At 41.4% G+C, this 139,602-nt stretch overlaps 7 protein-coding genes across 9 annotated transcripts in view; 3 read left to right on the top strand and 4 right to left on the bottom strand.

The window, feature by feature from the left end:
- inhbab (inhibin subunit beta Ab) overlaps positions 1-9,689 on the top strand; it is a gene marked incomplete at both ends in the record, with an annotated part of 10,006 nt that extends 317 nt beyond the window's left edge. The window contains 4 exons of the mRNA XM_080778893.1: positions 1-122; positions 6,605-6,750; positions 8,738-9,089; positions 9,403-9,689. The exon at positions 1-122 is cut by the window's left edge and continues 317 nt beyond it. Coding sequence (XP_080635019.1) covers positions 1-122; positions 6,605-6,750; positions 8,738-9,089; positions 9,403-9,689 — 907 coding nt within the window. The remainder of the gene's footprint in view (positions 123-6,604; positions 6,751-8,737; positions 9,090-9,402) is intronic.
- A 13,657-nt stretch (positions 9,690-23,346) lies between these two features.
- On the bottom strand, positions 23,347-63,082 carry amph (amphiphysin; the record flags this gene model as incomplete). The annotated part of the gene is made up of 22 exons (XM_080778892.1): positions 23,347-23,451; positions 23,925-24,026; positions 24,704-24,859; positions 27,099-27,140; positions 29,757-29,810; positions 32,123-32,245; positions 33,031-33,060; positions 33,434-34,693; positions 36,983-37,012; positions 37,686-37,769; positions 38,339-38,467; positions 39,277-39,424; positions 39,762-39,844; positions 41,395-41,470; positions 43,391-43,476; positions 43,806-43,841; positions 44,171-44,242; positions 44,372-44,467; positions 44,962-45,056; positions 45,491-45,545; positions 45,894-45,974; positions 63,014-63,082. 22 exons carry the CDS (start codon positions 63,080-63,082, stop codon positions 23,347-23,349), a joined length of 3,012 nt encoding a protein of 1,003 aa, XP_080635018.1.
- Positions 63,083-64,836: 1,754 nt separating this feature from the next.
- Positions 64,837-76,836, top strand: LOC308325175 (uncharacterized protein). Of its 3 annotated transcripts, none has more exons than XM_080777598.1 (10): positions 64,837-64,905; positions 67,693-67,958; positions 69,439-69,808; positions 70,733-70,974; positions 71,877-72,019; positions 72,919-73,012; positions 73,243-73,446; positions 73,993-74,126; positions 74,694-74,817; positions 75,050-76,836. In XM_080777598.1, exons 2-10 carry the CDS (start codon positions 67,693-67,695, stop codon positions 75,234-75,236), a joined length of 1,764 nt encoding a protein of 587 aa, XP_080633724.1. In that variant the 5' UTR covers positions 64,837-64,905; the 3' UTR covers positions 75,237-76,836. The 3 variants fall into 3 exon arrangements, with proteins under 3 accessions (XP_080633724.1, XP_080633725.1, XP_080633723.1); XM_080777599.1 differs by having other exon boundaries at positions 71,877-72,027; positions 72,924-73,012; positions 73,246-73,446; XM_080777597.1 differs by having other exon boundaries at positions 71,877-72,027; positions 72,924-73,012.
- Positions 76,837-79,258: 2,422 nt separating this feature from the next.
- LOC308325316 (retinol-binding protein 2-like) lies at positions 79,259-86,251 on the bottom strand (the record flags this gene model as incomplete). Its single annotated transcript, XM_080777805.1, has 4 exons — positions 79,259-79,312; positions 80,713-80,814; positions 84,874-85,055; positions 86,179-86,251. The coding sequence occupies 4 exons, from the start codon at positions 86,249-86,251 to the stop codon at positions 79,259-79,261; spliced, it is 411 nt and encodes a 136-aa protein (XP_080633931.1).
- Positions 86,252-100,307: 14,056 nt separating this feature from the next.
- Positions 100,308-101,279, bottom strand: LOC308326081 (arginine-hydroxylase NDUFAF5, mitochondrial-like; the record flags this gene model as incomplete). The annotated part of the gene is made up of 1 exon (XM_080778891.1): positions 100,308-101,279. One exon carries the CDS (start codon positions 101,277-101,279, stop codon positions 100,308-100,310), a length of 972 nt encoding a protein of 323 aa, XP_080635017.1.
- A 3,622-nt stretch (positions 101,280-104,901) lies between these two features.
- On the top strand, positions 104,902-118,233 carry LOC308325533 (uncharacterized protein). Its single transcript, XM_080778059.1, has 11 exons — positions 104,902-105,101; positions 107,986-108,117; positions 109,499-109,726; positions 110,638-110,742; positions 111,440-111,571; positions 112,381-112,608; positions 113,537-113,704; positions 113,993-114,299; positions 115,092-115,345; positions 115,448-115,810; positions 116,048-118,233. The coding sequence occupies exons 3-11, from the start codon at positions 109,528-109,530 to the stop codon at positions 116,155-116,157; spliced, it is 1,866 nt and encodes a 621-aa protein (XP_080634185.1). The 5' UTR covers positions 104,902-105,101; positions 107,986-108,117; positions 109,499-109,527; the 3' UTR covers positions 116,158-118,233.
- Positions 118,234-118,407: 174 nt separating this feature from the next.
- On the bottom strand, positions 118,408-120,824 carry LOC308324974 (myosin heavy chain, skeletal muscle-like). The gene is made up of 7 exons (XM_080777336.1): positions 120,785-120,824; positions 120,475-120,678; positions 119,883-120,008; positions 119,493-119,662; positions 119,303-119,407; positions 119,111-119,207; positions 118,408-118,541 (listed from the first exon to the last, which is right to left on the bottom strand). Exons 2-5 carry the CDS (start codon positions 120,613-120,615, stop codon positions 119,359-119,361), a joined length of 486 nt encoding a protein of 161 aa, XP_080633462.1. The 5' UTR covers positions 120,616-120,678; positions 120,785-120,824; the 3' UTR covers positions 118,408-118,541; positions 119,111-119,207; positions 119,303-119,358.
- Positions 120,825-139,602: the final 18,778 nt, after the last annotated feature.

Raw genomic sequence — 139,602 nt, 5'->3', positions numbered from 1 at the left:
GCAGGTGGGCCGGGTAGGCGAGGACGGCACTGTGGAGATCCAGGACGACCACGGCGGGGCAGCGGCAGAGTCCAACCCTCAGCCCGAGCCTCCATCTGAGATTATCACCTTTGCGGAGCCAGGTGTGTTCATAGTTTGCATTCTGTGTCGACTGTGTGTCTGTGTGTGTATGTGTGTGTGTGTGTGTGACTGTGTGTGTGTGTGTGTGTGTGTGTGTGTGCGTGTGCGTGTGCGTGTACGTGCGTGCGCGCATGTGCGTGTGTGTGTGTGTGTGTGTGTGTTCGTGTGTACATGCATATACGTGCATGCACGTCTGTTTATGAAAGTCCCCTGTGACCCATTAACCCCCTCCCCTAAAGACAAAATCGTGGTTTTGAGGTTCTGTGAATTACCTATATGTTTATTTGTGAGCGTCTGCTAGACCATTGGTTCCCAACCTTTTTATAATTAAGTACCACCTCAGAAAATATTTGGCTCTCCAAGTAGCACCATAGTAACTGGAGCGTATACGTTATACCTGCCCTTTTTGTTCCATTCCTAAGCCAATCATGCTGCTGCTCTGACAAAACTCGGTCTACTCACTAATCAGCACAAGTTATGATATTTCTAATGTGATTAATCCATTCTCAAATATTCTATTAACTGCTAGGTGTGCTTGTCATGCTCATTTCAGCACGGCTGGATAGCCTATATCAGGGATCACGATCTACCAGTAGATCACAAAGGCTTTGCAGGTAGACCACATGACATGCCCCTAAAAATATATATAATTAAAAAAACGGTTTTTGCATCTGCCGCTTGAGATGACCTGAGATGACTTGAGGTGACTTGATTGATTGACATCAAAAAGGGCCTGTCAGCTCAAACACACAATGCAATACTTGTTGTTGCGTACAATCAGTAGCAAAGTCAAATACAAAAAAAAAAAAAACCCTACCATTTCCCCCCTCTATTTCCCATTCCATGTGCGTCTTATATGTAGCCTATGAAAGCTCCCTCAATTACATTTTGTAATTATTTTCAGCAATGGGATGATAGTTTTATTTGGTGCAGGGTATATGTTGTTGAGCTGGTCATTTTGAAAGTAGGTCTCAAGTAAAACCATAGACAGACAAACCATATTACTGTAGTATACCTGTAGTAATATAAATATTTCATTCCACTTTTGTATTCTTTCTCCTTTTTTGGGGCGACTCCTCTGTGTACCACCAATGGTAGCCTACTAGTACCAGTGGTTTGGAACATGTGTGCTAGACCAGTGGTTCTCAACCTTTTCAGGCCGTGACCCCGGCCCCCAAATAGTCATATTATGTGAACTGGGGACCAACCAAAAGGTAACATGAACATAAACCAGTCAAACTCTGTTCATCATGTGAGCACTTTTGTTTCGTTTTTAACCACAATTTGAGTCCTGTGTGACATTGCAGACATTGCCATCAGTGTTGCCATGTCTGCTTTGGGATGTTTTTATGTGAATTTACTTCCTCCATCCATCCATCCATCCATCTTCAACCGCTTATCCGTAGTCGGGTCGCGGGGGCAACAGCTACCAGAGAGTTCCAGACTTCCCTCTCCAGAGCAACATTAGTGACTTATTTCTAATGTTGTTTAAACCAGTGGTTCTGATTGATTGATTGATTGATTGATTGATTGATTGAATACTATATTAACAGTTTGCAGAAAGAGTCTGCGAAGAGAATTTATTTTTAACTCAAGAAAGCCTATGGCTTGTTTCCATTGGCGTCTTTCATACTCTCATTCTCAAACATTTTCATAATCTCATTCTCAAACATTTTCATGTCAAGGTCCCCCATTTTTTACTTTTGTTCAAGATTTGGTTTGAAAATAGCTTGTGGGATCTTGTGAGCTTGTGGATCGGCTATTTTCAAATAGCCAATGTGTATAAAAAGTGCTCATGTGGCCTATGCTATCGCTTCTATATAGACCTAGCTGCTTATTTCTCTCACAAATCCCATCTGGCATCGCTGATTGCCAGCTTGCAGTTTTAGGTCAATGGGCAGGGAGTTCCGGAGTATTGCCCCCTTTTTCTGTGAAGGCAGACCGTCCATTGTGCTTTGGAACAAGACAATCGCCATTAGTGGAAGCTTGTGTAGTACTAGCTCCAACGTCTAACAACCATGCAGTCCAGAAAATGCAAGTGAAATAAAACATAAAACAATGTGGCTGTCACATCATCACATGATTGCCTTCTGAACAGTCTGACACTATCATCATCATCCTCAGCGTCCTCCACAAAACATGAATGCATTGTGTTATTGTATGAAACGGAATTAGTTATGATTATACGAGTTTGATTTATATCGGCCATATGGCTTCTCACGTGGTCATTTAGTGCGCTAGTCCATAGACTTGGCTGGCAAACGTTCTTTTGATCAGGGGACCTAAAAAGCAGATCCAATTCATCTGTATTATAAGCCTACCATGTATTTTGTTCCTGCTAACTGTAAATCGCTCTGGATTAAGAGTGTCTGCTAAATGCCTAAATTGTAAAATGAAATTGTATATCGCCAAACCATAATAAATATATTGCAAATTTTATATTCAATAAATATATATTTCATCCATTCATGAGTTCATTATGTCGTCCTGACTGAAACAAGCAGGCTATTTTAGGGAAGAACCACGTTGATCAACTTCAATTTAATGAAGTTAGTCAGTTGTGCCATGCCCGTGACCGTTTCTGGCCAAGTTATTTTGTCTTGCCGTTGTCCTGACTGAAACATTTTTAGACAATAAGCAGGCTATTTTAGTCTCTGCGATGAGACCATTTCTGGCCAAGTTGTTTTGTCCTAACCTTTTGCTGTGTGAATGATGTGAAGCCTGCGTAGCTAGTTCAGGCAGACAACTTGTGAACACGTATACCTGATCAGGTGACTAGTCTCATGCACTCTTTACCTGATCAGAGCGGCTATTTCATCTTCTCTCTCATTCCTGGCTTATCTCCTACTGTGCTGTGCTGCTGCTTCCCTGCCTCGCTTGCTGCTAACCTGCTGCTCATGACGTTTTTGCAAATCCCACCGCCTCACCAGCATCCACCTGTAGGCTCTGTTTCTAGATAGAAGCAGCATATCTTCTAGGGTTATTTTGGGTTTTGTTGCAACCGGTGGAAGCAGCGCATGACAAACACATTTTCCCTGTAATTCTATTTGGATTGTAATTTAACTAAAATGTTAATGTTACAGGGAATGAATAAGGACTGAGCCCTGACAATCTTGCTTCATATATCTATGCTCAATTATGCTCAATAAATATATTCTAAATTCATTCTAAGAGTAGTCTGACTGAAATGTTTTTAGAAGTTATTCACCTTTTTGTAATTCTGGCCCATTGGCTTATACAATTTAATATAGGTTCTTCCTTAGCCTATGACAAACTCATGCAAATTGTTTTTGATACAACAAAAAATCTGACAGACAGACAGACAGACAGACAGACAGACAAAAAACTACATAGGGCTGAGGGAACTAACTGTATAGGGTCTATTTGGGGATGAGGGCGAGCTGAGGGAACATATAGGTTGAGGGAACGTAGGGCTGAGGGAACAACTCTAGGGCTGAGGGAACATACTGTAGGGCTGAGGGAACATACTGTAGGGCTGAGGGAACATACTCTAGGGCTGAGGGAACATACTGTAGGGCTGAGGGAACATGCTGTAGCCTGTAGGGCTGAGGGAACATACTGTAGGGCTGAGGGAACATACTCTAGGGCTGAGGGAACATACTGTAGGGCTGAGGGAACATGCTGTAGCCTGTAGGGCTGAGGGAACATACTGTAGGGCTGAGGGAACATACTGTAGGGCTGAGGGAACTGTGGGAACTTAAGTACGCTCACTGTACATTTAGCCTACATAGAGCACACACGTGACAGCACCATGCAGGTCATGGGTCAGGTCATGGTTCAGGTCATGGGTCAGATTAGGCTGTGTTCCAAAGTGGAAGCAGCATATCTTCGTGTCTCATTTTGGGCTTTGTTGCAACCGGTGGAAGCAGCTCGTGATAAACACATTTTGCACTGGATTGTTTGCCTACAGAAATGTGCATAAAGGCTTCCTACTATAAATAGTTTCCCCTTTGAGCGAAATCTTCAATTAAAAAGGACCCTCAAAGGCTCGCCGATGTGGGGGCAGAATACCCTGTGTTCTGCTGGCCGTGAATAATCAACCTCATTCACAGTAATACAGTCTCAGTAATTAATGGCCGTGGACTGCTGGATAGGGAGAGTGTGAGAGAGCAATGACAAAGGACCTCAAGGGAGAGAGAGAAACAGAAAGCCTGTCTATATTTCTGAATGGAACCACATTCCTGATGAATGGCGACCTGCGTCTTTCTTTTTTTAGACAGGCTGCTCATGATGTGGGGGATTATATTTAGGGGCAAAAGAGGAAACTGTTACACTCTTATCTATTTATCTATCTGTCTGTCTGTCTGTCTGTCTGTCTGTCTGTCTGTCTGTCTGTCTGTCTGTCTGTCTGTCTGTCTGTCTGTCTGTCTGTCTGTCTGTCTGTCTGTCTGTCTGTCTGTCTGTCTGTCTGTCTGTCTGTCCGACTGTCTGTCTGTCTGTCTGTCTGTAGATAGATAGATAGATAGATAGATAGATAGAAATGCCATGTAGTAGCAGCTTTAATTATCTTTCCCCTAAATATGCCCCTAAATCTAATCCTCCAAATCTGAAGGACGCTGCTCTTCAGACTCCACCTTGGTCCTTAGCATTTGCACCTTGACGACCTTGCAGACTTTATAGGCAAAGGTTAAATTGTAATTTATATAGCATGTTATGTAGACCTGGCTATGACATTCTATAGGAATTATATAGGTTCAATGTATGATATTATAATGCTTAGACTGATGATGATAGATTAGGTTTACCTATGATCCTAGAGTACTATTTCTATATGCATTTGATGCATCATCTTGTGTATTTACCTTGCTTATTGTAAATCGCTCTGGATTAAGAGCGTCTGCTAAATGCCTAAATTGCATGATTCGATTTAGAGATTGTCCTAATTTGTTATATTATTTAACAAATAGTTTGAAATGTATATACTATATATTTATACTTTAGACTGCCAGTCGACTATACAGGCACATTTTGGCCAATCAGATTTCGACTATATACGAATCCTTAGTCAGGGACATGCAGCAGCCCCAGTGAAATGAGGTACAGTATCTGGATTTAAGCCATATAGTATCAGGAGCAGTGCAGCACTACGTGGGCAGCACCTTGGGGAGCAGATAAGCGTCTTGCTAAGGGACACTTCAGCACCTTGCTGAGGCCTTGGGAACAAACCTGGGAGTCAGCGGTCGTCAATATGTCTTTGGTCTCGTCCATGGCACATTTTTATTTAATTTTATTGGTTGCTTTTATAATTTTGATCATAAGACCCGATTACTGAATGTCAAGTCTCCCAGTTTTCTTCAGAATATGTATTACACTGATTTGCTATTACTCTATGGCACATTAGGAGTACATGTATTCTATTTTTGTGTCCTGCCCTGTGAAGCACTTTGAGCTGCATTTATGTATCAAAGGTGCTATATAAATAAAGTTTATTATTATTACAAATATAGTAGGCCTACTAGTGGTTCTTCAAAAGTTTTATTTGGAAGGGCCTGGAGACGGTGTGTTCCATTTGAACACTAAGAGTTACGGAGCTGTTATCGTCATTCAGCTTTATGTGATCCTGGTAATATTATTGTCCATTCATTTTGTATGTCCGTGACAAAAACAATATTTTGACAAACATGTCCACCACAAGCTAGCATGGCGATGACCCCTGCCCGGGACCCCTGTCTGGCTTTCCCAGGCGGGCTCTCCATAACCATTCAGCTATGGCCGCTGTAAACAGACTGAACAATAATCCTAATCACAATAATAATGGTTGCTTTGTCTTTGTTCACCAGCTGTGTTTTGCAGAATTGTGCGAGACTGCGCATGCAGCTCCCAAAAGTTTGAAAGCTCTAATAATAGCCCTATACTAACTGTAATGCATGGGTCTTCACTGGTCCGGGACCCCCTAGTCCTTGGAGTTATTGCATTGGGGGGGGGGTCGTCTAGTCTTGATATTAGAACTTTTTTGAGTGGTGCAACCATTCCCTTACGGAGCTATGTGTTTTTTTTTTTTTTTTTTTTTTTTAATACTGTTTTTATTAGGCATTTTTGTATGACAATTTCAGATTAGACAATGATAATAAGTAATTCAGTTAAATAAAAATGAAAAAAAAAAAAACAGGCAATGTATCCACATACAGTATAATAAAAAAGACATAAGTGTGATTGGCTGCCTTTTTTATTACATTAACCAAATTTGTTTACATGACCCACTTGAAGATAAAAACTAAATTATGATGACTAAAACTAAGACTAAATAAATTGTCAATGATAGGGAGGATAGATGTGATCCAGTAAAAGGCAATTGGTTGCATGCTGAAAATAGCCAATCTACAAGCTCACAATGCGTTTAAATCAGGCAATTTAGTCGACTAAATTAGACTAACACTGAAACTTTTCAGATTACTAAAATATGATCTAAATGAAAATGTAATCAAAATACTATATGAGTAAAACTTAGGTTCTTGGGTTCCAGGTGAGTCTCCTTCCAGCGTGACCTTTGACCTGTCCAAGGAGGGCAGAAGCTCCTCTGTGGTGGAGCAGGCCAACGTCTGGCTGTTCCTGAAGCTCGCCAAGGGAACCAGCCATTCCAAAGGCAAAGTCACCATCCAACTGCTGCAGGTAACCATGTACATTTACTCAAGTCAAATTTTTAGGCAACCTACTTTTACTAAAATTTCAATTTCATTATACTTTATCCTATATGAACTGGCTTCAGGGAGGACCAGCCAGCGAGTTGTGGAGAAACCCGCCTACCACTGACATCGTTGGCAGGCAGGTTTTGTCATCTGATTAACGCAAGAACAATGGCTGACTATAGAAGCTTTCAATTCCTGGAAAGTTAGCATGTTATATAGCATGCTAACTTTCCAGGAATTGAAAGCCTGCACTTTCTATTAGCTTGGATTCCTCATTGATGATGTCACTGCATGGTTTCTGAACTGCAGACAACAATGGCACCATTATGAAGATAGGTTGAAAGTGGGTGAAGTGCTCTTAAAGGACAACTCTGACCCAATAACATATAGGCTCATGCATTTTCCTACTAATATTGATCCCAAATGACTTGCCCCTGTCCCCAGCAGACCCCAGCACTCAAGGGTCCTTGAGTGGGTTCCAGTACAGGACTTTGGACAACTTTGAGATGGAACCTTTATGTGCATTTGGTTCCATTCCACAGTTATGGGGGTCCTTGAAATTAATTCAGTTTGTAAATTCATCAAAGATGCAATTATAATCTATCTGTAATGGATACAGCCTTGGCCTGGAAGAGAGGTCATCAGGTTGCCCCCAACCTTCTTAGAGTGTTTCAACCCTTAACTCTTTTTCTCCCAGGTCCCGCCGCTAGGGGACGCTAGGGGACTTTATCAACCAATACAGTATATACGGACCCCAATGTATAGCCCCATGGCAGCTTTTAACATTGGTCCGGTTGCTATGGCAATGCCCTGTCAACACCAGCTATGGGATGTAAAATCTGATCTCTGTTTAACTTGTTTACACAGATTGTCATTTTACAAAATATTACATGTCTTAGTTCTTCATGGGCAGTAAAACAAAATTTCTTTCAAATCACACACTAGACACACTCTGTCCTCCTCAGGAGTACCAATGAATCTATCCGTTTCTAAAGCTAATGGAAGGTCCCAGAATGCAGCTGTGCACAAAAAGATCTCTGACTTTTGGATACATTTTGTGTAACATAAGGTTCAGAGCCATAATTATTTTTAATAAGACGATATGTTCTTAGTTTTGGTTTGTACCATAAATCAACAGCCCAACTCTCCTTATACCCAAGGAACATATAGTTCTGTATTTCATGAATATAATATTACAGCATAGTCTATTTAAATAAATAAATTATGAATTATTCATAAAAAATAAAGACTTTACTTCATTAGCCCATGGGTAACCATTATAAATGTCCCAGTTAAAAATATTTTTGGTTAGTCTGTCATCAGACATATTAACAAGTCTATTCCAAAGTCTCAACATCTCACCTTTGTGTCTGATATTTACGGGCATCCATCCCATATCTCCGACTGGTATAATTGTGTATATGTATAATATCCTAAATCCTTACAGGCTTTCACCTTATTCAGTACTGACCCCAGGGCTCTACCAGCTGAATAAAAAATAACCTGAGTGCCTTCCTTGAAGTTCATTATGCTCATCTAAAGTGAGGCCAAGATATTTATATGTCTTTGTATGTTAATACAGTTCTCCCACACATACATAAATGGACTCCTTTCTACAGATGGTTTCCTAAAGTGAACAATTTGTGTTTTGTCAATATTTACCACCAGCCTCCACCTCAAACACCAATCCGCAACAATATTGTTTTGCAGCTCCTTTTCAAATTGGCAAGTAAAATGATGTCGTCTGCATACAAAAGTATGCCTACAATCATATCCGCTACTTCCACCCCCAATTTAGAGTTTCTAATCTCAATTGCTAGATCATTAACGTACATGGAGAACAAAGTTGGTGACAAGACATCTCCTTGTTTCACACGCGTATGGTGGCACTTGGAACAACACTACCCCACAATTTTAACGAATAAAAAGCAAAAAGAACATAATTTCAGAAATTCCCACGATGTCCGCAGGTCAACCACACCCAGGAGGAGGAGGTGGAGGAGTCAATCTCGGAGAAGACGGTGGACACGCGGCGGAGTGGCTGGCACACCCTGCCCGTTCCCGGCAGTGTCCAGGCTCTGCTGGACAGTGGGCGGAGTGCCTTTGACCTGCGTTTGTCCTGTCCCCTCTGCTCCGAGGCCGGAGCCACGCCTATCTTGGCGTCCCCGGACACCAACGCCAGAGACCAGTCCCACCGGCCTTTCCTCATGGTGGTCCTGCGGGCAGGAGAAGAGCACGGCCACCGTCGGGACAAGAGAGGGCTGGAGTGCGACGGGAAAATACGCATCTGCTGCAAGCGCCAGTTCTACGTGAACTTTAAAGGTACAGGTATACTCATGTACAACATAGTACAAATATATATATATATATATATATATATATTCAGCCACAGTGGGCGCCTCTCACTTCACACAAGTGTGATTCTCGCTTGCCGCTCCAATGCATGGCTTTAGGAAATTACATAATAGGCCAGCCTAGTCTATGGATATGTGGTAAATTATGATGTAATTCGTTCCCAGCAAATTCTAAGAACTTAAATAAATGTATTTCATTGTTCACGGACATGAGAACCCTCAGTTCACACAATTATTAAAATAACCATCATTTAAAACGATCTGTTGCTCTTCTTTCAAAGACATTGGCTGGAACGACTGGATCATCGCGCCCTCCGGGTACCACGCCAACTACTGTGAGGGCGAGTGCCCGAGTCACATGGCCAGCCTCGCCGGCTCCACACTGTCCTTCCACTCCACGGTCATCAACCACTACCGCATGCGGGGCTACGGCCCCTTCCAGAACATCCGGTCCTGCTGCATCCCCACCCGACTGCGGGCCATGTCCATGCTCTACTACAACGAGGAGCAGAAGATCATCAAGAAGGACATCCAGAACATGATTGTAGAAGAGTGCGGCTGCTCGTGAAGCGGCCGATCGTCAACCTGACTTAAACCCTCTTGTGGTTGAGTGGACCTCCGAGTAGGGGCTCTATGCTAGTGTTTTTCTTTTGTCATTGTGGGGAAGGCTAAGCTTTGGCTTAAAATAGCCGATGGAGCTATTTTCTGCCAAAGCTTTCCCCACAATACGGATGCTGGGGTTTAACTGGTAAGAAGGACATTTGGGTGTGTTTGCTCATTATTTGGCAGGACATTAAGAAGGATGTTCAGATTAGAAGAGTGTGGTTGAGCATGATGTAACAGGACATTCAGAATAGAAACAGTGCGGTTGCTCATGATTCGGCCCGACATTAAGGAGGACATTCAGAACTTCCTAGAAGAAGAGCGTGTCTGCCCGCGACGGGACAACATGGGACGGACAATAGATTTCTGCCAAATTCCCTTTGAACACTTTGTATTGTGACTGAATCGTAGACTGTAAAATAATATGGACGAAGGGAAACCCATTGGTTTCTACAGACCCGCTTTGAAGCCTCTTTTTTGGCAAATCCAAATCCACCATCATGGATTTTCCCGTCCTGAAAAGCAACCGGAAACAGCATTGGCTGAAAGGGTGTTGAGGGGCTGGTCTTCACTCGGTAGAGTCAGTAGAAGCACCTGGAGCATACCCTACTTTATCATCAATTCAAAAGTTAATGGGACCATACAAATACATTGTGGTAATTGAAAGAAGACTTTAAACTAGCAACTGAAAGCATAACATATGACAATGCTTGCTAAGGTAATAAAATCATCCGGTCAAATATCAATTGTAATCAATGGTGCATTAATTGTTCTTCAGCCAGCAGGGCACCTAGTCTAGGAGGCCATTGATGAGAAGCACTGAAAAGCACTTCTTGGCTTCATATTACCCACCATAGCACCATAGACCATGTGATTCTCAAATAGGGGTACGACGGTACGTGTACCCTTAAATGGAAAACCTGGACACATATAGTTAAAAGATGGAGTGCTGTGATTTTTGTGGTTATAATATACAAATATGACTTCCCTGTGTATTTTTTGTTTCTCCCTGAAAGCTGAAAGCCTTTGAGTCATAAGGCCCACTCGAAATACTGTAAATACACCACTTTTTCATAACCCTAACCCCTCCCCCATTACTGTACAACAACAGCTGTGGGCAAGGCGGAAGTTAAAGTGGGTGGTGCAAAGGGGAAACCAGGTATAGGCCTACTTAATCAACTAGTGGGTGTGGCCATGCACATAAAACAATTTTTTACACTTTCTGTACACATTATTTAAAACAATCTTCCTCCTAGTATATGTTTTAGGGGGTGAAAAATCACGGCACTCCATCTTTAAAGTAAATGTACCCAAAACGCGTTGCATTTTGAGCTTGTATATCTGCTTTTGCTACTTTTGTATGACACTGTATTATGGCAAAGTAGGGTAGGCTAGTAATTTACCAAAAGAAACGTAAAATATGAAGTATAGTTTTATCTTCTAAGCAACATGTCGGGTAAAGTGGTTACTTTGATCCAGAAATCTGGAAAAGGGGTACTGAAGCCAAAAAGGTTTGAGAGCCACTGCCATAGACAGTATATGTTTGTTTTATATGAATTTACCAGAGGTGGCCAGTGTCATGAAGAGCTGATTTAGGGAAAAATATCCTTTTCCTAAAAAAAAACAATCACACCCGTGTGAAGTGAGGGGTGCTCTTATCATGATACATCATCATACATCATCTCATTCCGGCCAATCACATCCTATAAGTCCATCTTTTAATGTTACACTATATCACATAAAACTGGCCATTCATTATCAAAGGCATTTAATATTTGTGTTAGGACAACGTTTCAAATATTTGGGACATTATTTTAAGAAGGTGATGATGCAATGAAAGGATAAAAAGGGCAAGTTATGTGAACTTGAAATTACAAAAAATCCAATGGCAGCCCCTCAGTCAAGCTGGGTCACATGTGACGTGACGTCACGTGACTTATAATAATATGCATATTATGATGCAATATTTTATTCCCTTCACATTTGTATTTCTTCAAATTGTTTATAAATTGTGTCCTTTTTGATACAGTAAATGTGCTTTCTGAAGGCCTGTGTTTAATATCTGTTAAAGGGGAATACCACTCATTTTCAACATTTTACTGTCATTAATGTATACCTTTTGTAATGTTGAAAATGAGTGGTATTCCCCTTTAAGAGATACTTGAAAGAAGAAAACATGGAGCCAAACAGTTGTATCCTCATCATCATCAACATCAACAACAACAACAGCAACAACAACAACAACAACAATACTAATTCAACTATAATTATTATGGGAATTGATGAAATTTGCACTACACCAACATTATGGAAAGTTTTTGCCACCTTGTAAGATTCCAATCAAAATGGAGTCATGACTTTTCAAAAACAGTCAAACTATTTTGAGTTTCATGGGTAGCCTACATATGGCATTGGCAATACAAACACAAGTTCACTTAATGTGGATCCCACACTTTTATTACTTTATGACTTGTTGGAGGCTCATACTCTCTTAATATATTGTCTAGAATTGAACATGGAATCACAGATTTAGTATGTTATATGCATTGTTTGAAGGGTAAAAATTCAACATTTTTCAAGTACAGTATTTGCCATGTAAAAATGTGAATTACGTTTACGGACATTAAATAACTTATTTTCTGATTAAACAAAATGGTGTAGAGCCTTGCTTTTCCGTTGGGGTTTTAACCCGTTAAGACCACGAAAGCATATAATGTGTCTATAATATAATTTTGCATCACAATCTTTTAGCCACTTTAACCATGGCATGGGTGACCAACTTTGACGATGGAGAGGGCCAATATATTTTCACACTCACTCCAGAGGGCCACATTGCATATTACTGTCGTTAGTGTCGTAGCAAAAATAGACGATCTACAAGCTCAAAACACTCAACAGGTACGGTACGGTACAGGAGTACAGTACAGTACAGTACAGTACAGTACAGTACAGTAGGAGATAAAAACCAGCAGAACTAGAGGTCCTGGTAGGAGATAAAATCAGCAGTACCAGAGGTCCTGGTAGAAGATAAAACCAGCAGTACTAGAGGTCCTTTTAGGAGTTGAAACCAGAAGTACTAGAGATCCTGGTAAGAGATAAAACCAGCAGCGCATTAGGCCCCGTTCTATGTGCTGCTGACTTCAGAAGTTAAATAATTGTAATACACAAACACGCACTCCGCGCACGCACGCACACACGCACGCGCGCACACACACACACACACACACACACACACACACACACACACACACACACACACACACACACACACACACACACACTGTATGCATGTGTACGTGTGTGTCTAGTCTTTCAGCAGCAGGGAAATCAAACACTCATCTCTTTTGTCTCCCGGTATAAAGTGGAACAGACAGCATGGCTCCTCCGTTATAATGCTTCTACCTGCTCCTTTCTCTGACTTGGGGGAGATGTGTGTGTGTGTGTGTGTGTGTGTGTGTGTGTGTGTGTGTGTGTGTGTGTGTGTGTGTGTGTGTGTGTGTGTGTGTGTGTGTGCGTGTGTGTGTGTGTGTGTGTGTGTGTCTCCACCAGGCCGAAGGTATGGGGAGATGTTTTGCACTCCGTCCGTCCGTCCGTCCGTCCGTCTGTCTGTCTGTCTGTCCGTCTGTTACCAGCTAATCTCGTCGATGCCAAACAGTGCACACACACTGGATGCAAACAACGAACCTCTGCCCCAATTTTTCCACAACGGGCTGTTATAGCACCACTATGAGACCGATTTTTGCAAATCACATTTTAAACTTTAGGTTTAGGTTTAAAATTATAGTCATGTGATCAACACGGACCTGTCCGCTTCCCCATATTCCATCCCGATTGACTAAGATTGCCTTCCAAAGTTTGCAAGATTGGTCCGTTTTGAACAAAATGCCTCAAGTCATGAACACAGCATGCAATATCCGTGAAATTATGCACACACATTCCCACTAGGCAGAGGAAGAAATGCCACTTCATAGTGGCGCTATAACAGGCCAATTCATCTTACGTTACCTAAAACTGCACCAATCTCATACAACTTTGTATGCTCACTCCCTAGAGGCCAAGGAAAAACCTTTGCCCTGCATTTCCCACATCTGGCCTGTTATAGCACCATCATGAGGCACATTTTTGCTAAACACATGAGATTTTATCCATAGCCTACATCACGCAAATCGGGGAGGTGACAAACTGACATCTTGAGTCTGCGACACACAGTATGCCCCCCCCCCCCCCCTGTATCCCCCTTCACTTTCAGGATCCTGTGATCTTTTGTGGCCGGATGTACCTGGGGTCTATAGTAGAATGATAGTAAATAACAATAAAGCAATCGCTGTAAGCAATCTAAACTATATGTTATCTTTCAGTTTGTACAGCCGTGTGACGGCCCTGTGCTGAACTCTTTCATGGGTAAGAGGGATCGTGCCCTGTGCTGAACTCTTTCATGCATGGGCAAGCGGGAATGTGTGAGCACAAACTGACAAATAAGGAAATAACGAGATACTTTGTGTTATAGTAGTGTACAGTGTACCAACTTAAGTGTTTGTTTCATATCCCTCTCTTAGATCTAGCCACTGCTGCTTTGTTTAGGTTGATTTCATCATTATTATATAGTATTGTTTCATTTGAGTTATTGAGCTATGTTGATCTGTTTTGTCTTTTGTTTCTCACCCACACATGGGCTGTATTTTGCGTGTCTTACCAGGTCTTATTCCCTAACTTGAGTAAACTAAAGACCTGGAGGCGTGATCAATGCTCTTTGGCCACTCAGAATAGCAAAATGGCATTGATCACGCCTCCAGGTCTTTAGTTTACTCAAGTTAGGGAATAAGACCTGGTACTTAAGACCTGCAAAATGGAGTCCTACAGTATGTGTGTTAACTGAGTCCAATGGAGCCGAGTGGCGCAGCTGACTGCTACATGCAGGTTCACTGTATTCCACAGCCCCAGAGGTTTGCAATACTGGTGTGACTGCGTGCACCTCTTTTCATGGTTACCCAGCAGAAAGGCTGATTTTCTCTTGTCTCTCTGAAGAAAGTATGAAAATCTGTGTGGCTTGTGTGACGATCGGAACCAATATTCAGTTCAGTGACCATGGAGCTAAGAATGATTAAGAAGCAATGTTCACGTTCACTCTTCCATTGGAATTAATACGACTCCAAGTTGGAGTCTCCAACCTGCTTTCCTTCTCCTAAAATAGTGTCCGCCCACTATTCCGACGTCCACTCCCCCCCCCCGTCCCTGTCCCTGTCTCTGTCCCCCGTCCTGTCCCGTTGGTCCAACTTGCCCCATTACTAACCCTACCCTAACCGCAGGAAGCAACGTAGTCGGAGTAATGGGCAGTCGTTCATTTATTCCATGTCTGTGAGCAGCTTTTTGAAGAAATACATTATTTTTTAAATTCATTATTAACCACTTAAACCCCGGAATCCGGAATTTGGGGAGAGCTTGTGCAGAAAATCACAGATAGATATATTTTCAGCGAAAGCTTTCCCCAAAATATCAGAAAACAGAAAAGACACTAGGAGGGACTCCGGTCAACCGTGTAGGGTTGAAGAGGTTACTAATAAGGCACTATAGGACAGTTCATTCCCGGTGTGTGTGTGTGTGTTTGTGTGTGAGAGCAGCTCTCTAAATGAATGTGAACTAAGGTGAACCGCAGGTTCCACATGAACTTCGTGGACAAACAGGGTTCACTGCAGGTCTTTTATACAACAGAATAACAGACAGGGATTCTGAATGGGAGACTATCAGGTAATTTAAGTAAACAGGGAAGATATGCTGCAAACAGCAAAAGTGAGTTGACCTTCATGTTGGAAGCACTCGGAAGTAATTTACGTCATATTGTTGTATAATTTCCAGATAAATGAACCAAGATTGCTATGTTCACTAAGTCAGTAAGATATTTCTCATCATTGTAGGACTCAGGTCAGTAAGTGCAAATTCCTGTCTGTGGTCACTCCTGTGGTATACTATGAATCATATAGTATAGTTCATAACTACTTTAATATACAAATGTTTAAGTTATCTCATACACCAAAAGGGTCCTTTGGTAGACTCCTCACTTTCCAGAGTTAGGAATGTTTACACTTCACACCTGAATCCAAAGCTATATTGTTCTAACCCTTCTGAAGCTTGCTCTCCTGTGGTGAGAATCTAGAATCTTCCGGTGACCATTTGGTGGTATTCTTGGTCACTGACTTTCACTGAGTAGTTCCACATTTAACTTAAAGAATGACTTTTAACAATCTTTCAGTATGAGAAACGCTATAACTATTAATAGTGAGTGCAATTTGTACTGATTTAAAATGTGCTAAATGTGTCTAATTTCTTAAAATAGAGTCTGTTCAGTTCCATTTTAGTTCCGTTATGTTTAACTATGGTCATTAGAGTCTGTTCAGTTTCATCTAGTGCCGATTATGTTTAACTATGTTCATTGTATCGTTAAGTCATCATCTGTTGTCTTATTGCAAAGATTAGAACTACGGTAAAGTTTAATTACAGACAGTGTCTCTGCTGAGAGGCCCACCTCTCTGTAACCTGAAGAAGCTACTAGCCCAGATGTGACAATGTCAGTAATCAGTCATGTATGCAGTGTATGGATGTATGGAGTGTGCTGTGTGTGAGTGTTGTAAAAGGTGTGCAACTGCTTGAAAGGAAGGTAAGGTAGCTGGCTTGAGAGCATGGAAGGAGAGGCCCTTATATACTCTCCCAGACCACACCCCACTCAGGTGTACACAGTTGGCCTGACGGCCTGCTCCACTCTGCCCTAATCACCCAGGCTGCCATTTGCCATATAGCCTACTGAGCAGAGGCAGAGGGGGCAGGGCCGTCACAGTGCTCAACCAATAAAAGCATCACAAATGCCATTCCGGCCAATCACTTTTGGCGTCTTCACTTTTCTGTCCTCAATTTTATCTTCATCCTTTATTGCCACCCCCAGTTCCTGCCTACTGAAGCACCAGTCCTTCATTGCCACCCCCAGTTCCAGCCTACTGAAGCATGTGTCCCTAGCGATGACATCAGGGAACGGCAGCTTTCTACCTCTGGTCCACCCTGAGGCAGGATTCCAGAGAAGAAGGGAAGATATAACCTCATTGTCAGCTCTGTAGCAGTGGCCGGCAAACTGCGTTCTTCTGGATCGGACCAGTGAAGAAACACGGGGAAGGTTGCCGTATATTAGATTAGTCGATGGGTGGCTCTTCGAAGACAGATTTTGTGCTCTCATTAGAAGGCGGGTGTAAGTGCCATCCAACCAATATGTACTTTGCATATGTACTTTCAATATGTACTTTGCTCAGCCAAACAAATCATCGCTATGGGGTGATCAGCCAATCACAAGCCAATGTTTCAAATTCACTTGATACACATGATCGATTCACCGTAGGTATTTTCTCAAATAGTCCTAGAATAACAGACAGAGATATAGTGAATGGGAGGTATAAAGTAAACAAGGGAAGATATGCTGCAAACAGAGAGAGTGCGTTGACCTTGTTGGAAACACTCAGGTGGAGATGAGGAAGTCAGGACGGCCAGTATAGAGAAATGTTGACACAGCACAGCTTTCTGACATAACAGTTGAAGTTCATCAGATCAATATTGCTTTCATTTACAATGATTGTAATCAGTGGTGGAAAAAGTACTTGCTTTTTCTTCATTTTTTTCTTCTTCTTTACTTAATATAAAGGGACATTTCACTGCTGGAAGAAACTACAGTCACTCAATGCTATATAGTATTTGTAGTAGATAACAGTAGCACAATTTTAAATTTGCACCCTTGGCCAGAAAAATAATGAAGTATGTGTGTTTGACTAGACTGGATTGCTGAATGCCCATAACGCTTTAGTGCACTATTCCCCTACTTGTTGAGAGGGGGGAGGCTGCATGGAAGTGCTGTAGTCCATGTAGGAAAGAAATAAGACCACATTTTCATGACAGGTTTTTGGTCATGAACATGACATCATGAGTACAATATCTACAAAACAAAAACAAAAACAAACAACATATTTCACACATAAAAACCCCAGGAAAGTGTTTCTTGCATGTCCTAAACATCATTAAAATAAGCTCTGGTTGCAGATGCGATGCATTGTGAGCTTAGATTAAAGCAATAAGCCACAAGAGGTCTCAGGTTACCAGGTATTTTATAATGACTGAGGTGTAGTGACACGTCGACGCGTAGCTGATCTGCTTTTATACTGCACTAAGTTCCCTGACAGAATTGCTCAGACTGTGCATGTCTGTGACAGGCTCATATGAGCGAACAGGGGAAGGGAATCAACATGTGTGATTCCTTGTTTGACGCAGCAAAAACCTGGCTGTGTGGTTAAAGGAATATGCATGATTATTGGCAGAATCGCGGAAAGTTTTGAATATTTTGCGGACGTGTTTAAAATTTTCACAAGATCAGTGGTTGTTGCAATTACCTGCACCTGCACTATGTAATAAACCCATAAAATATATGTCCCATAATGCAATTCCAATGGTGAAAGCAGTGTTATTTTACCCTGTGAAGGAATGGCGGATTCGGACAACCCATGCAAGCAAGAAACTTTAGGGCCTGATCTTCTGCAGCATGCAGCTTATGCCTTAAAGATCATTGTTGTCAGTTACTGGGATGTCAAGAACTTCCACAGGGGAGTTCGAATTTCAAGGGAAAGTGTACCGGATTGACTGGTTGAGTATGGGAAATGTTCCCATATAATCATGCAATCATGCGTGTCTGCTATCTATGAGTTTAATATGGAAGGTTAAGAGAACAGAACAAGAGTAAGGGCAACCATGGCAAAGGAATTGCTCCGGACTAGCATAATGTCAATTAAATTACTGTTAAGGGCTTGATTTAATTCACCTCAAATTAACAAATTAAACAAAGCCCTTAACTGTCAATATTTAATTTCAAGCTTTTCCCTCCACACCACGCCCATATCCCCCCCACCCAACACAACAGTGGTCCCCAGGTTGATTCTATAGTCAGGGTGGTGGTCCCCGAGTTGATTCTATAGTCAGGGTGGTGGTCCCCGAGTTGATTCTTAGTCAGGGGGTGGTCCCCAGGGGCCCAGGTTGATTCTATAGTCAGGGTGGTGGTCCCCGGGTTGATTCTATAGTCAGGGTGGTGGTCCCAGGTTGATTCTTAGTCAGGGGGTGGTCCCCAGGGGCCCAGGTTGATTCTATAGTCAGGGTGGTGGTCCCCAGGGGCCCAGGTTGATTCTATAGTCAGGGTGGTGGTCCCCAGGTTGATTCTATAGTCAAGGTGGTGGTCCCTAGTTGATTCTTAGTCAAGGTGGTGGTCCCTAGTTGATTCTTAGTCAGGGTGGTGGTCCCCAGGTTGATTCTTAGTCAGGGTGGTGGTCCCCAGGTTGATTCTTAGTCAGGGGGTGGTCCCCAGGTTGATTCTTAGTCAGGGTGGTGCATGGTCCCCAGGTTGATTCTATAGTCAGGGTGGTGCATGGTCCCCAGGTTGATTCTTAGTCAGGGTGGTGGTCCCCAGGTTGATTCTTAGTCAGGGTGGTGGTCCCCAGGATGATTCTTAGTCAGGGGGTGGTCCCCAGGTTGATTCTTAGTCAGGGTGGTGGTCCCCAGGTTGATTCTTAGTCAGGGTGGTGGTCCCCAGGTTGATTCTATAGTCAGGGTGGTGGTCCTATAGTTGATTCTTAGTCAGGGTGGTGGTCCCCAGGTTGATTCTTAGTCAGGGTGGTGGTCCTATAGTTGATTCTTAGTCAGGGTGGTGGTCCCCAGGTTGATTCTTAGTCAGGGTGGTGGTCCCCAGGTTGATTCTTAGTCAGGGTGGTGGTCCTATAGTTGATTCTTAGTCAGGGTGGTGGTCCCCAGGTTGATTCTTAGTCAGGGTGGTGGTCCCCAGGTTGATTCTTAGTCAGGGTGGTGGTCCCCAGGTTGATTCTTAGTCAGGGTGGTGGTCCCCAGGTTGATTCTTAGTCAGGGTGGTGGTCCCCAGGTTGATTCTTAGTCAGGGGGTGGTCCCCAGGTTGATTCTTAGTCATGGTGGTGGTCCCTGGTTCATAATCAGTTGAAAACCCCTGCACTATAGGCCATCATATTCTTGTATTATTTTGTCAGGGTCCCTGGGACAGAACGAGAGGTCAGTGACCTCCAGATGAAACCATTTGAAAGCCTCTGTCCTAGAGGATGTAATGTGAGTGTCAAAATCACGGAACACGGGTCAATGTCTCGCTGGGCTAATATTCCCTTTGGCAAGGCTGGGTTCCACTTTGGCTCAGCTGTAGACGTTTGGTTAAAGCCAGATGGTTACAGTTAGTTAGTTAGTTGGTTATTTAAGTTAATTTAGTTGGTTATTATCAATTCAGTAGACAATTTTCTATGAAACTCTGACCTAAACATGAAAGGCTGGCAATGGGTCAGTAATTGTTGAAAACTGCTGGTCCAGATTTGGCTTAAGGAATTGGCTGGACAGAAATATGATTTCAATATAATAATAATAATAATAATAACTAGAACTGCACTCTGTCGAGTGCATACTTGCTTGTTGCACACTAGTAGGCCATAAATGGCCTACTAGTGCGCAAGCAGAGCGCGCAAGTATACTTTCGACCGCTACAAACTGTCAAATCTCAGTAATGACTACTTGTGCCTGCACGGCAGTGGTGCCAGATTACATATATGTATACATAGGAGCATTACCTTTAATCCTCCCAACAGTAAAACATATCGTCATTACGTCACCATCGAAAACCAATTACACTCTGGCATTGGGTCCTTTAATCCACATATTTTTATTCTATTACATATACTATGTATATGTTATTTGTAAGTTGATTAGCGGTATACTGTGGTTACTTTGCGCCGTACGCACCGTCCCAGCCGTTCCGCCAATTTTGATGCGTATGCACCGTCCCAGCAAATTGTGCCTGATACGGCAGTGGTGCCAGATTACATACATCTGTATAACTAGCTCTCAATGATGACGTAATAAAGATGTGGATTAAAGGATTAAAGGTAGTGCTCCTATGTATACATGTATGTAATCTGGCACCACTGCCGTATCAGGCACAATTTGCTGGGACGGTCATTACGTCACCATCGAAAACCAATTACACTCTGGCATTGGGTCCTTTAATCCACATGTTTTTATTCTAATTACATATACTATGTATATGTAATTTGTAAGTTGATTAGCGGTATACTGTGATTACTTTGCGCCGTACGCACCGTCCCAGCCGTCCCGCCACTTTTGATGCGTATGCACCGTCCCAGCAAATTGTGCCTGATACGGCAGTGGTGCCAGATTACATACATGTATACATAGGAGCATTACCTTTAATCCTCCCAACACTAAAACATATTATCGTCATTACGTCACCATCGAAAACCAATTACACTCTGGCATTGGGTCCTTTAATCTACATATTTTTACGTCATCATTGAGAGCTAGTTATACATATACACACCATGTAATCTGGCACCACTGCCGTATCAGGCACAATTTGCTGGGACGGTGCATACGCATCAAAAGTTGCGGGACGGCTGGGACGGTACATACGAGTCCCGGGTGAAACTAGTACTTGCGCGCTCTGCTTGCGCAAGTAATAATAATAATAATAATAGGCCTAATATGTATTTGTTTCCTAATGTATTCTGATTTACCTTTTGTTTATTTTTACCAAAATAAAACAAATCAGAATACAATTAGCTATTTTGGTGTTTGTGCACTAAGTTTTATGACCATTAAAACATAAACCAGCACATGTCATTTTATTGAGTGGTACCCATAGAAGCAACCGAAACAAAGCCCTATGCTGCCCCCGAGTGGATCAAGACTGTTTTTGTGGCCTTTACATGGTTAAACATGCACATGAGCACAGTATTGATCACACACAACTTGGATGGCTTTGGATAGATGAATAAATTATGTCCGATAGGCTATAGGGGAATAAAAGAGCAAATGTGTAGTCTTGCACAGCACAATTAAATCTTCACAATTCGTGAGAAAGCTATTTATAACTAAGAAAGGACAAGTTGTACTGTATGAATTATCTTTATTCACCTTTAGATAAAGATCATGGGTGTGTAACATGACAGTGAGGGCTTTACTGCACCAACACAGGAGGTGACATTTATTTTTGATACCACACAGTTGAACATAGATTGCATATCTGATTTCTTCCCTGTGATCAGAACTTTAAAAATATAAAGTTGAATCAATTCACCATCAGAACACATATTTTCATTCACAAATAAACATCTTCGTATATATTTGCTGGTTGACATGGTAACTTTGATATATTTAAATGGAGTTATACTTCATAACGATATATATATATATATATAATGTATATATATACTGTATATATAATATTTTGTTTTGTGCCCAGGGAAGACACATTTTTTATTCTCAGCTTGATTTTCATTTTAATTATTTCCGGTTTTGCAATATCTGCATCTGGTCAGTTCTAGAATATCAGTTTCATTAAGGATTTATTTTCATTTAAAAAACAAAACAAATTCATGCTGGAACCCAATAGGGCATAGAAGTAGTGGCCATTTTGTGGTTTCACAGAGAGAAAGCCCATTACATTTTCCCAGAGATTTCTGAAAATATTTATATTAATTATTTTAATCCTGGAACCAAGCCATCCAGGCTCTTGATGAATCAGGACCATAAAACATTCTGTCAATAAAAAATAATCAACTGACGGCTACAAAACGGTAATACTGCCGCCAAATTAGTAATATTCTCGCCAGAAACAGACTATCAAATATGAGTGACTGACTGTCGTAAACGATACAGAGCCATCTCCCCGACAATATCGCCAACATTCTTTTTTTTTTTTTTTTTACCATAATGCTAATAATGACGATTTTAAGATGACCCAATGTTATTCTCCATTACTTCCGCAAACCAGGGGATGAGACATCAGATGTTTTATGGTCCAAGAGCCTGGATGGCTTGATTCTAGCTTTTTTAAATGTAAAATAATTGATTGATTGGGTGGAAACACAAAATCGCCGCCACTGCTATGCCCTGTAGCCCATCACTGACACGAATGCCAGTTAACTTTTGGCAAAAGCACAGCAAATATTATTGTTTAATGAACAATGTCAACACCACCTCTATGCCAAAAGGAATGACCCCACACACAGTCACACACATTCAGCCATTACACTACAACGTCAACCACGATGCAAAGGTAACCGTGGTTAAAAAAACCACGGCCGAAATGTTCTGAAAGGAAACACTGAAAAAGTCTTCATGGAACACTCATAATGCTAAATAGATTCACAGCACTACAGATTCTGATCAACTCTCCGATACAATAACACTTGTACGGAGAAGATAAGGGGAATATGTCCCGCGTTTGAAACAAACGGCGGGGCTAAACACGTCATCCTTCTCCCAACAAATCACACAATAAGTTGTTGTTTGAAGAGGCTTTTTTTTGTTTTTTGTTTTTCAAATCCAGAGGAGGGGACATGCTTGTGTTATTTTAGTTTGTTTTTTAGAAGTAAGGTACTAGTGTTCGGCAGACAGCCGGGCTACTAGGCTGACTGGAGCTCATTATGATATCATTATGATGACGTCATTGTTGTTATGATGTCATTGGGGTCTTTCTTCTTGCTGTTCTATGTTATGTCCTCTCGGTGTCTCCCGGCTGTCACTCCACGCGTTGTGTAAAGTTCTCTGGGAAGAGTCCTTTCTGGGCGCTCGAGCCCAGTGCAAACCAGTCGGTTTCTTTCATCCCCGTGAGCCAGCCAGCATCCTGGCAAAGGAAAGCAAAAGATGCCATACGTCATCATTCAGTCCTCCTGAGCTCTATACCATTCCACCACTGGCCTTTTGACACAGAGGGCATATATGCCCGGTGGCTCGACCAATGAATCGGCCAGTGGTCCATTTTGTTTTGCTCTGTCTAAGGATCATTACGGTAAATATTAGAACATGCAATGTTTTTCACTAAAAGTGGTGTTATTAGGGCTTGTTTGTTTCTGTGTGCCTCGACGGAGTGGGGAGGTAAAGTACTGTGATCTGCTTCTCCATGTTGGTTGTGTCCAGCCCTACAAGGACCCCAAAATGTTTTTGCCCCCCCCCCCCCCCCCCCATCTGAAAATATCTAGTGATAGCGGAACCCCAAGAAAATAAGATTTTTGCTAAAGCTAAACATAGTAGGCTATGTATCCTACAAGCTCACAGCACGCCGAGCACGGCACCCGTAGGTCCGAATAGCTTCCTCACCTGATCCTCTAGCAGTAATGTTGGGACGACCAGAACCATATTTCCGGTCTTCAGGTCCAACTCATCAGAGTTAGCGGCTTCAAAGTCGTGCATTGTCTCCACCTAGAGGAGAATCACGGTACTACAATTAAGTAAACATTTAGTTTATGTCCACTTGAAACCATAATCATCTCTGTAGTAGTAGTTGCCTAATCTCTCAAGCGTTCCCAAACTTTTCAGGCCACGACACCCAACATAGTCATGTTTGAACTGGGGACCTCCGGCCCACCCCCACAAGCACTTGGAATTGTAGGCATTATATTTAGTTTGACTCGGTTCGGTTCCACAGATAAATATTGTGAAAATAGCTGCACTGTGAGGCATTGTGAGGTTGTACAACGGCTATTTTCATAATGTTTGCCTCTTTCTTATGTAATAATAGACAATTTGGCCAATTTGGTACAATTGCGTCAACACATAACTAGACAAAAATGTTAGGGAGAGTCTAGTGGAGTCTGGAGATAGAGTAGAACTTTAAAGAGACAAGTTAGCTATTTTCATCATGCAACCAAGTGCAAAATCAGGCATTACAACGCCATCAACGTCCGCCATAATAATTTGTGGTCGACTAAATCAACTGCAGATGTAGTCGACTAAAATCTTATATTTAGTCGACTAAAATTAGACTAAAACTAAAACATTTCAGAAGGAAATCTGGAAAGTGGAATTTTATTAAAAAGACTACAGTACGACTAAAACCAAATCAAAACCTGCTGTCAAAAATCAACACTGCAGGTGACCTTGTACATGAAGCCCTCAGGCAGACCCGAGGTTCCCCCAGAGGAGCTGCTGATGACGGCGGTGATGGTGGGAGAGACGATGTCGTTGTCCCTGTCATCGTCCCCTTCGTTACTGGAGGCCGGCTCGATCACCACCGACGGAATGGCCATCTGCTCCTGGACGACAGCAACAAAACACATGCTAATGCTGCGTTCACATTGGCAGCGGCAAAAGACACAAAACTACAAAGCGAGGCAACATATCTTTTGCAGTGTAGCTGTTCAAGTGTGGATCAACGAAGGGGAAAGGGGATCAACTTCACCTGATTCTTTGTTTGGCAGAATCGTGGAAAAATATTTGGCAGTCCCATTTTCATTTTTCATAACATCGCTGGTTGTTGCAATTACCTGGACTACTATACTTCATCATATTGTGTTATGATGACGAAATAAACCCATAAAATGTAACAACTTGTACATTCCCTAGCAATTCCAATGGTAAGCTGTGTTGTTTTCACGCCCCAAAATACCCATAGGCCTATGCGTTTCTCAAAGAATAAGGTCAATACAAAAGCCTGCGGAAATAATTAGAAGATGAGTGGAAAATGGCTAAACAACACTTGAACAATTGCCAGAGATAGTAAACTAATAAATATGACTAGAAGCTCTAGTGCCACGAAAAAGGAGGGGAAAAAAAGTGTGACATAGAAACCTGTGGCGTGGCCTGCAGAATTATGTTACCATACAGTAGGTGCGCGCATATTAAAAACATATAGATGCCTCAATGGTCGCTGCAGTTCGTTGGAGCGACCTATCTCCAACGGGAGGAGGAAGTCAAGCGGAATCTGAAGGCACGCGCCTCTGATTGGCCTACCGTTCCGGAAGAAATCTCAGTAAAAGCTTGCCAATGCAATCCAAGGGGCCAGCTATGCACTCCAATGTTGAAGCGCTGGTCCCTAGTGGTAAGAGGAAGGACTGCAGGCGGACCCGTGGATTCTTGACGAGGAAACCCCGTGCAACCGAGCGCCCAATGTAAACCCAGGTGCACTCTGGGTGCACTTCCGCATTTGGACACCAAAATTTGGTGTCCAAATGCGGAAGTGAAATGCTGAATCAGCGAAAAGACGGTACTTCCGGCAGCCTTCCGGGTGCTTCAAAACGCCACTGAGCAACTTCCACTGACATGAATAGTGGAGGGGGCGGAGCTTCGCGCTAGTTTAGTCTCTATCCTTTTAATACTCTATGGCAATCACGCATCACCATCGCCTCCCGTTGCCTGGCATCTACCTTTATAAGTCTATGAGTGCGCGACTACGCGTCGCTGTTTGATGACGTTGCGTAGAGTGGTCCTATTGGGCAAAAGAGGTGGCTGAAATGTGCCTGAATAATGCGTTTTATATTAAATATGTGAAGACATTGAGAGCGGGATAATAAGCCTAGAACCTTGGCAGAGTACTTATGAGTAGTCTGTGGAAGTGTGGAGGTGCTGATAAGATGCAACCACCATGTCGACCCTATTCTGATACTGGTAGTGGGATTAAACAATGTGTTATTATTACCACGGTATATTCTTTCATTTTGATTTATTTTTATTTTTGTATCCATTAAATAGGTAGATGTCGCTGGCTTCCATTGAACAGGAATGTATTTGGGACTTTTACATAGAACCACAATGGAAACAAGTCCTGTGGACTTTTTTGTGTTATCCGTTAAGCTTAAATGTTTTACTGTACCTCCGTGCTGTTTATTTTTTATATCTATTTAAACAATCAAGACAAGATGTGATCAAGAAATAAATCTAATCACCCACGCTGGCACTAACCGTTTCTGTTACTGTATTTGAAGGCCCTAGTAAAATGTAGTGCAAGTGATACAGTACATTTTGATGTGCATTCTCTGTTTATAAAGAGCTGAATATACATGGAGATTTTATCGTAATTATTACAATGCTATTCATAATATGGCCTAAGCCATTTAACACTTATTGCATGCAAATTAATGGTTGTTTTTATGATGGGCAAAAATATTTGTTTTGTCATCTTCATTCAGTTTTTAGATGGTGGTCAGCTCAATAGTGGGCTCAATAAGCTCGATAAGGTGGTCATTAACAATAACAAATTACAAAGCTCCCTATGCACGACACAACGCACTGTACTACCACCCCCCAACGCACTGTACTAAGTCGTCCCTCGCCCCCCAACAAACCGTGCCGGCTCGCGAACATTTGATGGACTGGCAGCCGGTCCATGGTAATAGAAACTCCTGATCTAGAAGACTGAGATCAGCATAATATGCTGTATAATATGATATAATATTATAGATACAGATATTGCACCCGTTTCAATCATTGTAGTAACTAGTAAGCTATGTGATCACGGTTTATTTTGGTGTTTTGATGGAAAAAAAAACAATTTACCAGAATCTCTTCTTTTGGAGACTGACTGTTGTCTGCCACAGTCTGAAACAGGCAAAGACGCGTCAGCAACACTATCACGTTAACTGGATCTGTGTAGTCAGAACCATCTGGCCATAACACTGTTAGTGGTTTGATGATAAGATAGCATACTATGAATGTTAATGGTTGGATGACTGAGGCTTGGGGAGATAAGGTAGCATATGTTAGTGGTTGGATGGTGTGGTGATGGGATTTGACATTGTTTATTGATTACAGTTCAATTAACACTTGAACTAGGTCACTCTGGATACAATTTTATGCTAAATGTCTAATTGTAAAGGTTACTGGAATTAAGGCTCGTCCCAAAACACACCTTTTTTTTCACGGATTCCCCCCCTCCTTGCGCTTCTTGCACTGTATATTTGTTTTACTGAGGTCAAGGATAGGAATAAGGTCAGGTTTAGGCATAGTTTTACTGAGGTTAAGGTTAGGAATAAGGTCAGGTTTAGGCATAGTTTTACTGAGGATAAGGATAGGAATAAGGTCAGGTTTAGGCATAGTTTTACTGAGGTTAAGGTTAGGAATATAAGGTTAGGTTTAGGCATAGTTTTACTGAGGTTAAACGTTTAGGAATAAGGTAATATATAGACTTAGGCATAGTTTTACTGAGGTTATGTTTAGGAATAATGTTAGTTTTAGGCATAGTTTTACTGAGGTTACGCTTATAAGAATACCTGGTGGCGACCGCTCCGAGGTCACCGGATTAGACCCAGGGCGTGCAAGCGTGTTTTGGGGCGAGTGTTCTTGTATTCATTGTAAACGGACAATTGGAGTCATTTATTTACCGGTGATTCCTCAGCATTGCTGACCTGTCTCTCCACTGGAGCAGAAACCGATTCCTACACAGGATGAAAAATACTCTGTTACATCATCATCATCAATCAGCCCTCTTTCTCATTGGTTATAAGTACCCAAACATCGCATTAACCTTTCAGGACAAACGCATAGCTGCCTCAACTGCTGCTAAGAAAACAATTATCAAAAACTGGTTTGAACCGACTGTTAACTTGAAGAGAAATTGGCTTAATTGCTTTTCTGATATTTATTTACTGGAGCGTTCTACTGCCAAGATGAATGGCGCCAGAGCGGACACTACCGGAAATGCCGTAGTAGAATAAGTTACTCTGTCCGGTAGGCTACATTGCTTTATTAAAATGGCACAAAGTGCATTTTAGAGAGAAGCTGGGGACCTGAGACACTTCCCAGCTTTGTGAATAGACTTTTACCAAGGTCTAGCAGGCTTTGTTTCGGTGAGTAGTTATGTCGTTTTGTTTATTTTTGTGGAATTCTAAACCCTCGCACGGCAGTGGGAAAATTGCTACAGAGCAGTGGACAAGGGCTAAGGTCTCCACCAGGATAGGAGCGTTTTTTGAAAAATATCAAGTGGCATTTCTTCCTTTGCCTAGTGGGAATATTCGTGCACAGTTTCACCGCAATCAGACTCTGCGTTCATGATTTGTGGCATTTTGTACAAACGGGCCACTCCTGAAAACCAATATGACAAATCAAACAGACCCATCTTGATCACATGACTATAGAGATCATGTGTACCGATTAGCGTGAAATTTGGATAAAATTAGAAGGAGTAATATAAAAAAAATCTGCCTCCTGGTGGCGCTATAACAGGCCCATGTGAAATGTGTGGGGCAGAGGTTCAACTCTGGCATCCAGGGAGTATGTGTGCAGAATTTGGCTGCAATCAAGCCAACGGTGCCAGAGAATAGACGGACAGATGGACAGACGGACCGACAGACGATTAAAAAAGCCATGACTTTCATGGACTTTCATGGCCGAATAAAACAGGATAAAACATGTTTAAATGATAGTCAACAAACACATTGGGCTACATTTTGGGATTTAGCAGTAGGGAAGGGGTGTTCCCCCACTAAAGTTGGTATTTTGGTTACCTGTCTAAATCTCTAAAACACCTCCGTTACCCGTTATATTATGCATAGGTGTGGTTTGGGCGTTACAATAATTAAACCAAATTTCACCAGTCCACGTTCCATTGCCTTTAAGAGATCACTTATCCGTTGCCCGTTATTGCTACAGTATATTGCTTCATAGCCTTACAGTCTATAGCCCATGGAAGAGTGTTGCGTTGCTGCCTTGAAGTCTCACTTGTGCTGCGCCACCCCCCATTGGATTAAATCAATTGGATTGGAATCGCCCATGCTGCACAATGCATGGCACACGCCAAATAAGTAACGTCTTTGACTATACAATTATAAACACAATGGAATGGACACAAGGAAGTGGCAGACACTCACTTCTGCTGATTATAGGAGAATTACAAAGAGATGCGTATACAGTAGGAGAATAAGGAGAGATGACGCAGCATTACTCCAAGGACATCTCCATGCAGGCACACAGCGCGTGCCGCTCTACCAAACTAATTTGGCACGGCTTACGGGTATAAGTTACGGGTGGTTTTAACCACACCTCTAGGCGCAAATATCGGTGTCGGCAAAAAAGATAGCGGGTGACGCTTGACCAAAATACCATTAAGGGACAGAGAAAGTTCCTATATTCGTAATTTTCGGGCAGCGGCTGAATTGCGGGCTGCGTCTCGGGTAATGGCGGCGACGAGATTGGAGCCCATTGTGTCACTTTACTTACCCAGGGAGTATCTTCTCTTGGAGGTGTTGTGTCCATGTGTCCAGCAGAGGGCATCTAAACACAGAGAGAAGCAGGCTCAGTTAATGTGAGCATGTGTGCGTGCTGTAGTTTATAGTAAACATTCATTAGCAGATACAGCATGTAAAGCTTTGTGTGTATTGTTTGTCATGGATATTAATTCAATGAATTCATGAGTAATTATTTTTGTCAGAATGTGGAAGGAGTTGGTTCTGTAGCTTTATAGTCTGGTTTTGTGATTCTGTATTATTGTTATTATTTATTCATCTATAGATTGTGATTTATCTCTAGGTTTGCTTATCTAGTTTCGGAAGAAAGTCACTTGGTTTCTGACATCTAGCTATTTTATGGAGACATGATTAAACAACTGCAAAACAAAGTGTTTGTAAAGTCAAAGCCATTTTTCAGAATATACTGTGGCAGTAATAACATAGGGTTTAATCAAATGTATTAGGTTACTTATCTGGCACTTAGCTGTCACTAGGCATGTAACGATATATCGTATATCGATATAAATCTTGACGATATATATATATATATATATATATATGTATATATATAAAATCGAAAATTGAAATCTATATTGATTTAATGAAAAATGTTGGTATCGGTATGAAATGTGAGCTTTATATTCCATCATATGCTTTTGGAGAGAAATGAGAGACTGACCATGCAGTCTCTTTCAGTAGAGGGGAGCCTGCAGAGGGGAGCTGTCTGTGTCTGTGACTGTGCCCAGGTGATGGTTGTTAGGGTTAGGGTCATTAATACATCAAGGAAGGCAATTATGTTTCTGCACTCTCAAATAGGTCTACAAACACTACATCTATCCTAAGATGCCATCAAAGAAAGCTTTTTTTTTACATGTTAACTCGAGCTAGGTTCTAAATAAGAAAGGATGTTTACAGTTGTTGCACAGAAAAGTAATTTGACATAAAAAGTATTTTGCAATGTAGTTAAATAGAAATTGTGAATAAGCTCATGGGGGAAGATACATCATAAATAAAAGATTTTTCGGTCATTTGTCTGGAGAATTAATTTGTGTTTAAAATATCGTGAACCTCATATCGTGATACGTATCGTATCGTGAGTTGAGTGTATCGTTAGTCGTTACATACCTAGCTGTTACTACTATTACCGGTTTTAACTACTTATTTTGGTTTGTTTTTAACTTCTACGGTATTCTTACCAGTCTGCTGTGTTTCATTATATACCTGGTTCTGTTCTTCTCCTTGTGTAGTCACTGCTTCTTCCACAGGAGAGCTGACAGTAGACTATAAAAGATAACGACCCTTTTACTTCTCACATCTTCAAACAATGTTATTAAATATGAGAGTACTAACAGAGTATTAATTTGTTTTAAATAGATCCATATTCTGATAGTGCTCATGCTATTTAGCTATAGAGTTTGTTCAGTAACAGGAGTCTGCCCGTCTCTCCTGCTCTTTATTAAACAGAAACTGCATTTCCAGGTCGGGATATACCAATAGTATCGAATCAGGAGAGAGAACTTGCACAGAAACAGAATAGAGATTAAGTGAAATTGGAAGTGATGATGACACAAATAAATGAGCAGAAAAGTGGAACTGGAACACTATAAACTTGAAGCTGATAAATGGCTACTCTCTCCTGATTTGCTTAAATGTTTCAACCCATCTGAAAATAGATTATTAAAAAGCTGGAGAAACAGGGAGCGACTCCTGTTACTGAACATACACTTGATAGCAACGGTTACTGTCACAATATAGAGCTTGAAAATATCACTTATTTATGGACTAACCAGAAGCATAATAAAAATAAATCACACTTGTGTGAAGTGAGGGGCGCTCTTATCATCAAGTAGTAGAGGAGGCTGAACAAACAGTCAAAAAGGACACGCACATCTATACCTAGGCTGGGTGCTGGATCAAAATAAAGTCATAGAGAAGAAATGAAAAATCTGCACACCAATTAATGCTCCCAAAATATCTTTACTGAATGGTACCATTCAGTAAAGATATTTTGGGAGCATTAATTGGTGTGCAGACTTTTAATTTCTTCTCTTATCATCAGACATCATATTCCGTGCTCAGCCAATCAAATCATCACAAATGTCAATCCGGTCAATCACTTTTGGCTTCTTCACTTTTCTGCCCTCACTTTAATCCTCAATATGTAGTACTTTTCTCAGCCAATCAAATCATCGCTATGGGGTGATCAGCCAATCATTAATCATCAGTCAATATTTGTGTTCACACAAACCCTCAAAGCTGGGCAGCCCCTCAAAAATATATACTCTTGGATGTCAACTAAAAGAGCATGGCATTGGTTTGACTGGCACTGTGCTCAGCATGCTGCTTCCAAACACTCACTGCAGGCTTGTCCTCTGCCGTCTCTCCTACAGGTGGCGCTCCGGCCTCCTCTGGGATTAGAACAGCCTCAGCTTCTGTCTGCGGGACAACTTCTGTTCCTTCAACAGCTGGGCTGGGCTCATTCTGTAAACAGACAAAAGAAGAATCACTCCAGCTGACTCACAGAAAGTGTCATGTCACTTTCATCCTTATATCACTGTCAGTCTGTCACCATACCAATTAACCAATGTCATAAAACAAAAGTAGGCCTACGTAGCCTATATAATATTTCCATTCAGTTAAGTGAAACAACCAGTGCTTATGATGAACATAAATTGGCTCTATGCACAGCAGCCATATTGGAAATCCTTTACTTCCTTCATGGGTCTTACCACTTATAGTAGACTAATCAAGGCTCTGTTCCATTGTATGTGTAGCACAGGGTTCTCAAACTTTTGATGCATTTTTAAAGGACCCCCATAACACTGAGAGTGTACGTGCACTCTCAAAGTTACACACCCGTAAGGGGCCATTTGAAACCCGTTTGATGAGGACCACTGAGACCCGAGTGCTGGTGTAGTGTTTCCAGGGAGCCAAAACCCACAATAGTAATAATGAGACTTATCAAAACACATTTGAAAGCATAACGGCACGTAAATACTGTAAAACTGTCAACTTACTATCTTATCAAAATCAGCAAAAAAGGATGACGCAGCTGCATCCTGTTTCCAAAATACAAAGACATAAATAACATTATATCAACATACAGTGTGTGTGTGTGTGTGTGTGTGTGTGTGTGTGTGTGTGTGTGTGTTTTTTTTTTTTTTTAGGGATTAGGGTTAATAATAACAATAATCATATGATTAATCATATGAGTAATTTGGCTAGTCATAGCTAGAAAGATTACTGTACCCTGAAAATGTACTTACCTGTGAAAATCCGTTGAAGGCATTGGTCACCTAATTGAACAGAGACACAAATTAGTATTTTATATGTCAGTAGGCCAATATAAAATGTAATGCACAATGGAAATTGCTATTGCTTTCCATAAAACTGGACAAAAAAAATAGGCAGCAAGTATCAGGAGAGACAGGAGGAGAGGACTGGGTTCTGCTGAGAAGCACGATCCTGGGGGTTCATTTGTATACTGCTCTTGGTTCTACAGGCAGGTACAAAAAGGATCCTGAGCTTTATTTATACCCTAGGGTTTTATTTTTGTTATTGTTATATTTTTTACTATTCCTTCATTCTACAGGCAGGTACAAAAGGGAGTAGGAGTTTCTGCTTTTTCTCTAGTCTACTCCACTAGGTGGAGAGAGGAAGCAATGGTACCTCTTCCGCTTGGTACAACTTTCCATATCTTCGGTTTGCAGCCTCGTCTTCGGACATGTCTGAATTTTCGGGGAAAGAGGGGAAAACTGCCTGTGCCGCATCTGCAGCGAAGAAGCCACCGCTGTCGGTGACTTCTTGCCAGGAGTCCGCCTTTGACGACGGTTCTGGGAAGCCACCGGTGAACGGGTCCTCCGCCCATCCCGTCCCCGCTGCCACAGCTACTGCAAACGGATCTGTGGTGAAGTCGTCCACCACGGCCTGAGGATCGGTGGATGTAACTGACTCCTGAGGTCTGAGCGAGTCTCCCATACCTGCCCCTTGGCTTTCTGCAAAGGGATCTTTGTCAAAGCCGACTCCACCTTGGGTTTCTGCGAAAGGGTCGCTTTGAAATGTGCCTCCGACCTCTCCAAAAGGATCGGACGCGAACCCGCCGGCACTCTCAGCAAAGGGATCGGAGGCGAAATTACCTGTAACCTGTTGTGGGGCTTCTTGCTGAGCTAAAGACATTTGGTCAACTAGAATACTTGTTTGTTGTTCCCCTGCCTCATTCTGTGAAGGCAAACTGTGCTCTGTGAGGGCTTGTTCTGTTGAAGATCCTTCTGCCGTGAAGTCATCACTTCCAAACATTGAATCAGGATCACGCTTCTCATCTTGGACGGCTTCGCTGTTCACTGGAACATAGTCTTCAGGAGCCAGCTCGTCATCTGCACTCACCCAGCCTGCACCACATTCCTCTGCGCTCTCATACTCAGACCCAGAGCCGTCCGGAGACCTGGGCGACCCGCGCCACTGGTCTCCTCCGTCCTCCGTGGAGTCCTCCATCTCTTCGCCGTGCTCATTGGTAAACATCAGTCCAGGGGTGGACTTCCTGCGCTCCTCGTCTCCCCCCGAATCGTCCTGCTGTGTCCAGTCTCTCCTCGCCCCCCCTGCCTCCTCTGTCTCATCATGTGACCCTGAGTTAAATTGGACGTTCGGTTCCCGGGCGCTAACCTCGTCTCCTCCGGACGGAGCCTCTGCGTCCTGTGCGGGTGTCTCCGCTGCCGCGGTGGCCTCGTCGGCCCAGCCGCCCGCCGCCGGCCAGCCCTGAGCCGTGGCGTCCTCCTGTCCCGCTGCCGTCTCTGTGGCGGCAGCCGCGGCATCTCCGTTAGCCGCCGCCGCGGCCGAGCCACCGAAGTCGGCCGACCAGTCCGCCACAAAGCCGGCGTCTGGGGCCTGCTCGGGAAACGAAGTGTTAAAGTTCACAGCACCAGCGGAGTCCAACTGCAGGGCGGGGGCATGCAAGCAAGATGAAGAATACACAGTTATAAACTTATACACTAGTGTTTCACACTGTTAGACACTCATATTAAGTACACACCGGGGGTCTTCAACGTTTTTCAGGCCTAGGACCCCTTAGCTGGGATGAGACAAATGAACCCATTAAGACCTGAGGCCAAAATAATGCCTTCTAAATCAGTAGTTCTCAAACCTTTTCGTAAATCAAACTTTAACACATTCAATGTTTTTTTAATGTTCAAGAATAGCAGATATACCTGAGACGGGGTTGGCAAAAGGGCCTTTCTGTGAGGAGTTTGCAGGTTCTCCCCGTGTCCCCTATAGGGTAGGTACCCTCACAAAAAACATGCAGTAATCCTGGTCTCTAAACTACCTCCCCCTGGCCAGCCTGACGCCTGATGGAGGGGAAAGGAACTGGTTGGAATAACATGTTCCTTCCACGTGCTGAATCCAACCGGGAAAACTCCCCTCAGTCAGGTGAAAAGAAGCAGCTTGGACTCCTCATGCTTAGAAGGAAGCATGAGGTCAGTCCGCTGCAACCCCAGGTTGGCAGAGGAAGTATAGCGCCCAGGATTACATTAGATAATTGACACTGGGTGAAAAAATTGGTTGCAAAATCGTGGGATAAAAATAGAAAAAAAGAATAGCAGATATACAAGCTCGCAGGCGTGAATGGCTGTGAGATATTGTATGTCTGATATTTTTGCAAATGCTAAAATCAACAAAAAAAAAAAATTGTTTACACCTTATCTTTTCTATTAATATGTTGGCTTTTGTGTTAATGTGTATTGTCATAACCAATTAACCCCTCAATACTTAGTGAACTTGACCTTTGGCTCTGTATTATACTTTGCTCTTTTTTCCCTCTACACCAAACCTGTTCCCCAAAAACAGCCGATCTACACGCTCTTGTAGATCTGCTATTTCTGGTGAACGTTCCCTCCAGAATAGGAATGCTAAGGTTCAAGTTCCTTAACACACAAAGATTTGGCAACCCGACTGTAGTAACTTTGACAACACCCAGGGGTCACAGGCCCCCTGTTGAAGACCCACTATTATACACATTTATTATACACTAGTATACACAATAGTGGTGCATGCAGATGTAGAAAAACAACGTGTTTATTGTGAGGAGAAGACAAAACAGCAGGATTGAAGTTAGTACAAAGATGTTTGGTCAAGTTCAAAATGTTTGGTCTTTGGTCTTAAAGGACGACTTCACCTATTGTCAACCTATCTTCATAACTCACTAATGCTCATTATAATATGGTACCATTTTTGTATACTCGGTCTGTGTCTCGGAGGAGGACATTTGGGAGTGACAGTGAATATTTAATGAACACAACACAAACCATGGCGTGTAAAATACACCGTATTTAGCAAGAATGCTAGTTTCCATCCATAGACCCCAAACCGAAAACAGGCAACAATACAAACATAGCACATACAGGATAGGTGGGCACCTTGGACATCTGGGCACCTCTGTGTAAAATTGTTTATTTTGTCCAAAAATTGTCTTATGATGTGAACATGCACGGTACATCATTATCAGACTTAGTTTTATCTTTCAACTTATTGTTTGTGACTGGATAATGGATAGGTCGTGTAGCAATTTTAGACCTTCATTGTTGAATGTTTAAGCATGTTATCATGTATACTTTATACTCATGACATTTTTTTTTAATCTTTTACATTTTGGACATAAATTTACATTGAGGTATCACCAGTAGGCAGGTTTCTGAACTTGTATTTTAGGTCATTACTTGGTCTGCCTACCAGTGACATCATTGATAGGGCTAATATAAACTGCAGCCTTTCTATTCCTGGACGTTAGCATGCTATAATGGCAGCCAATGCCATTATTCTTGTGTTAATACAGTAAAAGAAAACATCCCTATGAGACACATACAGTAGAAATAAATGGTACCATGTTATCATGAGCATGGACCAGTTATACGAAGATAGGTTGAACATGGGTGAGTCGTCCTTGTTATGCACTGTTGTTATGATGTATATAAGTTGGAATCATTATGTATGCATAAAAACATTATTATAATGTCTAGGAACATGGCTATAATGTATAGAACAATATGATTAACAAGGCAGTGGTATATTAAGAAGGTTACTTACAGGCTGCGCTGCAGCTGCAGGTTGAGTGTTTCCCTAAAGGAAGAAACAAGGTTGTGAGATGTTTGTTGTAATGTTTGATAAATTAGCTTCTTCATTCACATTAAGATTAAGTAGAAAGAAAGAAATAAAGAATCGATGACTCACCCACCCACCCATGTCCCACGGTAAGGCTGTCTGTTGGAGCAAAACAAGCACATAAAAACAAATTATTGAAAATAATGTGTCAAGTTTCAGGCACAAAAACAAACTGGGTATCATTTAATACATTAAAAATATGTTTTTTTTGTATTATTATTTGTCTATGAAGTATGACATTTTCTCAAACCAGGGTCATATGACTTCATATCTATGAATGTACACTGTACAGCTCTTTATTGATCAGTACTTACAGTGGTTCTCAAAGTGAAGTCTGGGGACCCCCAGGGGTCATTGAGGGCGTTCCAGGGGGTCCTTAATAGCAAATCAACATGCACATTCCCTGACGGAAATCTAATCCAACGCTTCACCATCGATGACGGAGATCTCGCTCAAGTGGTCTTTTCAGTGGTTTATGATAGTGTTCTCTTCGCCAACATATGAATGGTTTTAGGTTGCTAAGCAACGGATACAACCGGAAATGAACATTTTGCCTGCCATCCACCTCCATCTTATCTTATCACATTTAGAAAAATGCTCTGATTCTGTTTCCCAGATTGAAAACGCCTGCCATCCACTCCCATGCTAGATCATTTTCTAGAATGTTCATATCTCTCTTCCTGTATCATTCAACTTCTGCCACGACTACCATTCAATTTTCAATTGACTCTGGTGTATGAGGTGGTATGCTATGGTATGGGTAGAGGTTTACCTGTGGTATGGGTGAAACGCTGTCATCTGGTTGGAAAGCATCAAAGTCCAGGTCAAGGAGAGATTCTCCGGGTCTTTCATTGGGCTGCAGGGAAAATAATGATGAAACCGTTCATTAAATTGTTTTGGGTGGAGGGTTTGGTGGCGTGGGGTTTAATCAGACCTGTGGTATGGGTGGGGTTTAGGGGTGGAGGGTGGGGTTTTTAACAGACCTGTGGTGTGGGTGGGGTTCTGGGGTGGAGGCAGGGGCGAATACTTATAACTGTATGTTTGCTAATAAACACAGTGGTACAATTTCAGTTCACAACAAACACATTAAATTGTTTCAGCATCTTGTTTCAACATTTCAGCATGATCGATACTCTAACTGGCAGGTTGAAACAAAAGCCACCATATTAGCATTTGAATACCTGTTCAGTGAACAGGGAACAGGCAATGCCCACCCCCCAGTGGCCCAAGCCCCTACCACCCCACGTAAAGGTGTGAGTCTTGTGCCTACGTGACAAAACCCTAGTCATGGGGGAGGGGAGCTCAGGGGGTACTATATTGTTATTTGTGTTCCTATTTTCTTGGGCGGGTGCTCCAGCTACCAAGCACCCCCGCAGTTGACGCCACTGGGTGGAGGGTGGGGGGGTCGTGGGGTTTTAAACAGACCTGTGGTTGCGAAGAAACAGGAGGAGCCGCCAGGAATTCTCCTCCAAACAGATCAATGATCTGCTCCTGAGCCACTTCCTTAGTGGGGGTCGCCATGGGGGGCGGACGGATCGGGGGGCCCTTTTTCATCTGTACACAAAGTTTAAGAGAATTTAGGAAATATATTTAAGAAATACACACATACAGTAAATAATGGGTAAGTACATCTAACATAGAGGATTTCTTTCTCTCACAAACAAAGGAAACTAATAAAGTTGACCTATACAGACTACAATAAGAGTAATGAAAAAAATAATAAGTTTGTATTCATTATAATTTTCTATTATGTTCTATAGACTAGGGGTTCTCAACAACCCCCTCAAGGACCACTGGGGGTACCCGGGACCCACTGCTATAGACAACACAAGTACTAACACTTACAACACTACTAGTGACTACAACTCTAGTGATATTTACTTACCATGCAGCACAACAGAACAAATGAGCAGGAAGGAAAAGAATAATAAAACCATTCAACATGAGGAAAACTGTTTGTCAGTGATGAATATTCATATTACTTACCACAACTATCTATAACATGAGTGGCAGGGGGAGGGAGAAAAGGTACCTGCTTTGGGGATTTTGTTATGGGTGGGCCAGATGGGTGGACCAGGTGATACATATTTTGGGTGGGCCAGGTGAGACATATTTCACCTGAGATGGGGACTTGGGTCTGGGTGGGCCAGATGGGTGGGCTAGGTGAGACATATTTTACCTGAGATGGGGACTTGGGTAAGTTGGGTCTGGGTGGGCTAGGTGAGACATATTTTACCTGAGATGGGGACTTGGGTAAGTTGGGTCTGGGTGGGCTAGGTGAGACATATTTTACCTGAGATGGGGACTTGGGTAAGTTGGGTCTGGGTGGGCCAGATAGGTGGGCTAGGTGAGACATATTTTACCTGAGATGGGGACTTGGGTAAGTTGGGTCTGGGTGGGCTAGGCGAGACGGGTCGCAGCATGTGATTGAAACCAGCGTCTGGAGTTTCTGGTGAACTGTCGTCGTCCGGAGGCGACGGGGTTCTGGCCAGACGTAGAGGACCTGAATCACTGGAAGGACACGAATATGTCCACGAAATGGGTTTTCAGTGAGTTAGTAAAAAGATCAAATCGAGTACCTTTACTGATAATAAGCATTTTTAAACAACACGTGCTTACAGTCAGACATTAAGGCTCAAATAACACAAAAAAGTCCTGGGAACTTGTTTCCATTGTGGTCATGTATTCGATCCTATACGTTCATATCTGCATTCTGATGCTGGGACATAATTCCATGTTAATAATGATGGTTTGTTATTTTTTGGTAAGCTATGCAAGTTTTTGCAATAACACATATCTGAAATGATCAGAACTTGTACATCACAGACGGACAGAGTTAGGTGCTGACCTGGGTGCTCCTTGGATGGTGAACATCTTGTCTGAATGCTGCTCCCCCAGTTTGGTCATGACTTCATACAGCTGTTTACAGAGCTGGAAACACAAGAACGGCGACACAATGTTGACACAATGCAGTCAGGCTAGGCTTGACCCAGGTGTGACAAAAAAAGCAGGAAGACCATCCTTCTGTGTGAAATAATGCATTTTAGATGTAGAACAACACTGTTCAATGTTCCATTTTAGATGTAGAACAACACTGTTCAATGTTCCATTTTAGATGTAGAACACTGTTCAATGTTCCATTTTAGATGTAGAACAACACTGTTCAATGTTCCATTTTAGATGTAGAACACTAGTGTTCAATGTTCCATTTTAGATGTTGAAACTCTTTGTTTAACCCGTTAAGACCTGATGACGATTCTACAAATGTCTTCGAAAGAATACCAAAAGCGATCCCCCCAAAACACCTGCCGCAAATCCGGAGACATCGGAACGGTCTCTACCTGGTATTCATCCTAAACATAAACTATGTCTGAACCTAACATATTCCTAACCTTGACCTCAGTAAAACTATGCCTAAACATAAACGTATTTATAGCCTTATCCTCAGTAAAACAAATACAAGACTTACTACAAGAACCGCCCCACGAGCGGTCGGCAGAACCGTGTTTAAGGCGAGGCTTCCGGTTACCTCAGGAGGTAGAACGGCCACTTGGCAACCAGAAGGTTCCCAGTCCGATCCCGAGCTCCCCCTGAGTTAAGGCTCACGCATACTCTAGTATGTACACAGGCATATACCTATGCCTGCATATACCTATGCCTGTGTTCACCTATGTGTGTCTGTGTTGGTTAATGAGCACCAGTATATGACTATGAGTACCAGTAGGAGCGCTGTTGTGCCAGAAACAGAGAGAGGTATAGTGCTGCACTGTTGCCTGCTAATGAGAGAGAGAGAGAGAGAGAGAGAGAGAGAGAGAGAGAGGTGGAGGGGGGAGTTGCACCACTCAGTTCACACGGGTGTGATTTTAGGTTATAACCTACTCACCGCGGTGGTTGGGAAAAGTACAACATGACGTCTCTGAGCCACGGTGATAAGCGACTCACCGCTCACCCCTGCACCTCTCTCTGTTTTTACTAACCACTGCGGTGGCTAGGATACGTATCCCCTAAAACTGGTGTATGCATCCCGCTTTAGTGTCAAAGTGTTGCTCCCCATGGTGCTTTGCATGGTTTCCTATACCATAGGTGTGTGTGTGTGTGTGTGTGTGTGTGTGTGTGTGTGTGTGTGTGTGTGTGTGTGTGTGTGTGTGTGTGTGTGTGTGTGAATGAGTGAATGTAACTCACAATCATTGTAACGTGCCTTGGATAAAGGTGCTATATAAATGCACCATTTAACATTTACACCCATTAAGGTCCATTTGGTTACACACCCATAAGGGTCTATTTGGTTACACACGCATAAGGGTCCATTCACACAGTTTGACCACTAGTGGTCCCCGGACCTGGCATTGAGTAGCACTATCTTTATCTTTACACTATGGACCTTCAGTGACCCGCTGACATGTAACCCCTTGAAACCCTTGAAAATGAGTGGAATTCCCCTTTAAGCCTGACCCAATAACCTTTGACCCCTGTGCACTCACCACAGAGATCTCCCGGTGGAACTTGGCCTCCAGGCTGGTGACGCTCTTGAAGGTGTCCACGTAGAAACCCACACGACTGCGGACACAAGAACACTGTTACTGTATCACGTTATACTTCATATTTTACTCTGCAGTCATCAGAGGGTCAGAGAGGAGTCCTGTTCATGTAGAACCAATGTTAAACAAAGAACAGTTAATTTCAGAGCAATTATGGTGGCATGGAATTCAAAATGTATTTACATTTTTAAATTTTAATTCTAAAAGTGAGTTTTAAGAAAGAGTTCAATAAAGAGATGTAATAAAAAGGGGTATATGAGCTATACATCCCACTATAATATTTTGAGATTAAATTGTACTATGGAGCTACATGTAGTACTTCATGTATTCTTCAATGTATTAGACAGGTTTGAGTTAGTGTCTCTGTACAAGTGTTGTATGAATGGTATGTGTGTGTATGTATGTTGTTGACCCCAGGAAGAGTAGCTGCTGTAACTGTACAGTAAGCTAATAGGGATATAATACTTTTTTCATAATTACGTGTGTAATGAATACAATTACATGTGTAATGCGTAATTATGTGTGCTGACTCATAAAATTGTATAGGATATTGGAGTTTAGATTTGACTATGCGGTTATTTGATTTGAGCTTAGATAATGGGATGGGACATCCCCAGACATACTTGTTGGTCTTTTGAGTTGTCTATAATGATGAGGGTTTTATTTTATTTTAATAAGCAGAATAATGCAGTGTTTTTAATGTCACCTGTCTTTTGTTTTCTATTACCTATGATGACCGTGCTGAAAGTTGAACAAACATAAACATAATTTATTGATAGATTGAGTGAATTATGTGGCATCAACTGCCATGGGATATCCATCCCTGGAGAACCAAACGAGAGATTAGACATTTCCCTGGTCGCAAACTAGTGAAAAAATAGCAGATCTACAAGCACACAATGCGTAACTTTGTGCCACGTTGTACTCGTGACCCATAAAAATGAGTCCGTAACCCAAAGATGGGTCCTGAGCCACTGTTTGGGAAACAGTGGTTGTAGTATTGTTGCTGTCAGGCAGAAACCATTCATGTTTTAAGTAGACTATTTTTTGTATTATTTCTTTTCCATGAATTGAAGCCCTATACACCTTACAAGAGCGTCACACAAAAGCAGTGAAAATAGCAGATCTACAAGCTCACGACGCCGTGCTATTTTCAGGTATTTTCACAATTATAAAATGTTATAAAATAATAATCAGTAGCGAATGCAGGAATTACAAGTTGGCCAGGCGAAAAGCTGAACCCTCCCCTGGGGCCATGGATACTCAGCTAATCACGCATCAAATACCTTCAGTATAGTGTGTCAAATGGAGCTCCCTTGCGTTCTTGGCTTGATCACAAAGGCGTATGCATTTGCATGTCTATGGGAGGGTCGCGCCATGGAATGGACACGTCCGTGAATGGGCGATGGGCCAATGGAATGGTTTTCAAGGAGAGGTGAGATCGAGACTTGGCCAGGCGGTGGCCTGGCCTTGCCTTTTTGTGAATACGCCGCTGATAGTAATAAAAAAGGAGCGGTTTTTGACATACGAGGTTCCACCCGACACCAACAATATGTAGTGTGTATGTATGTATGTATGTATAGAGTACAGAAGTCCTGATGTCTATGCTCGTTCATCCCCTGGGATTAGTTTATCTATGGAGAACAACATTGAGTCTGTTTCTGGGATTAGTTTATCTATGGAGAACAACATTGAGTCTGTTTGTTTCTGGGATTACCGGTAGTTTATCTATGGAGAACAACATTGAGTCAGTCTGTTTCTGGGATTAGTTTATCTATGGAGAACAACATTGAGTCATTCTGTTTCTGGGATTAGTTTATCTATGGAGAACAACATTGAGTCAGTCTGTTTCTGGCGAAAATGGTACCAATTCGGCGGCAGTAAGATAACCGTTTTCTTAGTGTCAGTTGATTCTTCAAATCCCTATGAGTGAACTCACCTGTCCCATAGAGTGGGTAGTTCATCTTGTAGACCAACATTTAATTCATCAAACACCTTCTGAGATTTTTTCAACTCTTCCTCTGCCTGCAAAAGAAACAACAACTGATCATGTCTAAGGCTATATAATAGGCTACCATAAATAATATAATATAATATAATATAATATAATATAATATAATATAATATAATATAATATAACAGTGGTTCCCAAACTTTTTAGTTCGAGACCCAAGATAAGTAGACATTTGCCTGGAACCCAAACTAAAAAAACAATTGGATTGTCAATTCAACACGATCTCGATCAACACAATTTTACTGAATATTTTCTTATTGAGACAGACAGACAGACAGACAGACAGACAGACAGACAGACAGACAGACAGACAGACAGACAGACAGACAGACAGACATACCTTTAACATCTTGCGGTCGTTTCTCATCCCAGAAGATGCCTGCAGGGTTTATTCTATTGGTTAGTATTTATACATAGTTTATGTGTTTATTTATGAATAATTGCATTTGTACTGATCCCTGATGTTCCTATACTGTCCTTATGGGTGTGTGTGTGTGTGTGTGTGTGTGTGTGTGTGTGTGTGTGTGCAGTGTGTGTGTGTGTGTGTGTGTGTGTGTGTGTGTGTGTGTGTGTGTGTGTGTTGCACTTTGTCATCTTTGTGTTGCAGTGAGCTGCAGTTGTTGATGCCGTGCACATACATACGGACAACACACTGTCAGTTGTTGGAGCGGATGGCACCGCTCAAAAACAGCATGTACTTACTACCTGCAGGGTTTCCATGTGGTGACGAGCGCTGTCATAATCTATCAATTTCCTGCTTCGCTTTGCCACTCGAATCTGAAACACAATCATCAGTTACATTTTATTATTTTACATTAGTTTACATTATGCTAAATTAAGAAGAAGAAGAAGAAGGAGAAAATAATAAGAAGACGAAGAAAGACAAATAACAATAATTATGAATACCTTTAGGTCAGGGAACTGCAGGAGATATGCATCAAGGTTTAGTAGTGTGGAATCGATCAGTTTGTTATGGAAGCCTTCCCACAGTGCATCACAGTCCTGAAGGAAATACAACGTGTACACGAAAAATAAACACGGTAAACAGTCAGTTGTTAGTGGCCCAGCTGTGTTAACAACTGGTTTAACTACTGTAACTCTAGTTACGTTTCCATCAAGGCCTTTTTTAGTGCATTTTGGATTTCACACTTAAATTCCTGAAAATATGAAATGCTCAAATGGGGGATGGAAACACTTGTCGAATAGGTTTTGAATTAGAAAGCATTGAACTTGCATGATATCGCTTAAAAGAAAAATAAATGTGATGGGGAGCCAAGGGGTGCGTGGGTGGCCAGCACTCATTCAAGGATCCTAGCAGGGCTGTTTTGATTGTATTGAAGCCTCTTATCTGCACTGCACTCTCTTGCTAGGGATCCCAATGAGTAATATAGTGCGTTGATCATGGAAGTTTGATCGTATATTTATATAAATGTAAACAGTGACCTTAAGTTTAGGTCAGGGTAGGGGTCAGGGTTAAGGAGGGGTTTCACACTGACCTTGCCTATTACCATGACGTCATCTTTCCCATGCCAGTCCGGTTCATAGACTTCATGTAGAGATTCTGTCAGGTTGATGGAGGCCTGCTGCATTCCTATAAGACACACAGTCAGTTATAGTGCATCGCTGTTGTCAGGCAGAAATCTTGTATCTCCAAGCTTCAAATTACTTGTGCCTACAGTATTTGTTGTGTGTTGTGAAAATAGCCGATCTACAAGCAAACAGTGCCTTGCGTCGCGAGGCATTGTGCGCTTGTAGATCCGATTGTCCGACGACCAGATTGTCCGACTGTCCTTGCATGCGTGCGTGTAATGTATGTACTGTATGGCAGAGGGCCCCAAACCTTTTAGATCCAGACCCAAACATTTTATGTCTTCCTGGGACCCAAACAGTGAAAATAGTGTGTGTGTGTGTGTGTGTGTGTGTGTGTGTGTGTGTGTGTGTGTGTGTGTGTGTGTGTGTGTGTGTGTGTGTGTGTGTGTGTGTGTGTGTGTGTGTGTGTGTGTGTGTGTGTGTGTGTGTGTGTACCTTTAATAGCAGCCATATAGGCCTTCATCTCTCTCTGTAGTCTGGATCCTTCTGTCTGGAGCAAGCAATCACATACTTACATCATATATACAGCCTACAGTATATACACACAGTACATATCATATATATATATTGACCCAATGAAAAGTATTAACAAGAGCTTCTGACTAAGTAATAACAGCCTGGTGCAGCCTGCACTGTATATTGACACCACGCAGTGCAGTTGTATATTAGTATCGCAACGTGAGGCTAAGTAATAACTACAACGAATCCATTGAGCAATTTTTATTTTTTACATTTCCTGAAGAGCCACGGTTTAGTACCCATAGACTATAAATAGTTATAGCTCTTTTATGGTTAATTATGTAAATCATTTATTATATGAAAGAATTTGTCTTTTTACCTCCTGCCTCTTAAAGTTGACGACAACTTGCTCAAACTGCTCATCTTTAGTCTCATCAGCTTTGCCCAGCTTCTGCAATACCTGAAGACAGAAAAACACAAACATAAATACCCTTGAAAATACACCACAACCACATAGAACAATGCAGTTACTATCCACACATTAACTATAGAGGGTATGCAGGGTATGTTTGTGACACAGCCACGGTCACAGAGTCAAGCAGGCACAATGCTATGCCTCTCCCGGAACACAGCCAGGAATCCCTGCTCAGTGCTCATTGTTGCTATGGTTGCTATGAGGATGACGCTGGTTCCTTTAGCAACGGGATAAAAATACTTTCGAGGGTAAAACTACTTTCTGGCCTTGACAACCCATACATCCAAAGTCCTATCTGATTGCACTAAATTACGTTAAACGACTGTTACTATCCACACATTAAAGTGGCACTATGTAACCTATTTAATTGCGACTGCAGGTCGCAGTTTACTATGAAAACGTGCATTTCCCGTCAGGCTGTCATTCAGTCCGTCACCCCAGGCCTCCATACAGTATATGTTCACGCATCGTGACATCACGTCTCCATATATGGTCACACATCGTGAAAGAAAAAAAAAGAAGAAAAAAAAAACATATATATCATTGACATTCCCATATATAGGCTTAATATTGATGACATCGTGTATCTTCATATAGGGATATGAAGATACATGAGTGCAACAGGGATTGCATTAGGGCATCGGCTGTGAAAAACAAAGACTAAAAGACTAAAACTGTCACAATTCGCAGTGAAGGAATTAACCCAAGTGTAGAGCCAAACGCAGAATAGTCTTAAATTAACGTATTTATTAATGCAGAGAAGCATACAGCCAAAAGAAAGTCAATGCAAAATGTAAATCCAAAAAAGGCAAAACTTCAGGAGCAAAATGGCAAAATCACAGGAAGTCCAAAAATGCAAAACATTCAAAGCATAACTGCATATAAGCCAGAAGTCCAAAAGTTACACAAAGCTCATGAAATCCAAAATACCTTCTAGGAGACCAAAATAGCAAACCAGATAAAAATTTGTTTGTATTTGTGCTGCCATGGGGATGTGGGGGGGAAAAAATATATGTCAATTGTTTTGAAAATATTTCTTTGTACTGTAAAGAAAATCAATAAACATATGTTTAAAAAAAAATAGCAAACCAGGAGTCCAAGGCAGATCACTGGAACAACAATGTATGTCCTGACAGTGTGTTTGTGGAATGAGTCCAGTTTTATAGGGAGCAGGGTGATTGCAGAAGTGTTCTCAGGTGTGGAATGGGCATGGCACTGTTGACAAGGACTGAGAGAGGGAATGGAGAGTGGGAGTGGCTGATATTTTAAGGCCTATTCATACTCCAGTTTTATCTCTAGTGAAAACAGAGAGATGTTTTCGGGTGAGCGGTGAGTCACCGTGGTGTGACGTCATGTTGTAGTTTTTCCAACCACCGTGGAAACCTTATCACCTAAAACTGAGTATGATAGGCCTTTAGTCTCCCTGCTCTTCTATTGAGACATTTAGATCGTGTCAAAGGTCAGGATCTGACTTGAATTTTGACCTGATGGTCAAGATTGGTTATCGCCCGAGCAAACAGGCTATTAGCTCAATGGTAAAACAATCCAGGTTCAAATCCGGGGTAGAAAAGGAAAGTAACATAGCTTTAACAATGAACTAAACTGTATACTATCCACACATCAACTATCAAGCTTGAGGAACCGAATAAAACATGGAACTCGATTTCTCCATTCAACTTTGATGGATGCGGCCCGCCATGTTCTTTTCTGTCGCCCTATAACTTTGAATGGCGTGCTGGTTCTTGATATAGAATACATTGTTTATATCCACACATCATTGTTCAGTGATCCAGACAGCAACCATCTGGCCTCCCGCCAAGAGCTTCAATCCTCTTACAGTTGGATTCTAACCTTTAACACACACTATACATCGCACGCACGCACGCACGCACGCACGCACGCACGCACTTTATAGACACACTAAAACACATGACAAAACCCATACCATACAGTGATACTGGGTAGGGATGGGTATTGTTAGAATTTTTATGAGTCCGGTTCTGATTCTGCTTATCGGTTCCTAACGAATCTGATTCCCTATTTCGATTCCAAAATGGTCTACAATTATAAATATTTGACCTATTATTTAACAAAAAGCTTTATTCTTTTATGCCTTAGTCAATTTAAGCCACGTAATGAATAGAGTAACATCCTCTCCTTTATTCAACAGTTGAGCTATTTGTGGATAATACAGTGAGCTGCATGTTTTCTTTTTTTAATATCTATTCTGTATTTACCTGTACAAAGTTTCTAGTATCAAACGTTTTATTTAATTGCATGCGCGTACATTTGCTCAGCGATGTGGTACAAACTCACAAATTATTTACTTTCGTCGGGTGTGCGGCGACCCACCATCGACAGCTCTCGAATCTTTAGAGATACAGCGCTTTGAAAATCCTGTTATAATGACAGCTTGGCATTGTTTGGGTCCCAGGAAGACATAAAATGTTTGGGTCTCGATCTAAAATGTTTGGGGCCCACTGCCGTACATACATTACACACACACACACGCACACGCGCACACACACACACACACACACACACACACACACACACACACGCACACATACACGCAATGGAGCCAGTATGGACATTTCCTACATACTAGTAAAAGTGGAAGTGAAATTACTGCTGCCGAAGTAAAAACATTGTGAAATTGCGCTATACAACAACTTCGTTTTATGTTTACTTACGTGGCCGATTAAGACTGAGGTTCAGGTTAGTAATAGGGTTAGTAGTCGGACAACGTGACAAACGCGACGTCTGTCGATGGCTGACAACAACAACGTCAATAGGAAATGTCCATACTGGCTCCATTGTCTTGATAAGACCATACTGGTGATTGTGTTGATTACATAAAAATCTGCTACCCGCACACGCACGCACGCACGCACGCACACGCACGCACGCACGCACGCACGCGCACACACACACACACACACACACACACACACACACACACACACACACACACACACACACACACACACACACACACACACACATCAACATGTCGCGCCCATCAGGCATGTGGACAGAATGCAATCTGTAGGATTGGTTTATTTGTCACACACACAAGACAACACTACCATGTTGACACATCAATGCATTGCGCTTATCAGGCATGTGGACAAAATGCAATCTGTAGAGCCTACAATTAGGCTTTACAGCAGGGCAACAGGTTTGTACATGTTTGACGCGTGCAGTAGTGTGATTAATTCAATGTCCAGATGTTTGTCTTTCTTTCGATATGTCAATCCATTTATTGTATACTCAGCACTAGTAACATTTGTAAATAAACTGAAACTGTTAAACAAACAAACGCACTGAAACTATAATGACCACGCACGGTCGAAAACTGTCTTGTCTTCCCCTGTCGCACCTGAGTGCCATCAGAGGGACAGGTACTTGAGCGTTTCCAAGACAACAATCATCATGACGTCATCGTACAGAGAGACATCGTTAACTTCATCATTAATTAGTGAAAATAAACAAAACAAATAAACAAAAAGCATTTTGGCTCCAACACACCGGCCCCTAATTGGGAAAGGCAGGATGCCGTGAGCAATTCAAATAAATAACAAAGGGAGCCAATAATTCATACAACACTCAAACCCTCTGCTTCGTGGATCAAGCAAAGCTTGGTTACTGGTCTGTCCAGTGTGCTGGTTTTTGGGTTTGACCCGTGCAGAACGCACTAATCTGGCCACTCGTCCTCTGGTTTCCATAGAATCCACCTTCCGTTGGTCAGCAGATCATCCACCTTTACTCCTCTGTGGCGTCTGCAGAACACACAGTCAGACAGAATCTTTCCTGTACCTGCGTTGGCACTAGTGATCCAATATGTTCTCTGCAATCTGGAGAGAACATGCTTCCTTCCGCCATGGCCCACTTGTTCATGGATGTGCTTCAGTATGAGAGTGGATATATGGAGGTCTTTTGTGAGGATAACAGGATGTTTGGATTCCTCAGGCATTGCTGCCCTACTCAGCCTTCCTCCAACTCTAAGCAAACCATCCTCCAGAATGGGGTCCAGTTTATCTATGGGACTGTCTTTCTTCACTTCACCCAATCCAGATGTCAACACAGCAAGTTCATCTGGGAACCTTTGCTGCCGAGTGAACCTGTCAGCTGTGGAATGATCATCTGGCGTTAAATGCTGGCTTCCCAATGCAGCTCTAATGCGCTTCATTTCTTGTTGAACCTTTTCCGCATTTTCCTGTTGAGCCTTTTCCGCATTTTCCTGGTGAGCCCTTTCCGCATTTTCCTGTTTCAGCTGGTTTCTTTTTTGACTCATGTTCAATAGAGTGCTCATATCATCCCTTGACATTTCCTCTTTGTCTTCTGATGATTTCTCATTGCAATCATGGTTGTACTGATTGTGCAGCAACTCCTCCAAATGCGTTATGGAGGTCCTGTTGACAGTAACATTCTGATTCTGCTCACTGTAGCCACAAAGGGGACCATTAATGACCCACCCCAATAGGGTCCTAATGGCATATGGCCCATTGCCACGACTGTTCACAACTTCCCACGGTTCAAGCAGTTTAGAGGCATTGGTACCTATCAATAACTCAACGTCAGCTTGAATGCGTGGAAGAACAACCCCATTCAAATATGGCCACTTAGTCAGCTCCTCTTCTTTAATCATGTTACTGGTGGTTACAGGCATTTTCTTCTGAGTGTAGACCTTGGGCAGGTCAAAAAACTGTTCTCCAGTGAGGCTTGAGATTTCCAGGCCCGTCAGCATATAGCTGGAGACAATTACCTTTGGGCCCATGGTTAGTAGGCCGATTTTGGCTTTCCTTCCATTCAGATTCAACTTTTTCATTAGGGCCTCTGAACAAAAGGTGTCGGTACTGCCGGGGTCAAGGAATGCATAAGTTTCAATTATTTTGTGTCCCTTGCTGGACTTCACTTGCACAGGTAAGATTGACAGAACACCACTGCTGTCACCGGCCCCTGTTTGTCCACAAGTTTGCAAAGAGACCTGTAGATTGCTCACTGATGTGTTGCTTGCTCTCTCTGTTTGATCAAATTCAATATGAAGAAGACTGGGATGTTTTTTGTTGCACACCTTGCAAGTCAAACGGTCAACACAAAATTTGCTTAAATGTCCAACATGAAGGCAGCCAAAACAGATTCCTTTTTGCTTGATGAAGGCAACCTTGTCCCTATGTGCCTTTTTCTCCATCTGTGGACATTGATCAAGAGTGTGGGTTTTAGAACAGCATACACAAGTGGTGGTGTTGTGAGCAGATGCATTACTTGAACTGTGTGTAGATCCCTCTTGGTCTTCTACTTCAGGGGTTTCAATAGTAGTGGCAAAACTGTCTCCCTTGAACTTGTGTTGGCCCTGTGACTTCATTCTGTTCATCGGCTTTCCTGGGTTGCCTGTACCCTGTGTGGGATTCTGAATGTCCCCAAAGACTGGATCAGACACAATCTTCACCTGGCGCTCAATGAAAGCTACAATGTCTGTGAATTGTGGTCGGCGGTGATGCCTTTCCATTATACCACATGCAGAGACTCTCCAAATATCTCGTAGCTTATATGGGAGCTTCGAAATCACAGTTTTCATGTTGGCTGGCATGTCAAGTTCCCTCATATACTGTACAGTCTCCATGGCATTGCAACACTGGCGAAGGAAGAGTGAATATGCGCGAAGGGATGTCAGATCTTCAGATTTCAACAGCGGCCAATTGAGCACCTTCTCCATGTAGGCTGCTGTGATCTTGTACTCATCTCCAAAGTGTTGCTCAAGGAGGTATTTTGCCATGTCATAACCTCTGTCTGGCTCCATGTGTTGACAGCTGCGTACAAGTTCATTGGGCTGACCCTTGGTGTACCTTTCCAAGTAGTACAGACAGTCACCTTTGTTGCTTGCATTTCTCTCCACACAGTGTGCGAAGGCCCTGACAAAGGGTCTGTATCGCAGAGGATCCCCATCAAAATATGGAATCTCTCTGGGTGGCAGTAAATGAGAGGTTTGCTGTGCCATTAGCATTGCCGTAATGTCATTTTGTTGTTGTAGCAAGTTGCATACAATTGAGGTTTCATTTGGTTGCTGTGGGGGGTTTGAAATGAGTGATTGCTGCTGTTGTATGAGTGGTTGTTGTACACCTGGTTGTGGGGGTTGGATATATTGTGTCACTGGTTCATAGTCTCTGGCTAGGGGATTGAATGTGACTGAAGGTACTTTTGCCCTTGTGGCTTTCCTGAAGTATGAGTCCATTCCATCAGATGGTGCGTGTGATGGGGTTTGGTGACTGGGGGATTGTAGCACTGCTATTTTGGCATTAGCAGCTGCCAGTTGTGCATCCAGTTCCATACTTTCCTTCTTCTTTCTTAGCATTTCTTTTTTTTGTTGTAGCATTTCCTCCTCTTCCTCAATTGCATGCCTTTCTTTTAATGCGGCAGCATTTATGGCAAGGGCTGCTCTCTCTGCCTGTGCCTGCCTGCAAGCTGATGAGTTGCTGGACCTGCTGGACCTGCTTGTTCCAGACCTGTGGCTTTTATCAGTGGACTTTGAGCTTTCAACATTTGAAATGCTGTCATTGGGATTGATTTCAACAACATCATTATCACTTTGCCCAGTTTGTTTATTTGTCCAGTCATTCACCTCATCAATAAAGGCATGAACGTTGATCATTTTTGCCTGGAACCAAATGTCATGTTTCTCTTTTTCCTCAGGCTCAATTAGTGGCAACAGAACACTCTGTGTCTCTCTTGCGTACTGGGCCATGTGGAGATATTTCATGAATGTTGATTGCACTTCCTGTTTGCTTCCTCCTCTTTGCATTAATTCTCCAATAACTCTCTGCAGGTTGGATGCCTTGTTTAGTGTAGATTTTCTCTCCCTTTGTAGCCAGTCAATTTTCTCAGCTAAGGCCTTTGGTGTTAATTTCACCTTGCGTTTTGTGATGGTTAGGCCCACCTGTGATTCCCTTTCACTGTGAACACTTTGGCCTGTGGTGGTCACATTGGAATGCGTTTCAATTTCACTGTGAACATTTGGACCTGTGGCGGTCTCATTGAACTGTGTTTCAACTTCACTGTGAACATGTTGACCTGTGGTGGTCACATTGGACTGCTTTTCAGCCTCTGTGGACTGTTTTTCACCCTTTGATGGTTCAATCATTGCAACACCAGTTGAGCTTGTAATGTGCGATACAGCCACGGGGGGCTCTCCAACCACATTTGACTCAGTTGGACCCAGAACACCATTATCTGGTTCCATTATTGCAACTAACCCAAAAGTGTAAAATGTAAAACCAGTACCTTGTTATTTCACAGTAAAAACACACAGTTATTCATCACAGTTAAAACCATCACATTAAAACCTTAAGACCTTGTAAAACGTATAGGAGTTAGCATAAAACCACCAATGCATTGGATTTACCAGAGCGCTTGTATTTGACCCTTTTTTCTTCTTTCTTTCTCAAAGTACTTCTTTGTGTGCACACGTTTGTTTTATATGGCCATATTCATATACCAGCTGGTAGCGCGCTACGTTACCTTTCTGTGCAGTGTGCACAGAGGACCGGCCCAATTCAAACTGGGAAAAGCTCCCAAGTGCACAATCAAGCACGGGGAAGTTGAACTGCTCCAAGCACTGCGAGGAGGGCGGGCAGCGCGGCTGTCCGCTCACCGGGACGTTCTGGCTGGCAGTGGCTGCGCTGCGGTCCAAGCGTCGTGCGCCTGCGAGGCGGGCGTGGTCGGTGCCGTCGGGCTGGCTGGCTGCGCTGCGGTGCTGGTCCGAACGGCGGGAGCCTGCGAGGCGGGCGTGGTGCCGCCGGGCTGGCTGGCTGCTGATCCGACGCCGTGTCCTTCCGAATTGGTCCTGGTCCGTCCCAGTTTCGCACAAACACAGCGAAACGAGTGCCTTAAGCAACGATCACGGTCCCGTCCTCAACGATCAGCCGTCGCGTTGCCCACGAAGATCCTCTTCTTCCCAACTAAACTCAACTTTCATTAAACTAATAGTCCTTGTTTCTAACGAAGACTAGAGTTTTCGACAATGTAGAGCCTACAATTAGGCTTTACAGCAGGGCAACAGGTTTGTACATGTTTGACGCGTGCAGTAGTGTGATTAATTCAATGTCCAGATGTTTGTCTTTCTTTCGATATGTCAATCCATTTATTGTATACTCAGCACTAGTAACATTTGTAAATAAACTGAAACTGTTAAACAAACAAACGCACTGAAACTATAATGACCACGCACGGTCGAAAACTGTCTTGTCTTCCCCTGTCGCACCTGAGTGCCATCAGAGGGACAGGTACTTGAGCGTTTCCAAGACAACAATCATCATGACGTCATCGTACAGAGAGACATCGTTAACTTCATCATTAATTAGTGAAAATAAACAAAACAAATAAACAAAAAGCATTTTGGCTCCAACACAATCTGTAGGTTAATTGGTTATTATTTATGGAGGACATGAGTGACTCCCCCCTTTCTCCTTTCTAACAGTGTTATGATAATTTTGTAATGTGTGACCACTGGAAAATCTCAGCTTTTCAGTCGGGACCCCCAGACGTGTCCCCACATGATTTTGGGGGGGTCCCCAGTTGACAGTGAAGAGACAATTTATTGTCACTAGGTGGCAGCAGAAGTGTAGTTAAGCTGTGCCAGCCTTATTTCCTTGTTTGGCTCATTTTCAGCTCCGCTGTATCAGCCTGCAGACTATCATTGTAAGGATTGGCTATCATTAGCATTAGCTCAAGCTGTTTACCTTTTGCCAGAAACGTTTACATGTCGGGCTCTGGAGTGATGAGAGACAAATTAAGTCACAAATGACATCCGGACATCAGATGAATCAGGATTTCCATGGGCAGTGAAAGTAGAAGCGGAGTTATGGGGCTTTGAAAATCCTGCTTTTAACCCAGGTAAATGGAGGGGGCTTGCAAAGATCCCATAGCTGCGGTGATGGAGGCCGGATCAATGTTAATAATTGGTTTTGGGCTCAACCATTGGCCAAATTGTGAAATAATATAAGAAAGATGCAACAATTGCGAGGAATTGTGAGCTTGTAGATCGGCTATTGTCGATCGTCTATTTTCACAATATAAATAACTGTGGAACCGAGTCAAATTACGAAATGTAATGCATGAAGTCGTACATTCCAAGTGCGCGTGGCGGTAGGGTATAGGGGGTAGGGTGTAGCGTATAGGGGGTAGGGTGTAGGGCAGGGATCTCAAACTCAAATACACGGTGGGCCAAAATAAATAAATTGGTAGAAGTCAAGGGCCGGACTGTGTTTCAACACACGGGCACCGCGGTCAGGAGGACGTCCCAGGCAAATAGCATAAAAGTAAATGCATTTAAAACTGAAAAAAATATTATTAAGCTGTTTCCTGATCCTTACAAAGCAGGACTAGTAGTATTATGGTGGTCTGTGCAATATACCAGAGGGCCAGTTCTAATACTAATTAAATATCATCCCGCGGGCCAAAGATAATTCATCCACGGGCCTGATTTGGCCCCTGGGCCTTGAGTTTGACATATATGGTGTAGTAGGGTATAGGGCAGTGGTAACCAACCTTTTCAAGCCCAAGAGCCCATTTTATTCCCAATTGTAAGCCAAGATCTACCACTAAAACGTGTTAGAAAAAACACTTGTTTTTTTGCTATTTCTGACAGGCTCAATGCATGTGCACACATCCACACAAAGACTAAAGCTTAAATTAGAATAAATACTTATAGTAAGTTATATTATCAATGTCAAATAATATTAAGACAAATTAGAAATAATTAGTATTAGAAATATTTTGTTTCTCATTTCAATGAATATTCACATTGGCAGATGTTCAAATGACATAGGCATAACATGACCATATATATTTGCACAGATATGGTGACATACTCTCAGGGTCAGCCCACCTTTAATGAGACTGCTGTGACTGCACTTTATCTGCAAGCGTTTTGAAATCTGGTTCATATTTAGTGATTGCCAGTCTGAGGGTGTCATTAAGATGTGAGTCAGTCATACGAGTTCTAAACTTGGATTTTATTATTTTCATTTGTGAAAAGGCCATTTCACATAAGTACGTGGAACCAAAGTATAGGCATGCAGCTTCAGTGCACACGACACAATCAGGGGATACTTCTCTGCTCACAAGAGACCAAAATTCCTTCTCTTTAGCTCTGACCTGCAGGTGACAGTCACTTACTAATCCAATAATCTCCATTTAAATATCTGAAGTTAATGCAAACACATACTGCATTTTATCGGACAGCAGTTCAATGACAGTAGGCTCAGTAAAGAGGAAAGGGTTTGATACAAAAGCAGCTACTTGACTCATGTGTTCAAATCCCAATAATAAAAAATATTATAACAACGAACAACGAAAACTGAAGGAGCAGGGCGCTATCGGCTAGTAGTCCCAACTCAAGTGTCTGCAGCCTGTCACGAGCCCGTAATGAACGCACGTTGTTCCGTATTTTAATGTCGGGTCGGAGAATAAATACAGTATGAATGACGGCGGGATTTATTTGACAACTCTGTCCTGCTTTCTTCACGAGAAGAGAAGAGCGCTCACAGCTGCTAATATGGTAGCAGCCCTGTGGCTGACCTGTCAGTTCTCTTTACGGCTTGTTGTGAACCTTGATGTGAACCTGGGTCTGGGAAGCTCAGAGCTGCAGCCATTGGCTCATGATACGAGCACACGACCAATGGGACAGATCATTCAGTGTTGCTAAGATACCACCCCCCCACCACACACGCACACACACCCTTGGACGATGGGGTCTATTCTCAAACTCAGAGTCACAGCGCTCTGCTCAAAATTAATTTGCATGTGACGAGCGGCACTGACATTATTCAAATGCGTCGGACACTTCGCGATCGACTGGAAACGTTCCCGCGATCGACTGGTAGCTCGCGAACCCCTGGTTGGTTACCCCTGGTATAGGGGGTAGGGGGTAGGGTGGTATAGGGGCCCACTTCCCATCGGAAAGGAGGTGCTGCAGTTTTTTTCTCCTTTGTACAAGTAAGTATTTGTTGATGACATGTATTATTGAGTTATTGTTCATGCTATAGGTTGGTGAATTGAAATGCATATAGGACCACAATAGAAACTAGTCCCCAAGACATGTTTTGCTATCTATCTATCTATCTATCTATCTATCTATCTATCTATCTATCTATCTATCTATCTATCTATCTATCTATCTATCTATCTATCTATCTATCTATCTATCTATCTATCTATCTATCTTGGCTTTAACAGCTGATCTCTGTTCCTGTGAAACACAATCCAACAGCCAGCTCATCAACATTTAATGATCCGGTTCAGCCAATCAGCACACAGCAACACTAGTTAGCAACATACCACTTCCAGCTATGACATAAATGATGTCACCACAATAGACATAGAAAGGTAGACGCCTCCTTCAGCTCTGGGGCGTCTGCTCTCAGGCTCAGCGGAGGGCAAGCTTCCGCATGCGTCATAGAAGGTGACGTTCGGTAGGCCAATCAGAGGCAATGTAAATGTTTGTTTTCTCATGGCAATAAAGCTCCTGTCAATTTAATTGATTAGTCCCGGAAAAGACACAATGTGATTGGCCAGCAGTCACTTTGAGTGGCAGCATACCTTCCGCTGCGTTCCGCACTTCCGCCCTTCCTGCAATACAGGTCGCTCCATTGAACTATGCAGCATCTATTTTTAGCCAGGTGCTATACTGTTGATCATGAGCATAGTCAGGACGTAGTGGACACTTTTTCATGATTGGCTGCCTCGTCTCTAGACTACCAGACACTTTTTCAGGATTGGCTGCCTCGTCTCCAGGCTATCTACCTCTAAGCCAATGGGAGACTTGCCCATAAAGGCCAATCCCCATCATCTGAACGGCATGAAATAATCAATAAATAATCAAAATAAGGGGGAAAAATGCACAACAGAGACATGCACCTGGCAGTTATGACACGAGTGTCATTCTTGTTTTATATATCTATGGTCACCACTGTGTGCCATCTCACCTATAGGTACTTCAAGGCCCACCTGTCATTGTTTTAAATATCTATGGTCACCACTGTGTGCCTTCTCACCTAAAGGTAGAAAACAGCGGAGAACACTGACGTCACCAAATTTGGAGTTATTGGTTAGCGGAATACAAGGAAATGGGGCTTCCTATGCCAGATTTTCCAACGTGTTTCCCCAGTTAGGCTTTCATTTTTGAGCCGAATGCGAACGCAAATTAAAGCCTGGGTACCGAGGCTAAGTGTCTGATGTACCAATATAAGGACTCTGACTTTTAATAACACTTTTTAGGGTATGGTTATTGTACTGTTTGCAACGATGCTAGTTGGGACTACCCTGTTATGCTTGAAAGGCTTTCTCAATAATGACCCGCTCCCCATTGATTACTTATAGATTAATAAATAGATACAAAAGTCAAAACACAACAACGGATTTCATTGTGGTAAAGCCATGTAGCCTAATAAACAACCAGGTACATTTACACATAAACACTACTGCGATGTACAGTACACTTGACTATACACAACCGTTACACATGTCTGTTTAGTACACTGCAACTGCTGTAAATGTTTCATTGTTGATATAATTGATAGAAGGTCTATTGTTCTTCATATTCACTGTTCACTTTTACCAGGCTATCCTAACTATTAGGAAGAGTTGATGGTATTCATACATTTACCATCCTAACTATAGGAGTAGTGTAATACATCCTGATCCTAACTATTAGGAGCAGTGGCTGTTATATTCATGCATGCATTACTACTATGTGGCTGCTATTCATACATTTGCTATCCTTACTACTAGGAACAGTGAGCACTATTAGCAGCGCTCAGGGAGCAGTTAGAGGTTAAGTGTCTTGTGCTCAGGGAGGAGTTGGCTAAGTGCCTTGCTCTGGGCGACACACACCGGGGCAGGGTGTGTGTATCCCAGCTAGCCTCTCTACCCATTCAGATATCCACCGCTTTCCAGCGTCCGTTGAGGCCATACATGTGTAAATGATGGCCATCGGTTCCTGTTGTCCGTCATTCAATTCAATGTGAGTTATGTCACGTGAATGTGGGAACACAACCTGACAGAAATAGAAAAGGATCATATTCGTCTGCACCCTGATTGAAACTAACGATCAATTAGTCCATGGGCCAGTGGGGTTGAAAAGACTAGATTCTGGTGGCAAATTCTAATGGTGATATTTATGTTCCCACGTGCACATGGTATCATTTAAAGCCTGGTAGCATTACCAACCTGGTAGCTTTCTACCGATTTATATAAACACAAACATTGAAGACAAAAGTAAAGACAGAAATGTGAGGACGTAAATTGGGATTGGCCGGAATGAGATGATGAGCGCCCCTCACTTCACACGGGTGTGATTTTTATAATGAATTAATGTAATTATTCCCAAAATAGGTCACATTTTGTAGGCCTATTTTCTATATATATTTCTCTATGTTCTCTCAGCAGACTCAGGTAGCTCTACATGTGAATTGACTACATGTTACTACTGATCCACACTGGTCTCCATGTCTGTGGTGTGTTTGAGTGTGGGCACATATACGTGGCAAGAAAGTGCCTATGAGCAGGCGTCTCTTCCGGGTTTTTAAACAGCTGGTGGATGGAAATGACACTTGCGCGTGGCTTCAACTTGTAGCGAAATAATCATAGCTGACACAGACATTCTTATCATGGCATTAAGTCTTGGTCACATTTTACAGTGCCCCATTTTTCAACAAAGAGGTACATCAGCAGGCTGTCAATATATAGACATCAGGGGAGTTGCAAGTTAACATGGGATTGACTTATACACCTCCCTCATTGGCATTCACAGGCTGTGCTCTGTTAGTGCCTTTGCTGGGAAAGGGAAAGGGAAACCCATGAACCTTTCCAGCAGTGTTTTGAGGAACTGGTCAGAACTGTGATGTCTGAGCAACAGTTAAAAAAGATGGAGGCATTCACACGCCGCCTCTACCTTTCAGAGAAGAGGGGTTGCACAGACATCAATGAAGAGAAGCTGATTCCTCACAGCTTCCACCATGTCGTGACCAGCACACACTTCATGCCAACTACAGTACCAGCAGCTATATGGCGAGTGGCGACACAGCTTTCAAGCCGAAATGAAAGACCCTGAACCAACTGGACATGAGTGGACTGTTGACAATGTCGATACGGCCTATGTAGCTGTCGCTGATCACCTTTATTTATACTCATTCAGCTATACATCCTCCCCCAAAGCTATCACATTTATACTCATTCAGCTATACATCCTCCCCCATAGATATCACCTTTATTTCTACTCATTCAGCTATACATCCTCCCCCATAGCTATCACCTTTATTTCTACTCATTCAGCTATAGCATAGGGCGTCCTCCATAGCTTTAACCTTGATTACAGAAATTGCTTTTTCATGCGTCAGATCAGATGGTGCCAAGAAGATCAGATGTAACATGCTGCCATGACAGCCACGGCCATGAGTGAGGCAGTGCACATGGACATTTGTCCTGTGTGCCTCAATTAGCTTTATACACAACCGGTGTGGCGTCACACTCTCAGCCTAATAGGCTCTATGCACAGCAGCCATAATGGAAATAAATTGGGCCTCTGCCTTACTTCCTTCACAGATGTTACCAATTATACTAATGAAGGCCATTCTGGTCAAACAGAGTCAGGGTGCTGATATTGTGCATGTTGGCTCCCTGGAAAACACTCTGCTACACTAGTGGGTCCAGGGACCCTCATGGTTCCTTGAGGGGGTTCCAAATAGACCCTGGGTGTATGTAACTCTGAGAGTGTACAATATGGAACCAAAATGACCGGTAAGGGTGGCTATTGACCATGACCTGCTGCTGTCAGGCCAGTTATATACGGTCAGAGACCCAGACTATTTTAGCTGTGATAAAAGACAACATTACTGTACACTAGACCAGTGGTCTACTGGACTTTTACAGGATCAGGACCCATATGCACTCGAATATCATCGCACACACACACACACACACACACACACACACACACACACACACACACACACACACACACACACACACACAGGCATGCAGATGTCTCGGTTCAATAAATCAATAGTTGTCTTCAAAGCTAAGTACTTGTCTTGCTTTTGTCCCTTTGTAATGAAAAGGGGAGGGGAAGGGACACACACACACACACACACACACACACACACACACACACACACACACACACACACACACACACACACACATTGACTGAAATTGATTTGGGGGGCGGTGGCCATAGCTGAATGGGTAGAGACTCAGAGGTCGACAGTGAAATGGAAGGTCCCCCATGCTGGGTAGAGAGTCGACAGCAGTTAAGGAACACTTAAGATGGACACTGTCCCTCCTTAAACCCTTAACTGCTGCCCCAGCCCTGTGAGCGCTCATGACAACCATCCGACCAAACTGAAAACTGAACTAAATAATAATAATTAAAAACTAAATGTAGGAAACAATTTGGAAAAAAATGGGTCCAGAGTCCCGACCCACTATTGGTAAACACTATTCTAAATGTATACATACAATGTTCAACTTACAGCCAGCACCGCTTCCCATTCAAGAATATCTGTGTGGTAGGATTGTTTCGCATTAACCACTTGAACCCTATCATCCCTGTTTTAGGGCAGAAATAGCAGATCTACTCTTTTCGGCGAAGAGGTTTGATGTAGAGGGGGAAAAAGAGCTGACGAAGTACAGAGCCCAAAGGCCACGTTTACTAAGAATTAGGGATGTTCCCTTTTTGGAATTATTTTCATTCTTTTCATTCCTATTTTTTGATATAGATAGTGGGGTCGCTGCTTCATCGCTCTCTCAGATAACAGTTCCTTTATTCCCCATGGATGCTCAACCATAATGGTGAAAACATTTATTTAAAATAGTTGTTACACTTACTAGTAGTGTACTACAAATACAATGGCAGTTATCAGACCTAACATCAAGACACACACGCGCGCACACACACACACACACACACACACACACACACACACACACACACACGCACGCACGCACGCACACACACACACACACACACACACACACACACACACACACAGAGAGAGAGAGAGAGAGACACTGCTACTGAGTTATTAAAAGAAATACAATCCTCTTAGAGGGAGAAAGAGAGAGAGAGAGAGAGAGAGAGAGAGAGAGTGTGTGTGTGTGTGTGTGTGTGTGTGTGTGCGTGTGTGTGCGTGTGCGTGGGTGCGTGCCAGTGTGCGTGCGTGCCAGTGTGTACGAATGTACAGACAGTAGTTGAGATGATAGATGGCAGCTATAGGTTGTAACGAGTATACTATACTACTATAGGCCTATACTATGCCCTGATTAACGAATTAATGCAAACATAAATTAATGTAGGCCTAATAATAACATTAATGGAGTAACAGTGGCGCAGAGAGAGCATGCGCAGCTCGAATTCCCTCGAGAATCTAAACTCGTGCAGTCTTCAATGCGTTATTTGATTAACAATGAAGCAGAATTATTTACACCTGCAATAAGAATCATAATCCACACACCATCTACCCGTCAGAATGATGTAAGATGGACGCATTGCCGTCACACCACAACCATACCGCTATGGAATTATGTGACTTCAGACAGAAAACGAAATTAAAGCAGTCAATCAACAATAATAATTATTAATATTATAAAACATAATAATAGCAACCAGTAACCAGGTGTGACCTGGTTACAATAAACACCCACCATCCTCCTCTCTGTTTAAAGCCTTTGGATACACGTAATTCGATAGGTCACTAATATGGGTGTAACAGCGGTACGTAGCCCAAGTGTTATTCATTCATTTGTCGAATGGTTTCTTGAAAACGCTGCATGAAATGAGAACGGACCCGCCGTCCTTTATTAAACATCCACTTGTAATGAAACATAAAAGCCAATAAACATGGACATTTGAACACGTTTAAATTCATTCAATCATTACACAGATATAGGTACATCCCGTCGTCTTTAAAGGCCACGGTGGCCGTTCCTTCCACTACAAACCGCTTTTAAATTTCTAACATTCTTACCTTCTCCTGTGCTCTGCTTAGTCGTTTCTGGACGTTTTTGGCGAAGATTCCCGTCTTTATTTCTGCCATGGTGAGATCATAGAGCTGCACTGTAATTTAGCGATATTAAGTGATGAAGGTATAAGGGGAAGGAGAGAGAGAAACCCGAGAGGAGACCGAAGCTTCAGCACCAAGGACAGCGAGCATGGGGGAGGGGCCGTGGGAGGGGGGGGGGGGGGGGGGGGGTTCTTAAAGAGACAGTAGGCTACCCAGGGGTCTGCAACCTTTTTGAAAGTGCCATGTTTTCATTTTCTAGATAGCCAGTGGGCCATGTCAACATTAATTTGAATGATACCACATTAAAAACATATTTTGATTGTCCACGAATAGCCTATCACCTTTTCCCTTCTTTTTAAATATTTTCTTTCACATTGTAAATGATCATTGATTGATTGAAGTATTTTTTAACAGATTGGAGAATTACAGTACATTTCAAGCACAACTCAATTATACAAAACTGTTAACTATGGACGGCACCATAAAGCATTACACTTGTTTACAATAGGGTCCACCATGTTCAATTCATCATGAGACTCAGTCAGAGCAATAAGTTAGTTACCCACCCATCTCCCAGACTCCCTCCCTAGTCAGAGTTTGAATTCAATGTGCAGAATGTCATTTACATACAGTACAAACGTGAGGGACTTCATTTATTTAACTACATTTTTAATAGTTTATTATAAACTAAAAATGCTCTCTCACACTTCTGCCAGCAGTGTGCCAGTGCCAAAGGTTGCCTACCCCCATGGGCAGCTGGGCTACACTATTGAGCGCACCTATGGGATTCGTCATCACAACCATTTTAACTATTTTATCCATTTATATGTTGGATAATCAAAAATAGCAGTTATCCAAGCAAGCTGAGAGCTTGTACATCTGCTATGCTTTTTTGTATTGTTATATATACAAAATAAAAAATGCTTGGAATATTTTGATTCTTTTTTCAACATGAATCTTCTCTTCTGGCCCTGGGGGTCCCTGGCACAATGTCTTTTCAGATGAGGGTTTTCAGCCAAATAGACCTAGATTTGGGGGTCCTTGGCTTGTCTCCTTGACTTGGAACCTCACCCATCATATGGGTTTACATTGCCCTCTGGCGGTCAAACAGATCAATGGCCAAAATATGCCATGCACAAGAGCTAGGATGTGTCATTTAATGAAAGTGAATACCAGAGCAACATAAGGTCCTCTTAGGATTGTTTTTTACTGACATTAAAATACACTTCAAGGGAGTTTGGACCCATGGCCATGTGACAGGTGGTTTGAAGACACAACTTATGGTGCGATCTGGGAACCCATTGTCAAAACAAATTGGTGTAACGCCTAAGACGCCTTACAATGGCCACTCACAGCTTAGCCAACATGAATAATGATAGAATAAATAAAAAATCTTTCTTTTTCCCACGTTACATAATAATGCACAACAAATCAATTCTCACAAGTTTTTTTTCCTGTCTGTCTGTCTGTCAGTCAGTCAGTCAGTCAGTCAGTCAGTCAGTCAGTCAGTCAGTCAGTCAGTCAGTCAGTCAACCAACCAACCAACCAACCAATCAAATGAAAATAATATATTAACGATTTAACGTCACTCACTGCATGTCAGCAGCTCACCTGGGTGCCTCATATTATGTGTGGAAAGCTTGGCTAATCATTTCCAAATACTTGTATGACGTACTTACACTGTTTGTTTCCGTATCCGCTGCAGAACGGATATGCAAACAGAAACAGACAGCAGGGGGCAGCAGCATAGAGTAAGGCAGCAGCGTGTTAGCTGTGTCTGACAGGAAGCGGTCAAGTAACGAAGGATGAAGAAGTACCCGGAACAATAACAAACAGCACAGTTTCGACATGCAGACGTGAGGCTTTTTAATGTTTTATAATTAATTATTAACTTAATGCATTTACTTGTTCAGAAAAAAGTTATTGATATAATCACGCTTTTATGTTTCAGTTGTGTTTCTTTCAGTCACAAATAATAACGTTATGTTCGTGCTTTCATTTAGTAAACAAGTCTTTGTGCATTTTCTGGTTTTATCCTCTTCTTAGCAGATTTTGTACTGACCTGTTCATTCTTTTCCTGTACCCATTCTGCAAACTGTTAATAAAATGTTCAATCAATCAATGCAGCAATGCTATGGGAAAAGTATATTATATTAGCCATGTTTGACACACACATATGTCGCAACTTCACCCTGTTTTACGCACGTGCTCCATTTGCAACGTAACGTCTATATACACGTTCAAATTTCAAATATAAAGTGCTCAAACCAGGGCCACGGAAATTGCAATTCTGCAACACCCGTGCATTCCGTATTGTTCAATAAAAAGCATTTTAATCCGATCGGTGGCCATTTTCTCAAAAAGTTACAATGTATCAAGGTTGCAATACACCTCCCAGCCGATAGGGTCACGTAGTTGAAAGCAATTTAGGGTGAAGAAAAACTGAGACAAATGCTTTTAATAACCGCCCGAGCAGAATTGTAATATCCGTGGCCCTGGTTTGTGCACTATATATTTGAAATCTGAACGTATATAATTGTTAACGTAATAACGTTGTAAATGGAGCAAGGGCTTCATGACTGTATTGGTTACTTATTTACAGTATGACAGGGCTAATTAGAAATAGAATAGATTATAACAGTGCAAAAATACGTTATTACAAGTAAAGGTTCTGCATTCAAAATCGTATTTAAGGGAAGGGAAAGTAGGCCTACAACAGTATTGGCATCAAACTTAAAGGACCACTTCACCACTTTTCAACCTATCTTCAGATAATAGGTCCTCACTAATAATCATGATAAAACGGCACAATGTTTTTCTAGTCAGTCTGTGTCTCAGGAGGGCTGTGGGCAGTTCAGAAACCCGTCCACAAGTGACATCATCAATGGGGAATCCAAGCTAATAGAAGCTGCAGGCTTTCTAATCCTGAAAAGTTGCAATACGTAAAAATATCTTGTTTAAAAAAAAAGAAATCTGCCTAACGATGATGTTACTGGTGGATGGGTTGCTGAACTGCCCACAGCCCTCTTATGAGACACAGACTGAGTAGAAACAAATTGTGCCATTTTAAAGTAGCAAAGATGATGCAGAATGTCCCATTTCAGAATCTAATGTTAATTGTTATATTGAATAGGCCTACCAAACAACTCACCCCTTTCCCAACTACCCCCGGGCGTACAGCTGGCGGAACTGCTCAGCCTGGTATTCCTAAAGTAACCTAAGTAAATTTATGCTTAAACCTAACCTTATTCCTAACCTTAACTTCAGTAAAACTATGCCTAACCCTAAACGTATTTCTAACCTTATTCTCACTCTCAGTAAAACAAAATGATTACAAGAACCACCACACCGAGCGGTCGGCGTGAGGTCGGGGGCGAGATGGAATATGGGCGACCATACCTGTTACCGTTATATTGTACTGCCTAATTATTAACCAAAAGCCCTATTTACTCACAACTTATTACATTGTGAGTCGTGACATGTTTGTTGAGCTTGTAGATCTGATATTTTCAAAGAATATTAGAACATTTATGATTAATTAATCAGTAATAATAACGATGTAATGAATTACAATCATAAATTAATGTTAACTAAAATTAACTCTCAATGAACGCAGTGTAATAGAAGTTTTTGTTCACAGTTTGCTACTGCTGATATGAAGCTTATTCGAGGTGAGAACAAAATTATATTCATAATAATTTATAACATCTCATGTTCAGAATGTAGCAGAAACTTTACCTAATTAATATAAACAATATGTATTGTGAAACCTTATAAATAAGTGGGTTAGTGCTCATGTAACATACATGAGTAAGCGTGTAGGCATGCACAACAAAAGAAACAAATGGACAATTTGGTTCATTTGTGTGTAAAAAAAGGAAAAAACAAACAAAACAAAAAAGGTTCTCTATACATTACAAGATTACATTATTTCATCTTTCATCATTTCATATTTCGTCAGGCAGCAAGGAAGCTTTGCTGGATATGAAGTCAATAAGGAAGTACTTTTTCAGGACTGCAGTTCTCATTAATGGCCTGCCCTAGAGTCTAGACCAGGGGTGTAGTGTGTGTGCGCCATTCCCCCACTTCTCTCACGTCTGAAATTATTTCTGTCGTACGATTTGTCACACACGTTACCGCAGTGAAATTTGTTCTCCGCATTTGACCCATCTCCGCATTTGACCCAGCGGTGAGCTGCAGCCGTGCCGCGCTCTGGAATCATTTGATTAGTAGATTTGATCCCCCAATCCAACCCTTTGATGCTGAGTGTCAAGCAGGGAGGCATTGGGTTCGACTTGTTTGTTAGTGGTTCCTCAAACCTTTTATTTCTAGACCCAAAAGTGAAATGAGACGTTTGCCTGGGACCCAAAGTACTGAAAATAGCCGTGCCGCGCTTTGAGCTTGTAGATCATCTATTTTGAGGTGATCAGATGAGTACAAATGGAACCAAATGGACCCAAAAGGTCCATTTAAAATCTTCCATAAAAAGTTCCATAAAAAAAATCTCTTATGGGGGTCTCTGGCTGTCTGGCATATATATTCGAATGGGGGTTCGTGGGGCTAATTAGTGTCAATTTGGGCGTCTTTGACATGAAAAAGTTTGGGAACCAATGGTCTACATGACTACATTTTGTGTTTCATAGATGAAGGCGGGGCTGTACCGTGACATCACTCCCATCACGCTGCACGTGGATGAGGGCAGTTTGACAGCCAGCCTGTACTGCAGTACCGTCCACGGCCTGGAGGAGGCGCTGGTGGAGTCCTTCCTGGTGGAGGTGTTGCGCTGCAGGGTGTGCCTGTTCACCAGCGGCCACAAGAGTCGCATCGTCGCACACCTCCTACAGCGCCATCATGTGGCCGGAGGAGACAGAGCCACGCCTTCCTGCCCCGGAGAAGAGCCTGATCGCAGGTAGGGCCTGCTGTCACGGTTACAAAATATATGTTTCGGGTGAATAAAACAGATATAAGAGAGTTAACATTCGGTTTCACTTCCGGTTCAGGACCTGGGGTAGTTTTCGCCTTAAAGGGATAGTTCAGATTTAAGCTGTATGAAATATGGCAATAATATAGTGGTTGCAACTGTATTAATGAATTGCCCGAGTACCGTGGCGGGAGTTCTGCTCTGGTTTTGGTCAATATTAAGTAGTTCCGGTCATTTTGTGGGGGGCACTGGGGCCACACAGTAAATTAATTCACAAAACTAACGTAATTTGAATTGTTGACCTCAAGGCCGTCGCTACGTATACACGCAATATACACTGCGTGTAGGGCAAAACGCTGAGGGGGGCAACAAAATGTGCCAAAAAGTGTCATAAGGCGCCATGTGGCATGGAGTGAGATAATAACAAGTGTGTGCGTCCTCACAAACAGCGAAAATAGCCTTCCTCTGAATGAGGAAATGCGGCGCTCTCGTCGGGAGGGGGGGCAGCACAAATATCCTACGAGTAGGGCAACCAAATGGTCAGCTACATGGTTGACCTATTTCTAAAATATTAGCGCAACTTTCGTTCAACTTTGACCCCTCTATCACATGGTACTATCTTTTGGGCGTAGTGATATGGTCACAAAATATGTGATCGAGGCGTACATTTTTTTACGAAAGTTGCACTAATATTTTACAAATAGGTCAACAATACAAATTTGTGGATTCATTTACTTTTAATGCGTGGCCCCAGTGCCCCCCACAAAATGACCGGAACTACTTATAATACTGATAATAATACTGATAATTACAGGAGCAGAACTCCCACCACAGGACTCGGGCAATCAATTAATACAGTTGCAACCACTATTAGTATTTCATACAGCTTAAGTTTAAAAAAAAAACTATCCCTTTAAGCAAAAAAGCTCAGAATGGAAAGACATCAGGCCAGCAGGGGCGAAATAATTAATGCTTTTTTCAAATATTTTTCATTTTCATGAAGTTTCACCAGGAGCCTGGATGGCTTGGTCCCAGGCTTAAAATAATTTAAAGCCTGAATTTAATTTGGGAAAGGTTAATGGTTTTCTATGTCTGTGACAACACAAAAAGGCCACCACTGCAACGCTGTGATCTGGAACCGGAGGATTCTATCACATTTGGAACGGTTCCCGGAACGGGTTTTATCACACTGTCAGAGCTGGTTAAAGTGTAAAACTGTAATGTGACAATAAAGTTAATTCTGATTCTGGTATGTGGACGCAGTACGTCTGTGTACAATTACAATACCAGTGGTTCTTAAATACTCACCATAATGTAATGTCCATTTGTACATTATATGTCAGTTATTTCATTGCATATCTAATTTGTCATATCTGCACCCTGAATAAAATGCCAAAACACAATTAAATTATTAATGACAATTATTTGTGTCACAATGTGTGACAAATTACCCTAATCCCATGGACAGGCTGCAGGTGAGTCCTTACAGCCTGGAAGACCAGGATCTGGAAGACCAGGATCTGGAAGACCAAGATCTGGAGGACCAGGATCTGGAAGACCAGGACCTGGAGGACCAGGATCTGGAAGACCAGGACCTGGAGGACCAGGATCTGGAAGACCAGGACCTGGAGGACCAGGATCTGGAAGACCAGGATCTGGAGGATCAGGATCTGAGTGGCAGGTCCAAACCCCCCAGTGACGAGGACTCCCTGGGACTGGACCGCATCAGCTTCCTGCTGCCCATGTATGGCATGCTACCCAACATCAGTCCCCGCTCATGTGACATCGGTCTGGGTTCACAGTCCGATGGGGGTCTCCATGTGGCCCAGACCTGTGAGGTAAGACTGACTGACTGACTGACTGATTTAATAAACTGAGTGGTGCAACTCCCCCCCCCCCCCCCCTCCTCTCCTCTCTCTCTCTCTCTCTCTCTCTCATTAGCAGGCAACAGTGCAGCACTAATACTATCTCTCTCTCTCTCTGGCACAACCCCTACTGGTACGGTAGTCATAGCCATACTGGTGCTCATGAACCAACACATACATAGGCACACACATAGGTGAACACGGACATTGCTGTTCCTTGGAGTGGTTGCATCACTCAAAAACCGAAACAGAGTACAGTCAAACACAAAAAAGCACCAAAAAAAGTCCTTGCAGCCAAAAGCATGACACCCCATACCTTTAAGACATGATTGAACCCTGGTCACTGCTAACACAGGAATGATGTCCGAGCCTAAAACACCCTGGACAACATTCCACAGGTCCTATACTGTTTCTCCTTTCCTAAAAACCCCTGGACAATGCTCCACACGTCCTAGCTTCAAGGTTCTTTAATATTTGTCTCCAGAGGAAGAAATTTGTCTTAAACAAAGGGCCCGCATGCAAGCGTAGCCCTTATGCCCATGTCGCCGCAGTGACTCTTCTCCCTTCCCTTAAACTCCCTACGCTCCACAAGTACTCTTCTCCCTTCCCTAAAAACCACCCTGGACAACACTCCACAAGTCCTGGACCCTTTTCCCTTCCCTAAAACACCCTGAATAACGCTCCACAATAGTAATCCTAGTTTATTTGAGGCACAACACTGTTCTCGGCAATCTACTTACCGGTACCTAGTTTATTGACTACAGTTCATGATTTCTCTGCTTATTCTGATCTCACACAAAAACGTAGTTGACGAAAAAATCTTCGTCATAGTTTTAGTCGATGAAATGAACATGTGCTCCATTCTAAATTGTAATGAGTCCATGTGGTGTTTTCCAGGTGAGCACTCTGTTCGAGGAGGAGGAGGTGGGTGGTGGCGAAGACGGCCACATGTTCACGCTGAAGGAGACGTGCCCCAGTAACCATGATGACGAAACCGCGCAGTCCGCCCACCTCATGACCCTCGGCCTCTGCCGCATCTCTGCCCCCCTCAAAGCCACGCCCCCGGCTCCTAAAAGCCCTGCCCACAACCCTGAGCCCCACCCACACGAGGAGACCCCCCACCGAGACACGCTGAGGAGGTGAGAACCATGGGCTACTTGAAACGCAGCATCCATAGAATCAAACTGGAGACCACTGGAGACTACTAATAATTTCCCAACAATAATGACTCAACCAGACAATCCGGTGCACTTCCCCCTAATTCTAACTCCCTTTTTCTGTTGAATTTCTTGACCTCCAACTTGGACGGTCATCATAGGTCATTCAGTTCACTGTTTCTAGTGGAACTTTAATTATTATTATTATTTTTAATCAACAAATCCTACATTACTAATGTATGGTCAGGGACCACATGCAATACCGGGATTCCACCAGTGGTCCTTGAGGCGGTTCCAGGTGGTCCCCAGCTAAATGACAGAGAGTTGGTAACCAAATGTACCCTTATAGATCTTTGACTCCTGAGAGTGTAAAATGAAACCAAACGCTCTCAAGAGTTAAATTATTGTTAAACATCTGCATTACTTAATTTATAAGAATACAGCATGGAATTGTGGATAAAATCTTATCCAACGATAACAAAATATTCTTCAGTCTTGGGTCTGAGAGGCTAAATCCCATCAAATGGTGGTCCTTGGCTCAAATACGAAATAAATATTGGACCTTGATATGAAACTGGTTGAAAACCACTGATGTAGACCAAGGGTGCCAACATTGGCACAGAGGAGGGGGATCATTGGCATAATTGTGACTTGTGAGAGAGATGATGTTTCTTTTCAATACATTTACTGCCAGAATTAAAACAGCTTCTATCCTGTCCAGCCAAGACCATAGGTTAGCAAACAGCGCCCTCCAGGGCCACTGGTGGAACTAAAATTGTATTCATTATGGTTTATTTGTGTGGTGGTATTGATTCTACTACGTTGTGTGTTATTAATTATACTACAGTGAAAACAAAGGCCTTTCTATTCTACTGTGAGTGTAGGCGCAGTACTGCCCCTGTCCAGCAGAGTGCAGCAAGCCACAGAACAGACAGACGGACAGGGACGGACAGATACCTGAAGAAGAGGAGGAAAGAGAAGGAGAAGGAGAGAGGAAGAGAGAGGAAGAAGAGACACACAGCAACAGGTGTGTGTGTGTGTGTGTGTGTGTGTGTGTGTGTGTGTGTGTGTGTGTGTGTGTGTGTGTGTGTCAGTGTGTGTGTCAGTGTGTGGGTATTTAGCACAAAATAATGTATTTTTAATAGCTGCTAGCAATATTGTGCAAGCAAGTGTGCTGTTCTTCCAGGAATAAAGTAAATTAATAATACTGCTCCAATGTGACAATGCCAGCGTTATCTACCTGGGAATTAAAGGTGATATTTCTAGTTTAAAACAAAACTTTTTTCTGTTAAAAGGTATTGTTTATTGGCAAAAAAAAAGTAGTACTGCTTCATTTCCAGAAGGTGTGAAATGCAGTCTTGCAGAAAAGTAATTATTGGCATTGAATGATTGTTCAGCTACGGGAGTCTCCCTGTCTTATCTCCATATTTTTACTTTTTGTGTTTTTCCCAATTAATAAAATGAATGCCCACTTGATCATACTACAGCGTCACACAAAAGCAGCAAAAGTATCAGATCCACAAGCTTGAAATGCAGTGCGCAGCGACGGGTTTTGAGCTTGTAGATTGGCTACTTTAGCTATTTTTTAATTTGAATTTTGAATGATGAAAAGTAAGTGTCTGTTTCTAGTACCCAACAGAGGCAATACTATTAGTAATAGTATTTGTAATAGCAATAATCAGTAATTATATTCGAGGACTCCACTCTTATATCCTGCAGATATTCCTTGCTGCTGTAGCCTGGAATTCTATGTCCTTGGTAATGGCTCTGTTGCTGGGAATGGACGAGATTGTAGATCTTGAGCCGTGAAAATTCCGCACTTGCTTCCTACTGCAACTGGTGTGATTATTGTGGTAGCCCATGTCACGCTGCTGTCCGTATAGTAATAGTTGTGACTGTATTGGCAATTCTCATTTTGTCTTGTAGTCCAGTCCAGAGATAGACTCCACAAACACTTCCTGTCAAAACACAAGATTTCAGCAGACAAGCAGAAAGTGGTGCCCCCATGTGTACTGGAGGGGTAAGTGTGACAGCACCGACTGACAGCGTTTAACTTAAAGGTAGGGGTAGGTGATTTTTAAAAGGTTGTTAAAATAAGTGTTGAATAGCTCTATACTGTGACAGTAATCTTTCTTTTATGATCTACAAATATATATGTTATCGATTATTTGGTTTCAAGTTGGTTATTGGTTGTAAATATGGGTTTTTATATATATTTTGAGTAGTATATGATTTGATCTGTCTACTCAGCAGGCATTCTGCAGGTAAACAGATACCAGGGGGAGCAGTACTCCTGGAGGACAGCCGGGGGGCGACAGAGGGCCGGGGCCGCGGCAGGAACACGAGCGTAGTTAAGAACAGAGGAGGAAGAGACGGAGACGAGGATAAAACTATCAAAACGACAGCAGAAGAGAACGGAGGCAGGAGAGAGTTCTGCTGTTCTCTCTGTAACCGGTAGAGGAATACCCATGTATTTGATTGTGTGTGTGTGTGTGTGTGTGTGTGTGTGTGTGGGCGTGTGGGCGTGTGTGTTCAGAGGTTAAGGTTTTTCCTATACTTCCCCTCGCGATGTACTTGCCCCCTCTAAAGTTCTACTTTAACTTTCCCTGCCTAGAGGGGTACTATTGACGACAGTTCGGCGTGTAGATCTCTCTCACAATTCAGTCTTTCCACATATTTTGTTTTACAGATTTGTCATTATCACCACGATACCGTACGTACATATATATATTTTTTCTTCTGAATTATAACTTGTGAAATACCATTTTGACCAACTCACTTCTACAAACTGTGGTGCCAACTCTCCAAGTAGGACAGCCCTACCCCACATTCTAGTAGTTTTGTAGTATACAAAATTCTAGAAATGTAACCAAACATAATCAAATCATGATGTCATCGTGTGTGCGTGCGCATGTGTGACAGTGTGAGAGAGAGACGGAGAGATTCGGAGTCAGTTTAATCCCATTTTAGCTGTCATGTTTGTATGTTTTATGTAAACAGGAAGTTCATCAGTAAGTTGACGTTGCGTCGTCACATGGGGATTCACCAGGGAGAGAAACCCTACGAATGTCCTCACTGTGACTACAACACTCGCCTGAAGTCCTCCCTGGTACAACACATACGTATACATACAGGTAATAGAGTACTCTATTGGTGGTTCACAAACTTGACGGGTCGAAACCCAAAAGAGAGATTAGACGTTTGCCCGAGACCCAAACTAGTGAAATAGCAGATCTACAAGTGCACAACGTGTCGCTTCGCATTGCGTTAAGAGCTTGCAGATCGGCTATTTTCACTACTTCACAAGCCCAACACACACTGTCTGAAAACAGCCGCCTCTGTTATTTTCAATGAACCTATCCCACACTGGCGGCGTCAGAGGCGCGCTCCGATACGCAGCTGTTCTATTTTCCAGGCGTTGCCATCCAGTAATCCGTGGGCGTGGCTGGCCAACCGTGTGGTAGCGCACCACGTCCTGTGGGTGTTGCTGTGCGGCTATGACGCGCGGCAATACTGTGCCGCGTCGCTGCGCACCCGCTTCACAGACGGTGTGTGTTGGGCTTTAGTCATTATTATTTTTTATTCATGGACCCTAAACCTAACCCTTAACATTTATATAATTATGTAAAATTTTGAAATATAATAAGGAATTTCTTTTATAGTACTGTACGGCAGAATGAGTTGTTTTTGTGGTTGTTCAGGAGAGAAACCGTTCAGATGTTCCGAGTGTTCCTACGCCTCCATAGACAGAAGCTCTCTACGCAGACACTCACGCACGCACAGCCAGGAGAAACCCTACCGATGTACACACTGCACCTACAGCAGGTAACACATACATACAGTACAGAACACATGCATGCACGTGTACGCATGCACACACACACACACACACACACACACACACACACACACACACACACCAGGCTGTTTCAGAAGCACTATATATTAGAATATGCAGAGCTGGCTACTTTTTGGTAGAATGGTATATATACCATGGAGTTGTGTTCAGTGACAGAGATCTCTCCAGCTCTTTAATTATAGTCTTTCAACTCCTCAGCATCCAGAAGAAGAGTCTGGACCTCCACGCTCGCCGTCACCACACTGGGGAGTCGTTTCCGTGCCAACAGTGTGCATACTCCAGCCCCGACCGTCAGCTCCTGCTGCGCCACGTCCGCAAGAACCACACCTCCCAGCATGCAATGGGACTCGGGGGTAAAAGGTCATCACAGCCCTCGGACAGGTAGAAAGACCTCTGAGGGCGCAGGTCCTCGCCAGGCTTTACGTGCCGTGTGACATGATCATCGTACCCGGATGTTATGCGGGAACACCTACTGTGAGTGGATGATGTTAAACTTACCAACATCACAGCTGTACGGAAAGCTTCAATTATAGTCTTTCTATCCGCAGATAGAAAGACTATAATTGAAGCTTTCCGTACAGCTGTGATGTTGGTGGTTCTTGCGGTCACAAAAATCCACCATAGACATGTTTTGCGCTAATTTCTGTCAAATTCTGTGCAGGTGATTATTTTTAGCCGCCATGATCTATTTATCTATTTATCATGCATTGCCAAGGTTTTCCGCTTGCAACCCTTATTTTGAAGAGCCAAATATCTGTAACCGGTGTTACGATGACATAATGCTGTGTGTGCGGTGTCTTGACCGGTTGTTGTTATCTCGCTCGGTGCAGAAAAAACCCGACCGCGAGTATCACAGTGCCTGCTGTCGGCCGTTGAAAAACCTTGTTTTCACCAGAAACGACATTCATTGCGCCGATTTGGAGATACAGTGGATGCGTGCGCATCTTCAAAATGGCCGCGGCCACTGTCCACTGTTATGCTAACGAGCGGCAGCTAACGATTTGATCGGATCAAAACATGGATTAAAGAATATAAATCCTAGAAAACGTAGGCTACGTTTCTGGCGGGCTGCCAGACAAAAGTAATCCTACGCTTACTACGTTTCTAGCGGGCTCCGTGTTAAATGTAAGAGTTTGGAAGTGCTCGTTTTCAATATTGCAACGTCCTGCTGCCTCCTGCAATTTAGAAATTTAGAAAGAAAAGGTGGTAACGCAGGATCGTAATTTTCAACGAGCGATTCCAAAGCTCCATGCTGTTCAATGTTTTGCCACTCAGTAATGGATGAGGGGGGCATGTGCCGATCGAGAAGTGTTTTTTTTTCTTATAGTAATTTGATTATAGTAATTTGTTTACATTTTGGTGAATTCCTGTCCCGTCCTCGAAATATGGACAAGACTGACGTCATCATTATGATGTCAGAGATGCACATGGGAGTCTGAATGCTTTGAGATGTGTTCATCTGTTGGACTTTTGAATGTCTGTGATGTCTCCCGGGGACCCAAACTAGTAAAGCAGGTCTACAAGCTCACCACGCATCGCATCACGACGCGTGGTGAGCTTGTACATCTTCTATTTTCACTACTTCTTAAAAAACGTATTATTATGGAATTTCTTCGATTTTTGTATTCATTAAATTATTCTGGAAAAAAGGTTAGATGAAAGGTTATTATTTTTATTTTAGTAATTAAAAATCATCTCTTTGGGGAGAATCACAATTTGCGTCCTCACCTTCGTCCTCAATGTTTGTGTATACAAAAACACTCAAAATTGTCCATTCATTGTCAATGGCATTTGAATGTTTGTGTAGGACAAAGTTTGTGCACACACGCCAAAAGCTGGACATAGAAGGGGCTACCGCCCCTCAGAAATCACACTTGTGTGAAGTGAGGCGCGCCTTTTTTTTGCTTTTGTTGAAGAAGGTGCACAGTCGACCCAGATAGCATGCAGTAACCTACGCTAATGCCACAAGAAAACTCTAGTCTGTGAGCCAAGACCACAAATTTGAGCCATGGGGGGAATAATTCTCATAGGCACCTTTCCTCCAGGGATGAACCAGTTCCCTTAATTCACCTTTTTTCATGGCCTAATTTTGAACCAAATGAATTGGTTCAGATCCCTAAAAGTTGGGTCGGAACTGGAACCAAAAACATCATCTTCTTGCCCCAAAGTGGCCGTGTCACTATAGTGCGTCGCTGTCCCGCCCCCTCGAGAGACCTGGAAAATAAATCTCCGTCCATTTTACCTCATAGACTTTTCAAAAAGTATTTATTTAAAGACGTTTACGCCACGGACAAAGCCAGCTCTTGTCGTGACAAATCATGACAATAAACACAATGTTTTGGGCCAAACAAAGAATTAGAAAGTAGAAAAGAACGGCAGGTTACAACACTTTTTTTGTTGTTTTTCTTCTTTGTAATTATTTGTTTGGTCCAAAATATTGTGTTTGTTGTCATGATTTTGTCACGACAAGAGTTGGCTTTGTACGACGCTTATAAGGTCTTTAAGTAAATACGTTTCGAAATGTCTGGGAAAAATTAATTGGGAATTATTTCCTGGGCCTGGCGTCGTCATGAAAGGGGGCGGGACTGCAACGCTCTATTCAGGTTGGAAGATGCAGATGTGATATAAACCATCATAAGAAATGTAGTTATTTTTGTGGAAAAGAGACCTATAGTGTCCCTAGTGCTAGAAAGTATGTGATAGCATTACAGCGGTGGTAGCTTTCTCTGTGTGTTATCACTCCATTAATAACACAATACCAAAACACACATTTCAAAAGTATAGATGAATCAAGGTCAAGGTAAACTTTATTGTCCACAAGGGAAATTTGTCTTGGGCTTTCACCCCAGCTACAGCCACACATAAAACATCAATGACAACAAAAATATATTACAGAGGAAGACACAACATTACACAATTGCACACATGATGTGGAAACCAGGCCTCACGTAGTTACTGCTGTTTCAGAGCCTCGTTCAGCATCTTAGTTGATGCTGATACAAACGATTGAATTAAGCTTGGGGGGAAAGGCTTGGAAATTAACAATGTGTTGCACAATACTACGCAGTAGTACACACAACAAATTATATCAAGCCCTTATCGGTCATTATTGACCTGAAATATGCTAGTGGTCCAGAGCTCAGAAAATCTAGAGAACCACTGATCTATTCTTATCTCGCGTTTACCATAATTCCATTCTTACTTTATCCAACATTCCATATTAAACTCATTTTATATTAACTGATACTGATTGTATGAGTGCAATGCAATATACTGTATGTCCTAATAATGATGACTGAAGCAGGCTGGGTGCACTTCCCCTTCTTGAGATTCAAACTCCCCTTTTCTGTGCAAACTCCATTTGTCAATGTTTTTAATATGAATTAGTGCTATTGAACACCCTGTGTTTGGGTTTGTGGGTTTTACAAATATTGAACTAATGAAAATATATTTTTGTAAATGATTTTGGCTAAACCTGCTATAGCCTACTCCATTGGATCCTCAAACTGTCGGTCAAACCACCTAAAAACTGTCTCTGTCTAGTCGCCCAAACTGTGAGACCGGGAACATCCCAGATCGACATCCCACTGATCCCAGATCTGCAACCTGGACTCAAACAAAACAATGTGTACACAATTTAAAATTAAGTACTGTCGTATCTGAACGAACAAAGACACCACTAAACTATAGAGAAGAATGGAGTTCTCTAAACTAAAGCAAACTGTAGTGTAGAGTAGTGAAAACCTTGCATCAAAGCATCAGATGAAGAACGCAGGCAGAGAGAGATTTCCTCTGAGTGTGATGTACCATTTATTGAAACCAAGACAAAGACAGACAGAGAGAGCTTCGCCGTAAAACACCCACTTTTATGGAATAATTATTGACCTTCAATCTTAATAACTAAACACCCAGTTTAGTATGATATTAAGAGTAAAACATGTTAAACACCCAGTTTAGTATGATATTAAGAGTAAAACATGTTATCCCCATAAGCCAAAGATAGCCGATAACATTCATTTTCAAATACGTTTTTCAAAATTTACTTAAGTAAAAGTACAAAAGTATTGCCATCAAAATGTACTTTAAGTAGCAAAAGTGAAGTATTCTTTATGCAGAATTATTGTATTTATTTATACAGTGTGTAAAAAATACTTTGAAATCCTTTTCCAATTGCCAAAGTTATATGTATAGGTCTGATAATAATCAACGTTGTAATAATCACAATCTACAAAGTAACTAGTAATTAAAGTTTTCAAATAAGTTTAGTAAAAAATACAATATTTGCCTTGAAAAACTCAAAATTGTACTTAAGTAGAGTAGTTGAGTAAATGTACTCAGTTACTTTCCACCACTGGATTCAAGCTGGGAGTGGGCTTCAAACAGGAGCATATTGGTCTGTTCAGGCCCTCATTCTATCCTCTTAAACACTTGAAGACAAAGTGCATCCTCACAGCTCAGTTCCTGTGAACAACAAACCATGAGTCACATTAAATTCTTCAAATATACAATGGTTCAAAAAAGGAAGATATTCAGAATGTAGATTTGCAAACTAAATAATCATTTAAAAACAATCATTTTAAAACGATTATTATTATTATTATTTTAAAACGAGACTTTTTAGGATAATTTTTTTCTCATCCTTGTTGATCGTCAACAAGAATCCATTGTAAACGTGTTGTGAGCTTGTAGATTGGCTATTTCTGAATAGCCAAAGTACAAAATATTTGTCTCTGAGATGTAGTGGAGTAGAAGCATTGAAAATGGCCGTTCCCAAGTAAAGTAAAAGTACCTAATTCTTTTTTATCAAAGCTAAGTGATTTTCGTTGGTTAAAATAAGTGTTTATTAGCTCTATTTTTTTATAGTACTCATTGCTATAGTGTTTGTTCAGTAACAGTGTACATGTCTCTCCAGCTCTTTATCAAACAGAAAATGCATTGTATTTTATCGTGTCCAATCAATCACGATAGAGAACTCAGACAGTATAGAGCGTCGCTGTCCTGCCCCCTTTCAGGCCCAGGAAATAGTTTCCAATGCATTTCAAAACGTATTTATTTCAAGACCTTATAGTCGTACAAAGCCAACTCTTGTTGTGACAAATCATGACAACAAACACAATATTTTGGACCAAACAAATAATTACAAAGAAGAAAAACAAAAGAAAGGTGTTTTCTTCTTCTTTCTAATTATTTGTTCAGCCCAAAAAAGAGTCGTAAAAGCGGCGTAAACGTCTTTAAATAAATACTTTCTGAAAAGTCTATGAGGAAAATGAACGGGGATTTCTTTTCCGGGTCTCTCGAGGCGGCGGGACAGCGACGCTCTATACAGAGGAATGGAAGTGATGACAAATAAATGGAAGTGATGACAAATAAATGTGCAAACAAAATTGGAACTGGAACAGTAAAGATGAAGCTGATAAATATAGCAAATTGACTCATGTGACTGAACAAACGTACCCTACCTTCAATCCATTAAAACAGCATCACTTTGTGCCGTGCTATGCGCTTGTAGATCTGCTATTTTTGAAAATTGATGATCTATCTATCTCCCTCTCTCTCTCTCTCTCTCTTTCTCTCCCTCTCTCTCTCTGATTCTGTGAAATAAAGACATAACACTGTGGAGAGTATAGTTATTATGAAAATAATAATAATACATTTTCCAGAGAGCAATAAAGCAATACCGCAAAACCCTACAGTGCACGCTCAGAGCAATGGTGTTATGATTGTTTTTCCACCTGTACCACTCGTTCTAGGATGATGATAAAATCTGATTACAGTAAGAAAACGGCTAATCTGAAATTCTCCTTTAATATTACATACTGTACTTGAGTAACCTAAATGTACTTAGTTCCTTTTCCACCCACCAGGTGTAGTCTGTCTCCATGCAGCCAGTGCTTCCAGCCACGGTTCATCTTCTCACCTCGCTGGCTGCACACCAGCTTGTCTCCCTCCCACCTCACCAGGCTCTGCATAGGTGGAGAAGACAGACACAGCAGGCGCTGTTACGGTGAAATCGTTGACCTGACCAAATATGTGACCAATTGAGGAATCAGGGCCGGTTCTAGCCTGCCCCACTAGTGTGGGCAGGACTATATGTATGAGGGGGTTAACAGCACTGATGGTAAATGCTGTTCAGGTGGGTCTACATTTCTCAATAAATGATAAATGGTACAGATAGTTTGTGGTATTTTTTTTTATAATGTCTAAAAATGGGTGGGCAGGACTCACTGCTAAATGATTGAGAGTTTCTATTTCTAACCAAATGGACCCTTTCCGATCTGTAACTCTGAGAGTATAGGCCTACAAATGGAAGTATGAGAGTGCGTGCAAATGGAACCAAATTGACCGTTTTCCGGTAACTTTTTTTCCTGTAACTCTTCAAATGTAGTCATAAGCAAATGGACCATTATGGGTCATAACTCTGACAGTGTACAAATGGAACCAAATGGATCCTTGCAGGTCCATTTAGTTCCATAATGGACAATTGTATTGCACGAAAGGTCCTGAATGGTGAAAGCTATAGCCTATACACTCTAAAACAGTTTAACTTATTTTAACAAAGCTAGTCAATTAAAGGAACATTTCTACCCAGCATCAACCTACAGTATGTTCATATAATTGGTCCTGACTCCTCACTAATGTTCATTATAAGACACCTGCCTACCATGGTGACATAAAGTAGGCATGCAGGTTTGGTAATTTCAAACAGGATTTCAAACTTTTGTTTTGATTAGATTTTATTTTATTGGTGCAACATGGCACTACAATTTAGTATTTTCCTGATTGATAATTGATGTACATCATTCATTGCTACTTAATGCATGGTCTCATTGTAATGACTGAATTGGTTCAGTCGTTCAGCTGTCATTATTATGCATAATTATGTCTGAATGAAGTGTCCTAGCAGAAGTTCAACAAGCTGATAGGGAGGACACCTGCACACTGTTCACATGGGAAAGAGAAATGCTTAGCCAAAACACTGCGTGGGGACCATTTTGGTTACATCTGTATCCTCTGGGGTTCAATTTGTAACCTTTTAAAGCTCTGCATTTAGTCGTCCACATCATTGCCAGTCTCCTGCAACTCCCTGACAATTCTACTTTTTTCTTATACTTTATATCGGTGTCTTCAGTGTTGATCAGGCAAAGGACCCCTCAGCTGAGAGAGGTGAAACAGGGACCCCCACTACTCTGATGTAGAGCATGCAACCAAAGGACCCCTCAGCTGAGAGAGGTGAAACAGGGACCCCCACTACTCTGATGTACAAAGGACCCCTCAGCTGAGAGAGGTGAAACAGGGACCCCCACTACTCTGATGTACAAAGGACCCCTCAGCTGAGAGAGGTGAAACAGGGACCCCCACTACTCTGATGTACAAAGGACCCCTCAGCTGAGAGAGGTGAAACAGGGACCCCCACTACTCTGATGTACAAAGGACCCCTCAGCTGAGAGAGGTGAAACAGGGACCCCCACTACTCTGATGTACAAAGGACCCCTCAGCTGAGAGAGGTGAAACAGGGACCCCCACTACTCTGATGTAGAGCAAAGGACCCCTCAGCTGAGAGAGGTGAAACAGGGACCCCCACTACTCTGATGTACAAAGGACCCCTCAGCTGAGAGAGGTGAAACAGGGACCCCCACTACTCTGATGTAAAGGACCCCTCAGCTGAGAGAGGTGAAACGGGGACCCCCACTACTCTGATGTAAAGGACCCCTCAACTGAGAGAGGTGAAACAGGGACCCCCACTACACCACAAAGGACCCCTCAGCTGAGAGAGGTGAAACAGGGACCCCCACTACTCTGATGTAGAGCAAAGGACCCCTCAGCTGAGAGAGGTGAAACAGGGACCCCCACTACTCTGATGTAGAGCATGCAACCAAAGGACCCCTCAGCTGAGAGAGGTGAAACAGGGACCCCCACTACTCTGATGTACAAAGGACCCCTCAGCTGAGAGAGGTGAAACAGGGACCCCCACTACTCTGATGTAGAGCATGCAACCAAGTGTAGAAAAATACAAGAAAAATTAAAAAACTGCAGATTTAGTCTACTAACATCTTATGATATGTAGTCAACTAAAACTAGACTAAAACTAAAACATTACAGATGACTGAAATATTACTAAAACTAAATGTTTTTTTTTAATTCAAAATGACTAAGCTTGCTGTCAAAATTAACACTGGGACCAATTACCCACACATTTGACGATGAAATAAAATAGAAGAAAAAGAAGAGGACCAATTATGAAAAGATAGGGTTGAAAATGGGTGAAGTCTGGGGCAGACATTCTCCACACTGACCACAAGGTCAGTGTCTTCACTGACCTTGGCCTCGTTATGTGTGTCTGTGTCACAATCGCTGTACGAGAGCCTGTTACTATACACCTCCTGAAAACTTCAAATGGAAGCTGTTCGCGAACACACATGCATGCGTGTGTGCGTGCGTATATGTGTGCGTGTGTGTGTGAATCAAATGTGATTCTTTTGGGTGGTCGCATCTCAAAAGATCCAAACATCACACAAGTCTGCTTTCCCGCTTGGCTAAGATTGCCTTCCAAAGTTTGCAGGATTAGTCCATTTGGAAAAAAATCTTGAACACATTCCCACTAGGCAGAGGAAGAAATGACACTTAACAAAATAATAAAAATCAGCCTTGTGGTGGTGGTATAACAGGCCAATTTATGTTTTCAGCTATAACTGCACCGATCTGTGTACAACTTTGTATGTACACTCTCTAGAGGCCAAGGAAAAACCTTGGCCCTGCATTTTCCACATCTGCCTGTTATATAGAGCCATCATGAGGCCAATGTTTAGCTAAACACATCTTTACATTACTCTTACAGATTTTATCCATACATCACGCAAATCGGTATTCACTACATGATCTATAGTTATGCGTTCAACACAGATCTGTTAGACTTTTCATATATTACTCCTACAAATTTTGTCCAAACGCTATTATTCTGGTGGAGACCTGTGCCCAGAGGGGCATTTTTTCTAGTTACTTATGTATGGGATATAAAAAAGACAATAAAGTTATAATACTAGTCATTCAGTTACTATAGACTGAAGCAATTAAACTCATGTTTGCTGGAATTGTAACAGCTGAAATAAATATATCAATATTCGGATATTAACCTGCAGGCCACGTTAAGTGAAGGTGGGGGCTGCATGTGACCCCCAGGCCGGACGTTGCCCTTGTATGCCCTATAGTGGGGTTATGTAGCACCTCCATCCTTGACCTTCCTGATGCCCAGTGCCTTGGTCACCTCCTCGAACTCCTCCCCTACAGTGAATAGTGTGGGGTTAAGAAACACCTCCATACCTTGACCTTCATGTTGTCCAGTGCCTTGGTCACCTCCTCGAACTCCTCCCCTACAGTGAATAGTGTGGGGTTAAGAAACACCTCCATACCTTGACCTTCATGTTGTGCCTTGGTCACCTCCTCGAACTCCTCCCCTACAGTGAATAGTGTGGGGTTAAGAAACACCTCCATACCTTGACCTTCATGTTGTGCCTTGGTCACCTCCTCGAACTCCTCCCCTACAGTGAATAGTGTGGGGTTAAGAAGCACCTCCATACCTTGACCTTCCTGTTGTCCAGTGCCCATGGTCACCTCCTCGAACTCCTCCCCTACAGTGAATAGTGTGGGGTTAAGAAACACCTCCATACCTTGACCTTCATGTTGTCCAGTGCCTTGGTCACCTCCTCGAACTCCTCCCCTACAGTGAATAGTGTGGGGTTAAGAAACACCTCCATACCTTGACCTTCATGTTGTCCAGTGCCTTGGTCACCTCCTCGAACTCCTCCCCTACAGTGAATAGTGTGGGGTTAAGAAGCACCTCCATACCTTGACCTTCCTGTTGTCCAGTGCCCATGGTCACCTCCTCGAACTCCTCCCCTACAGTGAATAGTGTGGGGTTAAGAAACACCTCCATACCTTGACCTTCATGTTGTCCAGTGCCTTGGTCACCTCCTCGAACTCCTCCCCTACAGTGAATAGTGTGGGGTTAAGAAGCACCTCCATACCTTGACCTTCCTGTTGTCCAGTGCCTTGGTCACCTCCTCGAACTCCTCCCCTACAGTGAAGGCCAGCTCGTAGCTCCGGAGTGTGCTCTGCGTTTTGAAGTGGAACTTCCTGTCTCCGTCCTGGGTGATCACTTTCGTCTGGGACAGTGACATGGCGATTTTCCGTGTGGCAAAATCGATATCTGCATGCCGTGTACAGAGGGAGCAGTGGTGGAAAGTAACTAAGTGCATTTACTCAAGTAGCCTACTGTACTTCAGTACAACATTCATTACTTTCACTTATACTCCACAACATCTCAGAGGCAAATATACTTAAATAAACTTAGCTAAAACGTATAACCAGCCCTCTATATTTTGGCTACTTGAAAATAGCCGATCTACAAGCTTGCAAAGTGACGCATTGTAATATAGATCTGCTATTTTCAAAAGATTGTTTATACATAATATTATTAAACTTGTTGAAATTAGATATTTTGAGTAGGCCTACTTACTTATAATGTATACCTTGTTGCCAAAATGCTTTTACTTATAAGCTTTACTTATAACAGAGTATTTCTACATTGTGGTATTGATACATTTAATACACTATATAGATATAAAATATATATTAGTACTTCCACCACTGGTTTTAAGTCATTTTATTTTATTTTTAAACACGTATCATGCAACAACAATCTGTCCACAATCTGTTATGTATCTAAATGAACATAAAAGCTGATGTAATGACAAATTGTTACCAAATGTGTTGGACATTAAGTCAATCATTTGTTACATTTTGGAGGAAGCTACCGGATTCTATAGTGTGTGCGACTTTGGAGAAATTTTAAACAAATCCATCTAAAAAAGAGGAGAATTGCTACACGATATAATGGCTGAAGCTGTGAACTGTATTAATGCTGATATCTTAGTTTAGATATCTTCTAAATCAGTTTTATGAAAAATAAAATAAAAAAGAACTATGTTGCTATATCAGTGGTGGTAAAACCTCTACATGTGGACCCCCAAATTGTATGCATTTGGCTGCATAGTCCTACAGACCTCCATCTCAAAACATTCGGTTCAAGCCAGACACCCGAGAAGCAAAGATTGTAGTTGTTCTCTTTATAGGCTATTCAAAGATTTGACAAAGACAAAATCCCAGATTTAATAATAACAACTACAACATAACATTATCAACTATTGCTAACTGCAATGTAACACATTCAAAGTCCACATTAAAAAGCAAAAACACAAATAACCCCAAACCATAAAACCAAACAAGCAACAACAAACAAACAAACAAACAAACAAACAAACAAAACGTACTTAATGCTTTTAGATAATCCTCAAATCTGTCGCTGGTTTCCAGTATCCATTTGCCAGAGAGGTGTGCAGGCATGGTGGCAGAGCAGGCTGGGCGTCAGACTGGGGAAGGGATTTTGGCTGTTTGCTGTCTTATACTGTAGCTACCATGTGGTTGGTAATGAAAAATGAACCCTTGTAGATCTTGTTCTCTTGAGAGTGTGTAAAATGAAACCAAATGGACCATTTGGTTTCATTTTAAGCTCTCAAGTGTTAATGTATACATCTGCGTTACTTAATTTATAAGTCTACACAATTACAGAATGTAGAAGAATTGTTTTTTCATCAACATTTCCTGCTATCTCTCCTAATATGGTACCACATCAACAGCATAGAATGGTGGACAAATGTAAGCCAGTGACAAAAACATATTCTTGGGTTCTGAGAACTTAAGCAGTCACACCTGGCCTGAGTCAAACTAGAACAGAGCTGGTTGTGGCTGCTTAAATCAGTCACCGTCCCTCTCACAATGACAAAGTAAAATCTTAGTTCATGACATGGGGGGAAAATATATAAATAAATACTGCTGTAGTTTGAGTAAATGTACTTTCCAGCACTAACCTTTTGTAGAGAGTATACAGTGTCTTTTGTAGCCTAGTCCTACCTATTTTACTCAGCACAAACACTACACAAGAAACTGAACTTTCACGCACGCACGCACACGCACACACACACACACACACACACACACACACACACACACACACACACACACACAGTCACACAGTCACACACACTTGCTTACTTGCTTATGGCAGTCCATCGATGTCGATGATGACGTTGCTTCAAATATAATTTATTTAGCCTATGTTGTGTCTCTCATCTGTGCATAGCCAGGTGGCTGTTCAGACCGATGCGTGATCCGCAGACTGTCACAGGAGGGGCAGGGGAAGGCAGCAGTGGTGGTCGGTGGACCTTTGGCATGTTGGTGCCTCCGCTGTACTCTCCTCTCTGTGAGCTTCCCCTGAAAACGAGTCATTTCCTGGTGGCAGGTAGAGCTCCAGGTGTGGCGATCAACAGCCAGGAACTCCAGTGCTGGTGGTTTGATGTCACACTTCTTCAAGAGGGTTTTGATGTGGTGTACCTCTGTTTTGGACCCCCAGCAGACCTTTGAACAGCTTGAAGCTGGCCATACAGGATCTGTCGTGGTAGGCGGTGGGCTGGCATACGGATCACATGCCCGATCCATCAGAGGTGTTTTTGGTCAAGGAGTGCTGTAATGCTGGGTGTGTTGGTCCGGTCATAGATTTCAATATACGGCACCCCATGTCTGTCCAGGTCAAACCCAGGATCCTTTGGAGGCAGAAAAGACGTGAAAGGCCTCAAGACAGTTTATGTACCACTGGTATAGGGTGACCAGGTTTCCGAGCTCTAGAGCAGCGTGGAGAGGCAGACTGCCTTGTACACAGCTGTCTTAGTGGAGATGGTAAGGTTCCTGTTTTGGAAAACCCTGCCTTCCAAAGGCAGCAGAGGCCAGGCCGATGCGAGCCTGGACGTCATGGTCTCTATGGTGCAGGATGGTGACACAGTGCTACCGAGGTCGGTGAAGTGAGGGACGGTCTATGGTGCAGGATGGTGACACAGTGCTACCGAGGTGGGTGAAGTGAGGGACGGTCTATGGTGCAGGATGGTGACACAGTGCTACCGAGGTGGGTGAAGTGAGGGACGGTCTATGGTGCAGGATGGTGACACAGTGCTACCGAGGTCGGTGAAGTGAGGGACGGTCTATGGTGCAGGATGGTGACACAGTGCTACCGAGGTCGGTGAAGTGAGGGACGGTCTAAGGTGCAGGATGGTGACACAGTGCTACCGAGGTCGGTGAAGTGAGGGACGGTCTAAGGTGCAGGATGGTGACACAGTGCTACCGAGGTGGGTGAAGTGAGGGACGGTCTATGGTGCAGGATGGTGACACAGTGCTACCGAGGTCGGTGAAGTGAGGGACGGTCTAAGGTGCAGGATGGTGACACAGTGCTACCGAGGTGGGTGAAGTGAGGGACGGTCTATGGTGCAGGATGGTGACACAGTGCTACCGAGGTGGGTGAAGTGAGGGACGGTCTATGGTGCAGGATGGTGACACAGTGCTACCGAGGTAGGTGAAGTGAGGGATGGTCATAGGCGGCGGGTATTTAAGGCTATTGTGTGTTGTCGCTGCCCCCTGGTAATCGCTGATCGGGTATAGGCTAATAATACATGCGGGTAATAATACAGCAACTGCTAATCAGCATATGATTGGCTACTATGTCTGTAAACTGTCCTTCCAGTCGCTTTGTAGCAAACAGTAGCGTGTGCCAGTGGCGGAGACTCCGGGGGTGCCTGGTAGCTGAAACACCCACGGTTAAAATAATATGCCAATATGCACCCACCGTACCACGTATTATGAAGACTGAATTTCGCCTCCCTTTCCCCTCCCCCTGCTCAAAATGTCACGTAGTCACACACCTTTACGGGGGCGCTTGGGCAAGAGGTGTTGGGCCGCCCAACGTGGGCATTCAAATGCTAATAAGGTGGCTTTTGTTCTGCTGCCCTCACTTTGAGCACTCACGATCATTATTGAAACATGACGCCCCTGGCGTGTGCTGGCTCAGTAGCTGTCAGCACTCAGCAGCACCTATAGGGACCGCGCGGTTCACACCCTGCAGCAACACGGTCAGCGGAGACTCGGCACGTTTGGAAATAGCGCACTGAGCGCACTGCGCAATGCAAACTAATAGGCGAGTGCGGTATTTCCGAACACGACCTCGGAGAGGGAAATATCAAAATTAGGAATTATAACCTATATAGGAAAATATGCAAAAATAGAAAATATGATAAAGCTACTCCTGTGGGAGGGATATATTAATTTACTTATATTTATTGATCCTATAAACAATTTAATATAGGAATGGTTTTGCCCACTCAAATTAACGTTCCAATTTTGGAGGTCTGGCTCATGGACTAAGAAGCAAAAATAACTGAACCGGTTCCCATTGGGAACCAACCGGTGGAAAAGGGGTATATTACACACCTTTTTCTGTATTGAGTTTGTGCTTGAAATGTACTGTAATTCTACGAACTGTTAATAAATATTTCAATCAATCAATCAATCAATCAAACCTACTCCAACAGAGGGCGAAATGCATCAGCCTCTGGCGTGCCTCATTCATTGCGCATGCGAGACGCACTTTAACCTATGACTTTAACCCGGCCGCCGTCAGCGGGGTGACGTAACAATGGAATGCGGAAGAGCTCATTCTATCTCAATGCGCCAAAGTTACAATGTTTGGAACTATAGCCCATATTAGGCCAATGGCAGTCACTCTTACAATTCCACTCGGGTATTGTTGTTTTTATTAGCGGAGGAAGGCAGGCCGCAGGCGTTATTATGCGCCATAACTCTATGGCGAGCGCCGAGAAACAAAGCTTGGGGGAAAATGTTTCATAAAGGAGGTAAAATGTATCAAATAGAGACTTTACGGCTGTCGATAAATGAACATCTGACGTCGGTGGGAGAGGAGATATTGTGTTTTTTAGAAAAACAGCGTGGTGTTGATGAATGTTGTGTGAAGCTTGTCGGAGTGTTTGTCAGCGAGCGTCTCAGTTTGGCTGCAGAGATCATATTCAACCTCTTCCAGAAAGAGATAAAGACACTAGAAACTCAGCTGGAGGGACGAAACAAACAGCTGGACCTCGTTTTACAGCCACACATCAAACTACACAGAACAGGTTGGTTGAGCTGCATTATTGAACCACTGTGACGTCATGCTGTAGTACTTATGAATAGGGGAATTTGATTAAATCCATGTTACCAACAGATACAAGTGCAGCAATTTGAAGAATATCCAGGTAGTCTATGTGTGTGTGCTGTATCTAGCTCCCTCTAACGCATAATGGACCAGAGGCCAAAGGCCATAATTACCATGTGGTGGTCCCCGGAACATCCAGATCCACAGGAACGTTCCCAGAGGACCGGGCCTGTTCCGGCGAGCCGCCCCTCTTCCGAAACAGATGACCGAACAATGTGATGAATTGAACAATGTGGACCCTGTTGTAAACAAGTGTAATGCTTAATTGGGTCGTCCACTCACAGTTAACAGTCTTTGTATTGAGTTTGTGCTTGAAATGTACTGTAATTCTACAAACTGTTAATAAATATTTCAATCAATCAATCAAAAAACCGTGTGGGGGGTCCCCAGGGGGTGCCTCTACTGTACTATACTGTCACTGTACTGTACTGTCAGACCATAGACTGTAAAAAATATGGACAAAGCGTTAAATGAAGCCTTGTATTGTAAGTCGCCATCTTTCTAGATCCGTTTTGGCCCAGCTGGCCCCCCCCCACCTTCTTCTCAGTTGGTTTTTATTTTGACTCGAGTGGGAGGGGAATCCCGATCATAGACTGTAACGGTAGCCACACCCCTCAGAACATACGCGACTTTATGGTAATTTTTTTAATAAATAGGACCATAATTTTCCAAAAAGAATATTATGACATTAGAAATGAGTCTTTAAACTAGTGACTGGAAGCAGAAAGTATTCATGACCATGTTTATTAAGGTAATACAGTCTAGGTGAAGTTGGGCCCAAATACTTCTATGGGGCTATGGGTTTTTCTGGGTTTTTCTGGGACAGCGACACAACAGGCCATTATATGAACTTTCAGGAAATCCCGATTTCCTGAAACAAAATATCTGTCTGACTGCCCCCCCTGTGTCAGACCAGAAATCGCGTAATGGCTGCTTAAAAACTCGGCTTCCCATCATGCAGCTGTGCACAGTGTGAAGCTCAACAGCGTCACTTTGTCACCTGTTGGTACCCTAAACAGTATACAATACATACATAGCTCCGCAATCCGCATAGGATTGGCTGCACCACTCAAAAACTTGTTGACTGTGTTGAACATATAGGCTTGAATGAATAACATTACTTTCAACCAGCGCGTTCCCATTTGCGTGCGTCTCTCCTCCTGCAACAACGCAACATTATGCTATGCTGCGCCGTAGACGGTGGTGTGCATCGAAAATAGCAGATGTACAAGATCACAATGCGTCCATCCACGAGGCATTGTGGACTTGTAACTTTCTGAACAGCTGTTGAGATTTGGCCAATTAGAATGGCAGCTGCGCTTCGCACTCGCAGTAGTGTAACTGTAAACCATCGGAAATAGCTTATACAGCTCAGAATATTGTGTAAAAGTTCATTTTCTTCCGTAATATAATTCAAAAAGTGTAACTTTCATATATTCTCAATTCATTGTGCATAAAGTATTTAAACCTTTTTTTTTGTTTTAATCTTGATTATTATGGCGTACAGCTCATGAAAATAAAAAAATCCTATCAACAAATTAGAATATTTTACGAGACCACTAAAAACCACTATTGTCAAGAGGAAAGTGTGAGACATGAGACATGAGACTCAACAATACAAATGCATTTACGGCTGTTATCAAAGCAAACCTGGGCTTCCGTACAGTGACCAAGGCTGATCACCTCCATGCCACGCCCCATTGATGAAATAATTTGTTCAAAAGTAGCCCAGACCAAGTATTGACTGCATACAATAATATACTTTTCAGATGGTTGACATTTCTCTTTTTTTTAGTGGTCTCGCAAAATATTCTAATTTGTTGAGATAGGAGTTTTTGAATTTCATGAGCTGTACGCCATAATCATCAAGATTATAACAAAGAAAGTTTTAAATACTTGAATTATATTAGGGAAAATAATGAACTTTTACACAATATTCTAATTAATTGAGGTGGAGCTGTACATCCGCACAATTCACAGGCAGAGATACCAAGTCAAACTGAATTAGTACAATTTATACTAACATTTTTGCTTACAGCAAGCCCACATTGTTTCTTCAGGAATAATATTCTTTTTAATATTTATTATTTTTTGTAATGTGACCCTTTAAAGTCTCATTTTACAAAAATCACACCTGTGTGAACTGTGAAGTGAGGGGCCGCGCGCTAATATATTAAAGTCTAACTCATGTTGATTAGGTGATGTAATGATGATGTAAAACAAACGGTGCCTACATGGACTTTATTCTATAGTTGTCTCACAGTTTAAAATAGGTTTGCATGAGTCAGCAGTCTGTAATGAGTTTGTCATGGAAGAACAGGTGATAATCAGAGGGTTAGTTCAGTCTCTTGTTTACTGAAACTGATTTATACAACAAATAATTAAAAGATGTATCACTTACAGGATATTCTTCTCAGTAGTTTGTAAATATCACAGTAATGAGAAGAGACAAAGTGAAGTTAAAGCATAAAGTGTGTGTGTGCCTTGCGCCGTTGGCAAGGTTCCTTTTCATGTACGCATTCTTTTTAATAAGACGGACAATAATAAATCCTGCATCTCCTCTCTCTCTCTCTCTCTCTCTCTCAGATGTCTCCAGTATGACAGTAGTCACAGTACAGCAGATGCTGGTCGAACCTCAAAAGCGTGGCCGTCCCAGAAAATATCCCGCCTGTCTTCCCTCCCCTGCGGTGCAGTGTGTGGTGAAGCGTAAACATGGCCGTCCAAGAAAGCCTAAATCTGACGGTCTTGTGCCATCCCCTCTGCCAGAGGAACCGGAGGAAGAGGAGGAGAGCGCAGGAAGAGGCGAAGACAGAGAAGAGGGGATGGGAGGAGAGGATGAAGAGAGAATAGGAAGACAGTATGATAGCAATCCAACATGTCATCCAGGTGACAATTGAACACTTTTCTTTTAATTTGAGCAACTTTTTATTTAATCACATTAAGCAAATTACACTTTTGTAGAGGTTTGGGTTATGTAGTTACCATGTCATGATGTAACTTTAAATATTGGTAAGATGACTAATTGTTTCTGTACTACATTGCACAGTGAAACAGATTTTAAAGTCACTTTTAGCATATATTCTTTGAGACATACATGTATATTTGTATATTGGAGTGTGGCCGAATCCGCCATTCATTCTTAGGGTGAAAACAACAGCTTACCATTGGAATTTGGAACACGTTTGGAACGTATGCATTCTTTTTATTGTATTGTAGTGTAGGTAATTGCAAAAAACACTGCTCTTGTGAAAAATGTTAACCGCCAAATATTAAAAACCTTATGTGATAATATAAGGTAGAATAATCGCACTCATCCGAGTTTGAGTGGGGTCAAACAAGGAATCACATGACGTTGACCCCCTTCCCCTATTCGCTGATTCTAGGACATGATGTATGTGGAGGCAGAATAATACACGTACACAAACAATAATACAGTAGGCTAATGCCCATTTGGAGTGCAGTGTCCGGTGTCGTGTTCGTCGGATAGCTGGTTGTCCAGAACCAGCACAAAAGCCTCTGCCCGGGATCTGGGCCTGATCACCCCTATATCTCCATATATGGAGCTGGCCTGTTCTGACATATTTCTGACTTCTGCATAGACTCCATATTTGGCCATGCCTGACAAAGAACTCCATATGGGCATAAAAGGGACACAGACATAACTAGAACTGCACTCTGTCGAGTGCCTACTTGCTTGTTGCACACTGGAGGCAAGCAGAGCGTGCAAGTACTGTCGACCACTACAAACTGTCAAATCTCAGCTTCTCTGTGAAGGAACTTTTGAAATGTTGAATTATTAGGTTTAGCTATTTGCTACCTACCTACTTTATGCATGTAAAAGAAAGTAGTATTATGAAGTAGCCTATGGTACAAGTTTCTATCTATAAAAGAAATACAGTTTTATCGATTTAGAATTATTCTGGATCCCTTTTTAGTTTTTCAAAGACAAATAAATCATCGATCCGATGGAAAAAAGGTATATAAACTGAAATAAAATATGTTATCACGTATACAGTATAATTATTTAATTATTTTAAATTGTCAATTGCTTTAAATTGATTTAATCTTGGACTATAGTGATATTAATACTAAATGCCTCTGTGTTGTATATGTATATGTAATTTGTAAGTTTATTAGCGGTATACTGTGATTACTTTGCGCCACTTTTGATGCGTATGCACCGTCCCAGGCTCCAGCATATGACGTCAGGGTATAACTCTCAACGCTCAATCCTAATATGCTATTAGAGTGAAGTGTACGGTGGCCGAAAGTCCGACTGAAAAATTAAGATTCAAATATACAGTAAAAAAGTCCAGACCTGCCAACATGTGTTTTACATGCAGGCCTGCATGTTCACATCAAAGTATGCAAAATTAAACGCTGTTCATATAATGTTCTCTCTGTCACTCCCTCTCGCCGTACAAAACTGTGTGCTATGCCATACATGGGATGGAAAGCTTGTACTAAATTGAGAAAGCACACAAATTGTTGTACTCAAAACATTTTCCCAATGTTGGCAAGTCTGAAAGTGTATTGGTAAATTAGGTTATTGCAGCCAATAACAGATGTTTGATAAAGATGGACACATGGATTGGACATTGAGCACATATTTATAGCATAAGCTCCTCTAAACACAGAATGCACTGCATAGAAAAATGTAGTACAAACATTCAATGACTTTCTCTTATTGTATCTTTTCCCTAGACTTCCTGCACCCCCCTGTGAGTGAAGAGGATGTTTCCTCTGAACAGCTGGAGTGGAGCCCGAGTCTGGACCATGAGGAACCAGAGCCTCCACTGAGTAAAGGGGATCAGGAAGAGCTACTTCAAAGACCACAGGAGGCTGATGGATCAACAATGACATTACTAGAAATGATCTGTGAAGATGATAATGAAAATACAGAGACAGAGCATGTTGCCAGCACTTCAACTGAACAAATGAAAACACAAGCTGATGTAGAGGACTGTGGACAATCACAATCAACTAGTGGTGACCAGCTCCAATCGTCTGACTGTTCTGAATCTGATACTTTAGACAGTGATAAGTGGGAGCCCACGGAAGAATCTGACCCTGAAGACGGTGATGAGTGGAAGCCCACGGAAGAATCTGACCCTGAAGACGGTGATGAGTGGAAGCCCACGGAAGAATCTGACCCTGAAGACGGTGATGAGTGGAAGCCCATGGAAGAATCTGACGCTGAAGACAGTGATGAGTGGGAACCCAGGCAAGATCGGTCCGTTGAAAAGACACTGAAATCACCACACAAGACACTAAATGTGTCCCAGGACCTAACATCATCAAAGCAAACTAACTCCACAAGGATTCACGAAGGAAAGAAAAGCTTTAGCTGTACAGAATGTGGTAAAGGCTTTGATAGAAAAAGTTATTTTAACACACACATGATGATTCATACAGGGGAAAAGCCCTGTATTTGTACGGTTTGTGGCAAAGGATTCCGCGATAGAAGAAATCTTAAAAGACACATGATGACTCATACAGTTGAAAAGCCACATATTTGTAAAGTTTGTGGCAAAGGCTTTGGTCAAATGCGTGCGCTAAATGCTCACACGAGGAGACACACTCGAGAAAAGACATATATTTGTTCAGATTGTGGAAAAGGCTATAGTGACAGGGGTTGTTTAAAAAGACACATAAGGACGCATACCGGCGTAAAACCCTTTAGCTGTATAGTTTGTGGCAGAGCATTTGCTGATAAGCATCATCTAAAAATACATGTGAGGATTCATACAGGAGAAAAAACATGTAAATGTAAAGTTTGTGGCAAAGGCTTTGGTGAAATGCATGCGCTAAATGCTCACATGAGGAGTCACACTGGAGAAAAGCCACATACTTGTTCAGATTGTGGAAAAAGCTATAGTGACAGGGGTTGTTTAAAAAGACACATGAGGACTCATACAGGCGAAAAACCCTTTGTCTGTATAGTTTGTGGCAGAGCATTTACTGCTAGTGATCATCTAAAAAGACATGTGAGTATTCATAAAGGGGAAAAACTATTTCTTTGTACAATTTGTGGCAAAAGTTTCTGTAGGTTGGATACACTAAAAATACACATGAGGATTCATACAAAGGAAAAACAAGTGAGGACTAGAGAAAAGCTCTTTACTTGTACAGTTTGTGGCAAAGGCTTTATATGTAGTTTATCCTTTAAGAAACACATGGCGGATCATATAAGAGGAAAGCGCTTCATTTGTACAGTTTGTGGGAAAGGATTTAATCTAAAGACAATTTTTGAAAATCACATGACGACACATACTGGTGAAAAGCCCTGTATTTGTACAGTTTGTGGCAAAGGCTTTGGTCACATGTGTGGGCTAAATGCTCACATGAATACACATACAGAAGAAAAACCCTTTATTTGTACACTCTGTGGCAAAGGCTTTACTCGCAAATTTGATCTTTTGAATAGACACATGGCGACTCATACAGGGGAAAAGACAGACCTGCAGATCTGTATAGTTTGTGGCAAAGGCTTTATGGATATCTACAGACTAAGACAACACATGAGGACTCATACAGGGGAAAAGCCCTATGTCTGTGCAGTCTGTGGCAAAGCCTTTACTCAAAGTGGTGATATGAAAAGACATATGGGGAGACATACAGGGGGAGAGAACATCTGAAGGTGATAATTCCTACTCGGACAAATCAATGTATTTGAACAGCAAAAAGGTTTTATTGCCCCAATAAAGACTTCTGATTTACTTTGCTTTACTTTCTGGGACAGTTTACATTATTAAACATTTCAGTCCATAAACATGATTTCATGTAAATATACCAGATTTAGCTAGAAGGTAATCTGTAATAAAATTGTCACACATTTGAGACAATTTAAGTTGTGGCGAAGGAGCAGCTACTGCCGCTCCTTCGCCCTCTGAGGGCCCTATTAGGTCATATGACTCAGTAATGTAAATAGGTTTTCAATGTAATGAGTTTTAGAGTTTTAGACCGGTTTAGATGAGTCCCAGGGACATTCCCACTTAAACAACGTTAGGAGTCATATTTTTTACAAATTGCAACATTAACTCCCATTTCATTTTATATGGTTATAATGTGGTTATATTCATGTAGAAAACAGGAGAAATTATTATAACCAAAGCTAGCAAAAAAATTAGAATAAAAAGAATGCTCTACATATTTCATATTATTTTGGCTATATGAAATTTAAAATAATTCATAATTCAATGTTTTCATTACACATTACACAATACATAAAAATAAAAAAACGAATGCTGCGAAACTAACCTGGAGATTAAGTAGAAGCAGTCATGGAGGAGGTAGGCTGTGCACTAATCATTAGCAGATGATTTAGGTTTAGAAAATGGGTTTGCTAATATTTTCTGTTGTCCTGCAGTTGGCTTTGGCAGTTTTTTGGGGGGCATTTTAATTTGTGTATGTTAATTTAACATACAACAGTGTTGGCGTGTGTTACACAATGTGTGTTTCCCATTCAATCGGGTCTACTCTGCTTGTCATGCTCAAAAATGTTCCCGTCTTTCTGTCAGAGGCAGCGCCATTTAGATGAGAGTGTTGCGACAACTCCGCTCACTGTTTATTCATTGGGCTGCATGAGTCACTGAACGGTATGTTGTCGTCACTCTGTCTAAATGGCTCTGGTCTCCAGGCTGCGCTCTGCTTACCGCATGTCACCGCTCAGCGCTCGTCTCTGAGCAAGATGGCAGTGCCCGTCAGACTATTATTACAAACTAGTGGTTCTACAACGATTCCTACATGGATTTCATTGTTTATAACATAGGATAAGGTCGGATGTGGCCATTGAAAATGATCATGTCCGTGGATTATTGTTTTACCGCAATTCTTTTTTCACAATTTATTTTTTCACATGCATTATTACTGTACATGCTGAGTACAGTAGTGCATCCCGTGGACGCAGAGGTTGTTAGTGTAATGCATCCCATAACTATAAACTGCGCTTTGGGACGTAAAACGCACCCTATTTTAATCTCTGTAATTTAAAACTAACTTCCTGCCATTGACGTGTTTTGACGTTTTCTGGATACAGACTAGCCTTGCTTCCGCTACGGTGAGCGATTGAAATCCGACATCCATCTCACAATCTGCAAATTTATAGGCCTATCTGTGAATTACACTGGATACAGCCTCGCTAGGGGTCTAGCTGCAGTATTCAATTATCATTTTAAGTGCAGACTATAGTTTTCGCCGGCTGCCGGGCGCAGCTGCACTAATAACTTTGCGGCAGGCCCGTCTAGAGTTTAAATGGACAGGTATCAGTCAAAAGGGAACATCGAAGAGGAAGGACGGGTGGGGAGGATCAACATATGTAATATCAGAACAGGCTAACTCCATATATGGGGATCTAAGGGTTTGAGGTCAGATGCTGGCCAATATTGATGACATCAGGGATCTCCATATATATGGGCTTAATATTGATGACATCAGGGATGGGATCTCCATCCATGATGTCACATGCTCCATCCCTGATGATGCCCTCTCACCTGGGGTGTGACACACTGACGGGAAATGCACGATAAAACCATTATAAATACGCAATTCCATACTTAACTGCGACCTTCAGTCACAATAATTTTATTTAGAGGACGTTTGTTTTGTTGGATTATTGTGCCGTGAACATGGATTACAGCACAGTCCCTTGTTCGAATCGCAGACTCTGGGTTGCACATGGTTTGTTGAACTCCCTCTAGCTAAATAAGTCCTTGTGATACTTTAGTGGTCATATGTGAGTGCAATTAAAAGTGGGCTTACAGTCCTACTACTAATAACTTGCGCCTCAAAGCTGGAGAAGTGGTCTGTTTTACTATAGAGTTCATAACAGGCCCGAAAATTAAGATCTTAAAGGACCTATAACATAAAATTCAACTTTTTCAATTTCTTTTGTGTTTTTGGGGCTCCCATGTGTGTTTTCTATCCCCACAAATAACCAATTTTGAACAATCGGGCCTTCATGTCATATGGGTGTTTTAATGGAAATTGCTCTCAGAAACAGCTCGACTGATTTTGGCCTCATCGTGATGTCATCAATGTCACCCTACTTTGTATAATTCCTCCTTTTCTTCAGTCTTCAGTTGCAAATTTGCATTTCCACTTTGTTTAAAATGTCCACCATTGTTGATTTTCCAAGCTGGCATGGAATGGAAACAAGCCTGGTTTTATCTAGCATGAGTATTATAATGAATCAAATATTAAATAATCTGCATATCAGCACCCTCTCCACCTCAGGACAGTGTGGTACTGCAGCTAAAACTGCTTTCAAAGTCCAGAAAGAATTGACAAGGCTTGGTTATATCAGAGTAGTGATTGAGGCTCAAACCATTAAATAACTTTGAGGGACATAGACAATATGATTATTAAATATTAAAAGCAGTTTTAAAATGCATGTTATTTGCGCTTTAAGATCCATGCCAAAGCGACAGCGCTCGGCTAGTAGTCTGCTGTCACCCAGGCGGATACGTGCACGCGACCTCGTCCTTTAGGCCGAGGTCACTTCTCGCCCTTTAGGCCGAGGTCACTTCTCGCCCTCATAAACCCTATATTTGGAGACGCACGTCTTTGATCTGTGACGCACCGTTCCTAATCTCTCATTCTCTCAGTGGATAAGAGGAAATAAAGCAAAGAATTTATAAAGGAGGTATGGACACAGCATTGAGCATGTGTGAGAGACTCATTGAAGTGAATGTATGACTCATGTGGCTATTCCATCTATATCCATTCCAAACACTGTCTATGCAAAACAAAACATTTTAATATACGTAGATACAGTATACGATCTCGGTTGGAGCCACTATGGCAAAATGAACTACAAATCCTACAAATGGTCTCCTGCAGTAGGTATGGTTTGCTTCTCCAGCGATAGATTGCTGGTAACAGAATCCCAAATGCAGTGAACATATAGAACATACCAGAATATAATCATACATACAGTCTAAGGTTCCATTTAGAATTGAAATACATTTACCTATTGGCTCAACACCAACACTTGTTTGTTGATATACAGCTGCAAGTTCTGAAAGGCTGAGTGGACTATTTTCAAGATGATATTACTTTTAGTGACATGCTTTACTTTCCTCTGAATGTGTTGGAACTTTGATTTATGAACTAAATATCCTGTAGTTCTAAGCCTGAAGGTCACCTTAATTTAATTTCCTGATACAAACAGTTTCAACCATTTTGAATACAACTCAAGAATAGCTGCGATGTTTACCACTATGCCACCCAATCGCCTACAATGCAATATAGGCCTATACATATTTAGGCAATACAAACATCTCCTTTCACTAGTTAAAACAGACATATTTTCTACGCTGCGTCTGTGGTTGATGGATGACTGACTTTAGACAGATCAGCAAACGACACCGTCGCTGATCCTCTCCCTGCAGGTTTGGCCTGTGACTCGTGAGGCTTCCAGCCAATCATGTAGAGGATCTCAAACGTAGCGGGAACAGAGCCATCCTTGTTTCCATAAAGCTCTTTGTAAACAGCGGCGGCAGCTAGGACAGTGTCTCTGCACAACATGGAGCGTCGGTTCCAAGCACAGTTACTCTCCCCCATCCCTTGCAGGTCCGTCATGACCTCAAAGATTCCGGGATAGTGGACCTGTATGTCATCGACGTCAACAGTGAGCATGTTGAAGCCGGCCCAGCCCAGCAGCATGCCCACGTCTGCGACTGCGACGTAGGGGGACACGTGAGGGGAGAAGCCCCCCTCCCGCTCTGTCTCGGCCAGCTGCAGGGAGCAGCGTAGCTCGTGCAGCGTGTCTCCTCCCGCCATTGCCCCGATGAACACACCGTCAGGCTTCAGCACTTGATGGACCTGCCTCAGAGCTCCTGGTAGGTTGTTGGTCCAGTGCAGGCTCAGGCTGCTCACAACCAAGTCAAACGTGTTGTCTTCGAAGGGTAGGAGGAGCTCCTCGTCAGCAAGAACACACTGGATGGGAACCTCACACGGCCTACTCTGTTTCAACACGTTTTCTGACATATCTGTTAGGATGAGACGCTGCACGATATCCTTGCCCAGATGCTCTGCAATGTGGCTTTTCCCGCATCCAACATCCAACGCCAAAGGAAAGGTCTTCGCTATGTCATGCACTCTGTCTGCCACTCGACTGCCAACCTCGTCTCTCAGATAGTCGTATATGTGGCTGTCCTGTAGAGATGAAGCCCATTCTTTCTGCTTCCTCTTCATGGTTCTGTCAAACACGTTCATGGGACCCCTGCCAGACATCTGTCTGCGAGGGGACATGTGGAAGGAGTTCAGTATCCGAGGACACATCTGCAAAGCTCTACGACACACACAGCTTCTACTTAATAAGCATATTTGAGCCGGTACAATATTCATGATCATAATTTTAATTAAGTTAACAAACTTTTACTCATAGGCCTATATGGGAATAATAGGAACACAGACAATTGGGTACAAAAGGTACACTGACAACAGGAACACCAGGTAGGCCTATGTTCATTATAGTGCTTGGAGGCCAGACTGCAGCCATGTGGAACTCCATATTTGGCAAGAATGACATACTTTGTCATATTGATGATGTCAGTGTGGAACTCTATGGGTGCATTTGGATATACACTGAGCACACGGCAATACAGATGAATAATATGCTGGCACTGGACGCGCTCCCGGTGCGCATATCCAAACGTGCCCAAAATTCACAGGGGCAGGTTAACTTATATGTACAATGTGTTCCCTATCCGATCTGTAATGAGGACACAGACGTATCAGCGTCGCAAGAGAAATCCACGGTAAGATGACACATACGGTTGGTAAAATGTTATATTAACTCTTTCAACGCTAGGTGGTGGTAGATGCGGTAGGTAGCAGGTTCCAATCGAATTTGCAACATGAGAAGAAGAGGCCTTGTTCTTTTGGCTGAAAGTGAAACTCAAGCCCCCTGTGCAACGGTAGATTCATCTTGTTATCTCAGGCATGGCATTGAGGTTGGGTCTATAATGTGTTATAACTATTTATAATGCATTATAATACACTCCTCTACTTCAAAGCCAAAGGTGCCGACGCAAATTTCATCAGCAACAAGGAGTGACGAGGAAAATAAAGTTCTCAAGCCTGAGTGGTGGGCAAGATGCAAAAATGTGCCTAGAGGCCTGTCTGTGTGTGCCTGCACCCTTACTTCCATCTGTGGCTGTGTGTGAGCGCTCTCTCTCTCTTCCTTCACTGCCTCTCTTCTCTCTCCCTCCCTGTCTTTCTCCACCTTTCTCAGTCACACTCCTTAATCACTCTGTAGTCTGTGCCACTCTGTGTGCTTGTGTTTTTGAGGCAATTAATTCTCCCCTGTTTTGGGGCAAATGCCAAATAAATTATACATATTTGCACCAAGTGATTTGGTCATTTAGCTTAATCTTTATTTTCAAAGTAGATCAGCCGTTTTTAATGAGACATAGAGGGAAACAGGACTGGTCCGACTCCTATGTGGCCGGTTGGAATTGAGCCTCAGGGGCCACCATAGTGACAGTCCACTTCCTCATTGACAATCAGGTGACTATTTAAAGGTCCTATCATCTGTCAAATATCAGATGTTTGGTGAACACTGCCGTCTCTCGAGACCTGGGTCTGCTGCTGGGTATTTATGTTATGTCTCAAGACTGTTTTAATCATGATCATTCTGCATCTAAGCGTATCTATTATCATTCAGGTTGATGTTAATTCATTATGAATCTAAATGTATCTGTCATCATTCAGGTTGATAAGTCATGTGCCCTAGCTGTAGGCTACTGACCTCTTTCATGTGGCAAGAGGGAATGTGTGAGCACACATGGACATTTCAAGGTATATACAATCAATTTGTAACAATTATTTATTTTGTTTATATTTATATTGTGTATTAAATGTATGTTCCCACTGTAGCGGACCCAGCTGGCCAATAAGGTTGAAGACTGACTGATGATTTTGACTGATACTTTATTTCAAAATTCACCGTAGAAACTGAGAAAAGATAAATATACATAACATAAGTAAATCAATAAATCCATAAACAAACACAGTACAGGTTGAGACATATGCATATACAGTAGACCTAAACAAACAGCATAAATGTTCACATGAACCAATAATTAAAGTTAATCACGGTTTACTTTTTACTGTGAAACATAACTCAAAACCCCTTTGTATCAGCCATGACAAACCCCACAACAATAAGCCAATCAAATTCATAAGCAGTGAAAATACAAGATATGACAAATAAAAGTATTAACCTTGTTCCCCTTCCAGCTAGGCGCTAATAAAGTGGCATGTGCAGTTTGTTCCAGGGCTCTTTGGCCATCCGTCCTTAGTTCCTTCCTTGACAAACTTCTCCATGTGTTGCCATTCCTTCTCATGGCAGTATCTGTTCCTCAATCCTCTTACCACTGAGGTTGGCAGGTGGCATTTATGATCAAGTGCTGCTATCTGCAGCCCCATCCTGGGCGTTGTCCTCACAGTCAAAGGTGAACTTGATCATTTCAATTAAACTGATTTGGCCCTGTGGGCAGGAAACCTTTACAATGAAAGCCCTGGAGAACTGACTTGGGGCAGGAAACACGTCAAAATAAAAGCTCAAAGAAAACACAAATTAATCATGGAAACAGCCCTGTGTTACTTTAGATCTAGCCACTGCTGCTTTGTTTATGTTAATTTTATATTTGATACTGATTATTTGAGCCATTTATTTTACTGTGTGAATTCAAGTTTTGGCTCTTGTTTGTTTCCCCCAATATTGAGCCAGTATTTGTAGTTTTGACTTTCTGTGTTCCACTAATACATTAATGTATTTTGGGGAAGTTCATGTCTCATTGTGCGAACTTGTTTGTGGGGAACCCAATTTACAGAGTAGGCTATTCACTTATCCATTCTATTCCTTGATACCTCAAGGGGGCGTAGTCATGCAATTTTAATGTTTAAGAACAAATGCCTTGCCGCACCTGGTTACATAATATTAGAGTTTTGGGGACACTGAACTGTCCTGGTACAAGCCACCCTGATATGGGCCATGAATGGTAGGCTATATGCAGGGCCGGTTCTAGGCATAGGAGAACCAAGCGGTCGCTTGGGGCCACAACCACTGAGGGGGCCACGTCACAGGGAGAAGATTTTTTTTTTATGTATCCCCTATCCCTTACATGGGCTACTGGCCACATGTGCCCCCCACCTATAGCTTCTTCATTTTTATCTCAAAGTGCACCAGATTGAAGCATTTTCATGGCAAATTTACAGATTTTTCTGGGGGGGCACATAATATGATGTTGCTTGGGGCCACTAAAGGCCTAGAACTGGCACTGGCTATATGTTTTTCCCTTTTTTTACATGATTTCACATTTGTTTTGTATATTTGTTGTTTTGTATATTTGTAGGCCGCCTAAGTCTAAATGTTCTGATGAATTGAAAATAGTGGACCCTGTGTAATGCTTTATCATGATCTCGTCCACAGTAACAGTGTTTGTATTGAGTTGTGCTTTAGTTTGAAATGTAGGCCTGCCGCCTACGGCCTACCTATTCTGCATACAATCAATCAAACAAACAAACAAACAAACAAACAAACAAACAAACCAGTGAGGAGATCATGTATAGTTGTTGTTTGGTTGACTATTTTGATTACGTTGGTGGCATTTTATCAGATATCAAAGATTTGCCTCCAGTCTAGGCTCCGAGTGTGTATAGTTACAGTTACACACCTCCTCTCCACCAGGCGGCAAAATGCTGTGGCGTGCCCAGATTTCAGTGCGAGATGCGCACTTTAACCCGGAAGTGTGCGTGTTTTCTTCGCGGTGAGAAACAAAGCGCGGTGTGAAACATTCATGTCTGATTCTCATGAAGGAGGACGTACAATGTGTCAAATAGAGACTGTACGGCTGTCGATAAATGAACACCTGACGTCGGTGGGAGAGGAGATATTGTGTGTTTTGGAAAAACAGCGTGGTGTTGATGAATGTTGTGTGAAGCTCGTCAGAGTGTTTGTCATCGAGCGTCTCAGTTTGGCTACAGAGTTAATATTCAAGCTCTTCCAGAGAGAGATAGAGACACTAGAAACTCTGAAGAGACGAAACAAACAGCTGGACCTCATTTTACAGCCACACATCAAACTACACAGAACAGGTTGGTTGAGCTGCATTATTTGAACCACTGATATTAGGTCTTGTCTTCATGTTTCATAACTAGGCATACCATATTCTGAATGACCAAAAAGAGGACACATGCGCGCGTGCATGTGCGCATGCACGTGCACGTGCATGCCGTGCGCGTTTGAATTAAATTAATTTGTCAAAAAAGTTTGGCTCCTAAATTTGATAAAATATGCTCTATATTAGTTATGTATTTATTTAAAGCAGTGGCTCTCAAAGGTGTGATCCAGGGACCCTCATGGTTCCTTGAGGGGGCTGATCTACATCCACACGTGAGCTTGTAAATCGGCTAGTTGAACTATTCAAAAATATTTTTGTTTCAAAATAGGGCCTTAAATATCTTCAGATGGGGTATCGTGGACGTCAGCAAGGGCATGCTGTCACAACGGGTTCATAACGCCAAATAAAATGGCTTCAGATCTGACCCAAGTCTCCTGAGGAGAAGTCTGAGGCAAGTCCTGGACGCGTTATCACCACCAACGTTCAAGGATGTGTTTACAAAACATTGCAGTGTTTGTTTACAAACATTTGGTGTTTGTTTACAAACATTTCAGTGTTTTGTTTACAAACATTTCAGTGTTTGTTTACAAACATTTGGGATTTGTTTATAAACATTTGGGATTTGTTTATTCGGTACTACCCCCCCGACTGGGGGTGGTACTACCCCCCCGACTGGGGGGGTAGTAGTAGATTTGTTTATAAACATTTGATATTTGTTTATAAACATTATGGTATTTGTTTATAAACATGTTGGTATTTGTTTATAAACATTTTGGTATTTGTTTATAAACATTTGGGATTTGTTCATAAACTATTTGTATTTTGTTTACAAACATTTGTAAACAAGCTGTCAAGATGAGTTAGTTAGTTATGTATTTATTTAAAGCAGTGGCTCTCAAAGGTGTCTGAGAGTGTAACATATGGACCCAAATGGACCCTTACAGGTCTGTAACTCTGAGAGTGTAACACATGGACCCAAATGGACCCTTACAGGTCTGTAACTCTGAGAGTGTAACACATGGACCCAAATGGACCCTTACAGGTCTGCAACTCTGAGAGTGTAACATATGGACCCAAATGGACCCTTACAGGTCTGTAACTCTGAGAGTGTAACACATGGACCCAAATGGACCCTTACAGGTCTGTAACTCTGAGAGTGTAACATATGGACCCAAATGGACCCTTACAGGTCTGTAACTCTGAGAGTGTAACACATGGACCCAAATGGACCCTTACAGGTCTGTAACTCTGAGAGTGTAACACATAGACCCAAATGGACCCTTACAGGTCTGTATCTGTAACTCTGAGATTGTACTAGTACAAATGGAACCAAATGGACCCTTTTATAACTTTTAACTCTGATACTGTACAAATGGAATGAAATGGGACTCTTATGGGTCCATCTGGTTTTACTCTCAGAGTTATGGGGATCCTTGAAATTAAAAAGTTTAAGAACCTGTATGCAATGGCTTATCTCTTGTAAAAAGAGAGACCAGCCTATTCTCCAAACCATTATCTTATGCTTTGCTAGGTTGTACAAAATAATATTGGGTCAATTTAATTTGCAGGACTCACCTCGCGCACAGCTGCCTTGTCTGTGTTGTTGACATGACATGGGCTTGCAGGACAGAACTTTTATTTGTGACAGACACATTTTCCTTTGCAGACAATACAATCTGCTTCTCATTGGTCAGTCACAAAGCTAAGAAAACAGTAGCCTACTTTTTCTGCATGTCAATGATGATGAGATAGTTCTTTGGCATGTCAAGCTTTCCTCACGGAGAGCACAACAGTCTATCTGCAGACAGCAGAGCAGCCAGCGAGCCTTTCTCTACTCTGCTCTGTGGTCGGGACCAGTGCTGTCAGACTCAGCGCGCAGCGCATGCAGATTTATGAATAATACACATTCCGGGGTTCGGGCTGAAAATCCACCTCTCACAGTGTCTTTCCACTACGAACCATTGAACGTGCATTGTAATACACATTGGTCTGAATGGTCTGTGAGCAGCGATACATATAGGTAACAGGCGATAATTGTAAAACCCCGGACATTTGAAGGAATTTATAAAACCCCCCCGGACTGCCCGGACAGCCCCCCAAAAGAGGACTTGTCCGGGCAAAAGAGGACGTATGGTAAGCCTATTCATAACCCAAGATGTGACCACTCAATATCCTCGTCCACTCGGTTAACAGTCTTTGTATTCAATATTTCAATCAATCAAACCAGAAACCACGTGTGCCACGGGTCAGGCTATGCTATACATTTGCTAGTACAGCGTTTAGCACGGCTGCATACCGCGTTGTTTAATAGGCATTTTTATCCGAGCTCCCCGATATTTTGCATTGTTTCACAAGTTTGTGAAACGACGAGTGATTCTGAGTCAGGTTAGGTGGCTCCGGCTGTTGCTGTGTTGCAACTAAGTCCCTGAACTACACGTTTAGCGGTTCTCTCATCTAAACGGGGGTCCTTGAGCAACATTTAAATGAAGAACATTTAAATAAACACAATCTTGCATTGGGGTCCCTGGCACAACATATTTTCATTTCTGTTACATTTGGTCATTTTGAGTTATTTGTGTCTTATTCATTATACCTGACAAGTGACAACTAAATACCATTGATGTTGATAAGATACAATTCATTTGCATGCATGTGTGACTTTAATATGGTCCGAAATTACATTATGATAGGTAGGAGACTAGGAGGGAGATGTAGTTGGCCCTTTGGTGTTTTCATATTTTCTAATTTGGTCCCCCTTGAAAAAAAGGCATTTCATTATGCACGGTAGTAGGGCTCATTTAAATTGAACCCTTTTAATTGATGTGTGTGTGTGTGTGTGTGTGTGTGTGTGAGAGAAGAGGTTATCCCTGGACATGCGGAGAGGAGCCCACATCTGGTCAAGGAGGAACCACAACCTCTGCAGATTAAAGAGGAAGAGGAGGCTGATGTGTCAACAATACATCCGGAGGAGAGGTGCAGAACTCTTTTAGGTAAAATAAAAAAGACTTGAAGATGTAGTGCCACAATTTTTTTTTTTTTACTGTTTTGTGACAGTACTTCATTAGACACCCTGGGTCGATTTTTGTGCAATGGTGTATTCCCTTTGTATTTAGGGTTTCTTCCTGTAGGCTGAACCCTTGACAGTCAAATGGGACAATGAAATAAACACTGGTCCAGCTTGCTCCATTCACTGCTTTGTATTCATGTAACTTCCGGTGGGAGATTTGGCTCCCATGAAAGTGTCATGCAGCAGCGGAGGAACGGCAATGGGGTTGTTTTGATCCGCGGGATGTAAGAACAGAGGATGATAACCTTCCAAACACTGGATTTTGGAAAGTAGTTATAAGCTTGCGCGTGCGTGCGTGCGTGCACGTCAGATCCATAGGCTGAATAAAAGCAAACATTTCTGGATTAAATGAAATTAAAGAAAGACAAGTTCCCTCGTTTTGGCACAGGCGGGTCGTGGAGAGAACGAGGTCCCGCATTCTTGGCATTCTTTGTGTTAACCCAATCCATGCCAACCTCGATATCGTGTAAAGCTATTAAAACCATTTTAGGAAAACACGAGAGCGCCTCCTGTGCTTGGCTTTTGAAAATTACGTCATGTGGCAGCCAAGACTATGAACTTTTGAATGTTTGTTCAGAGCACTTATTTTTTTTTAAAACATCTGTTTATTATGATTTTTGGCATATAAGCATTTCAGTAATGATTTAACCATAAAATTACAGATCGGACAAAAAATAGCAAAAAACAAACAAACAAGAGACTTACAATAAAAGGAGACAAAACATAACTCAAAGAAAAAGACAAAAACAATAAATTATAACTGACAAGGCTGATGACTACACGGCACTCCGTGGACAGAAACAACATCACTATAAATTCTAAAAAACATTTCTGATATGAAAAAGAAGACATATGCATACATGTGTACCCTCATAGAAAATACAAACATACATACAGTATACACATATCAAATATTAATTAGATGACATTACAGGGCAAAACAACATTGAATTACACCACTTCAGTCCAATGTAACAAGCATCTCCAGGTTTTTAGATAAAGGTGTTCTTTTTTCGACAAGGTGAATCTAATTTTCTCCATATGCAGCACTCCTCCCAGCTCCCTTAGCCACATGTCAACTGTCGGAGGTTTATCCGATTTCCAGGCTTGTAATATTAATTTCCTGGCTAACAGTGTTGCTAGTGAGATGGCCTGTGCCTCGTATTTGTGTTCAGAGCACTTATGACGTAAATCATTTGTCCGCCAAGTCTATGGACTGCAATGTTTGTTTAGTGTGATGTTTTGAGTACTATGACGTAAATTGTTTGTCTATGGACTTTATATTCTCTCTCTCTCTCTCTCAGAATGCTCTACTAGTACGACGGTACAGTACATGGTGGTGAAACCTAAGAAGCGTGGCCGTGGCCGTCCCAGAAAGTATCCCGTCTTATTGCCCTCCCCTGCGGTGGTGAAGCGTAAACATGGCCGTCCGAGAAAGCATATATTTAGTATGCGTAAGCGTAAATGTAATAGTCCTGTGCCATCCCCTCTGCCAGAAGAACCGGATGAAGAGGAGGAGAGAGCAGGAAGAGGTGAGGAAAGAGAAGAGCAGATGGGAGGAGAGGATGAAGAGGGAATAGGAAGACTGTATGATAGCAATCCCATTGACTTGCATTGCACAGCAAATTAGGGCTGTCAATTCACCTCTATAATCCCATTCGAATTCCATTGCTTTATTTTTCATATTCAATAATTTACATAAATTTTAGCTCATTCTTATATAGCCTACTGTGTACACAGTTAATTATGCATGTTCTGTCCAGTAGATGGCCCCCCATCCAAACACCAAAGCTATTATTTCAACATTAATGGCAAAAAAAGTGTTTCATAACTCTTGTGTTGTGTTGGCAACTTGGCACAGATTAATATCTATATGCATATATATCTAGTGCAGTGAATTTAAGAGTAGACTTAGTATTCAGTCTTATGTACTGTACACATGCACAAACAATAATACATTAGGCTGATTATGTTCAGGCTGTAGCCGCTGTACTTTATTGAAATATGTGGCTCACGCAAGCAACATCTGGGTTTGATCACTTTGATGCAACTTTTGGATAACAGATTACTGTGGACTGCAAATTGAGTGATGAATTGCTGTGTCTTTGCCTGGTTCTGTTAGCTTTGTTAGAAAGTCAGGAAGACTGGAAGACACTGTATCACCTGATTGTAGACTTCTAATCTAGCTCAAGCTATTATGACATCCCTCTCTGCTCTCCGCTCCAACTCACTCTTCTGAGCCTATAAAACCTTCCTCCGCTGCTCTTTCTAGCTGCTGTATACTTTCCCTTTGTTTCTGTTCTTCTTCTTATCTTATACTCAATTTCCTTTGTGCCAACCTCTGCTGCCGCCTCCACCCAGCCACAGATGCCGTTTCATTTTCTTATAAGAATTATTTTTAAGACGGCAATAATAATAAATCCAACATCTCTCTCTCTCTCAGATGTATCCAGTATGCCGGTACAGCCTAAGAAGCGTGGCCGTCCCAGAAAGTATCCTGCCTCAGTTTGCACCCAAGATGTGACCACTCAATATCCTCGTCCACTCGGTTAACAGTCTTTGTATTCAATATTTCAATCAATCAAACCAGAAACCACGTGTGCCACGGGTCAGGCTATGCTATACATTTGCTAGTACAGCGTTTAGCACGGCTGCATACCGCGTTGTTTAATAGGCATTTTTATCCGAGCTCCCCGATATTTTGCATTGTTTCACAAGTTTGTGAAACGACGAGTGATTCTGAGTCAGGTTAGGTGGCTCCGGCTGTTGCTGTGTTGCAACTAAGTCCCTGAACTACACGTTTAGCGGTTCTCTCATCTAAACGGGGGTCCTTGAGCAACATTTAAATGAAGAACATTTAAATAAACACAATCTTGCATTGGGGTCCCTGGCACAACATATTTTCATTTCTGTTACATTTGGTCATTTTGAGTTATTTGTGTCTTATTCATTATACCTGACAAGTGACAACTAAATACCATTGATGTTGATAAGATACAATTCATTTGCATGCACGTGTGACTTTAATATGGTCCGAAATTACATTATGATAGGTAGGAGGGAGATGTAGTTGGCCCTTTGGTGTTTTCATATTTTCTAATTTGGTCCCCCTTGAAAAAAAGGCATTTCATTATGCACGGTAGTAGGGCTCATTTAAATTGAACCCTTTTAATTGATGTGTGTGTGTGTGTGTGTGTGTGTGTGTGTGTGTGTGTGTGTGTGTGTGTTTGTGTGTGTGAGAGAAGAGGTTATCCCTGGACATGCGGAGAGGAGCCCACATCTGGTCAAGGAGGAACCACAACCTCTGCAGATTAAAGAGGAAGAGGAGGCTGATGTGTCAACAATACATCCGGAGGAGAGGTGCAGAACTCTTTTAGGTAAAATAAAAAAGACTTGAAGATGTAGTGCCACAATTTTTTTTTTTTTACTGTTTTGTGACAGTACTTCATTAGACACCCTGGGTCGATTTTTGTGCAATGGTGTATTCCCTTTGTATTTAGGGTTTCTTCCTGTAGGCTGAACCCTTGACAGTCAAATGGGACAATGAAATAAACACTGGTCCAGCTTGCTCCATTCACTGCTTTGTATTCATGTAACTTCCGGTGGGAGATTTGGCTCCCATGAAAGTGTCATGCAGCAGCGGAGGAACGGCAATGGGGTTGTTTTGATCCGCGGGATGTAAGAACAGAGGATGATAACCTTCCAAACACTGGATTTTGGAAAGTAGTTATAAGCTTGCGCGTGCGTGCGTGCGTGCGTGCGTGCATGCGTGCGTGCGTGCACGTCAGATCCATAGGCTGAATAAAAGCAAACATTTCTGGATTAAATGAAATTAAAGAAAGACAAGTTCCCTCGTTTTGGCACAGGCGGGTCGTGGAGAGAACGAGGTCCCGCATTCTTGGCATTCTTTGTGTTAACCCAATCCATGCCAACCTCGATATCGTGTAAAGCTATTAAAACCATTTTAGGAAAACACGAGAGCGCCTCCTGTGCTTGGCTTTTGAAAATTACGTCATGTGGCAGCCAAGACTATGAACTTTTGAATGTTTGTTCAGAGCACTTATGACGTAAATCATTTGTCCGCCAAGTCTATGGACTGCAATGTTTGTTTAGAGTACTATGACGTAAATTGTTTGTCTATGGACTTTATATTCTCTCTCTCTCTCTCTCTCTCTCTCTCTCTCAGAATGCTCTACTAGTACGACGGTACAGTACATGGTGGTGAAACCTAAGAAGCGTGGCCGTGGCCGTCCCAGAAAGTATCCCGTCTTATTGCCCTCCCCTGCGGTGGTGAAGCGTAAACATGGCCGTCCGAGAAAGCATATATTTAGTATGCGTAAGCGTAAATGTAATAGTCCTGTGCCATCCCCTCTGCCAGAAGAACCGGATGAAGAGGAGGAGAGAGCAGGAAGAGGTGAGGAAAGAGAAGAGCAGATGGGAGGAGAGGATGAAGAGGGAATAGGAAGACTGTATGATAGCAATCCCATTGACTTGCATTGCACAGCAAATTAGGGCTGTCAATTCACCTCTATAATCCCATTCGAATTCCATTGCTTTATTTTTCATATTCAATAATTTACATAAATTTTAGCTCATTATTATATAGCCTACTGTGTACACAGTTTATTATGCATGTTCTGTCCAGTAGATGGCCCCCCATCCAAACACCAAAGCTATTATTTCAACATTAATGGCAAAAAAAGTGTTTCATAACTTGTGTTGTGTTGGCACAGATTAATATCTATAATGCTCGTCACTAGTGCAGTGAATTTAAGAGTAGACTTAGTATTCAGTCTTATGTACTGTACACATGCACAAACAATAATACATTAGGCTGATTATGTTCAGGCTGTAGCCGCTGTACTTTATTGAAATATGTGGCTCACGCAAGCAACATCTGGGTTTGATCACTTTGATGTAACCTTGGGCTGCACATTTGATGCAACTTTTGGATAACAGATTACTGTGGACTGCAAATTGAGTGATGAATTGCTGTGTCTTTGCCTGGTTCTGTTAGCTTTGTTAGAAAGTCAGGAAGACTGGAAGACACTGTATCAACTGATTGTAGACTTCTAATCTAGCTCAAGCTATTATGACATCCCTCTCTGCTCTCCGCTCCAACTCACTCTTCTGAGCCTATAAAACCTTCCTCCGCTGCTCTTTCTAGCTGCTGTATACTTTCCCTTTGTTTCTGTTCTTCTTCTTATCTTATACTCAATTTCCTTTGTGCCAACCTCTGCTGCCGCCTCCACCCAGCCACAGATGCCGTTTCATTTTCTTATAGGAATTATTTTTAAGACGGCAATAATAATAAATCCAACATCTCTCTCTCTCTCTCTCAGATGTATCCAGTATGCCGGTACAGCCTAAGAAGCGTGGCCGTCCCAGAAAGTATCCTGCCTCAGTTTGTCTGCCCTCCCCTGCGGTACAGTCTGTAGTGATTGAACCTAGGAAGCGTTATCGTAGACAAAGCCAAAGATGGTATGATGCCATTCCAACATTGCATCCAGGTGACAATGGAACACTTTACTTTTTAATTTACAATTTGTGTGTGTGTGTGTGTGTGTGTGTGTGTGTGTGTGTGTGTGTGTGTGTGTGTGTGTGTGTGTGTGACACATACAACCAAAACAACAGAGACCCACCTACTGTACATGTGTCACATTAGGGATGATGTACTTTTCACCATAGGCCTTGTTGGCTCCCATCCAAACACAGTGCTTATAGTTGTGACCTTCAAGTTCAATTTGTCTGGCTTGACTGTGAGACTAAAACTTACTTTATCTGCTGGGGCTATGGAGCTGGACCATCACATGACTGGGTAAACGGAGCCGGACCATCGCATGACAGGGTAAACGGAGCCGGACCATCGCATGACGGGGGAAACATTGTGGGTCATGCAGCCAGCACATCTCTCTACTGGGACGAAGCAGCCGGAAACATCGGTAACCTAACACACCAACATGGAGCAGACCAACCACTCTACTGCAGCGATGCAGGCAGCCCATCACTCTTCGAGTACAACACAGCTGGTCCACCACACTATGGAAGCAACACCGCTGGTCCATCACCCTATGCAGGCCATTCAACCGGCCCCTCACCCTATGGGTAGGCGTGCCACAATTAGTACATAATTGCATGATTACAATTATTTGAGAAATCTACAAGCTCACAACACAATGCGTTATGATTTTATAGATCCACATTTTTGTATTTTGTCTTGGCCATAGTACATTATACTTTTATTTTTTTATTGGTACCGCCGTACCGGTCATTGTGAAAGTAATTTATTTGTATATTTAGGCCACTTTGGCACTTTTACACAGCAATGTTCTCCAAAGACAACGGCAAAGTCCCGTTGTGTTCTCACTTTTTATTCAGCGTTTACACGGAGACACAACAGTGATTTAACATGCTGTAGTGTGCATGCCACGTGGCTAGGTCGCGGTGACTCATGCATACTGAAGTATACATGCGTACGGGTCCATTTGGTGTCATTTTACTCTCTCGAGTTAAATTATTGTTAAACATCTGCATTACTTAATTTAGTCTACACAATTAGAGTTTTTTTATCAACGTTTCAATACAGCATGGAATTGTGGACATATTAACAGACAACAAAATATTCTTTAGTCTCGGGCCTAAGAGAGGCTAAATGTCATCAAATGGTGGTCTGTGGCTCAAAAACAGTTAATAATGGGCCATGATATGAAAAGGGTTGATAACCACTGGTCTAAATTATACTTTATTTTGCCGTTTTCTATGGAAATCGTGTAAAAGGGTCAAATCTGCTATGGGCAAAAATACAAACAGTAATGCGTGTGTTCAATGTCAAACATTTCATGATAGTGACAGTCCTACCTATGGTCACAACACCACTGGTTCATCATCACCTTACAGAGTCCATGCAGCCGGCCCATTGCCATATGGGGGCTATGTGGCTGTTCCACCACCCAATCTAGCCGGCTCACCACCACCTGACGGCGCGAACACAGCCAGCTCGCCACACTACTGGAGAGAATCGGACAGCTCATCATCCGATGAGGGCAACGTCCCACCAGCGACTGCATGGAAACCATGCGATGGATGTAAGGAGGAGGTTGAGAAAATGTTGCGTGAGAAGAGAAGGGTCGATCTAGTCCTCTCGAGAATTGGCAAGTAATTTCTTTTGCATGTTCTATTGCTTTGTTTACCTAGTGATAGGGCCTTGAACACATAATTATGAATGGACCGTTTGTGCCATTTCCCTCTCTCAGACCCAGGCCAGCTAAGAGAGTTTAGGAATCTCATTGACTTCATTGGAGAGAGACATCGTGAGCAGTACACCACCCACGAACAGGACACCACCCCCGAGCAGGACACCACCTACAAGCAGGACGCCACCATCCTGTCTGCAGGCCAGCAGGAACTGTTTCCTGACAGCGGCTTGTTTGTCTCGTCGTTCCGCCTCGCTGCCATGCAGCATGCATCAAAACAAGAATCAATGCGTCTGTTTCATTTGCTGTTTGACTGTTTTTTCACTGAGGCGGAGTGTGAGAACGCAGTCGCTTTTGGTCGCCATGGCCGGATCCCGGAAGGAAAGAGGGTCCTTCAACGGAAGAAGGTCAACGGAATTCTAAGTAAGTTGTCTCAAAATTAGGCTACTTCATTACTTTAAAACTGTCTCCCCCCACCCCTTAAATAAAATGTTTAAATATCTATATTCTGATAAAAATCAACAAACAGAAAATACATTTACAGGCCAGGATAGTGGGGATAGCAATTTCATCAGGACAGACAAAATTGTCAATTGTCTAGATCGTGTTATTTGTCAAAATCACAGTAGCCTACTAGTTTTGAATGCTTTTGTCTTGCAGCCTATGTCCTGAGATGTGCGAGCTTGCCTGGTTGGAAAGCAATCGACGAAAGCAAGCTCAAGAAAGCCTTTATTAACAAATGTAGGGTAAGAGGAGGAGCTAAGCCGTAAGCCACTGTCATAATGTAATGATGCCTCACCTACAGTATATGGACTGCTTTCTCGTTGTCCTCTCACTTTGACCGCCTTTCTTTGCATTCTCGAAACATCTGAGTCAACTGATACAGTACTGTTTAAACGGAGTGATAAATGCTTTCAAGTAAACTAGACCTTCACTAAGCCCCACCCACTCCACTCTGCGATGACAAGCTGTCATTCTCACCCATTGAGATGCAATAATCTGTGATTTCAGTAGCAAGAGCTTCAAAATGTCTTCTAAATCTTGTCAACCAGGCCTGCAGTAGGCTACTGGACAAATGTGCATGACATTATTTCTGGAAATTCAAGGAATTGTTAGAGGGAGAAACGGTATCCAACTCGATCATCTTACGACCGTCCAACAGGAGTTTTTATGTAATGCACGGTAAGGGTCGATTCATACTCCTATTTTAGAGCCGAATAAAAGTCGGTTCGGCGCTGTAGAGTCTACAATTTGACGTCATTTGAGGTTCGGGGGGGCGGGTACCGTCCTAAAGTCGGCTCTTCGGTGCTACTGAAATTTTCTGACGAGCCGAAATCATTTCGGCACTACAGCGCCGAAACAGGAGTATGAATCGGCCCTAAGACTATGGTGATTAGTATTATTGCCATCACCTGGGTGGGTCAGTCGTTTAACTTTCCCACAGCCATGCAAAATAACACTGACGGTTGCTAAACTACTTGGATTGGCATTGGACAATTGCTTTTGTGTTGGTTTAGCAAATGGCTAATTGTTTAAAAAAAAGGTTAAAGGCTAATGTCTATAATTTTGTAGGTAACATGCAGTTTAAGCGGAACTTAAGTCAGATGTGTATAGGGTGAACAGGAAAGGTGACAACACTGTGCCCTGGGGAGCACCTGTGACGTTCACCAGCACCTCCGAAGAGCCGAACAGACAACCCTTCAGTCTCACATACTGTCCAAGAGATGGTCTGAGATCCATGCCACCAAACCATGGTCCACCCCCATCAACACAACTTCTGCATCAGCAAGGAATGTTCTGAATTATATCTGTATTGTGTAACACTGGCTACGTTTACATGAGCAGTTAAATCCCCTTTTCCGAATAGAAGTTCAATCCTATTAAACGTTGTTATGTAAACACCTACAAAAACTTACATCCGAATGAAAACGCTCGATGCGATCTAAAAACCATTCCGATGTCACTGGCCGGATTACTCCGATTTTCAATGCGATTGAAAGAAATTTGACTCATGTATACACTGCTTCGGATGTAAATTCATTCTGGTCTTTCTGAGCATGCTCCAAGGCGCTCATATCCAAGGCGCGCCGTCGGCGCCGAGGAGTTTGCACATAGAGCGCGTTATTTCGTTCCTTTTTTCAGATCCGAAATCCACAAAAAAAACGTGGAGCAGCAGCAGATGAGATACCCCTGATCTCTGTGTGTGTGTGTGTGTGTGTGTGTGTGTGTGTGTGTGTGTGTGTTCAACGGTCTCTCTCTCTCTCTCTCAAAAATAACGAGCGACCCGATACAATAATAATCATCAGTGTTGCGTTGCGTGCCCTGGCTGTGCTGTAGATACAAAGTATAGTAGTAGGCCTTATGTGTCCAACAGATGGCGTAGTTTCACGTGAATTAACATGTATCATGTCTTCTATCACTTCTCCATATAAACACTCATTCGGAATGACCATTTCCCATGTAAACTCGCGGCAAAAAACATTACATCGGATGTATTTTATTCGGAAGTATTTATTCGGAATGATCACCCTTCATGTAAACGTAGCCAGTGTCACAAAGGTTGCTTTTTTAGGTTGTTCCTAAAAGTGTTCTGGGTGAAAATGTTTTTTCTGTATATACACTAAATTAGAGTACTCTAGATCAGTGGTTCCCAAACCACTGATTCCCCCTGGTTCTGGTCCCCCCCCCCCCCCCCCCCCCCACCTAAAGTAAAAAATGTGTCAACAACCACAAATGGGTCCTAACCCAGTAGGGAACCAGTGCTCTAGTCTAGATATGCAATCTTAAATCTGAGTATTTCAATGTGTTTCTAATGACTCAAAAATAAAAAATAGACACCAAGTTTGCCAAAAATGACAAAAGTTAAAGAACCTATGATATAAGATAGGTTGAAAAGTGGTCCTTTAATTTGTTTTGTTTAAAAATAAAAATAAAAGGAATATACTATTAGATATTCAACATATTTTTTGTTTTGTTAGTTAAAGATAATCATCTCAATAAACCTTTGCATTGCACATGTATTTACCTTGGAGTCACGACTTTTAGCTCTCGTCTTGTTGACCTGGGATTCAGCAATGTCAGCACGCTCCTCTGCCTCCTTTAGCTCATGTTGAACCTTTCTGCACTTGGTCAAGTGAGCGTTGGCAGCTTCCTCCTATAATATGATAGAGATGGTTTAAAGCTTCAATGTGTGAAAAGAGCCCTAACCACACCAAAGGGTCTCCATGCAACTCCTTAGGTCCAAACGGTTGCAAGCAGTTGCATGGTCACCCTTTGGTGTGGTTTGGGCCATTGAATTCCATGTGTTGAATCACTTGGGACGAAGTGCGTCAACGTGCAACAGGACATATCGCACTGCTGGGACAACGCTAAAACCGTCTAGACCCTTTGGTGTGGTTAGGGCTTTAGAGGGAATACAATCTATTGCTTTCCTTAGTCCATTTGGGAAACGTTCTACCATTATGCCTGAAACACACTGCCTGCAGCATCTGTGCATTGCTGTGGAACAGGTTGCCCTTTTCAGAACCTGTGCAGTGCTGTGTGTTTCATACTGCAGAAGTATGGCAAGCATGTGCTGATCTTGGAAAGCAGCAAGATGGACACTGAAAAATATTCTGCATTACATAACTGATTCCTATTATTCCTTTAGTTATTCCATTATTAGTAAAACTATTACAAGACTAAGCCCATGGCGACCACAACTAAAGATATTTTTTGTCTTACCGCTTCCTCAGAATGCCTCTTGTAGCCCTTGACCTTCGATCTGTAGCTTGTCCACCAAATCCTGAAGCCTGGCAAGATTCTTCTTGTCCTCTTCAGTCTGAAGTGACAGTGAATTTATTATGTTAGTTGTATGCAATCTGTTCATTTTGTCAGAGGCATATTGGTTATTAGAGGGAACATGGTATACGTTACCTGGTATGTCAGCTCCTTCACTCTCCTCTCGTACTTGCGGACACCTTTAACTGCATCTACTCCACCTCTCTGTGCAGATTCAACCTCTGCCTCCAGCTCACGAACCTTCACAGTTGAATTATTCATTATCAGGTTATTTCTTCTTGTATCATAAATTGTCTAGTACTGTAGCCTGTGTTCTACATCTTACCCTAGACTCCAGTTTCTGGAGCTTCTTCTTGCCTCCCTTATAGCCAGGTTCTCAGCCTCATCCAGATGGTGCTGCAGGTCCTTCACTGTGACCTCCAGGTTCTTCATCATCCTCTCCAGGTGAGAGCTGGTGTCCTGCTCCTTCTTCAGCTCCTCGGCCATCATAGCAGCCTGGAAAGTCATTTGTGTATTATATGTTAATATGGTTGCTATTTTTTAATTTCAATCCTGAAAGGTAAATAGTTTTGGACAGGTTACCACTCGACATAGACGTTATGAAGCATGGCATGAAGATATCTAATAGATAAGGTTGTTTGTTAATATGAATGACATGAGGATATAGCATATGCTAATAGTATAGTCTAGATGAGGGTATGGCATCCTAACTTACATCAGTGATGGCCTTCTTTGCCTTGTCTTCAGCATTCCTTGCTTCTTGAATACTGTTGTCCACTTCACCTTGGACTAGGGTCAGGTCAGCCTCAAGCTTCTTCTTGGTGTTCAAAAGGCTTGTGTTCTAAAATCAACATTCAGTTAGTAACTATAAATTACTGGTGAATATTCTTTTATTCTACATATTGAAAGTTTGTATTTAACTTACCTGCAGTGGTGTGAAGGAACTAAGTACATTACTAATTTCAATAATTTTGCTTTCTGCACTACACAATTATTAGAAAACATACTAGTTTTCAAAACGTACTAGTTTACTAGAGTTACTACTTACTTTTTTATTATTATTTTTATTACAAAACAACTTCAGACCTACCATATACTTTGGCAATTTGAAAATAGCTGCTCTACTTAAGCTCACAACACATTTTATACTTCTGCATAATGTGTATTTATAGTTTTATACTTTTGGTACTTTGGTAAGTATATTCTGATACCAATTATTTGGTACTTTTACACAAGTAAATGTTTAATAATTTTGTATTGATACTTTTAATTAAGTAAAATGGAGTACTTCTTCCATCAGTGCTTACCTGAGAGTGCAACAGTGCACCACGTTCACTGGCATCCACCAGCTCCTGTTCAGCCACTTTGCGGCCTCTCTCTGTCTGTTCCAGAGCCACTCTCAGCTCTTCAATCTCTGCCACCATGAGGCCGTTCCTACGCTCCACCATGGCCGCTTGTTCCTTCAGGTCTTCTTGAGCTCTGAGAGCATCATCAAGGTGCAGTTGAGCATCCTAAAAATAAACACGCATTTGAGGTGGTCATGTCGAGAGAAACATCATAATGTGACTTAGAGCAGTTCCTCTGTTTGGATATGTGCCGAACTACTATGTCCTGCACCTTAAGCTGTCCCTGGATGTTCCTCAGTTGCTTCTGGGCCTCAGAAAACGTTTTTTCTAAAACATGTCAAATTTTTTGACATGTTTTAGACGTCTATTTTTAGACGTTTTTCATCCCATTTTTAGACGCTCGTCTAATGGCCCATATCGTCATTTTTGACCATGGGCTATAGCCCATACAGTACGGCATACTATAGCACGCCGTTTTTCATCATATTTGAGGATTTGAAAAAAAATTAAAAAATGAAAAAAAGGATGGGTTATAGCCCATGTTTTTTGAAATTTTGAAAAAAAGGTTCTCCTCGTTTCTCATAATTTTGGACCATGGACTATAGCCCATATCGTACGGCATACTATAGCACGCCGTTTTTCATCATTTTTGAGGATTTGAAAAAAATGACAAAATGAAAAAAAAACGATGGGTTATATCCCATGTTTTTTGAAATTTTGAAAAAAAAAGTTATCCTCGTTTCTCATCATTTTGGACCATGGGCTATAGCCCATATCGTACGGCATACTATAGCACGCCGTTTTTCATCATTTTTGAGGATTTGAAAAAATGAAAAAAACGATGGGTTATAGCCCATGTTTTTTGAAATTTTGAAAAAAATAGTTATCCTCGTTTCTCATCATTTATTATATAGGCTATCATTTCTTTATGTGCTGATCGACCAATATGTTGGGGACACATGCCTACATATTTTATCTGAGATTTGGGAACAATTTATTGATTCAGCATGAAGACTAAAGCCTTCTGAATAAATCTATACGCAAGTGTATGCCTCCGCAAATGTCTACGCCACCTAAAGAGGATTTTACGGAGTTTCCGACCAACCTACGTGAGCGTCAAGTTCACGGCCATTTCCTTGAATTCCAAATTAAAATGTGGGAAATCCACGTAAATTCCGCTAGCACGTCACGTCATGTTATCATCGTAAACGCCGTTGTGAATTTGGACCATGGTGTTGCAAAGCAAAAGAAAGCGCTGGTAGTGTACTATCCAAGCTTCTGCCTGGATATAGGGTTCGAAGCCCTACAGCGCTGTAACCTGCTAACCTTAGTCCTGTTGTATGTTCACATTAAATATGAAATTCACTATTTCACCAGTGTGAAGTCAACTTGGAGAAATGGAGAGCAAAGGGTTAAATCTGGACTGACAATCATTGCCACTGACACTCTGCTGATTGTCACTCACTCACTCACTCCCCAATTGCCTCACTAATCAGCATCAGTGCATTCACTGCACCTGAGAGTAGGGCGTTGGCCAAACACAGGAAACACACAAACCTCCATGAGAAACAGCAGTGTGCATCCAAACAGGAGCAACACACACAAACAGCAGAGCAGAACGGTGCAGCCATATAAATGCTGGAGAGACAGCCGGTGAGAGAACTGTATATCTGTGACAGATCATGCCAGTTGCATGCCAGTTCATGGACACTTGTTATTGTTTGTTGTTGTTTATGATGACTTGAGTTGAAGTTAAAGGAAACATGATGGCCAATTGGACATGAACAATGAACATGATCATTTGATTTAAAATACATTTGAATTGATTATTGATTGATAAAAACATTTCAATGATGCTAATTCATTCAGTTTATTTAATTTACATTTCATGAGTTTATTATGTTTAAAAACTGTTTAGAAACGAATTGAGCAAAAAATGAATTGATTTAGAAATGAGTTGATTAAGAGACACTTAAGTAAAAATGATATTTAGGTGTTTAGAACATGTAAAGTATGTGTATTGATTGAATGTGCATTATACTTACATTAGTTCTTTTTTATTTTCCCTTTAAGGTTTTTCACCTTACCTGACTTACCCACTAACTGACTTACACAATACCTGTACAACTGTACTCAACTACAAAGTAAAGAAGAGTAAAAAGAAGGAAACTGTGTGGTCATTGTATGAGTGAAACCCAGTAACAATCTCCATATGGTCTGTGCCATCCCTTTCAAGCAGGGAAACTGCAAAAAATACTAAATAGCTTGACAACCAGTGTTAAGATGCTGTGTTTAGATTACCCCACCTGAAACTAATCTATAATACGATATGGGCTATAGCCCATGGTCCAAAATGATGAGAAACGAGGCTAACTCTTTTTTTCAAAATTTCAAAAAACATGGGCTATAACCCATCGTTTTTGTCATTTCGTCATTTTTTTCAAATCCTCAAAAAGGATGAAAAACGGTGCGCTATAGTATGCCGTACGATATGGGCTATAGCCCATGGTCCAAAATGATGAGAAACGAGGATAACTTTTTTTTTCAAAATTTCAAAAAACATGGGCTATAACCCATCGTTTTTGTCATTTCGTCATTTTTTTGAAATCCTCAAAAAGGATGAAAAACGGTGCGCTATAGTATGCCGTACGATATGGGCTATAGCCCATGGTCCAAAATGATGAGAAACGAGGATAACTTTTTTTTTCAAAATTTCAAAAAACATGGGCTATAACCCATCGTTTTTTTCATTTTTTCATTTTTTTCAAATCCTCAAAAATGATGAAAACTGCGCGCTATAGTATGCCGTACGATATGGGCTATAGCCCACGGTCCAAAATGATGAGAAACGAGGCTAACTTTTTTTTTCAAAATTTCAAAAAACATGGGCTATAACCCATCGTTTTTGTCATTTCGTCATTTTTTTGAAATCCTCAAAAAGGATGAAAAACGGTGCGCTATAGTATGCCGTACGATATGGGCTATAGCCCATGGTCCAAAATGATGAGAAACGAGGATAACTTTTTTTTTCAAAATTTCAAAAAACATGGGCTATAACCCATCGTTTTTGTCATTTCGTCATTTTTTTCAAATCTTCAAAAATGATGAAAAACTGCGCGCTATAGTATGCCGTACGTTATGGGCTATAGCCCACGGTCCAAAATGATGAGAAACGAGGCTAACTTTTTTTTTCAAAATTTCAAAAAACATGGGCTATAACCCATCGTTTTTGTCATTTCGTCATTTTTTTCAAATCCTCAAAAAGGATGAAAAACGGTGCGCTATAGTATGCCGTACGATATGGGCTATAGCCCATGGTCCAAAATGATGAGAAACGAGGATAACTTTTTTTTTCAAAATTTTAAAAAACATGGGCTATAACCCATCGTTTTTGTCATTTCGTCATTTTTTTGAAATCCTCAAAAAGGATGAAAAACGGTGCGCTATAGTATGCCGTACGATATGGGCTATAGCCCATGGTCCAAAATGATGAGAAACGAGGCTAACTTTTTTTTTCAAAATTTCAAAAAACATGGGCTATAACCCATCGTTTTTGTCATTTCGTCATTTTTTTGAAATCCTTAAAAAGGATGAAAAACGGTGCGCTATAGTATGCCGTACGATATGGGCTATAGCCCATGGTCCAAAATGATGAGAAACGAGGATAACTTTTTTTTTCAAAATTTCCAAAAACATGGGCTATAACCCATCGTTTTTGTCATTTCATCATGTTTTTTCAAATCTTCAAAAATGATGAAAAACTGCGCGCTATAGTATGCCGTACGATATGGGCTATAGCCCACGGTCCAAAATGATGAGAAACGAGGCTAACTTTGTTTTTTCAAAATTTCAAAAAACATGGGCTATAACCCATCGTTTTTGTCATTTCGTCATTTTTTTCAAATCCTCAAAAAGGATGAAAAACGGTGCGCTATAGTATGCCGTACGATATGGGCTATAGCCCATGGTCCAAAATGATGAGAAACGAGGATAACTTTTTTTTTCAAAATTTCAAAAAACATGGGCTATAACCCATCGTTTTTGTCATTTCGTCATTTTTTTCAAATCTTCAAAAATGATGAAAAACTGCGCACTATAGTATGCCGTACGATATGGGCTATAGCCCACGGTCCAAAATGATGAGAAACGAGGCTAACTTCTTTTTTCAAAATTTCAAAAAACATGGGCTATAACCCATCGTTTTTGTCATTTCGTCATTTTTTTGAAATCCTCAAAAAGGATGAAAAACGGTGCGCTATAGTATGCCGTACGATATGGGCTATAGCCCATGGTCCAAAATGATGAGAAACGAGGATAACTTTTTTTTTTCAAAATTTCAAAAAACATGGGCTATAACCCATCGTTTTTGTCATTTCGTCATTTTTTTGAAATCCTTAAAAAGGATGAAAAACGGTGCGCTATAGTATGCCGTACGATATGGGCTATAGCCCATGGTCCAAAATGATGAGAAACGAGGATAACTTTTTTTTTCAAAATTTCCAAAAACATGGGCTATAACCCATCGTTTTTGTCATTTCATCATTTTTTTCAAATCTTCAAAAATGATGAAAAACTGCGCGCTATAGTATGCCGTACGATATGGGCTATAGCCCACGGTCCAAAATGATGAGAAACGAGGCTAACTTTGTTTTTTCAAAATTTCAAAAAACATGGGCTATAACCCATCGTTTTTGTCATTTCGTCATTTTTTTCAAATCCTCAAAAAGGATGAAAAACGGTGCGCTATAGTATGCCGTACGATATGGGCTATAGCCCATGGTCCAAAATGATGAGAAACGAGGATAACTTTTTTTTTCAAAATTTCAAAAAACATGGGCTATAACCCATCGTTTTTGTCATTTCGTCATTTTTTTCAAATCCTTAAAAAGGATGAAAAACGGTGCGCTATAGTATGCCGTACGATATGGGCTATAGCCCATGGTCCAAAATGATGAGAAACGAGGATAACTTTTTTTTTCAAAATTTCCAAAAACATGGGCTATAACCCATCGTTTTTGTCATTTCATCATTTTTTTCAAATCTTCAAAAATGATGAAAAACTGCGCGCTATAGTATGCCGTACGATATGGGCTATAGCCCACGGTCCAAAATGATGAGAAACGAGGCTAACTTTGTTTTTTCAAAATTTCAAAAAACATGGGCTATAACCCATCGTTTTTGTCATTTCGTCATTTTTTTCAAATCCTCAAAAAGGATGAAAAACGGTGCGCTATAGTATGCCGTACGATATGGGCTATAGCCCATGGTCCAAAATGATGAGAAACGAGGATAACTTTTTTTTTCAAAATTTCAAAAAACATGGGCTATAACCCATCGTTTTTGTCATTTCGTCATTTTTTTCAAATCCTCAAAAACGATGAAAAACGGTGCGCTATAGTATGCCGTACGATATGGGCTATAGCCCATGGTCCAAAATGATGAGAAACGAGGATAACTTTTTTTTTCAAAATTTCCAAAAACATGGGCTATAACCCATCGTTTTTGTCATTTCATCATGTTTTTTCAAATCTTCAAAAATGATGAAAAACTGCGCGCTATAGTATGCCGTACGATATGGGCTATAGCCCACGGTCCAAAATGATGAGAAACGAGGCTAACTTTGTTTTTTCAAAATTTCAAAAAACATGGGCTATAACCCATCGTTTTTGTCATTTCGTCATTTTTTTCAAATCCTCAAAAAGGATGAAAAACGGTGCGCTATAGTATGCCGTACGATATGGGCTATAGCCCATGGTCCAAAATGATGAGAAACGAGGATAACTTTTTTTTTCAAAATTTCAAAAAACATGGGCTATAACCCATCGTTTTTGTCATTTCGTCATTTTTTTCAAATCTTCAAAAATGATGAAAAACTGCGCACTATAGTATGCCGTACGATATGGGCTATAGCCCACGGTCCAAAATGATGAGAAACGAGGCTAACTTCTTTTTTCAAAATTTCAAAAAACATGGGCTATAACCCATCGTTTTTGTCATTTCGTCATTTTTTTGAAATCCTCAAAAAGGATGAAAAACGGTGCGCTATAGTATGCCGTACGATATGGGCTATAGCCCATGGTCCAAAATGATGAGAAACGAGGATAACTTTTTTTTTTCAAAATTTCAAAAAACATGGGCTATAACCCATCGTTTTTGTCATTTCGTCATTTTTTTGAAATCCTTAAAAAGGATGAAAAACGGTGCGCTATAGTATGCCGTACGATATGGGCTATAGCCCATGGTCCAAAATGATGAGAAACGAGGATAACTTTTTTTTTCAAAATTTCCAAAAACATGGGCTATAACCCATCGTTTTTGTCATTTCATCATTTTTTTCAAATCTTCAAAAATGATGAAAAACTGCGCGCTATAGTATGCCGTACGATATGGGCTATAGCCCACGGTCCAAAATGATGAGAAACGAGGCTAACTTTGTTTTTTCAAAATTTCAAAAAACATGGGCTATAACCCATCGTTTTTGTCATTTCGTCATTTTTTTCAAATCCTCAAAAAGGATGAAAAACGGTGCGCTATAGTATGCCGTACGATATGGGCTATAGCCCATGGTCCAAAATGATGAGAAACGAGGATAACTTTTTTTTTCAAAATTTCAAAAAACATGGGCTATAACCCATCGTTTTTGTCATTTCGTCATTTTTTTCAAATCCTTAAAAAGGATGAAAAACGGTGCGCTATAGTATGCCGTACGATATGGGCTATAGCCCATGGTCCAAAATGATGAGAAACGAGGATAACTTTTTTTTTCAAAATTTCCAAAAACATGGGCTATAACCCATCGTTTTTGTCATTTCATCATTTTTTTCAAATCTTCAAAAATGATGAAAAACTGCGCGCTATAGTATGCCGTACGATATGGGCTATAGCCCACGGTCCAAAATGATGAGAAACGAGGCTAACTTTGTTTTTTCAAAATTTCAAAAAACATGGGCTATAACCCATCGTTTTTGTCATTTCGTCATTTTTTTCAAATCCTCAAAAAGGATGAAAAACGGTGCGCTATAGTATGCCGTACGATATGGGCTATAGCCCATGGTCCAAAATGATGAGAAACGAGGATAACTTTTTTTTTCAAAATTTCAAAAAACATGGGCTATAACCCATCGTTTTTGTCATTTCGTCATTTTTTTCAAATCCTCAAAAACGATGAAAAACGGTGCGCTATAGTATGCCGTACGATATGGGCTATAGCCCATGGTCCAAAATGATGAGAAACGAGGATAACTTTTTTTTTCAAAATTTCAAAAAACATGGGCTATAACCCATCGTTTTTGTCATTTCATCATTTTTTTCAAATCTTCAAAAATGATGAAAAACTGCGCGCTATAGTATGCCGTACGATATGGGCTATAGCCCACGGTCCAAAATGATGAGAAACGAGGCTAACTTTTTTTTTCAAAATTTCAAAAAACATGGGCTATAACCCATCGTTTTTGTCATTTCGTCATTTTTTTCAAATCCTCAAAAAGGATGAAAAACGGTGCGCTATAGTATGCCGTACGATATGGGCTATAGCCCATGGTCCAAAATGATGAGAAACGAGGATAACTTTTTTTTTCAAAATTTCAAAAAACATGGGCTATAACCCATCGTTTTTGTCATTTCGTCATTTTTTTCAAATCTTCAAAAATGATGAAAAACTGCGCACTATAGTATGCCGTACGATATGGGCTATAGCCCACGGTCCAAAATGATGAGAAACGAGGCTAACTTTTTTTTTCAAAATTTCAAAAAACATGGGCTATAACCCATCGTTTTTGTCATTTCGTCATTTTTTTCAAATCCTCAAAAAGGATGAAAAACGGTGCGCTATAGTATGCCGTACGATATGGGCTATAGCCCATGGTCCAAAATGATGAGAAACGAGGATAACTTTTTTTTTCAAAATTTCAAAAAACATGGGCTATAACCCATCGTTTTTGTCATTTCGTCATTTTTTTCAAATCTTCAAAAATGATGAAAAACTGCGCGCTATAGTATGCCGTACGATATGGGCTATAGCCCACGGTCCAAAATGATGAGAAACGAGGCTAACTTTTTTTTCCAAAATTTCAAAAAACATGGGCTATAACCCATCGTTTTTGTCATTTCGTCATTTTTTTCAAATCTTCAAAAATGATGAAAAACTGCGCGCTATAGTATGCCGTACGATATGGGCTATAGCCCATGGTCCAAAATGATGAGAAACTAGGCTAACTTTTTTTTTCAAAATTTCAAAAAACATGGGCTATAACCCATCGTTTTTGTCATTTCGTCATTTTTTTGAAATCCTCAAAAAGGATGAAAAACGGTGCGCTATAGTATGCCGTACGATATGGGCTATAGCCCATGGTCCAAAATGATGAGAAACGAGGCTAACTTTTTTTTCAAAATTTCAAAAAACATGGGCTATAACCCATCGTTTTTGTCATTTCGTCATTTTTTTTAAATCCTCAAAAAGGATGAAAAACGGTGCGCTATAGTATGCCGTACGATATGGGCTATAGCCCATGGTCCAAAATGATGAGAAACGAGGCTAACTTTTTTTTTCAAAATTTCAAAAAACATGGGCTATAACCCATCGTTTTTGTCATTTCGTCATTTTTTTGAAATCCTCAAAAAGGATGAAAAACGGTGCGCTATAGTATGCCGTACGATATGGGCTATAGCCCATGGTCCAAAATGATGAGAAACAAGGATAACTTTTTTTTTCAAAATTTCAAAAAACATGGGCTATAACCCATCGTTTTTGTCATTTCGTCATTTTTTTGAAATCCTTAAAAAGGATGAAAAACGGTGCGCTATAGTATGCCGTACGATATGGGCTATAGCCCATGGTCCAAAATGATGAGAAACGAGGATAACTTTTTTTTTCAAAATTTCAAAAAACATGGGCTATAACCCATCGTTTTTGTCATTTCATCATTTTTTTCAAATCTTCAAAAATGATGAAAAACTGCGCGCTATAGTATGCCGTACGATATGGGCTATAGCCCACGGTCCAAAATGATGAGAAACGAGGCTAACTTTTTTTTTCAAAATTTCAAAAAACATGGGCTATAACCCATCGTTTTTGTCATTTCGTCATTTTTTTCAAATCCTCAAAAAGGATGAAAAACGGTGCGCTATAGTATGCCGTACGATATGGGCTATAGCCCATGGTCCAAAATGATGAGAAACGAGGATAACTTTTTTTTTCAAAATTTCAAAAAACATGGGCTATAACCCATCGTTTTTGTCATTTCGTCATTTTTTTCAAATCTTCAAAAATGATGAAAAACTGCGCACTATAGTATGCCGTACGATATGGGCTATAGCCCACAGTCCAAAATGATGAGAAACGAGGCTAACTTTTTTTTTCAAAATTTCAAAAAACATGGGCTATAACCCATCGTTTTTGTCATTTCGTCATTTTTTTCAAATCCTCAAAAAGGATGAAAAACGGTGCGCTATAGTATGCCGTACGATATGGGCTATAGCCCATGGTCCAAAATGATGAGAAACGAGGATAACTTTTTTTTTCAAAATTTCAAAAAACATGGGCTATAACCCATCGTTTTTGTCATTTCGTCATTTTTTTCAAATCTTCAAAAATGATGAAAAACTGCGCGCTATAGTATGCCGTACGATATGGGCTATAGCCCACGGTCCAAAATGATGAGAAACGAGGCTAACTATTTTTTCCAAAATTTCAAAAAACATGGGCTATAACCCATCGTTTTTGTCATTTCGTCATTTTTTTCAAATCTTCAAAAATGATGAAAAACTGCGCGCTATAGTATGCCGTACGATATGGGCTATAGCCCATGGTCCAAAATGATGAGAAACGAGGCTAACTTTTTTTTTCAAAATTTCAAAAAACATGGGCTATAACCCATCGTTTTTGTCATTTCGTCATTTTTTTGAAATCCTCAAAAAGGATGAAAAACGGTGCGCTATAGTATGCCGTACGATATGGGCTATAGCCCATGGTCCAAAATGATGAGAAACGAGGCTAACTTTTTTTTTCAAAATTTCAAAAAACATGGGCTATAACCCATCGTTTTTGTCATTTCGTCATTTTTTTTAAATCCTCAAAAAGGATGAAAAACGGTGCGCTATAGTATGCCGTACGATATGGGCTATAGCCCATGGTCCAAAATGATGAGAAACGAGGATAACTTTTTTTTTCAAAATTTCAAAAAACATGGGCTATAACCCATCGTTTTTGTCATTTCGTCATTTTTTTGAAATCCTCAAAAAGGATGAAAAACGGTGCGCTATAGTATGCCGTACGATATGGGCTATAGCCCATGGTCCAAAATGATGAGAAATGAGGATAACTTTTTTTTTCAAAATTTCAAAAAACATGGGCTATAACCCATCGTTTTTGTCATTTCGTCATTTTTTTCAAATCTTCAAAAATGATGAAAAACTGCGCGCTATAGTATGCCGTACGATATGGGCTATAGCCCACGGTCCAAAATGATGAGAAACGAGGCTAACTTTGTTTTTTCAAAATTTCAAAAAACATGGGCTATAACCCATCGTTTTTGTCATTTCGTCATTTTTTTCAAATCCTCAAAAAGGATGAAAAACGGTGCGCTATAGTATGCCGTACGATATGGGCTATAGGCCATGGTCCAAAATGATGAGAAACGAGGATAACTTTTTTTTTCAAAATTTCAAAAAACATGGGCTATAACCCATCGTTTTTGTCATTTCGCCATTTTTTTGAAATCCTCAAAAAGGATAAAAAACGGTGCGCTATAGTATGCCGTACGATATGGGCTATAGCCCATGGTCCAAAATGATGAGAAACGAGGATAACTTTTTTTTTCAAAATTTCAAAAAACATGGGCTATAACCCATCGTTTTTGTCATTTCGTCATTTTTTTGAAATCCTCAAAAAGGATGAAAAACGGTGCGCTATAGTATGCCGTACGATATGGGCTATAGCCCATGGTCCAAAATGATGAGAAACGAGGATAACTTTTTTTTTCAAAATTTCAAAAAACATGGGCTATAACCCATCGTTTTTGTCATTTCGTCATTTTTTTCAAATCTTCAAAAATGATGAAAAACTGCGCGCTATAGTATGCCGTACGATATGGGCTATAGCCCACGGTCCAAAATGATGAGAAACGAGGCTAACTTTTTTTTTCAAAATTTCAAAAAACATGGGCTATAACCCATCGTTTTTGTCATTTCGTCGTTTTTTTGAAATCCTCAAAAAGGATGAAAAACGGTGCGCTATAGTATGCCGTACGATATGGGCTATAGCCCATGGTCCAAAATGATGAGAAACGAGGCTAACTTTTTTTTTCAAAATTTCAAAAAACATGGGCTATAACCCATCGTTTTTGTCATTTCGCCATTTTTTTGAAATCCTCAAAAAGGATAAAAAACGGTGCGCTATAGTATGCCGTACGATATGGGCTGTAGCCCATGGTCCAAAATGATGAGAAACGAGGATAACTTTTTTTTTCAAAATTTCAAAAAACATGGGCTATAACCCATCGTTTTTGTCATTTCGTCATTTTTTTGAAATCCTCAAAAAGGATGAAAAACGGTGCGCTATAGTATGCCGTACGATATGGGCTATAGCCCATGGTCCAAAATGATGAGAAACGAGGATAACTTTTTTTTTCAAAATTTCAAAAAACATGGGCTATAACCCATCGTTTTTGTCATTTCGTCATTTTTTTAAAATCTTCAAAAATGATGAAAAACTGCGCGCTATAGTATGCCGTACGATATGGGCTATAGCCCACGGTCCAAAATGATGAGAAACGAGGCTAACTTTTTTTTTCAAAATTTCAAAAAACATGGGCTATAACCCATCGTTTTTGTCATTTCGTCATTTTTTTCAAATCCTCAAAAAGGATGAAAAACGGTGCGCTATAGTATGCCGTACGATATGGGCTATAGCCCATGGTCCAAAATGATGAGAAACGAGGATAACTTTTTTTTTCAAAATTTCAAAAAACATGGGCTATAACCCATCGTTTTTGTCATTTCGTCATTTTTTTCAAATCTTCAAAAATGATGAAAAACTGCGCGTTATAGTATGCCGTACGATATGGGCTATAGCCCACGGTCCAAAATGATGAGAAACGAGGCTAACTTTTTTTTTCAAAATTTCAAAAAACATGGGCTATAACCCATCGTTTTTGTCATTTCGTCATTTTTTTGAAATCCTCAAAAACGATGAAAAACGGTGCGCTATAGTATGCCGTACGATATGGGCTATAGCCCATGGTCCAAAATGATGAGAAACGAGGATAACTTTTTTTTTCAAAATTTCAAAAAACATGGGCTATAACCCATCGTTTTTGTCATTTCGTCATTTTTTTCAAATCTTCAAAAATGATGAAAAACTGCGCGCTATAGTATGCCGTACGATATGGGCTATAGCCCACGGTCCAAAATGATGAGAAACGAGGCTAACTTTTTTTTTCAAAATTTCAAAAAACATGGGCTATAACCCATCGTTTTTGTCATTTCGTCATTTTTTTCAAATCTTCAAAAATGATGAAAAACTGCGCGCTATAGTATGCCGTACGATATGGGCTATAGCCCATGGTCCAAAATGATGAGAAACGAGGCTAACTTTTTTTTTCAAAATTTAAAAAAACATGGGCTATAACCCATCGTTTTTGTCATTTCGTCATTTTTTTGAAATCCTCAAAAAGGATGAAAAACGGTGCGCTATAGTATGCCGTACGATATGGGCTATAGCCCATGGTCCAAAATGATGAGAAACGAGGCTAACTTTTTTTTTCAAAATTTCAAAAAACATGGGCTATAACCCATCGTTTTTGTCATTTCGTCATTTTTTTTAAATCCTCAAAAAGGATGAAAAACGGTGCGCTATAGTATGCCGTACGATATGGGCTATAGCCCATGGTCCAAAATGATGAGAAACGAGGATAACTTTTTTTTTCAAATTTTCAAAAAACATGGGCTATAACCCATCGTTTTTGTCATTTCGTCATTTTTTTGAAATCCTCAAAAAGGATGAAAAACGGTGCGCTATAGTATGCCGTACGATATGGGCTATAGCCCATGGTCCAAAATGATGAGAAACGAGGATAACTTTTTTTTTCAAAATTTCAAAAAACATGGGCTATAACCCATCGTTTTTGTCATTTCATCATTTTTTTCAAATCTTCAAAAATGATGAAAAACTGCGCGCTATAGTATGCCGTACGATATGGGCTATAGCCCACGGTCCAAAATGATGAGAAACGAGGCTAACTTTTTTTTTCAAAATTTCAAAAAACATGGGCTATAACCCATCGTTTTTGTCATTTCGTCATTTTTTTCAAATCCTCAAAAAGGATGAAAAACGGTGCGCTATAGTATGCCGTACGATATGGGCTATAGCCCATGGTCCAAAATGATGAGAAACGAGGATAACTTTTTTTTTCAAAATTTCAAAAAACATGGGCTATAACCCATCGTTTTTGTCATTTCGTCATTTTTTTCAAATCTTCAAAAATGATGAAAAACTGCGCACTATAGTATGCCGTACGATATGGGCTATAGCCCACGGTCCAAAATGATGAGAAACGAGGCTAACTTTTTTTTTCAAAATTTCAAAAAACATGGGCTATAACCCATCGTTTTTGTCATTTCGTCATTTTTTTCAAATCCTCAAAAAGGATGAAAAACGGTGCGTTATAGTATGCCGTACGATATGGGCTATAGCCCATGGTCCAAAATGATGAGAAACGAGGATAACTTTTTTTTTCAAAATTTCAAAAAACATGGGCTATAACCCATCGTTTTTGTCATTTCGTCATTTTTTTCAAATCTTCAAAAATGATGAAAAACTGCGCGCTATAGTATGCCGTACGATATGGGCTATAGCCCACGGTCCAAAATGATGAGAAACGAGGCTAACTTTTTTTTCCAAAATTTCAAAAAACATGGGCTATAACCCATCGTTTTTGTCATTTCGTCATTTTTTTCAAATCTTCAAAAATGATGAAAAACTGCGCGCTATAGTATGCCGTACGATATGGGCTATAGCCCATGGTCCAAAATGATGAGAAACGAGGCTAACTTTTTTTTTCAAAATTTCAAAAAACATGGGCTATAACCCATCGTTTTTGTCATTTCGTCATTTTTTTGAAATCCTCAAAAAGGATGAAAAACGGTGCGCTATAGTATGCCGTACGATATGGGCTATAGCCCATGGTCCAAAATGATGAGAAACGAGGCTAACTTTTTTTTTCAAAATTTCAAAAAACATGGGCTATAACCCATCGTTTTTGTCATTTCGTCATTTTTTTTAAATCCTCAAAAAGGATGAAAAACGGTGCGCTATAGTATGCCGTACGATATGGGCTATAGCCCATGGTCCAAAATGATGAGAAACGAGGCTAACTTTTTTTTTCAAAATTTCAAAAAACATGGGCTATAACCCATCGTTTTTGTCATTTCGTCATTTTTTTGAAATCCTCAAAAAGGATGAAAAACGGTGCGCTATAGTATGCCGTACGATATGGGCTATAGCCCATGGTCCAAAATGATGAGAAACAAGGATAACTTTTTTTTTCAAAATTTCAAAAAACATGGGCTATAACCCATCGTTTTTGTCATTTCGTCATTTTTTTGAAATCCTTAAAAAGGATGAAAAACGGTGCGCTATAGTATGCCGTACGATATGGGCTATAGCCCATGGTCCAAAATGATGAGAAACGAGGATAACTTTTTTTTTCAAAATTTCAAAAAACATGGGCTATAACCCATCGTTTTTGTCATTTCATCATTTTTTTCAAATCTTCAAAAATGATGAAAAACTGCGCGCTATAGTATGCCGTACGATATGGGCTATAGCCCACGGTCCAAAATGATGAGAAACGAGGCTAACTTTTTTTTTCAAAATTTCAAAAAACATGGGCTATAACCCATCGTTTTTGTCATTTCGTCATTTTTTTCAAATCCTCAAAAAGGATGAAAAACGGTGCGCTATAGTATGCCGTACGATATGGGCTATAGCCCATGGTCCAAAATGATGAGAAACGAGGATAACTTTTTTTTTCAAAATTTCAAAAAACATGGGCTATAACCCATCGTTTTTGTCATTTCGTCATTTTTTTCAAATCTTCAAAAATGATGAAAAACTGCGCACTATAGTATGCCGTACGATATGGGCTATAGCCCACGGTCCAAAATGATGAGAAACGAGGCTAACTTTTTTTTTCAAAATTTCAAAAAACATGGGCTATAACCCATCGTTTTTGTCATTTCGTCATTTTTTTCAAATCCTCAAAAAGGATGAAAAACGGTGCGCTATAGTATGCCGTACGATATGGGCTATAGCCCATGGTCCAAAATGATGAGAAACGAGGATAACTTTTTTTTTCAAAATTTCAAAAAACATGGGCTATAACCCATCGTTTTTGTCATTTCGTCATTTTTTTCAAATCTTCAAAAATGATGAAAAACTGCGCGCTATAGTATGCCGTACGATATGGGCTATAGCCCATGGTCCAAAATGATGAGAAACGAGGCTAACTTTTTTTTTCAAAATTTCAAAAAACATGGGCTATAACCCATCGTTTTTGTCATTTCGTCATTTTTTTGAAATCCTCAAAAAGGATGAAAAACGGTGCGCTATAGTATGCCGTACGATATGGGCTATAGCCCATGGTCCAAAATGATGAGAAACGAGGCTAACTTTTTTTTTCAAAATTTCAAAAAACATGGGCTATAACCCATCGTTTTTGTCATTTCGTCATTTTTTTTAAATCCTCAAAAAGGATGAAAAACGGTGCGCTATAGTATGCCGTACGATATGGGCTATAGCCCATGGTCCAAAATGATGAGAAACGAGGATAACTTTTTTTTTCAAAATTTCAAAAAACATGGGCTATAACCCATCGTTTTTGTCATTTTGTCATTTTTTTTAAATCCTCAAAAAGGATGAAAAACGGTGCGCTATAGTATGCCGTACGATATGGGCTATAGCCCATGGTCCAAAATGATGAGAAATGAGGATAACTTTTTTTTTCAAAATTTCAAAAAACATGGGCTATAACCCATCGTTTTTGTCATTTCGTCATTTTTTTCAAATCTTCAAAAATGATGAAAAACTGCGCGCTATAGTATGCCGTACGATATGGGCTATAGCCCACGGTCCAAAATGATGAGAAACGAGGCTAACTTTGTTTTTTCAAAATTTCAAAAAACATGGGCTATAACCCATCGTTTTTGTCATTTCGTCATTTTTTTCAAATCCTCAAAAAGGATGAAAAACGGTGCGCTATAGTATGCCGTACGATATGGGCTATAGGCCATGGTCCAAAATGATGAGAAACGAGGATAACTTTTTTTTTCAAAATTTCAAAAAACATGGGCTATAACCCATCGTTTTTGTCATTTCGTCATTTTTTTCAAATCTTCAAAAATGATGAAAAACTGCGCGTTATAGTATGCCGTACGATATGGGCTAAAGCCCACGGTCCAAAATGATGAGAAACGAGGCTAACTTTTTTTTTCAAAATTTCAAAAAACATGGGCTATAACCCATCGTTTTTGTCATTTCGTCATTTTTTTCAAATCCTCAAAAAGGATGAAAAACGGTGCGCTATAGTATGCCGTACGATATGGGCTATAGCCCATGGTCCAAAATGATGAGAAACGAGGATAACTTTTTTTTTCAAAATTTCAAAAAACATGGGCTATAACCCATCGTTTTTGTCATTTCGTCATTTTTTTGAAATCCTCAAAAAGGATGAAAAACGGTGCGCTATAGTATGCCGTACGATATGGGCTATAGCCCATGGTCCAAAATGATGAGAAACGAGGCTAACTTTTTTTTTCAAAATTTCAAAAAACATGGGCTATAACCCATCGTTTTTGTCATTTCGTCATTTTTTTCAAATCTTCAAAAATGATGAAAAACTGCGCGCTATAGTATGCCGTACGATATGGGCTATAGCCCACGGTCCAAAATGATGAGAAACGAGGCTAACTTTTTTTTTCAAAATTTCAAAAAACATGGGCTATAACCCATCGTTTTTGTCATTTCGTCATTTTTTTCAAATCCTCAAAAAGGATGAAAAACGGTGCGCTATAGTATGCCGTACGATATGGGCTATAGCCCATGGTCCAAAATGATGAGAAACGAGGATAACTTTTTTTTTCAAAATTTCAAAAAACATGGGCTATAACCCATCGTTTTTGTCATTTCGCCATTTTTTTGAAATCCTCAAAAAGGATAAAAAACGGTGCGCTATAGTATGCCGTACGATATGGGCTATAGCCCATGGTCCAAAATGATGAGAAACGAGGATAACTTTTTTTTTCAAAATTTCAAAAAACATGGGCTATAACCCATCGTTTTTGTCATTTCGTCATTTTTTTGAAATCCTCAAAAAGGATGAAAAACGGTGCGCTATAGTATGCCGTACGATATGGGCTATAGCCCATGGTCCAAAATGATGAGAAACGAGGATAACTTTTTTTTTCAAAATTTCAAAAAACATGGGCTATAACCCATCGTTTTTGTCATTTCGTCATTTTTTTCAAATCTTCAAAAATGATGAAAAACTGCGCGCTATAGTATGCCGTACGATATGGGCTATAGCCCACGGTCCAAAATGATGAGAAACGAGGCTAACTTTTTTTTTCAAAATTTCAAAAAACATGGGCTATAACCCATCGTTTTTGTCATTTCGTCGTTTTTTTGAAATCCTCAAAAAGGATGAAAAACGGTGCGCTATAGTATGCCGTACGATATGGGCTATAGCCCATGGTCCAAAATGATGAGAAACGAGGCTAACTTTTTTTTTCAAAATTTCAAAAAACATGGGCTATAACCCATCGTTTTTGTCATTTCGCCATTTTTTTGAAATCCTCAAAAAGGATAAAAAACGGTGCGCTATAGTATGCCGTACGATATGGGCTGTAGCCCATGGTCCAAAATGATGAGAAACGAGGATAACTTTTTTTTTCAAAATTTCAAAAAACATGGGCTATAACCCATCGTTTTTGTCATTTCGTCATTTTTTTGAAATCCTCAAAAAGGATGAAAAACGGTGCGCTATAGTATGCCGTACGATATGGGCTATAGCCCATGGTCCAAAATGATGAGAAACGAGGATAACTTTTTTTTTCAAAATTTCAAAAAACATGGGCTATAACCCATCGTTTTTGTCATTTCGTCATTTTTTAAAAATCTTCAAAAATGATGAAAAACTGCGCGCTATAGTATGCCGTACGATATGGGCTATAGCCCACGGTCCAAAATGATGAGAAACGAGGCTAACTTTTTTTTTCAAAATTTCAAAAAACATGGGCTATAACCCATCGTTTTTGTCATTTCGTCATTTTTTTCAAATCCTCAAAAAGGATGAAAAACGGTGCGCTATAGTATGCCGTACGATATGGGCTATAGCCCATGGTCCAAAATGATGAGAAACGAGGATAACTTTTTTTTTCAAAATTTCAAAAAACATGGGCTATAACCCATCGTTTTTGTCATTTCGTCATTTTTTTCAAATCTTCAAAAATGATGAAAAACTGCGCGTTATAGTATGCCGTACGATATGGGCTATAGCCCACGGTCCAAAATGATGAGAAACGAGGCTAACTTTTTTTTTCAAAATTTCAAAAAACATGGGCTATAACCCATCGTTTTTGTCATTTCGTCATTTTTTTGAAATCCTCAAAAACGATGAAAAACGGTGCGCTATAGTATGCCGTACGATATGGGCTATAGCCCATGGTCCAAAATGATGAGAAACGAGGATAACTTTTTTTTTCAAAATTTCAAAAAACATGGGCTATAACCCATCGTTTTTGTCATTTCGTCATTTTTTTCAAATCTTCAAAAATGATGAAAAACTGCGCGCTATAGTATGCCGTACGATATGGGCTATAGCCCACGGTCCAAAATGATGAGAAACGAGGCTAACTTTTTTTTTCAAAATTTCAAAAAACATGGGCTATAACCCATCGTTTTTGTCATTTCGTCATTTTTTTCAAATCTTCAAAAATGATGAAAAACTGCGCGCTATAGTATGCCGTACGATATGGGCTATAGCCCATGGTCCAAAATGATGAGAAACGAGGCTAACTTTTTTTTTCAAAATTTAA

The sequence above is a fragment of the Protomyctophum bolini genome, assembly GCF_963924005.1.
Source record: "Protomyctophum bolini genome assembly, chromosome: 12".
Taxonomy (NCBI): Eukaryota; Metazoa; Chordata; class Actinopteri; order Myctophiformes; family Myctophidae; genus Protomyctophum; species Protomyctophum bolini.
This window is presented reverse-complemented; position numbering and strand designations above follow the sequence as displayed.

Coding starts and splice junctions, on each gene's coding strand:
- LOC308325533 (XM_080778059.1), top strand. CDS start 109,528: ATGGTGGTGAAACCTAAGAAGCGTGGCCGTGGCCGTCCCAGAAAGTAT. Junction 112,609..113,536: donor GGAGGAGAGAGCAGGAAGAG/GTGAGGAAAGAG, acceptor TCTCTCTCTCAG/ATGTATCCAGTATGCCGGTA. Junction 115,346..115,447: donor TCTAGTCCTCTCGAGAATTG/GCAAGTAATTTC, acceptor TCCCTCTCTCAG/ACCCAGGCCAGCTAAGAGAG.
- LOC308324974 (XM_080777336.1), bottom strand. CDS start 120,615: ATGGTGGAGCGTAGGAACGGCCTCATGGTGGCAGAGATTGAAGAGCTG. Junction 120,009..120,474: donor GTGCACTGTTGCACTCTCAG/GTAAGCACTGAT, acceptor TGTTGATTTTAG/AACACAAGCCTTTTGAACAC. Junction 119,663..119,882: donor CAAAGAAGGCCATCACTGAT/GTAAGTTAGGAT, acceptor ATGACTTTCCAG/GCTGCTATGATGGCCGAGGA.
- LOC308325175 (XM_080777597.1), top strand. CDS start 67,693: ATGAAGGCGGGGCTGTACCGTGACATCACTCCCATCACGCTGCACGTG. Junction 70,975..71,876: donor CACCGAGACACGCTGAGGAG/GTGAGAACCATG, acceptor CTGTGAGTGTAG/GCGCAGTACTGCCCCTGTCC. Junction 74,127..74,693: donor ACACATACGTATACATACAG/GTAATAGAGTAC, acceptor GTGGTTGTTCAG/GAGAGAAACCGTTCAGATGT.